The sequence below is a fragment of the Paramormyrops kingsleyae genome, chromosome 3 (assembly GCF_048594095.1).
Source record: "Paramormyrops kingsleyae isolate MSU_618 chromosome 3, PKINGS_0.4, whole genome shotgun sequence".
NCBI classification, from domain to species: Eukaryota; Metazoa; Chordata; class Actinopteri; order Osteoglossiformes; family Mormyridae; genus Paramormyrops; species Paramormyrops kingsleyae.
In genome coordinates, this window is record NC_132799.1 from 25,063,702 (window position 1) to 25,199,868 (window position 136,167).

At 44.7% G+C, this 136,167-nt stretch overlaps 1 protein-coding gene and 2 long non-coding RNA genes across 4 annotated transcripts; 2 read left to right on the forward strand and 1 right to left on the reverse strand.

The window, feature by feature from the left end:
• Positions 1–688: 688 nt before the first annotated feature.
• Positions 689–1,516, forward strand: LOC140588371 (uncharacterized). Its single transcript, XR_011989721.1, has 3 exons — positions 689–755; positions 909–1,058; positions 1,250–1,516. It is a non-coding gene; the product is annotated as an uncharacterized lncRNA (long non-coding RNA).
• A 7,904-nt stretch (positions 1,517–9,420) lies between these two features.
• On the forward strand, positions 9,421–74,718 carry LOC111858635 (thyrotropin-releasing hormone-degrading ectoenzyme-like). 2 transcript variants are annotated; one of them, XM_023840563.2, is made up of 19 exons: positions 9,421–10,859; positions 12,700–12,973; positions 15,963–16,089; positions 33,508–33,662; positions 42,953–43,066; positions 46,916–47,053; positions 48,057–48,122; positions 53,622–53,687; positions 56,204–56,391; positions 61,595–61,683; positions 63,543–63,676; positions 63,764–63,819; positions 65,638–65,785; positions 66,639–66,736; positions 66,826–66,933; positions 69,207–69,374; positions 71,393–71,533; positions 72,977–73,058; positions 73,230–74,718. In XM_023840563.2, exons 1-19 carry the CDS (start codon positions 10,018–10,020, stop codon positions 73,371–73,373), a joined length of 3,138 nt encoding a protein of 1,045 aa, XP_023696331.1. In that variant the 5' UTR covers positions 9,421–10,017; the 3' UTR covers positions 73,374–74,718. The 2 variants fall into 2 exon arrangements, with proteins under 2 accessions (XP_023696331.1, XP_023696332.1); XM_023840564.2 differs by lacking the exon at positions 42,953–43,066.
• Positions 74,719–122,599: 47,881 nt separating this feature from the next.
• LOC140588372 (uncharacterized) lies at positions 122,600–127,378 on the reverse strand. The gene is made up of 3 exons (XR_011989722.1): positions 127,176–127,378; positions 122,796–122,902; positions 122,600–122,626 (listed from the first exon to the last, which is right to left on the reverse strand). It is a non-coding gene; the product is annotated as an uncharacterized lncRNA (long non-coding RNA).
• Between the last annotated feature and the right edge of the window lie 8,789 nt (positions 127,379–136,167).

The window sequence follows — 136,167 nt, forward strand, 5'->3', positions numbered from 1 at the left end:
CTACCAAATGCTGCAATTATTTCACTATCAAAAAAAGGCAAAAGTGTAGGCCGTGTTAGAACTGCCGAGGGGGGATATGAAAATTCAAATTACTGCCCGCGCTGGGTCATGGGTGCTGTGCTTGGTGCCGGGATAATTGCTCTCTGCAGAGTTGAAGTGGTTGCTGACCGTGGTCCTGAGACACTGTATGTCTGTTTGCGTAAATTTGCAACATACCTTTAGGGACGGATAACAAATTACTGAACAAACAGTCCGATCGAGCGCTCAGCATCAAAACTCTGTGCAGTTTTGTGTGGCGTCTGTGATATAACTATGACAAACAGAATATAGGAAGACTTAAAAATATACTCCTGACTGTTCCTCCTCACCAGGAGAAGCAGAATGAAGATCAGTGGATGGATGGATGATGCTGTGGTAGTCTAAATACAGAGTGTATCTCAAGGATGCAGATTGAACATCCGAAGCAAACATTCATTTAAACAGCGTCTCTCGATGACAGCTGTTACCAGCTGTGCTTCTTGTCGAAGCAACTGCACACCTGGCAGGGGTCCATCACTGGAACACGAACTGGGATTTGTGGGAAGGTTCAAAACGATCCCTGTGTGATTAACAAGTGATTAATGAGCATTTACATCCTGGTCCCTATTCATAAGACAGATTTACAGTAGCCTCTCACCTCTCTGTCTCAGTTTTTCCTCCCTGGGTGGTGATGTCAAGCGGATAGAGGTCAGCCATCGCTGCCAGATGGCCGTGTGGTAAGAGTTCAGGCCTAAAGTGATCTGCTCTGTAGTTTTTCTGCGCTTTTCTTTTCTAAAAATCCTTCCCAGTGAGTGTCCCTGTGCACTGCATACTCCATTACTGGTGACAAAATGTCTGTCACCTCGACACGGACTTTCATTTATTTTCAGCTTCATGAAATCCTGTTGCTGGCATGAAGCGGAGACGCCTGGGCGGACGGGGGAGATGTGTCAGAGCAACATGACGAGGATCATGCCGGAACTGCTGAGGCGCCCGGAACTGCCAGGCAAGCGGGAAATCGCCTGTAATGCCACTTCCAGGTGGGTGCATCTCACAGACGGCTAAATCATTCACGATTATATAAAATAACCCTTCACTCCTCCCCACCGGCTTTTTTTAAACAGAGTTATTTAACACGCCGTTACTCTGAATCCCTTTTTAAACGACCTTTTGTTGATTTCATTCCATCTCTCTCTCGGTGCTACATCCTCTTCCTTCTGACTCACTGCAGGAAACCCTGACAGCTGTTTAAGTTCGTCACTCTCACTGGCACCGTGTCCACCTGCTGACCCGTAGCGGCGAGTCTGCCGCGTGACACGCGAAGACGCTGTATAATGAGACCTGGCTCACGGTGGGCAGAGCCAGCCAGTGCTAATCAGCGAGCGCGGAGCCCAGCTTCTGTCCTCCTCCAGCTTGGGGCGGCTCTGACTCACCTTCCAGCTCCTGCTCCTGCAAGCAGCCCCTCTGGAGAGTGGCTCTCATGTCGGACCCGCGTGTTAGGCAGTCGGCTGTGTGTCAGGTGGGGTGGGGGGGAGGGTCATGGAGGTGGAGGTCTTCACCACTTCGTCTGGTCTTTTCTCCACTTTCCTTCAGAATGTTAAGAACATTGCTGACTGTTTACAGTGCTGACCGAGAGCCTGTGGAGAGCCACGCATCATCTGGGGCAAACTGAAATCCATTCGCTAAGTCAGTGCCCCTTCAGAAGATGGTGCCTAATAGGTTGATGGCTAATGCCTGTTCATCCTTCCTCTGCCTGGAAATGTCCCTCTGTCTGCCTGTTCATCCTTCCTCTGTCTGGAAGTGTCCCTCTGTCTGCCTGTTCATCCTTCCTCTGCCTGGAAGTGTCCCTCTATCTGCCTGCTCATCCTTCCTCTGTCTGGAAGTGTCCCTCTGTCTGCCTGTTCATTCTTCCTCTGCCTGGAAGTGTCCCTCTGTTTGCCTGTTCATCCTTCCTCTGCCTGGAAGTGTCCCTCTTTCTGCCTGTTCATCCTTCCTCTGCCTGGAAGTATCCCTCTGTCTGCCTGTTCATCCTTCCTCTGCCTGGAAGTGTCCTTCTGTCTGCCTGTTCATCCTTCCTCTGCCTGGAAATGTCCCTCTGTCTGCCTGTTCATCCTTCCTCTGCCTGGAAGTGTCCCTCTTTCTGCCTGTTCATCCTTCCTCTGCCTGGAAGTGTCCCTCTGTCTGCCTGTTCACCCTTCCTCTGCCTGGAAGTGTCCCTCTGTCTGCCTGTTCATCCTTCCTCTGCCTGGAAGTGTCCCTCTGTCTGCCTGTTCTCCTTCCTCTGCCTGGAAATGTCCCTCTGTCTGCCTGTTCACCTTCTTTGCAGGCCAGCTGTTCGGCTGCTGTACATTTCCGTGTTCCTCTTGCTTCCATGTGAGAAGCAGCGCACAGCCCACACCCCGGTGTCAGGGTTGCTGGCCATCCACCCCTGTCCTATGTGTTCAGTCCCCGTTTGGCCAGCAGGTGCTGCTGGCCATCCTGTTCCCTCTGTCTTTGCACTAGCCCCTAGTGTGTTTCCCCTATCCCCTGGCCCTCCGCATAGCTCCATGGGCTGCGTGTGCAGTCCCAAGGCTGTAGCCCTGCATTCATGGGTTTGAAACCTGCCTCACCTGTTTCCTCTTTTTCTAGTGTTTTATTTTTGTTTCCTTTTTTTAAATTTCATCCTATTTATGTCCATTTTAATTCCGTTCTGCTTCCTAGTGTTAGCCCTCGGTTGTGTGTAAACATTCATAGTTTTTATTTCCCAGCATGTAGTTATTGTTTCCTAGTTTTGGGATTTCTGAAAATTCCCTTATTTCTGTGCATGTTAATTGATAAAATTTCTCCACCTGTGGCCTGTTTCCCTGCACTGTGCTCATTGGTTAATTGTCCTGATGATTCACGCATGCCTTTGTCCTCAGTCTGCTGTTGTTCATGTTACTGTGTGTTGGAAGTTCTGCCCCCTTTGCCTATTCTTGGTCTTCATTAGTCTGTTCTGTTCTTCAATAAACCTGCTTGCTGTCCTGTGAGCCATAAGTGGATCACCTTCTTTTCCTGCTTGTGCCATGCTGTGCAGTAACACCCCAGCTTTTCCACATCCTGCTTTCACCTTTGATGAGCTGTATCTATAAGAGGCGGCAATGGTGGCCTAATGGTTAGGGATGCACACTTGTAATTGAAAGATTTGCTGGTTAAATTCCCCGCCCAGCAAAGTACCACTGTGGTACTCTGAGCAAGGTACTGCTCCCTGGGTGCTGAATTAGCTGCCCCCTGCTATGTCACTATGTGACATATGGGCGAAATGCATTTTGTTGTGCACTGTGTGCTATGGTGTGTCAACAAGGACAACTAATCCCTTTCACTCTCATTTAGTAGGAGCCTCACTGTCACGGTTTTCGATAGCGAGGTGTGATGTCAGCTGTCTGGAGAGTTGGTGCTGCATGAGTGTGATTGGTTGATTGCCCAGTGGGGCGGTGCAACAGCCTTCCCAGATCACTTGTAGGTGGCTGGTCGGCCAGATGCTGGGCTGGGGGCGTTGGCACACACCTCTTCAACTTTGTAAGAGCTTTAGGAAATAGGGGGTGGGGGGAGGGGGGGTTGAACTTCTACTGACATCAACTGGCAGGTTAAGAACAACTAGGTTAGGTCACTGAGAGACAGGTGCCAGCAGACTTAGGAATATAGTTTAATAAGTCAATTGTGCTGTATTGTTATACAAATTATATATGGCTAAGCACTCACTGGCCAAATTATTAGATACACCTTGCTAGTACTGGGTTTTACCCACTTTTGTCATCCGAGCTGCTTTAATTCTTCATGGCATAGATTCAGTAAATTGCCTGAAACATTCCTCAGAGCCTTCGGTCCATGTTACCATGACAGCATCATGCAGTTTCTGGATGCACATCCATCTCCCATTTCACCACATTCCACAGGTGCTCTATTTGGCTTGAGTTCTGGTGACTGTGGAGGCCTTTTGAGTACAGTGAACTCACTGTCATTCACTGGATGTTGGTTTTTTTCTCAGCCCTTTATCTGTAAATCCTAGAGATGGTTGTGTGCGAAACGCCCAGCAGATCAGCGACTTCTGCAATACTCCTACCAGCCCCTCTGCCACCATCAATCATGCCATATTCACTTTAATCACCTTTCTTCCCCATTCTGGTGCTTGATGTGAACATTAACGGAAGTTCCTGACCTGTATCTGCATAATTTTATACATTGTGCTGCTGACATATAACTGGCTGATTAGATATTTGCCTCAATGACCAGTTGAACAGGTGTACCTAATAAAGTGGCCACTGAGTGTACAGTGGATGCAGTGCAAAAAACAGTGCAGTATGAAACGAAGGGGCTGGACATAAGGTATCAAGATGTGAATATATGAAATCTCCTGGCTGCCACATGAGGGAGTTTGAAGGGATCCCACATCAACCACATGGCTGATTGCAAGAAATTTGCACTGTACAACTTGGAGACGCTGAGACTGTCAGTCTGCTGCTGCTGGACACGATAGACTAGGTGACGGTTTGTCACCATCGCAAAAGTGCAAGAAGTGGGATGTGTTTTCCAAACTGACTTGTCCTGTGCAGTATCACGGGGATCTTTTGTAACAGCTCCTCCCATTTGTAACAGCTCTCCCGTTTGTAACAGCTTTCCCGTTTGAGAAAGTGGCTAAGAGGTAATCAATCACTCCCAGCTGAATGCAGGGAACTGGGGACCCATATTCATCATTAATGTAAAATCTCACACTCTTATTCTCTTCAGACTAAGCTAAGCAGACAAAGTTGCTGCGGATTGTGTTAGAATAGCTACTGAAAAGCTTAATTCCATATTTATATCAGTCCAAAACCTTGCAGTTAATTTGAAAGTGACAGGCTTACTTTTCTGATATTTTGCAGGATTAAAAAAAGCCCATGCATGCACATTTCAATGTTTATCCTATTACATGTGGACAATAGATTTAGTAATGATTCATGGAAGGATTAAGGGCCTTTCCCATTTTCCAAGCAGTGGTGACCATCCTGTGCTGCATCGTACTTGCTGAATGAGACATCCATGCTTGTTTTATATTTTGAAAAAGTTCCAAGGCACTAAATTCCCTGCAGACGCAAGAGAGCTCATCAGCAGCTGTGGCCAGATATGTGTGGTGCTTCCAAATAATGGTTTGACCTTCAAAGCAGGTCCTTCCTGAGCCACCCTCCAAGCAGGATGAAGCAGAGGGCGGCCCGTAGACATTGTTCGATGTCCCACTCCAAAAATAAAGGGAAAAAGATGGATGTCCTGAGCAAGGCCACACTGAGGTCTTACTTGGTGTGGTCAATAAAACAGAATAACGTCATGCTGACGGTCAGACATCTCGGTCTGAATTTTAAAATTGAAGTAATGCTCCTTTAAAAATCGTGAGCGAGCGCAAATCGCAGAAAAAGTTTCATGTGATGAGAGCACGTTTACTGGCCAATCAGGTAGCGTTAATCTCATGAATATTAATGAGTTTTTCCCGAACCACCCTATAAAAACAAACCTCATGGGCGGGAAAATGATCTTCAGCTTCAGAGCAGCGAAGCCAGGTGCGGTTACAGGCATGTGTGAGGACATGTGTTCTCAATCCTTGCAGAAACCGCCTTTTGTTTGTGCTTGTGATCAGCAACAATGGTTAATAGTTAATGAGTGTTTTTGCAAATGTGTTAAATTATGTCCTACATATGATATTTAAACATAAATCCCCCCTACCCCAAAATGACCTGTGCTATGTGATGGACAGCTTGACTAGGAGTAATTCCGTTCTGGTATATGATGTCGTTTAAATAGGCCTATGTCATTAAGGTAGCCTACAGTATATCAATGGTTATCTGGGTACATTAATCAGAAGATAAAAAGGGGGTGCGTCCCGTTAAGGAGACGGTTCACCGACAGGCACTATTTGGATCACTACGATAATCGGTAAAATCTTTCGTTATGGTCAGTTAACCACGTGTTGGCAGACAGGAAGCAGCCTCGTCCCATGGTGCCCCCCTGCGCTTCCTGGAAGCTTATAGGTTTTCATTTTTAATATTTTCTGGAAAAAGCAGCCCGGTCAGCCTTCCTTATTGTCAGAAACAGGGACATTGGGGCACAGGGTGGCACTTGCCCCAGCTGAAATCGGATCGGCCCCCTGGGTGCCCCGTCTCCATTTTTATTGTCTTTGGATGTCTGGATGGTATCGATTAGACCCGTGGAGACATTTTCCCCAAACTCACTATGTGATATGTCTGTAGTTTTATTTGTTCCCAGAAGTACATGAATATACAGTACATGAGTACTAGCGGTTTCATGTGTGTAAGGATGGTGGTTCTGTGAATATGGGCAGGTCGGTTATAAGCTGACGTCGTTGTCCAAAGTACACATACATGAGATCAAGGCGGTAGCATTTTGTTTTAAGAAAATTTTTCTTTGTATACCTTTGGTTTGTAAAAATCAAGGCAAAGAAACCGAAGGATTACCGCAAAGGCAGTGGAAAGATGGTTAAAAGCAATCAATCGAAAGGACGGTACTGTCAGGAAGTGGCATGTTGTGTGTTCTGAGCGTTTCCTTACAGGCAGTGGTGGACAGTATTTCAATTAAAAATATTTTAAAATATATATTTATTTACTTTTGCTTAATTTGTATTTTGCTGGATGGAAAAAAAAATCAGATGTACTATGCAGCAAAGTAGGCTAACTTTGAAAAGTTGTATTTTATGCATTTAAAACATTTAAAATACTTCATAAAATATAATTTAAAGATCCTTCATCACCAGGCTTACAGACTTTTAAATATAGCTTATCACCATCTTTGGCAGTAATGAAAAGGAAGAAGCTGCCGTTGAGATTGGTGCAAACTGTCTTGATGTAAAGGATGTAGTAAAATTGGCTTATATTGTTGACTGAATGCCAGTATAGCACAGGAAAATAGAGCGATTAGGAAAGAGCAGTGCTGTGCTGTAGAACTTAAACTTGATAGTCTGCTAGTGGCATTAATTCTAGTTAATTTCAACAGACATGCTCAGACAGTGGCATCTTGTGCTTTGTCATGTATGGAAGCCTTCTTTAGCGATAAATCTGACTAGCTACTTTTGTTCCAAAGGACAAAAATAAATTTGTATCAGCTAAACGTAGGAGTTTTGCAGCCACTGTGCCGGTGTAACAGGGAGAACTGACTGGTGAACTTGACGTTGCATATTATATGCATCACAGCCGCTAGTCCTGTTTTTATTTTTTGAGTGTATATCTAAAAAATTGTTTTTCCATAGGTACCCTACTGTAAGACAAAGTGGGAAATTCACGCATTATGATAAATTAAGAAAGCCCTATTGTGCCTCATTGCACGTGTATTTAGACCTTATGGTCAACTGTGGTAGTAGATTATTTCCTTCACAAGTTATGAAGAAATGGATTGGCCCCCTTTTGCCTGAAGAAAATAACGCTTTTTATGGTCCTGAGCACTCGCTATAAATGTTGTTTATATGAAACTTTCTTTAACAAGAAACACCGAGCATTCTGCGCATCTGAGCAATGTAAGACACCTTCGACATTCCCTGGCAAAATGAACGCTACACACAAATTGTGACGTAATACGCATGGAGCTTAATACGAATGATTGATACTGACGTATTAGTGCAACAAGAGTGGTAAGTTTGGTAAGTTTCCCCAGGCAGACGCACCGGACAAGTACTTGTTGCGTTTTGCTCCATAGTTTGGTCTTTCCGATAGTGGCATTAAATCGCATCTATTAAATAAGCAGGAGTTAATTAGGCTGTTTGGTGGCCGACACAGAAACCGCAGAAATACATTTGAAAATCATCCTGAGCCGCCACTGTATTTCATCTTTACGTGGCTTCCCGACACGCCGGAGTAACTTTGCACGTTGAGGCGGTTTAATCTACGTAAAATCTCTATGTAGCATTAATTGCACATCTGTATTTTCATACAACGGTTCTTCTGTAAAGCTAATTATTACTAGTGGACGTTATCTAGCGGGGAATAGTTCCCGGGAAATGAAGCCAGGAGTGTCGGGTGTTTTCTCAGAGGCACCAAGACTTCGAGCACTCAGCGTGGACTCCTGTCCCCCAGAGAGCCATGATAGGAAGCACCTGAGACGCATGTCGATCGCAGGACGCTCCGGAGGAGCTGTCACCCTAAATCAGTACAGACCCCCAGCAATGACAAACGAGCAGAAAAGCGGTACATTTTCTGCTCGGGAACATATTAACACGTTTTCGCAGCGGGATCCGAGATGTGTCTCGGAGGCAGATCTGTTTCTTCCATGTCATATTACTTTGATTTCTGATTATCTAGTGGTTTGTCATGGCCCTGTGGAGCAAAGGGACTGCGATTTCACGCCTACGGAGCCGTCTAACGAGCCTACGGCGGGATAACCATCCGAAAACAATTACGGGGTGTAGAAATTCGGCTTTGTAGTGATGAACATTTAGGCAATGTAGCGTTGTGGATGAAGAGATTAAACGCCCGTACTCCCGTTAATACTCCATTCACAATATGGCATAGGCCTTTCAGCAGTCTATCCATCCATCTACCCATCCATCCTGGGATGTTACTAGTCACGTTTACCTGGGATTTTACTTTCTTTTTGTACTGGAAGATTGGCATCGGGGCTAAAATACTTGGGCTATAAGCTTAAAATACTCGGAAATAACGACGCCCATCCATCCATCCATCCATCCATTTATTTTCCATAACCTCTTGTCCTATTCAGGGTCCTGGGGTCCGCAGCCTATCCCAGAGGGAACGGGCGCAAACAGGACGGGGCCCCAACCCATGGCAAAGCACTGTCCTCTCATAAGTAAAAGCAAATGGCATTGGGTTTATAAAATACATTTTTAAAATAAATAAAGCTTGCAGCAACATACTATATGAAATTACTATTATCTGTAAATGCATACATTAGGTGCTTTACCCGAAGGACAGTGCCAAAGATTTATTAGGTGTCCAATTAGCGGAGATGTATGGCTTATTGAATGATAGCAGCTAATTCCCAGATTTTCTTTGCCAGTGGAGAAAACTTGTCAGCGCTGTAGATACATGCACATGGACCACATTGTTTAAAAATCTATTTAAATCTACGCGTTCAATCGTCTCAGAGCTTGGAAGAAAGTTGCACATGATATCTGTGCCTTAGGTCAACCCCCCCTTTAAAATCAACTTCGCCAAGAGAAACTATGCAAAACATTATTCTCTTTAGTTGGAACGATTTAAGAGCAATTAAAACTGTTATTACACTCCAAGATGCTGTACCAGATCAGTTTAAGATCTAAATGGTCAAGTATTTATGTATATTGATGGTTTTCCAGAAGGGGCCGGGCGCTGAACGTGTATGTCGTTATGGAAAAAATATCATTGGTTGTAAAGTTTAGAGAACTCAATACTGCAGCTAAGAGCACTGGCACTGGAAGACTCCATTATCTAGGGCTGTATCCTGCTCGCACTCTGCCAGCAACTTAGGACGTTATCTTAAAATTGTTTAGTTAATGAGAGATGTGATCAGCATTTGCTTGGAAATGATTTTATGCTATTCATTTTTTCTGGGTACAAGAGATTTCGCATATTCACCGGACACTGGCGCGTTATTTTTGTTTTGACATTTAGTGAATCACTGAAACTGTTATTAAACCACTGGGGAAAATTTGTGGAAAGTGCCTGTCGGCTTGTTCACGCATCGCTTTTATTTGCCACTGGATACGTCATGATCCCTTAAAGTAGGCTGGGGTTTGTGGACCGTGGGCTCGCCGCACGGAGCTTCAGTCAGTGCCGAGTTGCCACAATATGCGAGAGAGAGGCGCCTCTGCAGCGGCGGCACCGGGACTGGGCGGCTTTTCCTGCGCATCCCCGTCAGCTCCTAGACCGAGAGCGTAAGGTGGCAACTGGAAGGTAGCAGGACCCTGAATACAAGCAAAATTTGCACTTACTGTAAGTGACTTACGTTCGTTGCGTCAATGGAGTCCCTCAGATACTTTTCTCATTTTGTGCCATCCTGCATTGTTTTATGTATGCAATACACAACAGTGTGTTTAATGCCTGCTGTCAGAAATTGCTACCGGAGACATTACTCCTGCAATTAATAGTTCACCGCCGCTTTTGTCCTGAACGCCGTTTTCTGCTGAGTATGACTTTGGAGAACAAGCGTGGAAAGGGCTTATCTTTCACGGCGATGGGGACGGAGGACGACTCGCCAAGGAACGGGAGGAGACTCTCGGATCAATGGGCGGACAGTGTCGCGGTCCGACCTAGAACAACCGAGCGGCGCATCACCGTGCACAAGAGGATGGTGCTGGGCTTCGCCGTATCTGTGCTCACCCTCATCCTCCTTACTGTTATCGCCGTGCTGCTCAGCTTCAAGTTTGAGGACTGCTCGGGGGAGATCACCCCGCGGGCTCCAAATACATCTACCACCAAGTCCAACCAATCCCGGGACCCCCAGGTCAATCAGAGAGATGAGGAGGTCCAGCCGTGGCGACAGTCGAGGCTACCTGGCTCCTTGAGACCACGACACTACGACTTGAGGCTCTCTGTGTACATGGACAACTTCACCTTCTCTGGAGAAGTTCACATTGAGTTTGAGTGCGTAAACTCCAGCAAGTTCATCGTGCTGCACGTGGACGGGCTGCATGTGGAGAAGGTGGCCGTGTACTGGGACAGCAAGAAGCCGGGCGCCCTGCGCCTCCACCGCCAGTTTCACTATCCGTCCAACCAGCTGTATGTGATTGCTCTGTACAGGGAATTAAAACCGCTCAGAACCTACAAGATGAATATCACTTTCGAAGCTCAGATCGAAAATGAGCTGCTGGGGTTTTTCCGAAGCGCTTACGTTTTGCATGGAGAAAGAAGGTAAGGCAGAAATGTACACGTTTATTTATTCTGTAAATATTCTATTTATCCAAAATTGCAGGTTAAAACGTTGTCAATATAATAAAAAATAAACTATAGCCTAAAATAAGTAAAACAGGCTACTTTTATTAAAAGGACGTTCGTAATGAATACAGACATTGATTCTGGCAAAAATTATCAAAGATAGAAATGCATTGATTAACGCAACACGTGTACATACACATTGTAAGCCACTAAAGCAAAAATAATAAGGACGTGCGTGTTCAGCTGGTGACGATCTAGGCTGTAGCTCCCGTTGGCACTCGGACCCCGGCGATCGGGATCGCGGCCGCAGGTGGAGCCGCCGCGTCTGTAGCGCTCGTTATCCCCCTAATGGGACGGTATTGGAAATTGTTCCTAATTTTATTACGCATGTTTGAATACAATTAGTGTATTTGGGAGGTGAAAGACAGCTGTCACCACGCTGTCAAGAGAAATTCATTCAGGCAGAATGTGCTTGTCTGTCAGTCTTTAGGATGGGCAGCCTATTTAGTGAACCAGTCAGAGAGGCGTTACTTCACTGGACCGTATGGTGCACCACCTGTCTGCGATGCCTTTATATTTTACTGACCAGGGCCGTAAATTTCTACGCATTGAAAAGATCAGGGGCTAAGTGGAGTTTACATGGGACTTGACTTTTTTGTTTTTGAAGGAAGATTGGTATCGGGGCTAAAATACTCGGGCTTAAGGCTTAATAGGCTAAAGATACTAGGGGCCATAACCCCGTCCGATCGGACCTAACGACACCCATGATGCTGCCTAATATTCTGAAGCAATATCGGTCCTTGCCGATGTAGTGCTCTAGGCGAGCTTCACCGCCGGCGCCCCCCGTCCGAGGCGAAGTGAAATTCGCTGGCAAGTCGGCGCCCCCTAACAATTTGGCGCCCTAGGTAGCCGCCCATATAGGATTGACCGGCTCCGTTCGGAAAAATTAGCAGTAACCTGACGTGCGATTCTTATCCGTTTGTATGGTAAAATGTACGCCTGATATGTATTTTTCCTGCTTGGCATGGCGGAGTCTGTCCCGCAGCATTAATCCGGACCTCTCGGTGTTCCTGCTGGTGGATCCTCCTCGAGCCCCGGGCACTTTATTCCCTCCCTGCGCGCTCCCGGCTTCTACTCCAGTTTTCATATTTCACAATCACCTATCGATCCTGAAAAAAAAAACTTTAGAAGCAGAAACCCAAACGCCCCTGGCACGTACGCCTTCTTCAGAAAATAATGAATATGCAATTTCATGTAGGCTATAATTTATTTTTTATTACAAAAGAGCACTTTGACATTAAGACGATTAATCTATGTAGGCCTATATTAAGTAGTCATTGTGGGCTATTTGTATGATTTTTAAGAATTCTGTATACATCCAGATTGTCTAAGTTAATAAACCACGAATTATGCTTTGAATTTTATAGGAAAATGATACGTCCAGATTTTTGGCTAAAGCGTAGGAATTTCTTATTAGGTTTATAACACACAATGAACAGCTAAATCGATTATCTCTCTAGGTGAACTAAGTTAAACTTTCACAGTGCCTAAGTCACTGACGCAGGGAGACGACACTGGACTGTGTTGACCTGTTTCCAAGGCACTAGTGTAGTGAGAATTTTATTTACTTATTTATTGATTTTTACTCATGGCCAGCGAAGGCGTTATGACAACTTTACAGATCGCACTAGGATTAAATGTAGAAGTATGCATACATATTGTGTTGATTGTCTTTTGTCAGGTGGCCTTTAAATGAAATGTATTATTATTATTATTTATCATTATCATTATTAATGCTTCGCGTGGCTGTTCGCAGGTTTCTCGCAGTAACGCAGTTCTCGCCGACTCACGCCAGAAAAGCCTTCCCCTGTTTCGATGAGCCCATCTATAAAGCCACCTTCAAAGTGAGCCTGAAGCACGAAAGCGCCTACGTGTCCCTTTCCAACATGCCGGTGGAGATGTCCGTGCTGGACGAGGACGGCTGGGTGACCAACTATTTCTCCAGGACGCCCCGGATGTCCACCTATTACCTGGCATGGGCAGTGTGCAACTTCACCTACAAGGAGACCTTCACCAAAAGCGGAGTGCTGGTGAGCGTTCGCGGGCCCTCAAGTGGAATGAAACTATCAATTATGTAGGATGCTGGGCGTGTTTATCGTAATATCTGTTTGCTTATTGGCATGTATTTTACACCGACAAGGCATCTTCAAATCAGCCTTGCTCTAAACGAGTTAATGAATTTTAAGGTGACCATATTTTACTTTGCAAAAATGAGGGAACGGGCAGGCAGGCGTCAATGCAGCGCAGATGTGCACACAGCAAATGTCAACAAAAAGAGGACAAGTCTGGGAAGAAGAGGGCGTATGCTCAGCCCAGCTCATAGGGGGCGTTCCAAACTTTAGCTCTTGTTATTTAAAGGTCTACTCAAAGTTGGCAGAGAGCGTTCTTACTGTAACATTAACGGAACCTTATTTCCACATTGTACATGTTAACAAAGGGCATGTTCGTGTTAGCACATTATTATTAATGATTAATGTGGAAATATTATTTAATAATAAAACTATTATTTTATGTAAGTCCTATAGTGTGTACTGTAAAGGCACCTTATAGTGACATAACCTGACAGTGTTACACACTGCTGTACCATGCCCTTCCTTTGTGTTTATATTATTATCCTGAGCTGTAGTAGTAGCTGTAGTAGTGGTGTAACGTGACAGTATTACATGCTGCTGTACCATGCCCTTCCTTTGTGTTTATATTATTATCCTGAGCTGTAGTAGTAGCTGTAGTAGTGGTGTAACGTGACAGTATTACATGCTGCTGTACCATGCCCTTCGTTTGTGTTTATATTATTATCCTGAGCTGTAGTAGTAGCTGGAGTAGTGGCAGAACGTGACAGTGTTACACGCTGCTGTACCATGCCCTTCCTTTGTGTTTATATTATTATCCTGAGCTGTAGTAGTAGCTGTAGTAGTGGTGTAACGTGACAGTGTTACACGCTGCTGTACCATGCCCTTCCTTTGTGTTTATATTATTATCCTGAGCTGTAGTAGTAGCTGTAGTAGTGGTGTAACGTGACAGTGTTACACGGTGCTGTACCATGCCCTTCGTTTGTGTTTATATTATTATCCTGAGGTATGTGTTCTGGTAACATCAGGAAAACTCGACATTTTGAATTTTTTTATACTTTAATTGTATCATTCGGCAAATGTTCCTAGAGCGACAGATTGTTAGCTAGGCACTCTATACATTGGAGTACATTTCAGTATTTTACAGTTCTCAGTCCAGAAATGAAATGATTGCATTACTGCGTTACTTTTTATACTCAGTAACTTTAATAGCGGTTTTATTTTAATAGTGTTAAAATGTTTAAATTAGTGACACCATTTGTGTTATGAGTACATGACATGCCATGTTTCACGTTTGAAACCTTGACACCTTTTTTCCCCCGACAAATTTCACTTAGCGCATTAACACCTGTTTCCCCTGAACACAGTCTTGTCAGTGGCAGTGTCGATAGCGTCGATGGTGTTAGTGGTGTCGGTGGGCATGTCACTGGTGTACCAGTGGGTTAAACAGCCACATGGCCCTGGGCCAGACTCCTGCCACACATTGGGGCAGCAGTCTTTGAAGTCTTTCCTACAGTGATGCAGCAGCCTGTTCTGGTTCGGTACTCCGTGTTCTGGGCTCTGGGCCGAGTCCCCCTCATACACCTCATGTTCTCTGTACGCCTGACCCATGGACTCGGTCCGGCGTGTCGGAACAGCGCGTAGCTTCAGGCCTCGTCGGCAGTCAGCCGTGTCGCGGGCATCGCTGGAACACCCGCATCTCCTCGCTCGGACGCGCACCCCCGACATCCCCTCGGAGCTCATGACCACCCAGCCAGTCGGTGAGCAGATCGGCTAATTGACCTTGACAAAGCCGCGCTCTGACTGCCGGGTTACGCCCAGCTTCGTCAGTCAGGTGACTAGCGGGGCTCCCATATTGCCAGCCATCAGCCGTTAAATAATCCTACAGCTTCTATTGTCCCCCCCCCCCCCCCCCCCCCCACAGCAGGCATTTACCCACAAAATTACGGGTTAAAGTTTATTTCTGGCTATGGGCTAGCCCCCCCCTCGGACCTCCCACATCCCAGCCAGGCTCTCTGACCCCCTTTCCCTGTTCGATGGTCCATCGTTAACCTCCTGCTCTTAATATGCTCACAGCTTCCTTTCTTTGCAATCATCTGCCCTTGTCAGATTTTTACAGTAAGACACACTGGGCCCTTCAGATATCCAGAAATGATTAGGTGTGTCGTATTTTTCCTGTTGCTTTGCAGCTCTTTATTCCACAGCACGTTTACCAGCAGATGAATTAATCCTTTGGCCACTGTAGCTGTTATAAGACTGTGAGAGTCAGTCTGGAGGCTGTTCCTGGCTGGCTGGACATTAATCTGCTGGCATGTGATCGCTCAGGCCTATGTATGGCACAGTGAGAATTTGGATGGATGGATGTGCTGGTGCGTGATGGGGGGGTTTGTTGGGGTCTGCGAAGGTCTCTGCAGTGGTCTGTACCGCAGATGGGGCAGAGTGAGCCATTTCCATGACGATCTAAGTGATAGAGCACTGGGGAGAGTGCTGCTTAAAAAGCACAATCAAGCGAGACGTGGAGGGATGAATAAATAAGTGCAAAGAAACGGAAAGTAACGCTCCGCTCTCCCTGTTTCTGCTCCCTCATGCTCTCCCTGTTTCTGCTCCCTCATGCCCTCCCTGTTTCTGCTCTCTCATGCTCTCCCTGTTTCTGCTCCCTCATTCTCTCCCTGTTTCTGCTCCCTCATGCTCTCCCTGTTTCTGCTCTCTCATGCTCTCCCTGTTTCTGCTCCCTCATGCTCTCCCTGTTTCTGCTCTCTCATGCTCTCCCTGTTTCTGCTCCCTCATTCTCTCCCTGTTTCTGCTCCCTCATGCTCTCCCTGTTTCTGCTCCCTCATTCTCTCCCTGTTTCTGCTCCCTCATGCTCTCCCTGTTTCTGCTCCCTCATTCTCTCCCTGTTTCTGCTCCCTCATTCTCTCCCTGTTTCTGCTCCCTCATGCTCTCCCCGAAGATCCGCCTGTACGCCCGACCCAACGCCATCAGCAGGGGTTCCGGCGACTACGCCCTGAACATCACCAAGAAGCTTCTCCAGTTCTATGAAGACTACTTCAAAGTGAAGTACTCGCTGCCAAAGTTAGGTAAGAGCCCCGCCTTTGTGCCGCATCCCCGGATTCTTCCAGACAAAGCGGACGTCGATCTGGAGGAGGGATAGGGCTGGATCTGAGCAGCTCCGCCTAAGCTCCCTGAATGATGTCTTCCGCTGTAGCGATCGTTAGCGGTGCACTGTCTGCCCTCTCAGTCGCCGGCGACGCCAAGGGACACCTGATGTGTGAAATAAGGGCCGTAAGGTGCCGGAATGGGTGAAACTGCTCTGCTTTGTAAACTGCTTGTGCTTTGTTGGCTCGTTGGAGCCGCTCTCCCTCTGGCTTCCTGTGAGCCCGACATCGCGGGAGATCGCTGCTGCATGTGGCCTCTTTTCTTTCCAAACTGATTTTACTTAAACCTGATGGTTTTGATGTTTCTGACTCTGTAATATTAGGCTATGAAATTTTTCCGCTTTTGGGGATTGTCATTGCACTTTAGGGTTAATGCCTTATCCTAGGAATAAAGCAGCAAGGATGTCGTGGGATACGAACCAGCAACCTTCAACTTTACAAGCCAAAATACACTACTGTAAGTGACATTGAGTTCAGTTCAAATGTAGTGCGGTCCATGGTTCCTGTACAAGCAAAGTCAAAGGGCTTGTAAAGGTGAGATCTTTTCTGAGTGATGGAACATCATAAGGTGTTCATTGGAACCAGACCTAAAATACTGTCAGTATGTTGTTTGCTCATCACCAGATTCCAGTCGGGCAGCTGTCTGCTTGCACTATGTCTCACGGGCAGCAGCTGTATCACTCTTAGTGCTTCAGATGTGCCCAGTGAGGATGCCAGTTTGCTCATTTTTCTTATCTACACTCTTCTACAGTCCGAGTCCATATCGTGGAATTAAATCAACAGCTTCAATTACGTGGCGCTGGATTTTATCAAGCGACTGCCGAGTGTGGAGACTCACGCCCCACCCATAAGCTCCCGCTGCTCCCACATCGCATGCAGCTATAGAGCAAGAAAATAAATGAAGAAATACGTAAGTGAGAGAAGATTACGTGCGTCGTAAGTTGATATAAGCAGCAACAGCGCTGATCACCTTTCGAACCGCGCATTTGGGTGGGGCTGCATGGTTTGGGTGCCCCCTGCTCTCCTCTGAACTCGTCCCTGGGTATAGATGATGAAAACATCTTTCTTTCTTAATGTGCGGGCTTCTTAATGGACTGAATAGGTTTCGTTGTTCCAATGGTGATAAACTCTTGGAGCCTTAAATGAGTCAGTGCATGTGACCCACTAAGGCGAGAGGATTGAACGAATCCTGTTGAGTCTCGGGCATCCGGGCATAAAGCGATTGCTCTGCACGTCCTTGCTAGAGAAGTGGTCTGGACATAATTTTTTACTCTGATTATATAACGGCGCCATCTGGGTCCAAGGTAGAGGCAGTTACAAGCCCCAAGGACCACAAGTGAAATGCAGGGCGGTGGAGATGAGTTGAGCGAATGCCGTGACGGCTGGGTCCTGAAGAAGACCAAGGGTAATTCCTCCATTATGCTCTTTCACCCTTAAAAACGGGTCGACACGCATCCAATTGGTACATTTTTAAAGCCCAGGATTGAGGATTCAGCTGAGGCCATAAAAAAGTGAAATTGGCTTATAGAAAAGGAGAGATGCATCTTAAACCGTCACTGCACACAGGCAAATGTCCTCTTTTCTTCTCATGACTTTCTTTCTGCTGATAAGTCTACATTTTAACACTTATAAAAACCAGCTTATAGATAACTTTCTCTGTTTATTGTAATGTGAATTATAGTTTATAGTCTTTATAAGAAACCATATGATTTGGGGGCATTTCTGCCATTTCTTTCTGGTGTGAGACAAATAAACAGGCTTGGCGAGCAGGTGGGGGCGATGAGAATCGGGTCATTGTGGTGTATTTGGGAATGACGGTCAGATCGCCGTCTGTCAGCCGAGATGCGGCGCTTGTCACCTCCCTCTGTTTCGCCTGAGCTGCTTGCTGGCGTTTGTGCTTTGGAGTTATTTTGGATGTGATTGTTTTATTGTGAGAACGTTAAGTTAGGAGGGTGAGAAAAACAACAACAATGAATGAAGTTAACAACTTTAAACGAACAGAAAATACAGCTTAATTTCACAGCAGATTAGGGTTCTGCCTGTGAAGGGAAGGTCGCCGGTTCGAATCCTCTGCTCCCTTGGACCCTTGAACAAGGTCCTGTGCTCTGTGGGGCCCTTGAGCAAAGTCCAGGGCTCTATGGGGCCCTTGAGCAAAATCATGTGCTCTGTGGGGCCCTTGAACAAGGTCCTGTGCTCTGTTGGGCCCTTGAGCAAAGTCCTGTGCTCTGTGGGGCCCTTGGACAAGGTCCTGTGCTCTGTGGGGCCCTTGGACAAGGTCCTGTGCTCTGTGGGGCCCTTGAACATGGTCCTGTGCTCTGTGGGGCCCTTGAACAAGGTCCTGTGCTCTGTTGGACCCTTGAACAAGGTCCTGTGCTCTGTTGGACCCTTGAACATAGTCCTGTGCACTGTGGGGCCCCAAACTTGTCTTTCACCTCTATATCTGTGTCTGTCTTAAAGACGAGGAGAACAGGAAGGTTTTTGTGAAAGCGTATTCCAATGCACCTGTTCTCATACATGTACAAACTGCAAAAAAGCTTCCTTTCATTTCCAGTGCATCATTGGATCAGGCTGTAAGGGACCCTTTGGTGGCCCTCGAGCTCCAGGATGATGTTCTTAGGTGTGCTGTCTCTCATCCCCCCACCAAGTCCAGTGTGCCCCCCCCCCTTTCTCTGGAGTGGGGGTATCATCAGCTTATCCATGGTCCAGCAGCCCAAAAGACCTTGTGTGATCCTTCCATCACCTTTGTGTTCCTACACTGCTGGACTTACCGGCTTAGTGTTTCGTGTGGAGCATTACCTGCCAAGCCTTTCATGGTTTAATGTCGAGCAGGATCGGCTTCAGAAAAGTTATGTTGTTGGAGGATGAAGCTGATTTTTATCTTGCTCTTTTGTCCCTAGCTGGGATGCAGAGGAGTTGCCACAGGTGATTGTGCAGGTTCTTGTTTGTACTCTCATTTATAACAATTTGTAAGGCTAATTTACTGCCAACCATTAAGAACATAACTGATGCGGAAGAGCATCTACAGATAAATAAATTATTCATCACCTGAAATCTGCACGGCCTTAATGTGTCAGAGACTGTTATATTCACTCTTGGATATTCCTGAGTAGAGATAAATATAGATGGATTGTCTCACTGCTTTGGATTACAACAAAGAGTCGTGTTCTGTTACAATTTCAGCATCGCGGATCAAGGCGTGCAATCAGTGTGAAGGGATGGATGTAGGTAGGAGGAAATCACGGAGATGTGGTGGTGAAGTTGCTAAGGGAGAGGAAGGAGGGAAGCCACAAGCAGACAGATGTACAGCCTGTGGGTTATATTAAGGGGCCAGAGGACCTAAAGGAAAGCAAGGATGGCCAGTCCTGATGTGCTGGGAGTGGTTTCGAACCTGGCATATGAACAATAACTAGAAAGGAAATGAGATGGTTCAAAAAATACTGCACGTTTAGTAAGTGTTAGTTGGTCCAGTGATGCTCAGATATTGTGTAAATGCTGGAGAGCATCTGGATGGATGATGGGGATGTTTAGTTCAGGTCCAGGAGGAGGTGGCACTGGAACAGGAGCCACCCTGAGTGCCTCTAAGGGCTGCCTAAGGACTTCAGTCAGGTTGATGGGCGTTGAAAGGTTCTGAACACACAATTGGCCTAATAGTGCTGTTTCTTTATACTGGCGCTGAGGAATGTGTGCCAGATTCTTTTTATTTTATTTATCCTTTATTTTACCAGGAAGGTTCCATTGAGATACAATATCTCTTCTTCCAGGAAGTCCTGGTCAAGATGCAGATTAGAAAATAAGACAAAAGTTTCATATACATGCACACACAGATGATTAATATGAACACAAACTAAAACACATACAAATACTCTCCAAAAATACATGGAATGAAATTAATTTATATGCCCTCAAAGTTGTGAAAAGTACAATAATTATAGTATGATGCTATAGCTGGATTTGAAAGCCGGAACTGCAGCGCATGGCGACTTTCGGACGAGGGATCGGAGACGGCGATAATAGATGGACTTCTCCAGTTTTGCAGTTGCCAAGCTGAGATGGTGCTCAGCCAAAATGGTGCAAGTTTCTCCAGCGCCGTGAGACTGTAACAGCCCAAGGTCTTCACCGGCCCGCTCTCATTTCCTGGTGTCACCTGAAGGTCAGCTTGGTAATGAATCATCACGGTATCAGCATGCGGATCGCTGGGTTCCTCTCATTACCAACGCAGCAGCGCTGCTTGTCTGACCCTTAACGCAGCGATGGCCGCTCTCCCTGAAAATCATGGCCCCCCTTAATATTCCATTTCCCGTCACAATCTTGTGCCGTCGGGCTGAAAAGCATGACCAAGCAAAATGCAGCGATCGGTATCTGACCTCCAATTTTAACGGGTTCCTCAGAGAACCTTCGCGTAATCCCACTATGGGGGCGCTTTCAAGGACCGACGGCAGCACACAGCCCGAGATCTGGCTCCAGTAACACATCACCGTCCAATAAAGGAACTTAAAGCATGAATGTTTTAAGCTTAAACTAGTCCTATGTGGGCTTTGTTTAAAAATTAAATAGATGTAGAATTTCAGTCTGGCTTGTGGTTTTCTAATACTCTTCTATAGCATTTTTGTTGTTTGTTTGGTCCACGTAAAGTAATAGCGAATACATTCATTAATCACTGCAGATGTCCTGAGTATGGAATTGTACTAGATGATATATTGGATTAGTGTGCTATTTAATAGCTATAAAACCACTTACTTAGCACAGATGATGATACAGGAAATATTAGACTGATTGAAATACAAGAGAAGATGGTGTGACCTCAATTTTCATTAGTGTCACTTTTAACTTTTACTGCGTCTTAATTAGTAGCTAAGTGTTCCTTACAGCAAGCTAACACTTGGGGTGATATCACCAGATGGCTGAATGACATGAATTTTTGTCTCTGATAATTAACCTTCATTTTAACGGGGCCACATTAGACAGTCCGGCCGTAGGAGATAAAGACGTTCACTGCAGAATGAGCCTGTTTTAGGCGAATTTCCCGAACGGCGCGTCGCAGATGCTCAAGCAGCATTAAGTTCAGTGACGGCTTCCAGCGAGGTTTTCTGGAAAGCGAGTTTTACCTTTATTAACTCAGGAAATGAAAGGACGAAAGTGACAAAAGTATGTGTCCCAGTGCAGAGCGTCTGGCTTGAGATTGTCACTGAATACATAACGACTGTCTGTGCAGTGCCTATAAAACAAAGAGGAAGTAGGGGGTTACTATTGGCCGCTGATAAAACAATTTCGTAACACTTACTGGATGGGGCACGAATAATGTAGCATTATACTGTTACTTATGTATTAATTAACCAAAAACTTACACAGTCTTACATACTGATCAAGTGAAAGAACCAGTCAGCTGGAGGGGATTTTCCGACTGTCTGTACTGTTTGTCTGTACTGTTACGTTCTACTGGGCTGGTCCCACTTGCAGTGATGTGTCACGAGAACGTCAGTGAAATTTCAGTGCATAGAGGTCAACATTCCTCCATGCATCTCCACAGATGTGGTTAGGTTCGGTTCCCCGCAATGCTCACCAAAAACTCCAATAAAACCCTCTGTGCCTCTTGGAGAAATTCCTCCACATGCATTGAAGAGCTCTGTGAGAGCGAGCAGTCTACAGTGATCGGGTCCCTCTCCTGATCGCCACGCAGCTCATCCTGCGTCTTCTGTGAGAGTATGAGAGCTGTGAGAGAACCAAGGACTCTTGGCAGAGGGCTGATGTTCACCAGCCCAGTGATTAGCCGGGAGATTAAAAAAATGGAAATTCCAGGTGGATCGGTGACACCGGCTTTGGATCGAATCAGCCGTACTATAATGCCCCCCCCCCCCCCCCCCAGTGGCTAATTCTCTGAATTACCTCCAGTGAGCTTAGCTCGAGATAAACAAATGAGCCCTTGTTGGGCATCACGTCTCGATTAATAAATAAAAGTGTAAACGGTACCCAGTAGGATGTCGTGCTGCATCCGGTGAATGCAGGCGCTGGTACAGCGCTGTTGTTCTGGTGTGTTCAGCCCATTTGGGATGGCACCAACTTCTGGAACGTGCGTGGCCCGCCCTCCAGTGCAAACTCACCAGTAATATGCCATTGATGTGACATTTCATGATATTTCTGTGAAGGACATTTCATTTACTTAATCCTGCACTCTGGAGTCTTTTAAGGCTTAGTAATTCTGGCCCAGCTCGCGCTTTAAATCAGCCCCATTTTTCTAACCGTAATGCCATCCAGTCCAGTGGGCTTGTCAGATCACTGCCGGAGCACCATAAATCTTGCCGAATACCTCAGCTATAGCTGCTTGTTCGGGGGGCTTTCGAGTGTAAAAAAAGAGGAGCCAGTCCCATTTATAAACATTACTGGTCTCCTCCATGGTTGGTGTCCAACTCAGATCAAACCCAGGGTTTATCTGCTTTTTTTTTGGCTGTTGGATTGGCAGAGGGGAAAGGGGGCATGGTAGGGGTTAGCGCCCCCTGTCTGAGCTATGAGTGATCTGCACCCCAGGAAGTTTGGCCCATCTCTCACTTATAGGCAGGGCAGCAGCATTAGAGAGAGGAAAGGAGCACACGCTGCCACGCCCACGCTGCCGCGCCCACGCTGCCGCGCCCACGCTGCCACGCCCACGCTGCCACGTCCACGCTGCCGCGCCCACACTGCCACGCCCACGCTGCCACGCCCACACTACCGTGCCCACGCTGCCACGTCCACGCTGCCGTGCCCACGCTGCCGTGCCCACGGGATTCAAACCGGCAATGTTCTGATTGCCAGCACATATCTGTGGCCTCAGAGCCGCCACTCTGCCCCAGCGGCACCATTAATAAAAGGAAATTAGCTTAGCAAAGACTGTCAGTGAAACGTGTGTCGTTTATACCGATTTAATCTGGCTTTAAGCAGCTTCCTGAGCAGCGGCCTTTTATCCCAGCTGCACTGGCCTCAGTGATCATGCTCCTGCAGCCAGGGACGCCTGGGAGACGTGTTCCCACGCGGCTGGTGAGGTCGGGCTGGCCAGTACCTCTCTGGGTCGCTGTACCGTGGGAGCGGAGCATCGCAGGCCATGGTGCTGCACGGACAAGCAGTGTGGCCGTCTGCAGCAGGATTATGGGCCGTCCCTGCTCGGAAAAATCCATCGTGGAGGCGCCCCTTCCTCAAATTCAGCAAAATTTACTGGGGGGGGGCAATGCTCAGGGGTGATTTTTATCTGCGTATGGCTTTGTGCTGTGAACTCCCCTGGACCTGCTCTCACTCTCTGCCATGCTCTGAATCTTAAAACAGGCTTCTTCAAAGCTTCTGCGTGGTAAATAGGGTTCGCAGGGATTTTTAATTGCTCACGGTGAGGAAAACACTGGATTCACCTTGTTAGTCACCTTTCAGCCACAGGGTCTCTGTTTATCTGCAGACAGCAGTGTGGCATTAGTGCATCTGTCCTCATTCTGACAGGTGAACTGAACGTGGAACAGTGTAGGAGGAGGCATCCAGCTAAACCCGCAGACAGGACAGACGCACAGATCTGCGGGACGGAGGTTTGAATGACAAGCCCAAAAAATATATATGGTTCATCGGTAGTTGCGGCAGCGAATCCACAGGGTTTTAAACCCGGAATGTTCTAAGGTTGCCGTGGGACGCTCCTGGACAAGTTCCTGGGCTGGCTGAGCGCTGACCCATGCAAGCATGCATCCCTGTCCCGGTCCAAACCCCTTTAAGGGCACGGGTGACATCTGCAGAGACGACGTCCATTATGCTGAAGCCTCGAATCGCGTGGAAGGTCGCAGCCTGGGGTTGTGATTAACGCCTCATAGAGACCTGAGTGTGAGATGAGCTGCAGGCCGCTCCACGCCGTGCGGGGGTCTGCCTCGGGGGTCTGCCTCAGGATTCTGCCTCGGGAGTCTGCCTTGGCGGCTGCTCAGCTTCCGCTTCTCTGACTGATGAAAGGAGCCACAAGCCCCAAACAACAAATATTTACAGACAAGAAGGAGACCTTTTTCTGTCCCGGAATGGAGCTGAAAATAAGCCCATCAGTGTTTTTTTTTCCAGCTCTGCCCCTTTTGGTCTTCAGGAGTGAACAGTAACCATGATTTTTAGCCCGTTCTGCCACAGAGCTGCTACTGATTAGCTTGATGTGCCGTTACTGGCCCGTCGTGCCACACGGCCCGCTCATCACTCAACACATCTAATCTGACGGCTGACAATAACTTCTGCGCTCCGCGGCTCGAGTCGCTTACAAGGTGATTTTTTATGAAACCTAAGCAGTCGATAACTTTGGGATGAACGCGTTATAACACTGGAATCTTGGACTCGTCATTCCGTGAATGATGACGCATGATTAATGATACTCTGCCTGCCAGAGAAATGATTGTTTACCTGAGCGCTGGGGCCGGGGGTGGGACGCTGCCTGTCTGGGGGCGGGGGCTCGTGTACTTTCACTCTTTTCTCTCTTCCTCACCTTATTCTTGTTCTCCCTCAGTATACAAGCCGACATGCCCCAGCATGTACTTAAAGGCCTGTCATGATTGATTTCTCCTTTTTCAGTTTCTTTGTATCTTCCCCCCCCACTGGCTGTCTTTTGTTCCTTTCCCCCCCAGGTCCCACATGCCAATGTTTCATCCCCTCTAGCACCTGTGTCACTCGGCCATTGCATGACAGCCAGTATGCCCTGCGTCGGGGGGGCGGGTCACAGGAGGTACTGCTCACCATACGCTGCCGGAAGGCTGATCATGTGACCTCTGACAGACGGGTCACAGGAGGTACTGCTCACCATACGCTGCCGGAAGGCTGATCATGTGACCTCATATGGTCTCATACTGAGCTTTTCTTAAACCCTTCCTTAATCCACAAACCCTCAAATATTCTTTACATGAACTGGATGATGACGCCGATATATATACATTATAGTTTTTAGTTTTAGTTATCAGTGTGGTTTAATTATTTTTTCTAAAAGACATATTTCTATTTAGTTTTTATCTTTTACTTTCAGTTTAAGTTTTAGAAGACAAAGTTGTAAAGTCATTTTATGAGTCTGATCTTTAGAGAATCTTACATGAATACACAGTGCACATTAATGTCCTCAGAACTGACATGCTCCAGGTATTATTTAATTAAAGATAAACAAATCATTACTTTAGTTAAACAGTAATGGAAAGGATTTGACGCATGTTTTTATTCCATTTCGTTTAGTGTCGGAAACCATATTTACAGTTTTAATTTAGTTCTAGTTTTCTATTTTTTGTATCTTAGTTGGTTTCAGTTTGTGAAATTTCTTCTTATAGTTAAAGATATTAGTCGTGCACGCCCCCCCCAACTGCTTTATCGACCCCCACAGGGCTCATAGACCCCCGGGTTGAAAACTGGTCTAGTCCAGGCCTCATCCAGTATAAGTGCATAGAAGTCACAGTCGTCTCATCAGCTGTGTTGCCCAGTTTCACTGGAGCTAAGCAGATTAATTTGTGATTTGCATTTAGTTTATTTAGTACATGCTGTCCTCCAGAGAGATGTACATTTTTGAAAAACCAGGATCAGACAGTCTCTTGTGCAAATGGAGATTGAGGACCTTGCAGTGACATCACTGTACTGACCTTAGGATTTGAACCAGTAACCTCCTGGCCATCCTCAGCTGCTGAGCCACAACTGCCCCTCCAAAATCAAAGCCTGTTCGGTTTTCATTGGATGTGTCACAGTAGAATGGAAAAAGCCAGTGAAGAATTAGTACTGTCCAATAAATGTCAGATATTTCTGTCCAGAAGCATTTTGCTGTCTGCTTGCTCGCAGTCAGTGCTCCCCGCCTCGTCATCGTCGTGATAAGTCATATTTTTCCTGTGACTAAGTGTCTTCTGGGATCGATTCCAAGGTTTGTAGTCTGTCTCTTCTTTTTTTCAATTTTTTTTTCTCTGGATTTCATGAAATTCCCAAAAGCAAGAGTATCAGATAACAAGGAATCAACATGCCTTTCTGTGTGTTTCCTGAATGTTCCCGGCGGTGCCCTGATTATGCTTCATGTTTTGGGCTCTGGGGGAAGATGGGCTTAGTTATCATGCTGCTGTGAATATCAGAGCAGGCTGTGGGGGTGGGGTAGGTGCAGGTGGTGGGGGGGGGGGGCTCCCATGGGTATCCGTTCCCCCTCTTTCTAATTGGTGCAGATGATGCTTTGTGTTGCAAAGCTTCTGGAAGTTACTCTCTATCTGCCTGGTGCTCTGAAACACCCAAAGCCTGCTGGATGGACAGCTGTCCCTGCACTCTGCCCCCAGGCTTTGCTCTCACCTCGATCTCTGCATGCATGCCTGTGCGCATGGGGGGCGACCCAGCTCTGCATTTCAGGCTCCGGGTGATGTCTGCAGCCAATGTAGCTGTCCAATCCTGCGCCCGTGTGACCCCCCATCATCTAAAATCACATGATGTCATATCCTGCCTGACAGAGACGGGCATTTTCAGCGTGACCCCGGTTAGACTGACTCGGGGCTCCTGCGGTGACTGAATGAGGTGCTGTCGTCCTGATTCTCTCGCTTATCATATCCCTGTAGCTTGGCAACTTTTTTACCTTCCTCCCCGTTTCATGCACCATACTATATAAATATAAATGAATATTATAATTATATTATTAGGGGGAAGGGAGTCAGCGGTGTAACATCACGTTGCCTTATAAGGCGATTCTGTAATCATGCTGTATACAGTTCGTTTGATCTGTAAACTATTGTATTAAATGAATCTTTATTTGTGGGAATTGTTAAAATTATTCACAATTTGCGAGATTCTGCCATGAATGTCAGGCCATTTATTGTGGAAAAATTACCTTACCTTAGGGTCCACTGTGATGCCCCGTCTCTCTCCCGCACTCTGTCTCTCTCCCACATCCTGTCTCTCTCCCGCACTCTGTCTCTCTCCCACATCCTGTCTCTCTCCCGCACTCTGTCTCTCTCCCACACTCTGTCTCTCTCCCACATCCTGTCTCTCTCCTGCACTCTGTCTCTCTCCCACATCCTGTCTCTCTCCCGCACTCTGTCTCTCTCCCACATCCTGTCTCTCTCCCACATCCTGTCTCTCTCCCGCACTCTGTCTCTCTCCCGCACTCTGTCTCTCTCCCGCATCCTGTCTCTCTCCTGCACTCTGTCTCTCTCCCGCACTCTGTCTCTCTCCCACATCCTGTCTCTCTCCTGCACTCTGTCTCTCTCCCGCACTCTGTCTCTCTCCTGCACTCTGTCTCTCTCCCGCACTCTGTCTCTCTCCCACATCCTGTCTCTCTCCCGCACTCTGTCTCTCTCCCACATCCTGTCTCTCTCTCGCACTCTGTCTCTCTCCCGCACTCTGTCTCTCTCCCACATCCTGTCTCTCTCCTGCACTCTGTCTCTCTCCCACATCCTGCCTCTCTCCCACATCCTGTCTCTCTCCTGCACTCTGTCTCTCTCCCGCACTCTGTCTCTCTCCCACATCCTGTCTCTCTCCTGCACTCTGTCTCTCTCCCACATCCTGTCTCTCTCCTGCACTCTGTCTCTCTCCCACATCCTGTCTCTCTCCCACATCCTGTCTCTCTCCCGCACTCTGTCTCTCTCCCGCACTCTGTCTCTCTCCTGCACTCTGTCTCTCTCCCGCAGTCTGTCTCTCTCCTGCACCCTGTCTCTCTCACAAAGACATCCGGAAAGAAACACAAGCCACATAAAACAGTGACTAGATGATCTTCTCCCAGAGACCCATAGAAGTAAATCCTGGAGATTTACCGAGTCTCTTCTTAGTAATAAATGGACTTTCTGGCAGCACTATTTATGAACCAAATGATTCTGAGTTTCAGGCCATTGAGTAACTTTATGCCGTTTTCCAAATAACTGCTAGATCTGGCCCTATTTTGTTTACCGGCTTCTTTTGCCCTAACAGCAAACACAGTGGAATGAGACTTGTGACTGACACAAACACTCTGCATTTACTGCTGCATTATCAGTGTGCTATTTGTGCTATGCTGTTAACTATCCAAGCTAGTCACAGTCTGCACAATCAAATAAGATAATATTTGTGAAACTTAATCGACATGAGATGATTACATTCCGGCATTTCACATAGCCTTTTATTGATTAACTGTTCATTATTATACAAGGTTTTCAATGAGTTAAGCTGACATACAAATCCGTGCCGTGCCAGTCAATGTTTCACCCCGCAGTGGAGTGAGGGTCTCAGAGCAGTTACACTGTGTGTGTGCTTCCTGCCCCTAACCAGACATGGGCTCTTTCCGTAGCAGCCAAGGCGTCAGTGTTTCCAGCCCGTCGGCCGGTCTGGGTAGAAGGGGAACTGCCTCATTTTGCATGGAATGTAAAATTCTCCCTCCTGTGATTCTCAGCACTTTTTGAACATTAGCCGAATGTTAATTACACTGCCTGAAGAACAGAACAAAATTAATTAGCTTTGGTTTGCATGTTCAATTTCTCAATCTTGGTTTTGCTCAAACCAGCTTTACACTTTGATGTCAACTCTTCACCAGTTTTAGTCAACAATAACTGCAAATAACTGTAGAAAGAAGCCAACACATGCTTCCAGTTTGACGTTTATAGTTTTTTAGAGTCCTTAGACATGAAGTATGAGACTGAGAAGCATGGCTTTTCCCTAACGCATGATTAAGAATATGCTTCACAGTTACAATTTGTAAAAAAAAAAAAAAAAAAACAGCCTATATAAAAATTCGGAATTAGGTGAAAATTGCGGCTTTCTTTTTTTACAGCAGAACACTTTTTTGCACTGACAATAAGATGTGTCGCCTTAACACATTTGCAGATCTATAGCTCCACTATAGAGGTGCAAAAAAAATTCTGTCTGCTCAGTTTTTGCTTCGCTACTTTGATCTGTTTTCCTGCACTTCCAAGTTAACACTGGTGCTTGCCGTCAATCAGTCAGCAAGTTTATTCTTCTGCCTCCTCAGTAGCTCAGTACTTACAAAGAATTGGTACTTAAAAGAGGTCCAGAACTGCCTCCAAAGGAACTACAATCCAGTCGAGTTCCTGCAGTGTGAAGAAGTCCCTGGTTCCAGAAAAAGATTAGGGTTCCAGGAGAAGTTTCTGCTTTGTGAAAGTGCCTTTAGTGAAACGTGCCCAAGTTTCAACATATCGAGAGTTGGAATGAATAAAACGTGACCACGATTTAACTAAAACATGTACTGTAACCTGTCACATACAAGGGTAACACCTTTTGTGTCAGATGAAAGAAACAAAATAGAATATGAGCGCTTGATAAAATTATATGTAATCAGGTAAAATTAAAAGCAGTTAAGAAAAACATTAATTTTCTTTTGCTTTTGTTTTCTTTTCCTTATTATTTTATTTGTTTTTATTCCACTTTCTTATTCAACATTTATGTTCTTATTCTTTTACAGATTTATTCTTGGTTATGGTACCTGTGAGCATGGGGCACTAACTGGGCCTACATGCAGTCAGACGGCCTATCCGGCATTCCCATAATCCGGCATTCCCATAATCCGGCATTCCCAAAACGCTGGAGATCCGCGCATCTGAAGGGACACTGTGCTCCGGTGACACACTGACTAACCGGGCTGCTGGCTTCCCTTCGGGTCCGCCGTGGCCAGGTGACGCCGGGGAGGGTAACCCTGAGGCGTCCTCCTTTATCGCCCGTTTAATTGTGGATAATTTGTGCTCGATGGGGCCGAAAATTAGCCCATCGTTGAGATGATGATTCATCGTGTATTTGCATCTGGCCAGTTGCACTGAGTGCCAGAACAGGTCGGAGAGAAGGGGTACTGGGCCTCAGCGGGGACGGGGGATGGGGGGGGGGCATATGCTGAAGAGCCACAGGGGTTGTGGGGGGAGTGTGGAAAAATAGGCAGAGCAAATAAGGCTAACAGAGATACTGCTAATGAAGAAACGGGGCTAGATACTGCTAACGGAGATACAGCGCTAACGAGGATACCGCTAACAGATAGGGAGTTCTACTGTGATCTGAATCAGGGAAGAGGACATCTGGGGAAAGGCAAGGAGTACTGGGGCGCAGGGTTACAGTGGGATTTCTGACTCACTGAGGGGCTTTAATGGATGCAGACCGGGGCGATTCCCTTGGGGGGAGGGGCCTGCAGCCGGCCAGCCAGCCCAAGAGCTATTAGTGACTCCATCCTGGGGATCTGCCTCCGCGTGGCTCACCGCTGCAGACTTGGCACTGTGCGGCGCGGCGCGGCGCAGCTCGCTGGAGGGGGGGCCGCGTGCCCTGCCACCCACAGAGCTACTCCTGCGCTGAGAGCCGGGAGGTAGAAATGGGTAATTGGGTCAGGATTTTATGAGGGACACGGGAGGCTCTCGCTGGAGGCCAGTGCGTTTCGGCAGAAGGTCCCGCTCCCTCACGCAGGCGTGTAAATTGTGGAATGAGCACAGTGGGTATTTCCTCCCTAGTAAGAGAGGAGATGATGGAGGTGTTACTGTGTCCAGGTCAGAGGTTGGAGGCGATAGTACCTCCTCTGCTTCTCGGCCTGACGCTAATCGACAGCTGTCCTGGAGGGCTGAGAGCCATGATGGGCTGGACTCACATATACTGCTCAGCATTCAAATATGAAGAATTGTCACTATTTAGACAGACATTGCTGTGATGGTTCTGCTTCTCCTCCCTTTGTCTCCCACACAACTGGAATCTTCTTTGTCCAGGGCCATAAACTATTCATGATTCACCATCTGCTTGCATTGATTTCACTTGACAGGGTGTATACAGGGGCGAGCCACAAGGGCGCTGGCCCCAGCTGAAAGTTGATTGGCCCTCACAGAGCTCCCTCCCCTGTCACTCACCAATGCAAAGGGTTCCATTGGCTAACGATAAGGTTGGCCCCTCCGTATAGATTAAGGTCCCTGTTATGCCCCCCAATTTAAACAATCCTAGAATTACCCCTGATTTTGTGTTCGTTTTGTTTGATTTGAGACTGAAATTTAGCTCTGTTTTGGCCTTAAAAAGTATAACACTGATTATATTTGTTGGACTGATTGTGGGTTCATTGGAGGCTAAAATCCAATATAAAATAAGGCTGGATAAGCTGGGAGTTAGGAAAGCGGGCTCCTCTCACTGATCGCAGGTCTCATCTTGATGCCGTCTGTTGCCATGTTCTCAGTGAGCTACTCTGAACGGCTGGTCTGACACCTTGACGTGTGTGGGCTACCCCAGGTTATAGCCTGGGACGATAACCCAGTCCTCGGGACCCCAGACGGTCCACGATTTTGTCCCTCCCTCCTCCCAAAACACCTAAACCAAGCAAGTGCACTGAATACCTGATACCGCAGGAGTGACGCTTGATGGAAACTACGAAGGAGGTGTATTTTAAGAGTAGGTGTTTAATGAGGCCTGTAAAGCCTTTACTGTATGACGGAGTAGAGAGTTTGTTTACAAAAATAAATCCTGCTCCTATCAGAACAGCAAATCAGAAGTGTAATGAGCTGAGAGGACACCACTGTTCATTATTGATTTCTGCAGTGAAGGTAATTTAATAAAAAGCTCCGTATAATTTGTCATTTTTGTGATTTTGTGAGTTTGTCTTTTGTCTCTACAAAAGCTGTCGTCTTCGCAGTGAAAAATAACAACCGTTCCCATCTGCTGGCTTTCGGCGTCGATGAGTTCTGCCGAGTCTGTCGAGGCTCTCGGTTTAGCGTGTGGGGGGGTTATGAATCTACACCCCCCTCCCATAGCCATGCTCTTAGTCTGGCATGTGGATTGAGAGTCCATTTTATCGCTTTAGTGACCATTGACCTCGGATGGGTATTCAAATGACCTGCAAAAACATTATCTGGGGACAATATTACATTGCGGTAGAAGCAGCTTGTCGGGTTACAGAAGCTGTAATCATCCATCCATCCATCCATCCATACATCCTTCCATCCATCCATCCATCCATTCATCCATGTTCTCACATACTCTCTGTCCAAGATCGAGATTTATTGCTGTCTTTCCACTCTGTATATCCATTAACCAATGTCAGAAGCTTAGAGTCCAGAGCTTTTATTGACATATTTGAGAAATGTCCAGTAAACAAACAAACAAACAAACAAACATGTCAGTCTACAGAAAACACCCTTCAATTGCTAGATGTTCCGTTTTGGAGTCGCTCTACCTGGTTCAATAAGTCATGGTGTACAACAGCTTCTCAACTATGGAACACCCAATCAACAAGGCCTTCTGTAATAATTTTAGTGTGGAAAAAACTGCAGATTGATGACTTCTGGCAGGCCAATATTAGCTTCGTGGGATATTAACTTGTCAGGGTGTCGTGATATTGGTTCTCATTCTGCATTCTCACATCACCACCCTTTCACTTCCCTCTGTCTGTTGTGTTGTGTCTGATATGGGCTTGACTTTATGAGAAATGAGATACTGTCTGATGTCATTAGTGTCTCCGTCAGGCTCCCAACCTCTCGCCAAATCCCCATATTGCTTGGAAAATAGCTGTGAATTCTCACCTCGCACATGGTTTCGTTGCCCTGCTGTCACACCCCTTGTGGGAGTTTCTTTTATTAAACACGTTTTTTTTTTTTTTGCACATCACGTGGAAAACGCAGGAATTTCTGTTGGAAGCAAGATGAGCCAAATAGGGAATCCCACCGGGGGGTTGTTGTGTCGCTCAGTGGGTTAGGCTATTGTGTTTGTGATCAGAAGGTTGCTGGTTTGATTCCCAGTGGTGTCACCATTGGGCCCTTAAGCATAGCCCTTAATCCCCTATCGCTCCAGAGACTGTCTGACTCTGCTCTCTCAAAATTATCTACACCATTCTGGATAAAAGCATCTGCTAAAAAACTAGAATTGCAGTAATGATGTAGTTTCTCACAGTCCTTAATGTAATCATTATTGTAAATTGTATTAATAACAATTACTAAGTTCTTTAAATATCAGTGAAAAGGCTAAATACAGTAACTGTTGAACTATTCTCTCTACATCACCTATCAACAAGCTGCATGCTGACGAGACCATAGCAGGTGGTTGCTGTGTCTCAGCAGGTTAGGCCTCTGTGCCTGTGAAGGTTGTTGATTCGAATCCCTTGCTCAGTTGAGTAGCCACATCCCACTGAGTCCCTGAATAACATCCTTAACCCCCTCCACCCCACCTCCCCCAAAAAAACATGCCCTGGGGTGCCAGATGATTGGCTGACTGTGCTCAGACCCCAAGCTTTACTCCCACCTATGTGTTTGTCATAAAAAAGGAGAGCATGATGGGATATGAGACAAACAGGAGAGCATGATGGGATATGTGACAGCTAGCGCATTCCAGTGTACCTGTTCTCATACGTGTATAAATGGCAAATAAAGGTTCAATTAATCTGTTCGTTTAATGAGAGAGTTGCTGCGTTTCTACTTCTGAACGTGCCGTGAATCTCCGCAGATCTGCTGGCCGTGCCAAAGCACCCCTATGCCGCCATGGAGAACTGGGGCCTCAGCGTGTTTGTGGAGCAGAAGGTACTGCTGGATCCCAAGGTGTCCTCCTTCTCCTACCTGATGGAGCTCACCATGGTCGTGGTCCACGAGATCTGTCACCAGGTGAGGTGTCCTCAGCGTCAGGGCTTCCACGTGGCTCCTTTGGAAGATCTATGATGTTTCACAGTAATTGTGTTTGGGGAATCGATGGAAGACAATCACATGCCATTAACTGCAAAAATGACTGCCAGTCGGGAATCTGATCCTGGTTCGGACGCTCCCATCTACGGCGTCTGGAATGCCGTAATACAGGTTAGCGCTAGTGCCTTTCAGCACCTCTCAGCCGCAGTTTTGTAACTGCGGATGCTCATTGATGATTAATCTAGGCCAGGAAGGCGCCCTCTTGAGGTTAATGAGGGGATAAGAAAGTGAAGATCAGATTTAGCTTTCATCCTGAGGAGCCCTTCCAGTGATTAGATCCACTGGAACAGCATCACACTCAAAAAGGCAGCTTCTCAACTAACTGCCTATTATCACTTTGAAATGTTTGACTACGTGCTTTGGAATTTTTAGTTAGAATAATGTAATCGTAGAAAGCTTTTTAATTTTATCTTTAATCTGGTAGGGGCAGCGGTAGTGTTTGCCACCACTTAAACCACACATTTGCGTGAGGGCCCCAAGGTTCGTTCCCCTTGTTGGTTGAAAATGTAACTACAGTAGGGGGACGGAGGGGGGCCTATAGTGTCTTTATCAATGAGGCCTCAGAAACGACAAACTGATCCCTAAAATTTCTTGTGAAATTGTATTTTAGAGAACCATGCATGTATTTTCCATAGAGAGCACATGAAAGACATTTAATCTGGTTCTGTGACACATACTTGTTGACAAGTAGATACCCACCCCCCTCCCCCATCAGATATAAAACTATGGAAGATTTGTGACTCAGAAATGTACTTAAACTGATGACTCAGTGGAAAACATCAGAGAGATCACTTTAAGAAGCTCTGTGGTTTGTTTATATTGCATGGTTAATGTTTGCATTTCATTTTTCTGATGTTTCCTGGTAGGAAACAGAACACTCGTTTGCTCACTTAAACCTACGTCAGAAAGCAGATTGGTACCGATTGCATTCAGTCTCCTGCTCTGGGATAATGAAATGATAACTGAAAGTCGTCATGGAGACGGAAGATCCCAGCAGCGGAGGCTGATTGATTACATGTGGCAGGGAAATGCAACTGGCAATTTCTCCAGCTCAAGATAACCAAATTTCTCTTCAGTTTGCATGCATTTATTACGAGTTTATCTCACGGGTAAAGTTACTCAATTTATTTATTGAATACCGCTACCCCATAAAAGCAGCTTCAAAGCAACTGTAAAGTCTGTTGATGGTTATTAGATTTATTGCTGAATGTTTGCAAATTTGTGTGAATTTAATATTTGTGCGTGGCGGGAAATTTTGTACCATTTGTGAGGATGTGAACCATGTTTGTTGCAGTGGCTGCACATCCCTTGGTAGAGATGTGCGTCTTGAACACCTGTCCATCACAGGACAGTGGAAAGCGGGAGCAGACCGGCTCTAACTCAGGAAGCACGTGCCATTGTGCTGCCCATCTGGAACGAGATGCCATTTTTAATTAGATGTGGGAGGATATTCGTTTGCTCTCTGATGTCTTGGGAACCTACCGAGATCCGACATTAATAGCTTTGTTCTGCCTCCAGTTTTTTCTCTTCCATTCTACATGTTTGGCGGAGAGGAGCGATATAGTCCCAGATTCCATGCCTGTTTGTTTCTCTAAAAGATTAAGCATCGCTACTGGAGTGTACGTGACATCTGAACGTTAATTGATGCGCTTTGTAGTAAACAAGATGTGGCTCCCTGGGCAAGTGGTAGCTAAAGGCACGTTCTTATCCTTAACTAACAGACTTGCCTATCAATGTATGGATATATATATATATGTGTGTGTGTATTGATATATATATGGATATTTGTATTTGTGATGCATGTAAACTCTACCGAACATGCTTCAAACTTATAATCAGAGAACCTTCCAGCCTGGGGAGTGTACATTCTGTGGTACTGGGCTTTCTGAGCCGGAGTCGAAAGGATGAGAAGAGGTCAGGAGAGTCATATAATGAGCTTAGTTAACGAGGTTCTAAGGAGGGTACCCTGGATATGCAGGTCCCCCTTCTTTTAATGATTATACAAAAAAATCAACACATTATACAAGCTTAAATAGTCCAAGATCATTAAAATAATGATTAGACTCCTCTGCAAAACTGACTCGATTTTAGTGCAGCAGCATGGCTGATTATAGCTAGTCATTGAACCTGGTAGCAGGTAGGTGACCACACAGGCCTGTCTGTCCTGACAGGGGAATAAAGCATGTTTCCACCATCAATCTGCTGTAGGCCTCGAAACCGGCAGCTGGCTAAGCTGAGAGGCAGAGCATCCTGGCCCAAATTCTCTTGATTGATAAGGTGATTTGTAAGGACCCATCTCTCCAGCATTTTGCAGTCCTGGCATTAACATAGTAATTCATTTGTATATATATTTAAAGGTGATGTGATTCAGAACAGTTGAGGGTTCAGTTTGATTACCATTTATCTGGTGTAGGGTCATGGTGGGGTTGCATGGGAACGGGATATCCGCCGTAATCTGCGGGAATGGGGATAGTGGGAATACAGAGGATATCCACCCTAATCTCCAGGAATGGGGATAGCTGGAATACCAAGGATATCCGCCATAATCTGCGGGAATGGGGATAGCGGGAATACTGAGGATATCCACCATAATCTCCGGTAATGGGGATAGCTGGAATACCAAGGATATCCGCCGTAATCTGCAGGAATGGGGATAGCGGGAATACTGAGGATATCCACCATAATCTCCGGTAATGGGGATAGCTGGAATACCAAGGATATCCGCCGTAATCTGCAGGAATGGGGATAGCGGTAATACAGAGGATATCTGCCGTAATCTGTGGGAATGGAGATAGCTGGAATACCAAGGATATCCGCCGTAATCTGCAGGAATGGGGATAGCGGTAATACAGAGGATATCTGCCGTAATCTGTGGGAATGGAGATAGCTGGAATACCGAGGATATCCGCTGTAATCTGCAGGAATGGGGATAGCGGGAATACTGAGGATATCCACCATAATCTCCGGTAATGGGGATAGCTGGAATACCAAGGATATCCGCCGTAATCTGCAGGAATGGGGATAGCGGTAATACAGAGGATATCTGCCGTAATCTGTGGGAATGGAGATAGCTGGAATACCAAGGATATCCGCCGTAATCTGCAGGAATGGGGATAGCGGTAATACAGAGGATATCTGCCGTAATCTGTGGGAATGGAGATAGCTGGAATACCAAGGATATCCGCCGTAATCTGCAGGAATGGGGATAGCGGGAATACTGAGGATATCCACCATAATCTCCGGTAATGGGGATAGCTGGAATACCAAGGATATCCGCCGTAATCTGCAGGAATGGGGATAGCGGTAATACAGAGGATATCTGCCGTAATCTGTGGGAATGGAGATAGCTGGAATACCGAGGATATCCGCTGTAATCTGCAGGAATGGGGATAGCGGGAATACTGAGGATATCCACCATAATCTCCGGTAATGGGGATAGCTGGAATACCAAGGATATCCGCCGTAATCTGCAGGAATGGGGATAGCGGTAATACAGAGGATATCTGCCGTAATCTGTGGGAATGGAGATAGCTGGAATACCAAGGATATCCGCCGTAATCTGCAGGAATGGGGATAGCGGGAATACTGAGGATATCCACCATAATCTCCGGTAATGGGGATAGCTGGAATACCAAGGATATCCGCCGTAATCTGCAGGAATGGGGATAGCGGTAATACAGAGGATATCTGCCGTAATCTGTGGGAATGGAGATAGCTGGAATACCGAGGACATCCGTGGTAATCTGCAAGAATGGGGATAGTGGGAATACCAAGAATATCTGCCACAATCTGCCGCAAAAAACTTTATTAGGTACACCTAGCTCGTACTGAATAGGACTGATTTTTTATTGTACACCTAGCTAGTACCAGGGAGAACCCACTTTATTAGGTATACCTAGCTAGTACCAGGTAGGACCCACTATTGCCTCCAGAACTGCTTCAAGCTTAGAGGAGTTGTAAATTCTGACTGGATGTGGAGCACCATTGCCTTACATATCCAGGGTTGAGGGTTTGAATGTGTAAGCGTGGAATCCGCACGTTCTCACCATGTCCCGCAGGTTTCCTACAAGTACTTTGGTTTCTCCTGCAGTTGGACTAACTGGTGCCTTTACTCCTTCCTAGGTCTAGGCTCCTGTAACCCTGACCGAGCTGTAAATTCTGCACATGAGGCCTTCCTGGTAGCTTTAACAGGTCTGCCTATTTTCCGCTGACCTCTATCATTAAACAGATATTTTTGGCCACAGAAATGCCACTGATTGGATGTTTTTGCTCATCACACCATTCTCTGTAAAACTGCAGTCATTGACATGAAAATCCCGGGAGGGCAGCTGGAACTACCCTGGGTGGCACCAACAGTCACGGCATCTTCAGAATCCAAAACTCAGTCAAAACGTACCTTATCTTCTTCACCTTGTCTGCATGATGCATGTATTGAGTTGCTGCCACATGATTCACTGTTTGGCGGAGCAGGTGGCTTGTGCCAACAAGCCGGTGTACCTAGTAACCTGCCCATTAAGTGTAGCATGGACCTGATTGGATACAGATATGCTTCATGGACCTGATTGGATACAGATATGCTTCCCCATCGGAGGGTCTGCGGCTGGTCTGCATGTTCACAGTCATGGAGTGTTGACTTAGGGAGAGGCTGTCCCTCTGCCCTCACAGAAGCTACGGTGATGCACCTTGTAATCCTGCGATGCCACAAAACCCAGCAAAAAAATATAATATTTGCATTTACATTTTTATTCATTTAGCAGATGCTTTTATCTAGAATCCAGCACATTTTGTTGAGAAAGCAGGGGCAGCTGGTCCCTGGATCAGGGGGAGATTAATGAAAGATCCATCTTTTGGACACCAATAAACGGGCCATTTTGTCAAATTGGTTGACCATTTTTTGTTTTTTTTTGTCAGTGCAGTTCCCAGAGATTAAACCCCATTACGCTCCAAAGGGGTCCTACTGGGTCTTCAGCCATTCAGTCAGAGTGTACCACCCCCCTCCCCCGATATCTCAGCAGCATGGGACTCTCTGACCCGCAGTCTTCTGCCTCTCTTTTCCCATCACTGCGGAGAACCGAACCTCTTACATTATTCATGTTCTTTCCATCTTGCTCAAGGGTACGACCATGCGATCACCTTAGTGGTCTGTGTCCATAGCTGCCCAGTCAGCTCACTTTACATGCTTGTCTTATTTATGGCTGTAAATGCAGATAAAGTGCAGTGTAATTACAACCACGCCTTGCAGTTTATGAAACACAGGAGTGCTGGTTCCTTTGTTAAGGAAACCTATTACAAACATTTATCAAGAACAGGGGTTACAATGGGGTGTTGATTTGACTAATAGTTGCTTTTATCCAGATGGAAAGGTTTCCTTACTCAACATTATGTCATAAAGGTGCTGTGGAGAGTTCATTAGAGGTGCACAGCTAATGCGGCAAAGTCAGACTCTGACACAAAGTCAGCCGTCAAAAGAGGAATCAGGCATGTGTGTGTGCATGTGCGTGTGTGTCTGGACGTGTCTCTCTCTCTGTGTGGGTGGGTTATGTATATATTACATTATCAGGACCGAAGGTCCCCAAAATGTGATAAAAACCTGTTATTTTGATGTTGTGGGGACCATTTTTCAGTCCCCACAAGAGGAAACTCAATTTTATAAAAATCAGTGACTGTAATAATAAAGCTAAAAATGCTGAAAGTCTTATATTTTCTTTGGTTAGGGTTGGGTAGGGATTAAGGTCGTCATTGTTGGGATTAGCATGCATACATGTACTTTACAGGTTTAGGGATCTCTCTCTATGTCTGGAAGGTTGTGGGCTTGAATCCCAAAGCTGGCTGGGTAACCTGAGGCCTGTGGCTGCATTTGCTCCAGGACTGCTGTACTGTATGTTGCTTTCGATAAAAATGTCTGCTGAATTACTGTAAACGTGTACATTCCTTCCCTACACGCTTGGTAATTTTTTTTATTAATATGGTTGTTTTTAAGCAGAAATCCGAGGTTGTTCATGGGTACAAAGGCTTAAAGTGAACACACAAAATGGCGTGCGATGTGGATGTGATGGGACCTGCTCTTGTTCCTTTGAGGAAGCACAGCGTGCTCAGTCCGCTCTGACCCACATAGCACTTGACAGCCATATCTGTATTTAGGGGACAACTGGGAACAGACTTGGGGCGTAAATGGGATAGGGTCGCTTCTTCAGATAGGATCGGAGTCGCTAAATCTCTTGCTTGCCTGTGAAGAAAATTAAGTGAGAAGCATTAAAGTTTCAAAGCTACTTCTAGCTGAAATGGGCTCAAGAACCAATTTTGGTCAATGACAGGTTGGTGCATTGGCTCACCGCTTGAATATTAGCCATATAAATCTCAGATAGCAAACACAACTAGATATATAGAGAATATTTGCTAGAAGGAGTCGATGTCCTAAATCATGTTGACTGGATGTGGAGCACCATTGCCTCACATATCCAGGGTTGAGGGTTTGAATGTGTAAGCGTGGAATCCGCACGTTCTCACCATGTCCCGCAGGTTTCCTACAAGTACTTTGGTTTCTCCTGCAGTTGGACTAACTGGTGCCTTTACTCCTTCCTAGGTCTAGGCTCCTGTAACCCTGACTGAGCTGTTAAAGGATGGATAGATGTAACATAGCATGTAGTCATTTTGAGTAGATTACTGTAGATGGTTCCTTTCAATGTGACCTTCTGAGAATCAGCTCTTCTATGTACACGCCCACACAGGCCTTTGATGTCTACAGAATGTAACCTCCACTCTACGCCTTGGTCTCTCATGCTTACGTTCTGCTTTGATGCATTTTGGGTTCTGCCGGGTGTGATAATCTCTCAGTGTTTATTTAATCATAATCTCTCCACAGTTAAAATAAAAATGATCGGAATATTACATTCAGTGGATCAGGATGATAATGCATGCACATCATCTGCTTTGTTAGACGGTGTCGATCAACACTACGTATGTCTGGAGCAACGCTAAGAAGAGCCACGAAAATGACACTTAATCATGTAGATTTGACTGCATATACAAAACAGGGGTTTAATAGGATTGCAACAGCAGCCCCTGTCAGAGAGGCACGCAAATTAAAATTCAATTAAAGATGAATAATGGCCCCTGTTTTAGCAGGTTCTGTCTCAGTGACTCATGGTTTTGGGGTTGGGAAGCCCACCTGCTTTCGGTAATACTGACAATAATAAAAACTCCAACCTGATATAGTCAACATTCATTAGTATTTATGTGTTAATTTCCCAGTTTAGGGAAAAAAATTAATGAGTTCAGTCTTTAACATAAGATGCTGATCATTGCAACCGAGCTCACACACTCAAAATAATCTGTGTCTGTAGACTTGAACGTCATCTTTGGGGAGAATTGCACATCCAGAAAGTGAGCTGTGAATGTTGGAAGTCTGATCAGTGTCGATGCTCTTGGTCACTGCTAAGTTTGTTCAAGCGGTTGATGCTTTTGCTTCTTGTCACCTGTTCGTTTGGTTAGGGGTGTGTTTTTCTCCTCTTGTGTATGTTTTCATCTTTCACCTCCTGTTTACCTGTGGGGTTCGAGAGCCAGTCTACACATCCTCGGCCGGCGATCATGTTGAATTCTTATTTTCCAGCTGACTGCAGCACTAACTACAGTATTTGTGCTGACATTAGTCTGGAGAGGATGTTGCCTTATACCTTCAGAAGATGTTTAAATGATGCACCAGACAGTCGTTTGTAACATTTTTGAGAATGGACGTAAACAGGAGCATTAATATTGCAAACTGAATTTCAATTTTCTCCTCCAAAATATCTGACAAATAAAGAAAATGAATGTGTTCATCTTTCACCATTTTATATCCAGTCCGTTGACGGGTTACAGCTGTATGGCGTTTAGTTACAGTGGGGAAAGATACTTGCTATTTGTGGTATTAGCAGAAATGTTGGTTCTCCTGGTTGACATTCTGTGTTAGCCTGCACTGCGTTAGTGTTCACTGGAGTCCAGCATGTCTTCACAGATGAATAATTAAAACATGTCGACAGAACAAGTTTTGCTGCTTACCTGATTATCGTGCCGTCGTAATGATTGAGATGTACCAAATAATGGCCACTTTTTAAGTACATTGTGATGGAGGCCGGAAGCTTTGCAGGGTCTGATATCAAGCATATTGCAAAGCAAACTGCAGTGTGTTTTGCTTAAGAGTGTCTCAGCGGAAGAGATGGTGTTGGACTTACAGAGCTCCGTGTAACAATCTATACGAATCTATATTTAACAGGTTCAGGGCAGCAGCCAGAATGGATGCCTGGTTTTTATTTGTGCCTGTGAAGTTTGTTTGCCAGCCGACGTTTATTATTGGAATTCGGACGTCTCTGGTCGGCAGTTGTACTCAAATAAGACTAAACAAGAAACTCGCCTCCCAACATGTTAAATGTCAAATGTTAGTACTGGGGAATCAGGATGTCTACATTCAAAGATATATAACTGAATGGAACTAAAACAATGTAAGGCACCCTATACAGAAATCCGAATGCAGGCTGAAGCCGACATCCAAAAGCCATTTTATCTTTCTGTGACAGGACACAGAGATGCCTGAAATGACCGTTAATTTTATTTTTTAAATAAATAGTAAATGAGGCTTTTGGAAGTGATTCCTCTTGGAATACCTGTGACATGTTGTCATGCTAGGAAATAAAACCTATTTTGGTGGGAAAAAACCCAACCATCAAATGGACTTCTTGCAGAATTTGTGGGAACTTATTCTCATTTGGTCATATTAAATTAATTTAAGAATTTCTGCTTGCAGTATCACATACATAAAAATTCTAAGTAACATATACAAGCAGTCGGTCCTGCCTCCATACTTTTTGCTTTTCAGGATATTATTTTTTGTTTTTTTTTTGTCAGTGCAGTTCCCAGAGATTAAACCCCATTACGCTCCATTGGCAAAATAGGCTTTGATGGTTTGAAGAGCAGATGGAAAATGACCCACTCAATACTTTTTCCCAAAGATTTTTCCCCAAAGGATTTTCTACTATCTTTCTAGTGAGTCAGACAGCGAACATGGAACAAAAAGGTTTTTTTGTTTTTTGTTTCAGTCCTGAGTTACAGCCTCATTAGGTTATCAGTCCTATCTGACAGGAGTCATTTCAGCAAGGCGATTTTAAGCAGGAGTTTGTGGTAAAATGAGCCATGCTGCTTTCTTCTTGTGTTTAATTCCGCGTGACTTTCTCCTCCAGTGGTTCGGGGACCTCGTGACCCCGGCCTGGTGGGAGGACGTGTGGCTGAAGGAGGGCTTCGCACACTTCTTTGAGTACATGGGAACCGACTTCCTCTTCCCGAAGTGGAACATGGTAGGTGGACGGGCTGCAGAGATAAAACACACAATGTCCAACACCTTCCATGAAGGAGGACCTCTGTTCACCTGTGAGAGGGTGGGGAGGTTCTCTGTTCTATTTTAGAAAGAAAACATGTGTTTTCAATGTTTTAACCATTGTTTTTCAATAAAAAGAGGTTTAAAAGAAATCCATAAATTGTCCACTGTACTTGAAAGCATGTGTCCTGTGATGGACTGGCATCCCGTCCTGGGTGTCCCCTGCTCTGTGCCCTGTGATGGACTGGCATCCCGTCCTGGGTGTCCCCTGCCCTGTGCCACCTGGAGCAGACCACAGAATCCTAACCAGGATAGGCAGTTGGAAGATGGATGAATGTGTGAGCCTGATATGTCAAACTATGTTTATAGTCAGGCGTAAATGAAGTTTTTGACGATTGAAATTTGGTCACCCATAACCACATGACAGAGACATTATCGATGACATGGAGATGGGACTTAGGGCCTGTGTCTGCACAATGCAGGGTTTAATAATGCAGTGTTGACAGACTGTATAAATCATGATGTTTTTGTTGATTACATTTGCATAGAAATAGCTTTGAAGATAACGAAGCTTTTTGCCCTGAGATAGAATGGATACGGTTGCCTTGGGGACTCTGGTCACACTTGGCTGCAGAGAATAACGTAGAAATTGATTGTACCCCTGCCCTTTTGACCACGTCTGATGGTGGAAAACTCTGGGACACTTCTGAAATTTGATGCCATTTGAATTATTCTGCATGTATGTTTTGCTGGACACAAGCAACATTTCTTGTCTCCTTGATCCTTAAGGTCCAGAATAACCAGGCTGAGGTCTTTTCAAACTGCTGTGACCTACTTTCTCTTATTAAATGTAAAGGAAATATGCGTATACTGCCAGGAACTAAACCAGGGGGCCCATCCTAATCAGTACAACAGCTGTGTTTAAATCAATCACTTTTATTTTGTTGTAAAGAATTCAGTCACCAGCCACTGAATATAATTCTTAAATGAATCAGCAGTTGAATCAAGTCGAAGTAGTTTTATTGTAATTTTTGATGTGTTCAACAATCAGTGATATGAAAATGTATTTCTCTTGCTCATAGTGCAGAACATAATAAATAAAGGTTTGGACAGTGTGGTAGCTGTGAGGCTGGGGATCTGTAGGTTGCTGGTTCAAATCCCGTGAATGCCTGGAATGTTTTCTACTCCACTGGGCCCTTGAGCAAGGCCCTTAACCTGCAATAGCTTTGTCCTGGGTATGATGTTAATCCACATCCAGCCCTATAAGGACGTCCTTCTACTTACAGGGAAATTTTTGGGGGTTGGTGGGGATTGACACTCTAGCCGCTGGAAAAAAACTTACACTGGTCCATTTGGAGTAGTGTGGTGCTGAGGTATCACCTGCCGCATGGCTGCACTCAGGCTCTCATCCCTGAGGTGGTTTGTCATGTGGTGTGTGCGGCAACGCACTGTATCAGTGCATGCTCCTTACACACTGTATCAGTGCATGCTCCTTACACACTGTATCAGTGCATGCTCCTTACACACTGTATCAGTGCATGCTCCTTACACACTGTATCAGTGCATGCTCCTTACACACTGTATCAGTGCATGCTCCTTACACACTGTATCAGTGCATGCTCCTTACACACTGTATCATGCACTGCTCCTTACACACTGTATCAGTGCACTGCTCCTTACACACTGTATCAGTGCACTGCTCCTTACCCACTGTATCAGTGCATGCTCCTTACTCACTGTATCAGTGCACTGCTCCTTACACACTGTATCAGTGCATGCTCCTTACACACTGTATCAGTGCATGCTCCTTACTCACTGTATCAGTGCACTGCTCCTTACACACTGTATCAGTGCATGCTCCTTACACACTGTATCAGTGCATGCTCCTTACACACTGTATCAGTGCATGCTCCTTACCTCTCTCTCTCTTCAGCACTGGAAGTCGGGGTTCAGCTGTGACCAACACTGACCCCCCGGAGCCGCTGCAGTGCTTCAAAATTTCATACAAGTCTTTGTAGGTCAGGTATCTTAACAATGTTGCTGTTTAGACTGGCAAATTCCCATGCACACACATGGTCGCGGCAGCTGAACAATGAAAGTGCTCTCCCTCTGAGACTGGCTGTGTGGAATCACGCTGGGGGGCTTCCTGCCAGGAAGGGGAACGCCAAGCCAGGCTCAGAGACCCCGGGAACAGTGAAGTTTTCATATGCAGGAGTCTCCAAAGGCCCCTTTACTGAAACAACACAGTGCATTCTGGGTAGAAAAGGGTGGCATTAATCACGTAAACAGATTAATGCGCCTTGCCTGTCCCTCCGCTCTGGGGCTGCGGGAACGCTGGCATCTCGCCTCTGCTGTTCCTACTACATGTAATCTGGGTGATGTATGTAGTTCTGAGGACCGGGTCCTTAGGAAAGATGCCAGTGGCTGGTCCCACAAAAGCAGTGTCTGTCAGAAGGCACTGGCATTGTGTGAGGGTTCAGCCTGAACAAAGAGGGGAAGAGATCTCACGGTCAAGAGAACAAACACCAGCAACACCCCGCTGGGTAATAACAGCATAATAAATTACTCATCATGTCAATGAATGAAGTTAAGCTTTGATTAGAAAACAGCACCATGTCCGATATTGTGAGTTGATGGAGGCAATTTATTAGGCAAGCAGCTGAGTCAGTAGAAGCAGCACCTTTGGTAGGGTGGTACCCAGGCTGCCCGCGGTCCAGTGCATCCATTCTTCATTCTGTTCATCCAGGTCAGAGCAGACCGTGAACATTACAGACCATGAACATTAGACCATGAACTTCTACTGAAGTTCTGCCGGTACTTTCTGTCTCCCATCAGGGCTAAATGTGTGAGTTTGTTTCTGCGACAGATTTTGTGCCTGAGAATCTGGGCTCTTTTTGTGTAGCTAAACGTCTTTGCGGAGCAGCTCGGTAAGCTGGGAAGAAGGAAGACAGATTTGCATCAAGATGTGGTGGATTTTTAATATTTTTTTTGGATGAGGTCCATGACTGGTGGAATTTTCTCACTGTTTTTAATAAATTCGGGGAGAACGAGAACAACAAACAGCTCGTCCGCTCGTCCTGGTTCCCCGTGGGAGGTGTTTCCTGTTCTCGCCCCCTGTTGACAGAACAGGGAAGCGCAGGCATCCTGGCCATACAGACGAACAGCAAACTGGCCGCTTTTTTTCTGGTGTACTTCATTGGCTGAGCACGTCGTTTGTCACTGATGGGTGCATTTATGGCTGAGTAATGTCCCCGATGAGACGCTACGAAATGACAAGCAGGTGTTACTGGGCATTAGTGCGCCCTGTGTTCTACATAAGTAGCCATCTTTAGTGGTACTGCTGCAAAGGCAATTTAGAGACGGGTCAACGGTGGGTTTGAGCGTGAGGCTCATGGTGGGTATACCGCTCGCAGAGCCCCAACAAGGAGTCGGGTTTGCATGGATCTTTTTTCATGGTGATTGATCACCAGCCTGAAATCTGCAGGCAACTCGGGTAGAGAAACTCGGCTCATCCTGACTGGACTCATTACCTTATTATGGTTAAATATGGGCAGCTGCGTGGAAATGGGAGGACAGGGCAGTTTGATATATTCTCTAATTCCAGAGAGTCATGGTCCTTTGGCTCTGTGCTATTTGAGCACGTCGTCCTTCACCATCAGGCCACCTGTGTATGTATCTGATACCGTTCAAGCAGAAGATCACACTGTATCTGCTCACAGAAATGGTCTTTTGCCTTTGTTTACAGTGCGAAAGCTATGGGACACTCTGCCTGGCTTTTGTGGTGATTTAACGCCGGATTCCCGTGCCTTTGCACCTTCTCCGTTTTCAGGAGAAGCAGCGCTTCCTGACGGACGTCCTGCATGAAGTGATGCTGCTGGACGGCCTGGCCAGCTCTCACCCCATCTCGCAGGAGGTCTACCAGGCTGCAGACATCGACAGGGTCTTCGACTGGATCGCGTACAAGAAGGCCAGTGATGACCCCCCATCCTTTCTGCTGGCCTCTGCATGTCCTGGGTTCTGGTGTGAATGGGGGGGTGGCGAGGTCTGTTAATCCAAAAGCTGTCAGTGTGGTTGGGACAGAGGGATTCTCGATAAATCGGAATGAGAAGTGAATTTAACAGATATTAATAATCGCCTTGGAGGAGTGATTACACAGCCAAAAACGTATCTCAGCAAATGCAGAATTGCTGTAATTGCCGTTGTCACAAGATTAATGCTTTTTTATTAACTTCTGCAAGGTGGTCACTGCACAGCCAAAAATGTCCCAGAAGTTTCGGAATTATACCGAATTGGCCCGACCGGCAGTATCCTTGACAGAGAACAGAATTGCTGTGCACATTGGCAGTACCGTTTCAGAGGTGGGCCAATAATGCTGGTTACTCTTAGCAGGGCCTGAAGCTCATGTCTGGCCGGCCATTATTTATGTTACACCCTGCGATCTCCATGACGATCTCCATGACGATCTCCATGACCAGGGATAGTTAGAGCTTCTGAAGCTCCCTCCCCATGGCGACTCATCCACATGCCCGTCTTATTCTAGCAAAAGCCTTGCTGCTTCCCATTGGTCGTCTAACCTGTCAATCTGTGGTGGGCGTTGCCCACGTCAATGGTACGTCACCATAGATTGGCTTGTCAGGATCCACCCAGGTTGGGGATCAGTGCGGGCAGAGACAACAGGCAAGGTGAGGTGAGATATTAGGGAAACATGTCACTGGTCCGTGGTTTTGTTCAGTTTTGTATTGTTATTGAGTCTGGAAAGTTCTCTCCAGGTTTCAGCCTGCTGGTTTGTTTGTCTTCTATGGGGGGGTGGGTGTGTTAACAAATTGTATGATTCAGAACTGTTCCGCTGGTGCTGCACATTGTATCGGTGGATGTCTGGCCCAAACGGCACAGATTGGCGGACATCCTTCTGAGCAAAGCTGCAGCGGGGCGCAGCCCCCTCCTAACGGGTCTCCCTCTCTGTCTCCCAGGGGGCTGCCCTGATCCGCATGCTGGCCAATGTGCTGGGCCAGCCCGTCTTCCAGAGGGCACTGAATGTAGGTAAAAAGCGCGCACTGCTGCCATGGCAGTGATGTCCCAGTGCTTACAGTGTGCGGGTGGCTGAGCGCGCACTGCTGCCATGGCAGTGATGTCCCAGTGCTTACAGTGTGCGGGTGGCTGAGCGCGCGCTGCTGCCATGGCAGTGATGTCCCAGTGCTTACAGTGTGCGGGTGGCTGAGCTCGCGCTGCTGCTGCCATGGCAGTGATGTCCCAGTGCTTACAGTGTGCGGGTGGCTGAGCGCGCGCTGCTGCCATGGCAGTGATGTCCCAGTGCTTACAGTGTGCGGGTGGCTGAGCGCGCGCTGCTGCCATGGCAGTGATGTCCCAGTGCTTACAGTGTGCGGGTGGCTGAGCGCGCGCTGCTGCCATGGCAGTGATGTCCCAGTGCTTACAGTGTGCGGGTGGCTGAGCTCGCGCTGCTGCTGCCATGGCAGTGATGTCCCAGTGCTTACAGTGTGCGGGTGGCTGAGCGCGCGCTGCTGCCATGGCAGTGATGTCCCAGTGCTTACAGTGTGCGGGTGGCTGAGCTCGCGCTGCTGCTGCCATGGCAGTGATATTCCAGTGCTTACAGTGTGCGGGTGGCTGAGCATGAGCATCCGGCTTCACCGATGAGTGAGACTGTGGCTGTTCCCTCCGCCAGGTTTATCCTCACACAGGGTAACCATGGAATGTCTCGTTAAGGGTCAAATCAAGCACAAGTGTTCAGACGGCGAGTGGCTCCGTCCGACTGGTCACACATTCAAAGAAGAAATGCAACAGAAAAAACATCCAATAGAAGCCTGAATGATTCTGACCTAAATTATCTTTCTGGGACACTGTTTGGAAATTTAAGAGCACGTTTTACATTCTACAGCAAGCCGCGTTTATACATAGAAATAAATGGCGCAGGACTGAAACGTATCATAATTTTTCAGCTAATGCATTACCACTGGATTTTAATACCCCGGTAAACCCAATATTCAGTGGTCTTCTCAATTACAAAGATGTGTATTTAACCCTGAAAAAACATGCTAGGTTTGGATTTTTTCTCCCTGTTGAATGAACACGGATACAAGGCCAGTCTATTCATTTATGCAAATTTACATTTTATCTGTCAGCCTGACCTGCTGGTTCTAGTGCTTCATGCTCTGACACTGTTGCACAGGATGGGTACAGACCCCCCAGCCCCCCACCCCCGAGGAGGTATGGGCATTTTGTATACTCGTGCATCCATGTCGACGGCCGGAGTGGTGCACTTAGCACATTTAACAAAGACCTGACATTTTCAGCAGAAGCTCTAGGGGACCAGGATGCCTCCTCAGATCACAGCTGAGATACCCACCCCTTTGTCTTTGCCTATTCAGGCAGAAGTAGGCTCACTGTCACATCAATAAATATTCCACTCTTTTACATTTCATGCCTATAAATAAGGTACTTGGTCACACAGGTACATTTAACAAGCCTCTACAAACACTTGTTAGAAGCACAACATTCAAGTCTAATCCTGAGGTTGTACGGTCAGTTTGACCCTCTCACTATACAAGAATGACGTCCTGCTCCAAATCTGTGCTCTTACGGTTTTAGATACCTCCTTAACAGTGAGTCTGAAAGTTTTTAGCTCAGCTGAAGAATAATTTATTGGCCAAATGATGGGTTATGTTGTTGCACTCTTCATAGCTTGTCTTTGAACAAGTGTGGTAGCTTTTGCTTGTTTTTTGCAGGGACAGAAGACTCATACTGAGAGGTCAACACTGTATTTGTAATATTCATGCGTCGCGCTTGTACTATATTTCTAAAAATGCACCTGCACTTAGGAATGTACATCGAGGTTCGGGATGATTCATATGGGCTGCAGTGAATGATTAATCCAGCCAGGTGCCAGCAGGGGGCAGTGTGACCACAGGGGGCCGTGTGACCGTAGGGGGCCGTGTGACCGTAGGGGGCAGTGTGACCACCTCCAGTGCACAGATCCCCCCTGGTGCAAAAACAAATGCTTATATGCATGCCGGGCTCTCCACAGGGCTGCGTCCTGGCTGTGCCCCCTGGGTCAGCGCCCCCGTCAGTGTTTATGGCTTCCTCGCACATAGACGTGCCCCCCCACCCAGAGGCAGGCGTGCTCCTCACACGACGCCTCCAGATTTTAAGGAGGATCACATTGTCGCTAAGCACCACGCGGCCCTCCCCTGCCTGGATGCCCCACAACAACCACAAATGAACGGTCACATCTCAGCGCCCTCGGTTCGGGGTGGGGGGGGGAGAACAATCAGAGCTTGTCTAAGTCCATGTGGAGCTTTAGGCGCAGCCTGCAATTCCCACCCTCAGGTCATAATAGCCAGGTGTTGTTCTTGCCCCACCCGATATATCAAGAATACATCGGGTGCATCCTTGCAAAAGGAGACCAATCAAGTTCGTTCTTGGAAGGCAAAATAGCCAGACCATTCTTGCCAAGACCACAAGTACGATCTTTGCATTTTTGGTATTGAGAGACGCCCCGTGTGGCCACTCTGAAGATGGCGCCCTAGACATTTACACCTCTTTGGCTCACATTCCAACCTTCGCCGCTGATTGATTTATGTGTAACACCTCCCTGTTTGTAGCTCTTGTGAATAAATACCCTGCTGCTGTGGGTAAACAGCCCCCATCTGGGCGAGAGAGGACAGTGAGCCCGTTTGAAGCAGGTCTGGATTAACGAATTAAAGAAATAATCAGAATTAAGCGTCGCATCTGAACGAGGTTTTATGCAGCGTCGCTATAGACAGGAGAGAGATTTCTATAGAAATATGAGAGATATATGCACTGTACAGCCTTTGCCCAAAGAGTGAATGAGCTTTAGAGTTTAAAATAATACATTCAAAGAGAGATTGCCCTGCTTTAGAGTTATTTTAATTATATTTTCCCATTTAACTCCATAGACAGCTGTGAAGTCTATTGACCTTGCAGTTATTTCCCCATTAAGCTGGGTTTCTATGCGTTATCAGTCAGGGTGATATGAGTAGCGCAGCCCATGCTGCTAATTGCCGAGGCTAAAATAGCAGAAGGCTAAGATAGCTCATGTTTATGAATATGCGTGTGATAAATGCAGTGGCCTCCTCCCACCTGCCTGCACTGCACGGACCGGCACTCCTTCTTCAGTGCGGACTGTGAACCTGGCACCCCTGCACTGTGATCTGACCGAACAGCATCCCCAGAGCCCGAGCCTGAGCCTTAAACTCCTCAGAATTAATAACACGGTGCTTTCTCTGACTTTCCAGCCTGCTGTCTTAGGCAGAATAGCTAAACACTGTCAGGTCTCATTACGTGGAGTCAGTGGACAGAGACGGAAAAACAGATTAGCTGTAATCTGTCTGTAAATATGGAGATGGTGTGGATGTTCTCCTTCGAGCAAAATGTCTAAATAGCCCCCGCGTTTCTTTGGTAAGTCATTTAGAACTGCAGATTGCTTACAGCTCCTTGTAAATCAGTTTGGAAACAACCTTGGTAATACACAGACAAAAAATATGAATTATTTATATGGAAGCAGACTGTAGTATATTGCAGAAGTATTATATTAATGTGTAAATTATGAAGTCACTCTGCCTGGATTCATGTTCATCTGAAGAAAATCACAGAGAGACAGAGGAGAAATATGTATTTTTATTCTTCCACTGCATTTTGAATGAATTTGCTCTGTGACTTGATCCCTGGGTTTATTGGGAAGACGATGAGCTGACTGTAACGTGGAATGGAACAAGACAATAAGCACAAGGGGTGGGGCCATGCATGCATGGATGGATGATTCTTATTTTTAAAATCAGAATAAGTCTATGATGTTCCACAGGTCTGTAAGGAAATTAACCTGCCTGAATGGTATTGCAAGAAAGCTTCTATTCTGATCTTAAGCATTGTAGTGTGTTACTTTGATCTGTAAATTCATACTACTTTGCACCGAGGGTGTCATTAGTTGTAATGTGAACACAGTTTAAAAGGAGTGGAATTGGAGCGACACTCACACTCCCAGAATCCTTGGGCTCTAAGTGTCACCGGAACATTACAGGGCACATTTCTGATCCCATCTGCTTAAAACTGATCTTATGTGGACCTGATAATTCATAAATGATATCACAAGTTAAAATATTTATTTTCCTAATTTAATTTCAGGATTGCATTTGGAAGATGTCCTCACAGTGATTCCTTACATAGGGAGACACTGACACCATACAACACGGTCATTAATTACGCATTAAAACATACAAGCTGTGAGTCGCTGAATATCTATATTATTTCAATATGTGTAGCCTGTTTAGATGCACAAAGCGGAATATTGGGCCCATTCCATGCAGCAGCGTTCAGGCTAGAAAAGGGCGTCAGAGCTCCAGTCATGGAAATATGGAGGGCAGCAGGTTCTCCCGGGATCTGAGCAAGAACAAGCCAGGCTGCTGGCATCTTCTGCTGCCCGTCTGGTCCTCATCTAGGTCCCGCCTCCTCTGCCCGCGTCTTGCCGTTCCAGTGCTCTCAGGCTGTAGGCTGATCGTCTTGGAGTCAGACACCACATGTGCAGGCATCGGACTCGGCAGCGGAAACCGAGACCAAAAGGCAAACTTCCCAATCCAAACAATCCGTGCAAATGATCTTAACTTCAGTGTCAGTTTCACAGTGGCACGGCTAACATATCTATTGCCAGAATTTGCGTTGTTTTTCCGTGGTTAAATACAGTTGACCAATTGGTAGCACAGCCAATGAAACAACCATGTTTCGATGGGGGGGGCTTGTTTCGACGGGGGGCTTGTCGATGCTGTTAGTAGTTGCTTATTAATATGAACCAACTGTTTCCAATAGCATCGCTTCTTGCATACAGTTTAAATCATGCTGCCTCAGGTATAATGTAGGTCACTTAAAAAAATAACATCATACCAGTAAGTGAGGTGAGGTGATCTGCTCTTAGAGGGATTTCTTCCATAATCAGTGAACATAATTGCAGGGGGACGTGAGAAGATGATATGCCTACATTTCAGAAGTTATCAGCGTGTTTGGAGGGATGCGTTCTGAGTTTTGGATTAAGGGAGTAGAAGTGGCATGTAGGAACTCATTAATACCAATGAGGATGGTGCCTGCCGACCCTGACAGCGATCCTATACCGGGAATATCTGCGCTGCTGACAGTGTTCCAGCTAATCGTTTACTGGAAACTACTGGTTTCTCAGTTGGTTTTCACGGTTCGAGTTTCTCATACACTTTTTGGAGGGAAGTATGTACTGACAAGAATTTTCACGCTCGTATTCAAAGTGGCTCAGCACAGTAGAACTCGGAACACTTTATCGCCAGTATGTGCAAACATACCAGAATTGGCTGAGGTTTGCTGCCAAACGCCACTGACTTGGACGTGTAATTCAAGGAGTATTTTTTTGTAACACTGTGTTAACCCTTCACTTGCATCTTATGTATAATTTATCATTCGTTTGTGTGTATTTGCACAGACGAGTATTTAAGAGTATTATTAAATATGAAGTGCGTGTTTTAATTAGTCTCCCTTGGTTTCAGGACTATTTGAGGACCCACATGTATGGGAACGCTGGGCGAGATGACCTGTGGAACAAGTTCTCTGAGGTAAGTCTGCATCTCTGTGATGAGCCAAGACGCAGACTGTCACTGCTGGTGTCTGTGAGGATACTGATGTGGTTTTAATGTGGGTGTTTAAGGAGATGGGCGGCATCGAGGACCTGCCGGCTGCAGCACCCTCTTCCGAAACAAATGTCTGTTTTATAGAACTTATTTTTCTTGCATGGTTGATCCCAATGGAAGGAGGAGTGAATAGATGGGATAGAGATGGGCTGCATCTGGGAAATTAATTAATTAATGACAAATGGGAAATGGCTGGCAGTGTCGTGGCAGCTCACGATCATCCCACTGACGTTGCAATTCGCAGCTGCATTCTTCTTATCAGCAGCTGATCGAACTGTGAAGTATTTGTTAATTTCTGAGTGATTGGTGTAGCCTAAGTGTCAGGAACTAACTGTGCTGTCCGGACAAACAACACGCAAATAGGCTCGGACCGTGTGCCCTTCTTCTGAGCCGCTTCCACAGCCCTGTCTTCACTGCGTACTCGTAGCCGGAATGGTCTCTGCAGGCTATTGCCTGCATAATGAAAAATGAAAGGGAAAAAAATGAAACGAAGCCACATTTGGCATTTGTACAAGAACAGGTACCTTGAAATGTGTTTTTTCACATATCATGCCCTCCTGCTCACCCATCATGCTCTCCTTATGGAGGTGAAAGAGGAGCTTGGGGTCTGAGCACAGGGTCAGGCTTTTATCCAGCACCCCTAGGCCATTTTTAAGGGCGTAAAGGCCTTGCTCAAGGTCCCGTCGGAGATGTGGCTCCTCTCCTGATCACAGGCCTAACGTGCAGAGCCACACACCGCCCCCCCCACATGAAGGGTAGACTGTGCTCCTCCGCTCCTCCTCTGCTGATGTGAGTCCTGTGCTCCTGGCCAGACGCTGCTGCAGGATTCTAGAATGTGCCGACGTGTAGAGGAGGTGTTACCGCTCCGAGGGTGGAAGCATGTAAGCATAAAGAATCACGTCTTGTACCGGAGAGCCATCCCAGTCCTGCCATCCCAGTCCTGCCTGGGAGTAACCAGTAAAGACAAGGAATGCCCAGTAAAACCACATGACGCACAGAGTGGAAATGGATTTGCAAAACCAGTAGGGGGAATTGAAACTGGAATTTCGACATGGTGAAAACACACGTATGAAAAACAAGTCGCTATAAGGTTGAGGATGGGAATAACACCCCCACACCTCCCAGCCTATGGGAAAAATGTGTATAATTATAGAAGCCAACACTTTGAGTTCATGCCTACCTGTGTGAAGGGGTTCAAATCACATGTGCAGCCCCAGAATGAGTGTGAGCATGAATAAAATGTAAATTGTATCCAGCAGCAATAACACTCTCAGACAGATGAAGCAGCCAGCACTCGACATCATTAGCTCTGCTTAACTGCCATGGCAGTTGTTTCTCTCTGCTCAGATTAACACGACCAGCCTGGGTTATAATTGATTGTGTCCCCCCGTTAGAAGAGTCATGAGAAAGAAAACACTCTGGCTTTCTCATATCGTTAGGAGACTGTGAGTGAGTCAGACTCTACCAGGCTGCTTGCTGGAGATGCCTTTCCAAGCATACAGATCACATGAGTCATGGTCGATGTTGCATTTACGTTGATTCATCTGGGTTGTCATCCCATTACATGCCCCACGTGATTCTTCACCGTTCATTTTTTTAGGGGTCTTCAGCGGCACTCTGTGTCTCAGAGGGTTCGGACGCTGTGCCTGTGATCAGAAGGTTGCTGGTTTAAACCCCAGGGTTGGCAGAGTGACGTCACTGTTGGCCCCCTGATCGAGGCCATTAACCCAATTGCTGACTGGTCCTGCTTTCTCAAAAAGATTCTCTGTCATTTTGGATTAAAGCCTTTGCTAAATAAATAAAATGTAAATGTGTTTTTTTGAGAATTAAGGTAGAAATATACTCCTTTTATCAATGCATGACTTCTGGCTCTCATGCTCTTGGATGAAAGTTCCTTTAACAGTTTTATAACAACCTGAAAAACCTGCTCAGTAGGAAATGACTTTTTACAGGCAGTAAACTCAGGCAGTGGCTCTGGTCGTGTTCCCCGGGAGTCAGCCTCATCTCCTGTGACTAAACACTGGTCCTGCTTACAGGAGCTCTTCGGTAATAGGCGTTAAATTCCAGCCCACTCTCCTTATTTACTCAGAAATAGTAATGATTCACCTATTTACTCAGAAATAATAATGATTCACCTATTCACTCAGTAATAGTAATGATTCACCTATTGACTCAGAAATAGTAATGATTCATCTATTCACTCAGTAATAGTAATGATTCATCTATTAACCATCATAAGCACCTGTGACCCATTAAAGGCAGGAAATCACATCCATCTTGATACAACGTTGCTCATTAGATTGTACCAACAGAGAACTTGGGAAGCTACGTGGGAAGGAACTTTTTGGGTCTGAAAAAGTTGCAGTTTGGTTGAGCCGTGCCACATAACTGTATCACTAGAAGTGGCTTACTGGCCTGTGTTCTGCTCCCTGTCCCGTAAGGCGATGCAGAAGGAAGGGAAGCACATCAACATCAAGGAGGTGATGGACGGCTGGACGCTGCAGATGGGCTATCCTGTGGTAACCATCAGCAGAAACGAGAGTCTGGACCACAGCGTGACCATCAGTCAGGAGCACTTCCTCTACCATGCTGATGCCAAGAGAGCGGACATGAAGCTCTTCAACACCAGGTATCTCCATTCCCAGTTGTTGCCTTGATCATATGAGGCTGGATATCTGTGACCTAGTACCCAGTACTTAGCTAATGCAGGAACACGAGGAAATGAAGTAGTAAAGGCACATTGTTTAGTATCTGTTTAATTTTGGCCAAAGTTTGGCCATTTTTGGTCAGTCGCCCTACCTTCCAACCTGTTGTCATGTATGTTTTTAAACTTCCTACCACATAAGTTTATTTTTAGAGTTGCTGTGCTTTTATATATGTTCAGCTCTCCTGCGTTGGTCTCTGTTATTTGAATGTGTTTGAAAGATACAAAATCTTTATTGACCATGTGCAACAGGTGCACTGGAGTGCTTAGTCAGCCTCACACGGGCAGCTTCACTCGGGCAGCCTCACACGGGCAGCTTCACTCGGGCAGCCTCACTCGGGCAGCTTCACTCGGGCAGCCTCACACGGGCAGCTTCACTCGGGCAGCCTCACACGGGCAGCTTCACTCGGGCAGCCTCACTCGGGCAGCTTCACTCGGGCAGCCTCACAAGGGCAGCTTCACTCGGGCAGCCTCACTCGGGCAGCCTCACTCGGGCAGCCTCACACGGGCAGCTTCACTCGGGCAGCCTCACACGGGCAGCTTCACTCGGGCAGCCTCACACGGGCAGCTTCACTTGGGCAGCCTCACTCGGGCAGCTTCACTCGGGCAGCCTCACTCGGGCAGCCTCACTCGGGCAGCCTCACAAGGGCAGCTTCACTCGGGCAGCCTCACTCGGGCAGCTTCACACAGGCAGCCTCACTCGGGCAGCTTTACTTCGGCAGCCTCACACGGGCAGCCTCACTTGGGCAGCTTCACTCGGGCAGCCTCACTCGGGTTGCTTCACACGGGCAGCCTCACTCGGGTTGCTTCACTCGGGCAGCTTCACACGGGCAGCTTCACACGGGCAGCTTCACTCGGGCAGCCTCACACGGGCAGCCTCACTCGGGCAGCCTCACACGGGCAGCTTCACTCGGGCAGCCTCACTCGGGCAGCTTCACTCGGGCAGCCTCACACGGGCAGCTTCACACGGGCAGCTTCACTTGGTCAGCCTCATGGTGCAACATGGTGCATAACAAGATAAGATAATAAGTGCACCACAATACATACATTGCAAAACAATACAAGACAGTGCAAAATACAGACGTTGCAGAAAAGCTCAGTTAGTGCAAAACAATATAGATTATGGATATGACTGTTACAGGAAATATGGGTTTTGGACATTCAACTGGCTGGGGGATGGAAGCTTGAAGCTTTGAATCTGGCAGTCAAAGGGTAGCGGATGACTCAGGCACTTCATACCTGTCACCCTGTGTCTCATCATGGACAGCTTTGCTGACCTGCGGTTTCTGCCACTAAATATCAACATAAAAGCAGTGCATAGGGACCTTGTTGAAGGCCGGCTCTCATTAGCAGCCCTGCTGAGGCATTTTAGTGCGATCCCAGACCGCCCGATGGGGATTTGCCTGAGCCGAAGGCAACGGAAACATTTTGTGCCGAGCGCGGAAAAAGGGGGGCCGTGTCATTGTTAGATCTGAGACCGGAGGGTCATTGGAGTCCATTAGACGTCAGGTTACCATTCTTTGAGTGTTCAGCTGGTGCCTTTCGTAGCTTCCACATCCTGATATAAGACTATTTTAGTACATATTGTTCGATTTATCATACTTATCTGTTTATGTAAATATTGCTGTTGCTCAGAATCTGATGTTTGAGGTTTATGTATATGCTCACATGTTTGCTTTTGGGCCAGTTTGATTAGATAAAAGGGGCCAAGCAGGAGGTAGAGTGTTTTATTTAGTTTGTGGGGTGCTGAAGGATGAATCTGCCTCCATCCACCGCTAATTATTTGGAAGATGCTCCATCCGCCTTCAGGTGAACCTATACCTTACAAAGGAAATTATTCCCCTTACTGGGGCAAATTTTTTTAACCTGCTAATGTTTAATGAAGGGTCCCTTCAGCGCATCTCTGAAGGGTGGTGACAGTGGGTCCGCCTGTCCGTTCTTTATTGATGCATTTACCGCGATGCACATGCAGTGAATACATGCTGTACCTTAAACAGCCTGCTATCGTCAGCGTGGTTCTGTAAGAGCTCAGACCAGGGCAGCTGTGTGAGCCTGCTATCGTCAGCGTGGTTCTGTAAGAGCTCAGACCAGGGCAGCTGTGTGAGCCTGCTATCGTCAGTGTGGTTCTGTAAGAGCTCAGACCAGGGCAGCTGTGTGAGCCTGCTATCGTCAGTGTGGTTCTGTAAGAGCTCAGACCAGGGCAGCTGTGTGAGCCTGCTATCGTCAGCGTGGTTCTGTAAGAGCTCAGACTAGGGCAGCTGTGTGAGCCTGCTATCGTCAGCGTGGTTCTGTAAGAGCGCAGACCAGGGCAGCTGTGTAAGTCTGCTATCGTCAGCGTGGTTCTGTAAGAGCTCAGACTAGGGCAGCTGTGTGAGCCTGCTATCGTCAGCGTGGTTCTGTAAGAGCGCAGACCAGGGCAGCTGTGTAAGTCTGCTATCGTCAGCGTGGTTCTGTAAGAGCTCAGACCAGGGCAGCTGTGTGAGCCTGCTATCGTCAGCGTGGTTCTGTAAGAGCTCAGACCAGGGCAGCTGTGTGAGCCTGCTATCGTCAGCGTGGTTCTGTAAGAGCTCAGACTAGGGCAGCTGTGTGAGCCTGCTATCGTCAGTGTGGTTCTGTAAGAGCTCAGACCAGGGCAGCTGTGTTAGCCTGCTATCGTCAGCGTGGTTCTGTAAGAGCTCAGACTAGGGCAGCTGTGTGAGCCTGCTATCGTCAGCGTGGTTCTGTAAGAGCTCAGACCAGGGCAGCTACACAGCGCTCTGCTAGGAATGGTGTGGATGCTAGCAGATTGGGTTCAGTCACTCCGCAAAACCAGGACGTCTGCACCATTGCTGGTGTCCTCAGTATATCTACGACACTTTTTCAGCATTATGAAATCACTTTAATGGTTTTAAACAAGTTAGAAGGCTGCTTCACTAATGGTGAAATGGTGGGGAAATGTCTCGAGAGTCAAAAGCCACAAATCGAGCACTAAATATGCTAGAACATTTATTATATATTAGCATTGACTTCAGGGAAGGAGATGTGAGTAAGACAGAGATTAACATTAAAAGTGCCTTTCTTACTTAATTGGATCCAATTAAACTGATTTATGCAGACATTTACTCCGTCGAACTAGAGGAAAATTGTATTAGACCGTATTGTGATTAATGTAGTTAATTTACTGCAGAAATACAAATCTAGGAGAATAAAAAACTAGATAGTAGAGTGCTGTTTAAAGCAGACACTCTCTGTTTAAAGCAGATAGTGATCTATCATAGAAAAGCACCACAGCAACTGGGAAATTTGCCATTCACTTAATCACCGTAACCTCTAACCCTACACATCCCTCCATCGACACATCCGACACATCCCTCCATCGACACATCCAACACATCCCTCCATCTTCTGATGACCCGAGTCCATGTTCACGTGACGATAACCGGCAGGTAGATCCCAACATCCCCCCAGCTTCCGGGGGTCTCCTCAAAGATTGTAGATCGATGGCGTTATTTAGAGGCCGACAAAGGGCAGAGCATTTTCACACGCGCAAACAACTGGTGTGGAAGTCACATGTCTCCCCATCTGCAGAGACCTGAACCCAAAGGAGATGATCAATTTTCCATTACAGGAGAAGCTGAAGGGGGAAAGGAGGAGGAATTCAGGGCTGACTAAAGCGTCTTCTTGTCACACGCTTGTATTTCTGCATACCGAACTTCGATTTGCAGAGAATGCTAAAGAGTTTCTGGAAAAAAGTGGTAATACTTTACTTAAAGCTGTCATCTATAATGCTGTATAGATACCTTCAAAATGTATTATAATTGTCATAAGCATTAAGGTTGCTGTGTACTGCACTATGAAGGCATCTATTGCACAGCATAGATGAGAGCTTCATAAAGCATTTATAATGCATAATAAACATGGTTATCATGTGGTATGCCTTTTTATAAATATGTTTAGCCATATTTATAGTGCATTATGAATGCATTATAATGTGTTTTCAATGTGTTCATAGATTATTAACCTACAGACAAGGCATTCGTAAAAAGTATTACCGAAAGACTTCAAACACCTTCTCAGATGGTTAATAGCCATGGTTCGTGTGTGTGCCCTGTGATGGGTTGGCGCCCCATACTGGCACATTCCCTGCTTCAGATCCCAGTAACCCTGCATGAGGCAAGCGGGTAAAATAATGGTTGGATGGATGATTTGCTGACAGTGCAACACAATCTAATTAATAAAGATTTGGTAAGAACTCAGATGGTTGAGGTCCCTTTTACTGTAGGCCGACCATGGGTGTAACGAATGTTTTGGCACCAGGCCTTCGTCAGTTTCTGAAATGAAGCATATGAAGCAGGTATACATTATGGATGAGAATGACGCTGTTTCACACTAACTGGCTTGTGTACGTGCACGTGGTGAAATGACAGAGCAAAGCTACGGCATTCCTCTCTGAATGAACATTAGCGATGGACAATTGAAGGTCAGTGTCCTTACCCTGTCTGTCTGGCATTTCTTGTACACCATGGTCCTTATTTATGCACATACATTAATTATCTGCAGAAACAGGTGCTGTAATACATGGCGTATACAGGTAAGCACCCAAAACTGCCAGAGGTGATTGACTGTTACTTACAAACTTGTCATTAACTGATAGTCTACTCCCTGCTTGTTTCGGTGGAATTTGATTACTATTATGAATTGCTTATGATTTTTCGTAAGCAAGGCTCCACATTCATGCAGTTTGAGCTGACAAAGACATGGTTAGCCTGGGCTTGCCAACCTGTGTGCCAAGGAGAGCCGCCCATTGGATCTGGCAGGGGGACCATGATCACTGTCAGCGCCAGCCAAGCATTAGAGCTATCGGGTCCTCCTTGCTGCCAGCCTCTTCCTTGGATGTGCGTCTGGGAGGGAGGCGCAGTCGGCTAAAGGGAGGAATCCCATTAACGTTTTTTCAGCTAACAAAGGCTAAGGAATCGATAGCTGTGAATGTGTACGGAAGCCTCCGGATCGTAAGCGGATGCTCTCCTGGCGTTCTTTGATTCTAGGTGTTCCGTCGCGCATCGTCTCTTTGATTATCCCAACTGCTGATATGAACTGACTTCTATTTTTTAATTCTTCTCTCTCCCACCCCTTTCCCCCTACATCACAGCTTCCAGTGGCAGATCCCATTAACCCTTTCTGTGGGCAACTCCACTCATGTATCCTCAGAGTCAGTCATTTGGGTGTCTGACAGGTCAGGTGAGTAGGAGAAGATACTCATCACACGCATGATTACCTCTTTTTGTTATCTTAAAAAAAAATGCCAAGGCTATAAGTAAATGGCCTTCACAGTAGACATATGTGTTCTTGACTGGAATAAAAGGCTTATGTTGATGCCACTCTTGAAAACTGGCTAACTAGTGATCTTTGACAACTTAAATCAACTTTCAGCTTTCACAAGTGAAATCTACTTTTTCAGTGGCCCTTGAAATATATAGTCTGATTCCTTTTCTTGCTCCTGACCATAAGTCTATGAATCAAACTGTAGCATTTTATGTCTAGGTGCACGTGATTCAATTAAGACCAATTCCTGGTAGAGCGTCACCCTTGACCACAGGTGCCCACCTCCCTTAATTGTTTTTTTTGTGTTCCTGGAGAATAGGATCCGAATCTATCATGGAAAATGTAGTTTTATTCAATCTCATAAAAAAAAACCATGTGTGATTTTAAAAAATTGTGCTATCAGAAACCTGATTGTCGTTATATCTGTTACATGTGTTTATTTACCAAATGACAGTGTCAAAACCAAAACTAGAAAAATGTGCAAGGAAGGACAGAAAATTGCTGCACAAAATCATTGTGAGGCTTTAAGCAGTGATTTACTGCTTAGCTAGGTGTGTTTCTTCTGAATAGATGAGTGCTTTCAGCTCCAATCAGCCCAGCCTCCTGCTGACTTAAGTATACCTGAGTATATGTATTAGAATGATCTGAGCCGGTGACATTTCATGGTTCCATTTACAGCATTTTGAAATGGGACATGCTCTCTAAGGGATTATTATATTTTTTTCCAGCCTTACACCTTTAATTTAAATGTGCTGCTGGGGTATATTTGTAACTGTGGACTTCCTAGTGGCAACTTTAATAGTCATTGACGCATTTTTCCAAATTACGGGTAAAGAGCGTATCCAAGAACGTATCCATGAGCGTATCGAAGAGCGTATCCATGAGCGTATCCAAGAACGTATCCATGAGCGTATCCAAGAGCGTATCCATGAGCGTATCCAAGAACGTATCCATGAGCGTATCCAAGAGCGTATCCATGAGCGTATCCAAGAACGTATCCATGAGCGTATCCAGGAGCGTATCCATGAGCGTATCCAAGAACGTATCCATGAGCGTATCCAAGAACGTATCCATGAGCGTATCCAAGAACGTATCCATGAGCGTATCCATGAGCGTATCCAAGAGCGTATCCAAGCGCGTATCCATGAGCGTATCCAAGAGCGTATCCAAGATTGTATCCAAGAGCATATCCATGAGCATATCCATGAGTGTATCCAAGAGTGTATCCATGAGTGTATCTATTAGCGTATCCATGAGCGTATCCAAGAGTGTATCCATGAGTGTATCTAAGAGCATATCCATGAGCGTATCCAAGAGTGTATCCATGAGTGTATCTAAGAGCGTATCCATGAGCGTATCCAAGAGCGTATCCATGAGCGTATCCAAGAGTGTATCCATGAGTGTATCTAAGAGCGTATCCATGAGCGTATCCAAGAGCGTATCCATGAGCGTATCCAAGAGTGTATCCATGAGTGTATCTAAGAGCGTATCCAAGAGCGTACAGTATGCATACATTGGATAGAAAATGATACAATGTGCATCCATGACTGACACACGTGAGTGAAACTCTTTCCCAAAGCAAAGAAATACGAGGAATTGCGGTTATATGGCAGCGATGGGTACTTGTGAACAACCACAACCCTTGGCGGCCCTGAGCAATCGCACTTATTGTGAATTACTAAAGGCGACAGGGTTCTACCTGTTATTGGCGGTGAGGGAACATCTGATGTGGTGCCAGGTGGCGTCGTTCATCTGAACAGGTCTCTCCCTTCCAGAGCTGCACAGAATCAGCCTGCTGGGAGAGGGCACCTGGCTACTGGGAAACATCAACCAGACCGGCTACTTCAGGGTCAACTACGACCTTCAGAACTGGAAGCTGCTGCTGGAGCAGCTGATGAGGAACCCTGAGGTAGGGTTAGCCTCAGACCCCCTGCCCTCGCCTGGCCCACTTCCATGTGGGACTTTGTTTTACGCCATTTCTTTCCTCTGCCACCAGATAATCTCTGTGGGGAACAGAGCCGGCCTCATCGATGACGTCTTTAATCTTGCCAGGTAGGTGGATGTTCTCTGAATGTTCTCAAAGCCTGTCTGGTGTCTTCCATGACCATTCACTGATTAAAAGCTGGACTGGGTTCTTCTCATCATCGCTTTTCCTGTGCAGGTCCTGTTGTACGTGTTTTTTCATGGGAAGCTTGTGAGAAACGACGAGGATCGGTTCCTCTTTAGTTAATACCTATTTTGTAAAGTTTGAAATATTAGTTTCTTGTCTCTTATGCTAAAGGTTACGGAAATCCTTAGCTGCCAAGTCTGATGGATTTCCTGTCAGGCGGATGTTTTCTGGAAGATTCAGGGAGTCTTGCTGCTGTGAAATGGCTTTTTCATGGATTTTGTCATAACATAACATAGATTTCTCATTTGTGATTTGGTTGGCTGGTGTGCGTATAAATGTTGCTGCTCTCATTTTGTAGCTCGGCTGTTTCTGTTTTGAACAGTCGTGAACACAAACTCGGCCATTACGTTTGACACCGAGTCCTCTTGAAACACTTAAACTCGCTTCTTCTCAGGCTGTAGCATCTATACACATGACGGGGTCATGTGACACCATATCTGTACACCGTAATGTGGAGCTAATGAGTCAAAGTGGCACGCTCTCGTCCCGTTGCATGGGAGCAACTGTAATTGCGAGATGTGTCGTTCGGCTGCCAGCATTTGCTAGCTAATGTGTGGTTAAAGAGGACAGCCGTTCATTACAGCGGCCGGTGGCAGATTTAACTATAATTGTACAGGAAAGGTCAGACCTGGAGCTGGTGGCAGTCTGGAAGAAACACCCTGTACTAGCCGAGCTGCAAAATTAAATGTTAGATTGTGTGGCACCTTCAAATGCCCCCCCCCCCCTCCCGGAAGCTGAGGCCTTTGACACCACTTTAAGAAAGTGAGTGTAGCCAGATTGAGCTGATGGGCCCCTTCGAGGGGGAGGGCCGTGTTTTATTTATGCTAATATGATGCGGGTTTGTGGATGTTAAGTGACGTCACACTCTGCCCTGACAGACGGGGTGCGCCGGTGAGCACCGGGGAACAGAAAAACACTCTTTATCCATTAATAAATAAAAAGATCAAAGCAGCGTCATTTAGTAAACGCTGAAGATGGAGAAAGACAGGCCTGTATGTGTACCTCTGAGCACAGCATGAAAGTCCCGGAACAAAAATCAGCATCTGACCCTCCTGTGGAATCAAAACAGTGTTCAGTCCAGATTTTGAATGAAGATATGGAATAAAAACAAATTATTTTTCAGCAGCAGGCATGGTTTTTAGAGAAAGTTTGGAAACAGGAGCCAGACTGGGAACACCGTATTCAGAGGAACGGTCTGCCCTTCCAGATGTTTCCGTTTACTAGGATACCGTTAGGGGGCGTTAAGATGTAAATCGCTGCCCCCGAGACCACCAAAGGGTCAAGGCCATTGCAGGCTAATTTGGGTCAGTTGTTGGAATACCATATATAAAACATAATAAAGCGGTTTTCTCTCTGGTTTAATACACCTTTAAAAGAAAAACAAACATATGCACATTAATAGTATGTAGGGTATTAACATCCTGTGAGATCCTTACAGTCTGACAGCTTGGAGCGGTTATGCAGCAGCTGTTTAGCGGTGCACCCGCTTCCTTTTAGGGGTGACTTTGGCCACTACTTAGCTGCTAATTAAAGGCGCTTTGATATCTCTGCCTGTGCGATATGTGTCTAAGCAGTTCATGGATGCTTTAGTAGCAGCTGCAGCAAACCTCAGCGTCTGCTCAGGTCCCTTATCGTATCCGGGGACCCGTGAAAAAAGCCACTTTGATGCCTGTCAACCCCCCGTCTCCTCCCCCACTCAGGGCTGGGTATCTCCCCCAGAACATCCCCATGGAGATCATCTGCTACCTGCCCCAGGAGAGGGAGTTCCTGCCCTGGCACGCGGCCAGCCGCTGCCTCTACCAGCTGGACAAGCTGCTGGACCGCACCGACGAGTACAGCGTCTTTAGCGTAGGTTGAGCCCTGGGAATGGGGACCGACCTGATAGCTTTCTCCATGTTTACTAGGGCAGGTTCTGTTGGCCTGCTGTTCTATAAGCTACCAACGTCGGATTTCACATAATTCCCTATTACGCCACATCATGGATATGAGTACAAGACAGTATTTAGAGAGCATCAAAATTTGGAGAGAGATTTCTGCTAATTTAAGTGATTCCAAACTTTTCCTACATTCCCTTGATGTCATTTACTTGACCAGCCTTCCTGATATTGCTGGTTTCCGTTCCCTTAACTGTCTTGCACCTGTTCCTGGTCACTCTTTGAAAGCTCAGCCTAGCTAAACACTCCTTGACAGCAGTTTGCTCGTGATATATTTGCCTCACTTGTACATCGCTTTGAACAAAACCGTCTGCTAAATTAATTTAAGTTAATATATGTATGCAGATTTACTGTCCCCTGGAATAAAAAAGCGCTGGATTGGACTGCATGTTGCAGATTAAACAGACACCCAGAGGCCTTTTTCCACTTTTGCTTTTGCATCTTGGAAATTCTCGTAACTGAACCACCCCCAGTTTGATGACCAGGCTGGCTTGTAATTCCACTTACTGCTGTAGCGGAGTGATACTTGATGATTCATTATGAACTACGGCACCCAGCAGGAATAAATACATTTTAGTACTTCATTTATACACTTATTATGCTTAATTACATTTTTAAAAGAGTTTGTGCAGGATACTTTGATTTCCATTTGCGAATTTAACCTTAACACCCGAGCGTCAGTGTTTAGGTGCATTAACACCTAAACACGCCTGTTTTGCGGATTTGCTTCATGGCCTTCAGTCAGTCTATGTTTTACTACCCAACAGGACTATGTGCTGAAGCAGGTGGCCTCTGTGTACCACCGGCTGGGATGGCCCACCAGCTTCTCCAACAGCTCCATCATGCACGGCGCTTACCAGACCCAGTAAGGCCTCTGACCTTTGACCCCTCGCCCCATCCGAGCATGGGGACAGAGCCGCCGGTCATCACCGCATCTCTCTCCTGTGTCCCCAGGGAGTTGCAGAGGGAGGTCATCATGCTGGCCTGCAGTTTTGGGAACAAGCATTGTCACCGGCAGGCTGTGTCGCTCATCTCCGACTGGATATCGAGCAACAAGAACAGGTACGGGAGGGCAGGGGGCCTGGCCGTCTGGGGCCGTGCTGGACCCCTCGACGGTAATTAGTCTCATCTAGCATCTTAGCGCTTATTTAGCTGCAAGATGGCGCCTTCTTTATTCTCTTCGTTTGCAAACCAGCTCAACGGAAGTCTTGGCTTTCAAAATGCATTTCTGTGAAGTCTTTAGCATTTGCATTCCTGCTTCACATTCATTTGTTTAGCAGATGCTGTTGTGTGGATCAGAGAGCAGGATCAGCCAGTCTCTGGAGTAACTAGGGTTAAGGGTCTTGCTCGGGAGCCCGACGGTGACATCACTCTGCCGGGATTGGAGCTGGCGACCGTCCTATCAGAGGCACCGTGTACTAACCTGCAGAGCCACACAGCGCCGCTTTTACCCTTATATGACTGATGCTTTTTTAAAAACCCATTTCAGCAGCTTGCTGTAATCTGCTACAGGCTAAGTACTCTTCCCAAGGGCTTGACATCTCTTCCCCCCTCTGGGCTTGATCCAGCACCCTCCTGTCATCATGCTAACAGCCACTTGGTCTGCTCCCACTCTTTCCCCCCAACGCAGGCCTCTAGCGAGTATCGTGAGAACAGGAAGAACACGTAACTGCGGTCCTCGGTGCAGCCGAGGCAGATATCGGGGCAAAACGGGGTCAGTTCTACCCCAATGTGATGTGTTACCTTCTTATTAATATTAGCGCCGCATGATATGGTAATACCAAGCGTGCCCTGCAGAGGGAGGAAGTACAAATCAGCCCGCAATCTGTAATGTAGAGGAAACGCATTCTTCACACTCAGAGAGTAAGTGTACCAAATGCAACACATTTGATCTCAGACACCCAGCAAATCAATTAGCGCAGCTCAGAGGGTTCTGTGATTGTCAGGCAGAGAAGCCGTTTGATGTTTCGTACATCAACGCCTAATGATCACTGGGGCTGCTCTCCATCTTTCTGCATCAGTCCAGCTCCGAGTTTGTGATGAGCTTCTCTGGTGGGGGGGGGGGGGGGGGGGGTTTGACGTAAACAGAACAAGGACGACGTCTTTATTTATTGGTCTGTGCAATCCTATCTTCACTGTTGGGCGTTTGTTTGATACGCTGATGTTCTTCAGCTTGGGAACATTTCTGAAATGAAATTGGTATGGAGAATGAGAAAGAGCAGGTTTGCCATCTCTTGATTGGTTCTTAATCAGTTCGGAGTGATCATACATCATTTGCGTCAAGACCCACATTTTGGCAAACGCTTGTGTCACCTGGCACTGCTGTGCCTAAACGGATGCCACTCCCTACATCGGCCTGTGATGCTCTGTGCGGGTGGATTCTGTCCCATGGCGCCTATTGGTTTTTGTAGGACAACTGGAATTTCATGCCTCGTCCTGTAGATTAGGAATGTCCAGAAATGTAGCAATACTGCATCTGACAAATTCACTAAATGCCAAAGCCATGTTCCTGCATCCTAATTAGAGACAATGTGATGTCAGTTGTATCACAACACTGTGAATGCTGATTGCTTTTTTATGATTAAATGTCTTGGTGACGTCACCAAGATGGGAGAATGAGAAGACAAGTTGAGGAGTTCTGCCCAAAAAATGTATTTTAAGGTTTATATAGTCCCTGGAGTAATCGGGAGGTTTGGGTCCCGCTTAGGGGTGCAGTGGTGGAATCAGCCTGTTGACTCTGGGATTTGAGCTGGCAACCTTCTGATTACTGTCTGGAGTCCACTGTGTGAACCCACTGAGCCACAGGCCTACTGGTCCTCTGTGAAACTTTTCCCCGGAAAGTTATCCATGATTTCTTCCCCTGATCTCAGTGTCAGGCCATATCATCCATTTGTAAGTGTTGTAAATTGTCACTTCAAGGAGCAGGCAGTATTGATGTACCGCCCGAGACATGGCCGTACCTGCGATACTCGCATTACAGAAATCGACGATGCCCTTGACGGAACATTCCAATGATTAAAAGGGAGAACGGGGGAGGGGGGGCTGAGAATGTCCTGTGACTGCAGGAAAAGCAGCCTGGACAATCAATGGCTTAAAAGCATTTTAATTATTTCATTAGAGGTCCCTGTTGTTTGCTAAGTGGGAAGAAACCAATCTCCGGGAGGTCTGGCCTGTAATGGCCTCTTCTGTCAGTTTTTCTCTGCTCAGGTCAAACTTGGGAAAGTAACAGCTGAATGTAAATGCTTTATTTCCTATTTAGAACATGCTCTGATTCTTTGAACATTGTTTGCACTGAATTTTTTGTAAAATACAGCATACAATGTTTGTTCCTATAGAATCCCACCCAACGTGAGGGACATTGTCTACTGCACCGGAGTGTCACTGATGGACGAGGACGTCTGGGAGTTCATCTGGATGAAATTCCACTCCACCACTGCCATCTCGGAGAAGAAGGTGCTTCTGGAGGCTCTCACCTGCAGTGACAACACCTTCCTGCTGAACCGGTGAGTCCGGCAGCAGGTCGCAAAGCTGGGCTTTAACTGAATGCCGGCCCATTGAGTCCGGGCTAAGGAATCCTGTGGCGTTTGCAGTAGATATTTCTGAACATTGACTTACAAAGCAATCAATGAGGCAGTGATGTAGATGCCACAATATATGAATTTGGAATACATTTTGTTTTCTGTGCTGGATTTCATTCTGTTCTAGAATTTTAAGTTTTTTTTTTTTTTTTTTTTTTTTTTTAGTTTACCAATTTGTTTTACTACTGAGGCTGCTAATCTATGAGCAATTAAAGAAATATACTTTGAAACAGAAACAGGAACATCCGGTTTTTATTTAGGGTCAGTTAGTCAAATTATATTAGTCTTATTATATAGTATGTATTTACTGTACTGTGCTGTACTGTACCTCGAGCGTCACAAAGTAGTATGTGTTTGTTATTACGAACTACGGTATTTAACTCAAATTTTTAACATATTACGCTTCATGGGAATCCTTTCATAAGTATGAGTTGTCAGTAAATTCTTACAGATGTTCTTAACACAGGGTTGTATGTACACTCTTTGAGGCATTTTGTACGCATTTTATTCATTGGAATAACTTGCTTTAAAATCATTGATTGGATTAGAATGAAAAATAATTCTGTTTTCACAGTAATTCTTACATTTAAATTGTTCATTTAATTATGGAAAAAAAGTTGAACCACTTACAAAGGTCAGTCATCTGAATACTATCTGTCCCTCCTTTTTAAGATGAAAATGCATTGAACTGATTTTACATCATTCATTAATTCAGCTCTCGGAAAAAGACTCAGTTGATTGACACAGGAAAGAAGCACTTATTTAATTTCTTATATAATTTTAAGTAGAAAATTTACAGTCTTAGGTAGATGTGGCATATTTCAAGAATTAAAAGTATGCGCTGTTTCTATTCTCAGCTCAACAGGATGATGAGTGAGCATACAGATGTCCTACATTAATTAATTTTAATAATTACGAGTGGGGGAAAAAGAAACATTGAACTTTGGGTTAAGCTTTAGTGCAGAATCCCTTAGGAGCAGTTTGAGATTCTTACAGGTCACCTGATCTCAGGTCAGCGGGATACAGATGAAGGTCAGTTGAAGGTCTCAGTTGAAGGCTTTGGAAGAACACTTCAGTAGATACAGTAGCAAAGTAACAGCCATTATCTCATCCTGGGGCTCTTCCAGCCAGAAGGTCCCTGTTACGCTGTCTGGGAGGTCCCAGGATGCTCCTCTTCTCGGTCACTCAGGAGACCAGGAGTTGCAGGTTCCTCAGCCAAAGGTTCTCAGCACCACTGACTTGTACCATTGCCATTTGATCACCTTTGTGGTGGCGGGGGGGAATGTTCAGGTGTGACACGCTAAGACAGTTTATGGCTTTGACCCCAACCTTAGCGATCTGCACCTACTCCAAGGCCCCTGAAACAAACTATCTGTAGTGCGTGTGTGTGTGTGTGTGTGTGCGCGCGCATGCGTGGGTCCATGCATGTGTGTGAGTGCATGCATGCGTGTGTGTGTGTTTATGCATGCGTGGGTGCGTGCATGTGTGTGTGTGTGTGTGTGTTACATTGTCTCCTATGCCTTCTGCGATGAACTCCAAGATCACAATGATCCTGCAACTATTTAAGCAGTTAAGAAATTTAAGTTATTCATTCTTTTATATTATTCCACACCTAAGCCTTTCTCAAATAAAGTCTATAAAATCATGAATATTGCAATTGTTTCTTGAGTAAAAATCACCACAGGAGGAATTTTCAACTTCAACTTGTAATAAGGTCGTACATCGCATTCTGCAACAGTAATTAAATAATGTCGGTGCAAATATACATGATAAATATGGGCATCTTAAAAACTATAATTCAGTAACGTGTTTCCTCTTGAAACTGCATCAGAATTAATTTCCTTCTGAATATGAAATCAACAGCCATAATCTGTAAGTAATGAGCAATATCTCTATAATTTGACAAATTAGCTTTAATAAGGCTTTTCCCCCACTGCTCTCAGGCTCCTGAATCTCTCGCTGGGCACGGATCTTGTTCCTGATCAAGACGTGATAGATATCATCATACACGTGGGCCGGAATCCCCACGGAAGGCCTTTAGCCTGGAGGTACTTCAGGGAGAAGTGGGAGATTTTGAACGCCAGGTACGACTTTTCTCCGTTATACACATGAGTCATTAATCTTCCCACCGTTTCCCACCGCTGGCAGCAAACTTCCATGAATACTGAAAGGCAGATGTTCAAACAAATTAATCAGACGAATTTACCGCCTGGTTGACTTTCATGCAATCTATCGGCATCGCTTCGATGAGTCTGGAATTGACTGAAATGATACCAAAATGTTTTGCAATTAATGTAAAAAGAAATATCTATAAAGCAACGGGAAAGTTAATGATCAACACTCTTAATCTTGACTGTTGTAATTCACACAATAGACTAACCCCGATTTTAAGAGCAATGATATAAAGGCCGAAATCATCTTATAATCAGCTTTCAGTTAGAATAATAATAATATTTATTTATATAGCACTTTTCATACATGGAATGCGGTTCGCAGTGATTCACATATGAGATTAAAATAAACCCAAAGACAGCTCACTACAGTACAAGTCAATGAAACTACAGTAGGATGAAATAAATGTAAGTAAAATAAATAATCAAAATAAAGCTAAATATACGAACAAATAAAATACAATAAAATATAAATAAGAATAAGAGATTAAAGTTATAAAAATATAAGCAAGTAAAAAATGGAAATAATGAATACTGTACTTTATGGATATAGCTGTCACGCCCAGCCCCGCCCTGCTTGTCTGCTCCCTGCGTTTCCCTCAGCTGTGGCTGATAATCAGCCGCGCCTGAAGCTCCTTAGTCTTACCTCTTGTTCCTGCCCTCTTGTTAACCAGCCACAGCTGCCTTGTGTTAGTCATGTATAAAACTGACTGCTAGTCCTGTGCTCCCTGTCTGGTCATTGCTCCCTGTCCATGTGTGCTGCCTAGCCTGTTCACCCCAGTAAACTCCCCAGTGAGGGGTTGTACTTGCTCCCAGTCTGCGTTTGGGTCGTCCTTCCTCCGCTGCATCGTGACAATAGCAGCAACTTCTCTAAGGGCTTCTGCCAGTGTCTTCCACAGTTTTGGAGCATAAAAGCTGCAAGCTATCTCACCACCATATTTGTGTTTCACCTTCAAAATAGGACTGGTAGATCGCAGAGTTCTAGTGGGAGTATAAAAGGTCAGAAGGTCGGTAGCGTACAAAGGTGGTGCCCACAGCACATCTGCAGGTCCTTGAGCAAGACCCTTAACCCCCAGCTCCCTGGGCGCCCCAATAGGTGGCTGCCCTTCATGGACAACTTACTCTACCAATAGCAAGTTGAGGGAGGCATAAAAACAATTTCCCCACGGGGATCAGTAAAGTATCTAAAAAAATAAATAAGTAAAAGAATCCTGAAATCTGTTCTAAAACTCACAGGTAGGCAGCGGAGGTCATACGGATTGGTGTGATATCATCTGTTTTCTTGGTTCTTGTTAATATTCTGGCAGCAGTATTCTGAATTACTTGTCATGTATAAGTATGTTTTTCTTTACACAGATATGGTGAAGCGCTCTTTATGAACTCGAAATTAATCAGCGGCGTTACAGAGTTTCTAAACACAGAGTCGGAACTTTCTGAGGTGAGTGTATTTCAGCAAGATGAACTTCACCGGCCTTAGAAGTCACCATGAGTGTCGGTCGCGGACAAATGAGTGGACTAATACCTAGATCTACGTGGTGGATATGCTCCACGATATGAGTGCACACTCTCATGTGTTCCCTCCCGCCCCCCACCCAACCCCCATGTATAGCTGAAGGAATTCATCCAGGACAACGAGGGAGAGGCCAGCTCAGCCTTAGCCCGTGCCGTGGAGATCGTGGAGGCCAACGTGAGGTGGCACTGCCACTACCGGCAGCAGTTCTTCCAATGGCTGAGGAAACGGCCCAGCAGTTAATGCGCGGAAATGAGCTGTCCATGCAGGAAATGCGCGGAAATTACCTGTCCATGCAGGTATTGCGCGGAATGACCTGCCCATGCCACCATATCACTAAAACAAAGAGTAACCTCCTCGGGAATTGGACCTGGATTCATGTCATTTGCAAGTGATTAATTGGTCATTTTGATTTAAAAAATTAATTTTTTAAATTTTACACATTGTGAACAGAACCCTGTGTATTGGAAGAAGGCATTTTTATTCATCCAAAACAGACCTCCCTGGCCCAATGAGGACTACGGTTGTGAATTTCTGCATGGTGAACATTTTTCTGACGACTTACCCCTCCTACCTTTTGCATGGCCGTTCATTCTTTTGCCTGGTCCAGCATCCTGTCTTCTGACCTCAACCCAGTTTTGTAAACTTGGAATCGTTCCCGTGTACCACACAAACAAACAAAACAAAGAATAAAAGTTGAAGAACTATTGGCAAAAGGATTAAAACGGACACTTGTGCAGCTGCTACAGGCAAAGACGTCAGTGACAATCAGTGTTTCAGGACAGAGGGGGGAAAAATCACAACCGCTGAGGGAAAATGTGCTTAAATGAGCGTGACTTCCACCATACGACAAGTCAGACAGCTGCCGAGTGAGAGGATGGACGCAGTGACGGCGACGGGGTCCAACATGTGACACATTCCTTCTGGGGCAAAAAGAGGAGAAATGTTGGAAGAAGAGGTCCCTCCTTTCCATGTGAAGCAAGGAGGTGCTCAAGGTTCAAGCTGCTCTGGTCTCTGGGGCGCGCTGTGTGGCTCAGCATGTTAGAACACTGTGTTCGCAACTGGAAGGCCAGCAGAGTGATGTCATCGTTGGGGCCCTAAGCAAAGCCCTCATGGGCCCCCAACTGCTCCTGGGACTGACTGACCCTAAACCCCCCCTTCAAAAAAAATGTTTGTTTACTAAATAAATAAAATATAAATATCTATGATTGTGGGGATGTCGATGTGTGTGTGTGTGGAACGCGTGAGGGATTGTTTGATTGGGTCAACCAAGTGTTACCGTGATGACAGGGTGTGGGGTCAAAGGTCAGCGAGTGACCTTGTCAATCCCACACTCACTTTGACGGGTGATGAGCCAAACAGCCCCTTCTCGTCAATGTTTCACTTGTATCCATGATGTCCAAGCTACATTTTTTTTATACCTTGAAACTCAACCCCATTGCCAAACTGTATGTTAAAATGTGCAACTACTAATTATTTATGTATTTATTTTTAAATGCGACTGTGTTTTCTGCATATAATGCAGACTACCTGTGAGGTTTTAATTCTGAAGTGTACAGAGCCACTGTCTGGTTCCTGGACATGTGTGACTACTCTGGATTTCTGTCATTGTTTTACCTTTTTGTTACAATGGCAATTAAATTTCTCCATCAAAGGAGAGCAAACAGAAACATCTGTATCGTAAGTAATTTGTCATTCATTGACTAATTCCCCATTTAAAGGGCACAGGAGAAAACTGAAGGCGAAACCTGCTATTCATTATCCACAAAGCATGATAATGGTGTTTTTATGACAGAGTAATCAACAGAGTGGACAGAAACAGAGAATAAATGGTCCTGTGTTGAACATAGATCAGGTGTTGAATTTGTGTGGTTATGTGGAGCATAGATCTGATGATGAATTTGTGAGGTTAGGTGGAACATAGATCAGGTGTTTAATTTGTATTTCTAAGTGGAACATAGATCTGATGATGAATTTGTGAGGTCAGGTGGAACATAGATCAGGTGTTTAATTTGTGTTTCTAAGTGGAACATAGATCTGATGATGAATTTGTGTTTCTAAGTGGATCATAGATCTGATGATAAATTTGTGAGGTCAGGTGGAACATAGATCAGGTGTTTAATTTGTGTTTCTAAGTGGATCATAGATCTGATGATGAATTTGTATGGTTAGGTGGAACATAGATCAGGTGTTGAATTTGTGTTTCTAAGTGGAACATAGATCAGGTGTTGAATTTGTGTTTCTAAGTGGAACATAGATCTGATGATGAATTTGTGTGGTTAGGTGGAACAGTTACTTGGATTAGTTCCTTAGGAATGCATTTCTTCACAAAAATTTACAGGGACACACAAAACACACAAAACACAGCTTTCAAAGAGAAGTCAAACAATAGATGGTGACTAGATGAGATTTCTTAGATGGTTAGTGCTCTGTAAGAGAGGAAGGATGTCTTCGTTTCAAGGCATCCAAAGACATTTGTGTCCCCTGTTATGGATACTTGAAAAGTCGTCCTGATGTCACAAGTTTCCTTTCTCATCTGACGCTATGTCATGCAACCTATTAACGATCCTCTTTGCTGCTTTTTACACTTTAAATCTGTTTTAAAAGCCTTTTTTTTGGGGGGTTGACTGTCCTCATCATCGAAGTGAAGTAGTATTTCTGAAAGGCTTCTGATAAATAGCTCTACATAAGAGCATCTTCGCCATTTCGCTTTCTGCCCAGTGATAATATGGAGGCGTAAATGCAGACGGAAAGAGGGAGTTGTCAGAATTTATTTCTGTGATGTTTAATAATTAATAGGTATTATAATTAAAATGTATGCACGCACAGTACATAGTAAGACTGAAGAGCTGAGGCATCACTTGGTGTATTGGGCCTGTATGCAGGATTTCCCGTACAGAAATATGGAGTCACTGCCTCTGCTTTTATCCAGGGGCTAAGTACTGTTTGTACTTTAACTAAAGAAGTTTTTGTTGCCTTCTGGAGACCGATTGCCTGATTTTTTATATTCAACAGAAGCAAAATTGGATATGTGTCATTACGGAGAGTAAATGGATCTTGCTTGAAGGATCTACTGTGCGTGCTGAGTTCTCTTAAGATCTCACAGAACATAGTTCATGGAGACAAATACGTGTAGCTCATATGCACCTGTCTTTGAATCATAAAGTTCAATGCTGGGTGGTTGATGGGACGCGAGTGGAAATGAAATGATGAATTATTCGTTACAGCCTCCAGACCCTTGAAAGCGTAACTGCAGGATTGACTTTCCATGTTATTTCTATCGTGATGTTTAAAACCCAGCTACTTTAAAGGCCATAAATATTAAGAACATGCTAAATTAGTAGCATTTCTTGTTATTGTCAGTGACTAATCAAATTAGTACTAGTAACTGAATATTTTTACTGTACTTATTTAAAACATCCTCCTTTAGTCTCTTGACACCACATATCCCTGTGAAGTTTGTTTCACAAATAAAGTGGGCGAGCAGATTTGGAGGCTCTTATTAATGATTTATTGTAGAGACATTTAACTGTGATGGTCACAGATTGCGAGTCAGAACGAGTAGATTTCCAGGACTGAGAGGCTGGAAGCCAATGATTTTCTGAGATAAGTGGAAAAGATGGCAGGCAGACGAGACTGCGGCAGACATATCAGTCCTTGGTGATTCACGTGTCGGGCTGCAGTCAGGCTGGTTAATGTCCTCCTGCGATTCGCACAGATAGTTACATCACACTGGAATGAAATCTATTTAATGGAATTAAAAGTACCTACTATGAATACAGGGCGAAAAAAATGATAAATCCATTGTGCGAAACATTAATAAACTCAGCGGGTATGGGGCAGAGTTTGTCTAAAAATCATTTCATTTCATTTGAAGCAAAATGAAACAGTGTTACTCCTGAGATGGCAATTCCCAGGGGAGCTGAAACGCTGTTCGATTAGTGTTCGCTTAAATAGACTCTCAGCACAGCGTCTCCCTAGATGCCTTTTGGATTGACCAGCTTCAAATAATGAGCTTGACCAGAGGAAATTTCTTTGTGTTGAATCAACATCAAAAGAGGTTACGATGCATAACCGGTAACAGCCGGTTTAGCAGGTTCCAATCAAGATTAAAGAAGAATAAAAAGGTGCATCTGATCATGAGAGATGTCATTAGAAACTGGCACGGAAAACACAGCCACCTGTAGCAATGTAATCCTGTTTAAGGCCACTATGTAAATCACCACTGTCAGGATAGTACCTGTAGTCCAGGTTTAGCGCCTGCAAATCATTTGGGGGGTTTGAAATGATCCCCTTATCTGGCTTTTCTCTTATTGTGCAACCGGCTGAGGAATTTGGATGGAAAATAACTTATCTAAACCCCAAGGTCTTCATAAATCCTTTAAACCAGGAAACACTAGCACTTCTGAGGTGGCATGGACACTTAGAGACTCGGCAAACAAAGAGGCATGTAAATCAGAGAGAGGTTGCTGTAGGTTTATCCCAGGGGATTAGCTGGAGAGCTCGCTAGGCATGTGCTTCCTGGGAAAGGCTCTTGACTGACTGTGACCCTTATGGATGGATGGATGGATGGATGGGTGATCTGTTGATGGATAGATCAATGGACAGATAGCTATAGAACAAAAAAGCATCAATTCGGCTGAAGTGGACCTAGTGAAATAAACCCAGAGAGACCATGGAAATATGGCAGAGTCCAGCCCGGCTTCACCTCACTGGATTGTGACACCTTATTAAATTGAACAGCCAGTTGACTAAAATAGTTTATCTATAATTTACATTTGTGCTGTAAGAAACCTTTCTCTTCCTGGCCGAGAACATATTCCCTGCACACAGTGAGCAAATTGTACTAAGAAAAAGAATCTGGCCGTTGTTGCTGGTCTCTCTTTACACACACTTTCCTGGTCTCCCCAAAAGCCTGAGTACTGTGAGAACATGTTGGACATTGGTGGTCTTGTGGGGGGGCAGTATTCCAGGATTTTGCTCCAGTAAACAGCAATAACTCAGTGACTGAAAAGGACATTTTTAACCTGGAAGATTTCGACTGCATCGTCCAGCTCAAAATGCATGACAAGAAACTCATAATGGCCAGAGGCCAAGGACTTGCTTGATAAGGGCCAGAATCATATGGAGGGGATGCTGGTTCTTTGCTGTAGGGGCACTTAAGCCCTGATAATCGCTGCATAGTCCAAGACCAGTACATATACCCCTTGGTGTTATGCTGTGCAGAAGACCCGAAGGTTATTCATGATAAACAGCTTGACAAAGATCTCCTTCAGGTTATCAGTGGTTAATCCTCCCTACTGGATGGGACTTCTGTGTTAGTGGCTCCCAGCGTAAATCTTATAGCCATGCAGTACAAACCAAATGTCAGAAAATGGACGCATCGCAATATAACCCAAGGTCCCTCTCATGTCGGCAAACGTGAATTTGCCTGGGCAGCTGGATCTGCCTTGTTGGAGCTCAGGAGTCACACTGTGGGCTGGTGCTGCATAAAACAGGCCAGAGTTCAAAGGGAAGCTCAACCTCAAACTCCCTCAGAGACCAAAAGTCAGGCTGCTGAGTCAAGATGAAGGGTGATCAGGGCCTCCAGATCCCTCCCTGCGTCTCAGCAAGCGCCCTCCTTTTTAGGATTCTCCACAGGTGGCTGGTGGAGAATGGAAATCCTGTGACTGAAGCAATAAGTGCAGAACTTACGGGGCATCCAGCTTGAGAATAGGCAAAGACCAGGAGGAGCTGACATGGGGGAAAAACAAAGCTTTCAGACCCCACTGTGAGGGAGGGGAATACTAAGGAGAATCACCATACGGGACTGGGAACCGAAGCTGGGGAGCAGAGAAGGATCATGTGAGGGTCTGACATGCTGCTGTGGGGTAGTTCTCTCAGCTTCCAGATGCTCTGCATATGCTTTATGACAGCTGGAGGGTGACGGCAGCTCTATCTGCTGATCACTGAGGTCCTCTGTTTAGCACCGGCGGCCTTGAGCTGCTCAGTCAGAAGGTTCTCTGACTGGCAGTGATGTGACACCATGCCTGCTTAAAGGGAACAGTAGCACATTTTCATGTATTTCTTCTAATTTATCCTGCTGTGATGTTTTCAAGCTTCCACACAGTCGTGAGGAAACAGCGAACGCTTCACTGGGTCGGCCGTGAAGGAGTGTGACAACACCATGTGATCTCTACCTCAAAGTACGGCAGCAACAGCCAGATCCGTGAAGTGCGAAGCCCTCGGGTTTGTAGAAGGCTCCTTCATGTGATCAATATTTAATTATTAAAAGTCCATTGTGTGTACACAGGTCTGAAAGAATCATTTCAAAAGCCTGCCATTATCAGTTCATCTTTCACATGTTGCAATTTAGAATAGGGAATAGCATAGCATAGTGATACTTTATTGATTTCCCGTGGGGAAAATTCTCTTTTTATCTATTTCATCTTGCTCTCCATGACACACACAGACTAATGCAGTTGAGATCTAGCTTGGGATCACAGCTCAGGGTCAGCCGGCATGCAGTGGCCCTGGAGCTGGGGGTTAAGGGATTTTCCCAGCTAGCCTGTTCAGCGAAGGATGTACTGTATGTTCTCAGTCACACTGGAAAGGTGATCAGTACCGCTGAGCGGATGGTAATCAGTCTGCAGGTCAGTGAGCTGAAGACAGTGTGAAAGTGCTGCACAGCAAAGGCCGGCTACACTGCCCATGTCACTCTGCCAGAGGCCTGAAGCTGGACGGCCTGGAAGGTCAATGGAACCCTGAAGGATGAAGAGAGACGTCAAGCAGGGGCGGTTCTCAGGGGGGGCAGTGCCACCATGACAACAGGCATGGCCCCTTCAGTGCCCCCCACGTGAAATGATCTAGAACCGCTGCTGGTGTAAAATGCTCTTCGGTGTTCAAAACATTAGTCCTTCCGATAATGGTTCTGATAGATGCAAAACTTCTTTTAAACAAAACATTAAGTTAAATTTTAAATTATAATAATAATTAAAAAGGCATACTTGTGTTGTGCAGAAAGACTGTATTGCTCTCCGAGTAAAGCTTCTTTCCCAAAAAACAACAGAAGAATCAAAAACAAATCACAATATAGCAAAATTATCATGTCACTACAATATACAGAAATTCTAATATTAACATTAAATAAATTCCCAACATAATCACTCGGAAATATTCCTAATTATGGCTGTTACAATATGTATGTGCCTGTTGCATGAAAGGGCTTCCAAGCTAATCATGCATTTTAAGTCAGTCATATCAGGTACATAAGAACCCAGAAAAAATCTATGTGATTATATAAATGTTCACAGATAGCAGGTGCTGCCTCCGTTCTAATATCACATTTCCTTCCTGCCTGAATAAGAAACAGTGCTGATACTTTGTTTAACATGCTGCAGCATGGTTTCACCAGTACCCATCTGGACAAAAGAAATCAATGCATTTAATTGAAGAAAAACAGTAGGCAGAAACACATGTATATTAGTCCTAAATATATAGTAAATCTGTTACTGATCTGCCCAGCCACCAGAGGGCAACCTGATACATTCTTGCTGCACAACATCACAGAATGAGACCACAAGGAAGACAAGGTGTTCCCGCCAAAACCAGGATATGGCCACTAATTACACTGAGATCCAATTTAAACAGCCTGCTGGACTGTGTTCAGGATTGACCGTTCTCTTAAATATTCTGGGAGAATAGTATTCGGTTCAGCTGAGCCTCCGCACATGCCATAAGCAGGCTAAAGGAGGGGCGGGGGCGAGTCAAGCCCCAATGGCCCCAAAGGTCACGAAGACACCTTACAGGGAGCCATCGGTTACCGAGGAAGACCCAAGATGGTGTGGATACATGGGATGGTAGCATCATCTTTTCATCTGCGTTCACACTCCGCTGCCTCAGTCTCCCAAACCTTTGTCAGGCTATTTTCAAAGGCAACAAAAAATACAAGTTCAGTCCATTGTTCTTTTATGAAGCTGTAAGCACAATTCTGGACATGCTTGGGTTCTGGCTATCTTGCTATGTAAGCCTTTCATTGGCTCATGCAGAATTTGTATTTTTGCAGAAGGTATGACTTCTTTCCCCATTATACAAGCGCTGTTCATTTGCGCTCTATATGCAGTTTTCAGCCCCCGAGCCTTGAAACTCTGCTCATTCGCAGCCGCATGCATCTGAAATGTACGTTTTTTTTCCGACTGACACAGGAAAAATGGCCTGACACTCGACATGTTTTGCATGATGGGCTGCCCCGCATCCCACAGCTCTCTGCATCTGCAGTTTTGCATTTTGTGGTTTTTAATGTTTGAATGTGTATTTTCTTGTCGGTTTACTTAACCATCCATCCTCACTCGCTCACGGGTGATTATCTGCTTGAGGCTCATGCTGAATATGTCATCTAATCACATAATGTGTGTTTATCCCAGTGACCCTGTACTGCATTGCAGGTTCGAAGATGGATGGATGCTGGCTGGTTTCCGAGGGTGACGTTCATTGAAAGAAAACAAGGTAGAATTAAGTGATGTTTTTCAGATTTCTGATACTATTATCTGCATTTACATTAGACTGAATGCTCTACGGTTTATATGCTGCACAAAAAAAATCTGTATATGTATCCTGCAATTGAAATGTTTTTGAAACCATTAAAGTTGTAACATGAAGTTTAAAAAAAGCAATTTTTCAGTGCAACTGAATCTATGCAGTTCTCATGTAAGTATCAGGATTCCCCGAATGCTCTGTGCTGAAAATCAGGAACTCAGAATGAAAATGAGTTTTTAGAGTAATGTGACTGATCACACGCTTGTTAGAAAGGACAGCATCTCTGCATTCGCTGCTGGATCTGATTGCCTAGATTAGGGTGACCATATTTAGCTTTGCGGTAAAGTAGACAACAGGGGGTAGGACGTCAAAGCAACACAGATATGGCCACAGAAAGCTTTCTGACTGTGGAAAGCAACTGTCAGCGTGGAACAAAGCGAGACTCCGGACATTTCAGACATTTTTAGGTCCCACAAAGAGGACAGGTCTGGGATAAAGAGGCCTTATGATCACCCTACTAGAAGTGTTGGCACCCTAGTCCTGATACACTTGAACTCCTGGTGTATCAGACATGTAGTGAGTCCAGATCGGGTTTGTTACCAATGGAAGTACAACTCCTCCACCAAATAATTTACAAATAGTTTTGTGAGGCGTCCCTTCTGCCTCTTAGAGAATTGCCAATGTCACCATGCCAACAAGGAAGCCTTAACAGGCCATAATATCACTTAAGAAATGTGTCCATCCACTTATGTTTGTCTTACAAATTCCTGACCGTAAAACACTGGTATATATATTTCATCAATAAAGCATTTTCCGCAAAGCACACTGAAATCAAAAACCACTTTTCCTCACTCCTACAAATGTAAGTTCATTAGGTATAAAAGCACATTTTTTTGCATTAATCCTAGACGTGGCAAAAAGACAGACGACACACATGCTTGAAAGTCTCATTCTGGTCTTTCCATTTGTTCAAGGTGAACCTGACTGTGATGCACTTTTGAGTGTAATATCCCAATAAGCTAAACTGCGATTCCATTCATTGCAGAAAAAAATCTGTCTGTTTTATGTATTCCCAGGTAATAGCTTTATGCATATAATTTATTTCATAAGTTTTTAGTGCATTTCAAAAAAGTCAGATGTAAGTACAGGGTCCATTTATGAGGAGGTATTTTGAGGAAAGGCATATCTAAGCTTTTAGGTAAAAAGCACTGCATGCAGTGTATATATGGGGCGGGGGGGGGGGGGGTTGTTTCAGGAGGGGGGTTCAGACGACTGGGCTCAGTTGCTTTGTTGCCTTTTCTTCTTACAAAATGTACAAATTGGTGTGTATCTTTTTTTGGCCATTGGAAATCTGAGCCGTGCTTTGATGTAAATCCCAGGTTCCACCTCCTCTGCTTTCCAGCTGTTTTGTCTCTGACTCATTCTTTTCATTCTCCAAAATAGCATTTTTGTTTACTTTAGATTTTAACGTTCCCTCACCCTGCGATTCTTGAAAAGTCCCATCCCAGTCACATGATTCTGCTCAGGCTGTAGGCATCCACCTTGTCAGATATTTAACAAAGTAGATAAACAAATTAAATAAATTAAGCAATAAGCAAAGAATATATAGAAAATTAAATAAGCTGTATATAAAAATATAATTCATAAGGCAGTGTGCGAATGACAGTATATACAGTGTGCATGGTAGACAGTGTGTAAATGGCAGTATACAGTATACAGTGTGCATGGTAGGCAGTGTGCGAATGGCAGTATATACAGTGTGCTTGGTAGGCAGTGTGTGAATGGCTGGATATACAGTGTGCATGGTAGGCAGTGTTTGAATGCCAGTGTATACAGTGTGCATGGCAGGCAGTGTGTAAATGGTAGTATATACAGTGTGCATGGTTGGCAGTGTGCGAACAGCAGTATATACAGTGTGCATGGCAGGCAGTGTGTAAATGGTAGTATATACAGTGTGCATGGTAGGCAGTGTGCGAACAGCAGTATATACAGTGTGCATGGCATGCAGTGTGTAAATGGTAGTATATACAGTGTGCATGGTAGGCAGTGTGCGAATGGCAGTATATACAGTGTGCTTGGTACTGTAGGTAGTGTGAGAATGGCAGTATATACAGTGTGCATGGCATGTAGTGTGAAAATAGCTGGAAATACAGTGTGCATGGCAGGTAGTGTGAGAATGGCAGTATATACAGTGTCCAAATGGCAGTTGTTGCTATAAATATACCAAATGCAATATATTTCTCCATGATGCAAGTTGACTTTAATGTTGACATGATGGAGTGACACCAGTTGACAGCCAGCCGTAAAAGCATCACTGGGCTTGTCCAGGTGGGGAAGCCTGGTGGCCAGAGGAAAGACACTCCTCTCTGTTTTGGCCATCAGACTGAGAGAAACATTTCCCTGATCTCAGCAGGGCAAACAGGCAGTTACCGGGATGGGTAGAGTCCTTGTCACTTCTGATGGCTCTAGTCCTGCAATAACTGGTGCAGATGTACTGCGGGGGGTGCAGAGTTGATCTGGAGGAGAGCTCAGCTAAGCTGGACCACTGTGCAGAGCTCAGTGTTCCTGTACGCTGCAGTTGCCATACAAGGATTTGATGTTCAGTGACAGGATGTCCAGGTAGTATCCAAGCAACGGGCATCACCACAAAGCTGTTCATATTCCGTCTGAATGGTGTTAGAAATCTAAGGCCAGTCGACTTTAATACGGACAGGTAACACTGGAAGTGAGAGCTTCTCTAATCAGAAAACAGAAAAATTGACACCCCGGCCAAAGTGTTTAGAAGTTCAGGGAGACTAAGACTCCTGGGATGATGATCAGAATCAGCTTTATGAACACATGCAGTCCGATTTTCTGAAACATGAACATTTTCACATTTGGTTTTGTCTGTTAGCAGGTAGTACAAGCAGCTTTAGTTTTTATGGTTATGTGAATCTAATAATTTAATTACCCAGCTTTACTGGGAGGGGACTATCCAAGCAAACCTGAATAAGTCTCCTGTCATGCTGTTTCTCCTTTACGTTCTGGGCCTATAACCTACAGTATAACACAAAGTTACCCTGAGCTGGACTGGGCTCCATATTTGGATGGATCACCCTCAATGGGAAAATAATGTGTAATTGGTTCCTAACAGATGGGACAGAATTAAATTAGGAATTTAAATGACGTGAGTATTAACAATCTCCTATGAATATAGAACTATTACACATGTCAATATTAACCGCAAAATTTAAGTTGAAAGAATTAATAACTTAATATGCAAAGTTATTGAAGGCGTCAAACTACCATTTTAATTATTCTTTAATTAAGAGAGAAATTCAAAGCAATCAGACTGCACACAGACTCCTCGAGCATGTCTGATTTGTGTGCGATGTGATCAGTGCCACACTGCTCCTTGCTGGGTGCAGATAGCCTTTCTGTGCCCCATAATGCACTTTGATAGAATGAGCTTTTTGATTGGCCCCCACCAGAGGGCGGGAAGAGCAGCTAACTGACTCCCAGGCTGCAGGGACCAAGCTGACAAACATTCAGCACATCATAGTTTGCTTGACTTCGATATTCCAGAGATTTCCTTCTGTCATAAATGTCTCCTTTGCTTCTTTGATCCTCAAAGAAGCTGACGCAAGTCTTATCATGTCGGCCCTTCCCCGGCAGACAGCTTTGTTTAATATAGAATGAGTAGGGTTGTACACAAGGGCACAAACATCGCTTTGACTCATAATAGCATCTTCAAGAGACCCTAAGGAGCACTTAGGTCTGTAGTGTTGTGATTATCAGGACATTACCGGCAAGTTCTCATCTGCACTTCCAAGAGGCCGAATCACATAACAGTAAACTGGTATTCAGCAGAACGGCTATATTTAATGGCAATGTGCTTGAATTAATTTTATGCTCTGTTATTATGAAATTAATAAAAAGCTTATGACATTTTAAATTAATCAGAACCTAACTATCCCTGAAATTATACAGATTTTTTACCTTTTCCACTCAGAAAGAAGCAGAATGAACATAAGGCAATGTTACATTTTTGTGACTTTGGCTTGTTTTTGTAGAATTACAATCACTAGGCCACCATCCATCCAACCTGGTAGCGCAAGTCACATAGATGTTCAGTGCCCCCTCCAGGCAGAACATGTGTTACAGGTTTATATTTTCCACTTTTCCTCCATAATCACTTTATGTGGCAAACAGACTGATACTCAGTAAAACGATTTAAATCTGTGTTTATCACCGGAGTCCGGAGGGACCCCCCTGGCACTGCGTGATTTTGCCCCCCCCCCAGGTTCTCAGTGTTTTTGATTCACTGGTGCTGGGAGTTGGGAAGGAGCAAGAATGTGGACCATCTGCGGTCCCCAAGGACTGGGTTAAGAGACACTGATTTAAATGAAATAGTGAACTAATTGTCAGCTAAAGCCTCATCTATATTACAGTGAAAGCAGCCAGCTCTCTGTCCCCCAAGGGAAGTTATACAGCGCCACCCCCCCCCCCACCCCCACTCCTGCCCACCACTCCAGGGAAAAACACATACATATGCAAAATGAGCTCCTTGTGTTTTTATAATCAACTGAGCGTCTAATTGTTATCATTCGTTCCCCTTCTCTGAAACGGAATCGTGCACGGGACTTAATTGAGCTCGAGCACGGGACTTAATTGAGCTCGAGCACTCAGGTGGAACAGTGACTGTCAATAACATTTGCTGAATAACTTATGCAATTCTGCTCCTGTGCCAGCTCCATATAAAGTAAATTATGGCTTAATTCCTCAACTGAGTGTAATGTATGCCGGCCGGAGACTTTGCTCAGATTGATATCAGGGGAATTACACTAAAGTAACACTGAGGTGTAAACAGAACGTGTATGAAGTAAACAAATGATACCTTTTTTTGTACTCTGAGTGCTAGGTGCCTGTGTATGTGAGCATGGTCTCTTTGGGGGGGGGGGGGGTGTTGCAATTAAGTGCCATTAAACCATGTCCTGCCATTATGACACCATTAGCAGCTCTGGTCGACAGACGGAATCGAAATCTGCGTTTGTGTGTGTGACCTTGGAAGGATCTCAATGTGAGCCACCAAGCAGACGTTCAGCAGTGACGTCCCGACCCAGCGGCACACAAGCCGCCCGTCAGCACATGGCGAGGTTAAAAATGACCGTGAAGACACACGTGCTCTTCAGCGCGCTTGCTGGTGATCATCAGGCATGTGGGGGGCCCTTTTGCCCAAATGATGTAAATCCAAGGGCCTAGGGTTGCTTTCAAAATTGGTGGGGGTCTAATCGACCCCAAACCTCCCCCCAAAGACACACAGTACTCCCCGTGACCTCAGCCACTGTATCACCTCATTCTCCAAGGAACCTCCACTGGTCCAGTGGCCGTGGTGAGAAAGCCTTTGATCTGCAGAGTCCATGGGACAGGCGTTTTATGAATTGTCACCTTGGCGTCTGTATTGTCGCTGCTCACTGAGGAATGTCACTGAATGAGGCTCCACCCATAGCTCCCTGCACCCCAGTTTCCACAGCAGCTGCGCTGGTTAATTCCCCATTACTGGAGAGAGACTCAGGATTCTGATAGAATTATTAACGGCTGATTAAATGTTCAGCAGCTAATTATGCGTATAGTTATTACATTCTGCTACAGGTGTTTATCACTGTTTGACATTAGACATATGACTAACAAAGTTATGCCTGTGATATGCTACGACGTTTATTTGCTTAGAAATTCCCAGATGCTCTTATTATGTATCAATGTCAGACCTCAGTCATACATACAACCTTGTCTTGCCTATTCTCCTCAGAATTGTTGGTTACTACCAAACATTTTCAACGTGAGCTTTTGCATTTATCAGTGATAATTAAATTAATTCAGGGGATGATGAGACTCTGTCCATTTTTCTGCTGCGTCTCGGAGAGTGAAAGCACACTCTAGCCTTCTTGTGCAAAAAGCCGTTTTTATGGAAGATGACAAAACGATCTTGTCCTTGCTTTCAATGAGAGGGGATCCTAAGATTTATAAAACCCTGCCACCTGCTTAATGGGTCAAGTCATGAGGTCCTTTTATCTTTCAAAAAGAAAAAAAAAACACGGGACAGTTTATCCATCTCCTCCGTTTAATATAAATATATTTTTTTATGACACAAAATGTAAGATTAATTCTTTTGTGGTTTCTAATGTTTGGGATGCTTATTCACAAAAAGAACAGATACCAAATATCGCCAGGAGAAGTGATTTGATATGAGAGCCCAGTTTACACAGAGAGAATGGATACGCAGACCTGTCCTGCTTCAAATCACCTGTAAGGCAGCAAAGAACACCGCTGGATCCACACTGTGCATTAGGGCATTGTGCTTGTGATCAGGAGGGTGTCGGTTTGAATCCTAGAGTGGCCAGATTAGTTTCACCATTAGGCCCCAATTCCCCCTTTTTCAAAAGCAAAACAAAAGCAGAATGCATAGTGCTTTGTATAAAAGCATCTGCTGCAAGAGACAAAATGCAAAAAAATATGTAACATGCCTGAAACATTTTGTTTTAAAGGGAAAATCACAAAAAAATGTTATAAAAAGAAAACTCACTGTGACCTTGTTATTTAATGTGGAAGCCAGGATAGATACCATGAGCCCGCTTTGCTTAGACACCCATCTAAAAGACAGCCAGGTGCCTCCATCTGAAGGCTGATCATGCAACACACACCCTGTTCCTTCTACATGCAACACACACCCTGTTCCTTCTACATGCAACACACACCCTGTTCCTTCTACACGGCTCCTTCCTAATACATTCAGGCAGCCTATCAGTAAATCCCCACCCGCGACCTGACCAGGGTAAACATTTGGAAGATTGATGGATGGATGGATAGATGGATGGATTGATAGATGGATGGATGGATGGATCGTCCTATTGATCGATCGATAGGAGATAAGGCTGAACCATCTGGAAATTTGGATAGTATTTTCATTTCAGGGTCATGGGTTTGGACGAGGCCCCAGAACCTATCCTGTGTGAGTGTTTGCCAATGGTTTGGTCCCTAACCTACCTATGGGGCACCCTGAGGTACCCCTCTGCTCCTACCTAGGTAAGCACAGCAGTTACTGGAAATAGATGGATCAGTGGAATGGCTGGGATGCTTCATCACAGGATAAGAAGTTAAATTCAATTTTATTTAGTGTGACAGTGCGGAGGGAGCCTGCAGAGGCTTTGCCACAGAAAAAAAACAGTCTTATCAAGATGGAGGCTTCCTGCTACACCTAGTGCACAGAAGTGATGGATTTCATTCCGTTTGTCTTGCAAAATACTGACTCAACCCAAACCTTAACTTGACTTACACCATACGCATTAATAGTGAAAAAGTAAAGTGTGTGCGCTGAGTATCATAGTACCTTAAGGTACTCAAATATAATATCTTGTAATGTTATGTAATGATTCTTCTTGTGGCGCTGGCTTTAGGTCCAGCAGCATCCTGCCACTTTTAGATCAGCATCGTCATTAAAGCCTGCGTTAAGCTTTTTGTGGGCTGATATTTACCACCTGGGAATTAAAGTAAAAGCATTAGTGATTACCGAACTTCTTAGTGAACAAAAGCTGATGTGAAATCTGTGCTTATTGGGGTAATTTTGTCCCAGCACCCTGCTGTCTTGTGATTGATCCGATGAAAGACTGAGTTCAATTGGTAGGACTGCGGCTGCTATGGACACAGAAGGCCTCTGGGTTTCGGCCTGGGGGGCCCGGCCTGGGGGGATGCCCAAAAGAGAAGCTACCTCAGTGCTGAAGAGTGCGAGCAGCTTTCAGTTTCATACACTTCAAAGTAATGGGGAAAAAAACCATTCACTCAATTAAGTTCATCCAATCGATAAGTCAATCCCCATGTCCAATACAGAATGGATGCTTTGGTTTGAAATAGAAAGTGTCTCCTTCAGAAATATGGCTTGTGAAGAAAATAGATGGGCTTGTTATTGTAACTGTTACCTTAGTTTAATTAGATGGCTCATTTATTCAATGTAAATTAGATTTTTTTAAACTGAAATAAGTCAGGTTAAGTAACCTTATCAATTGTACGACAGCAGTACCCTCTTGGGATTTAAATTGCTAGCCTTCAGTCCATGTCCTTAACTGCTGTGTAATTACATTTTCCAGAAACACAGGCAAGGCCTATGCCCTCACTGGATGCCAGGAAGTCATGTGACTAAGTCATGTGAGAAGTCATGTGAGATGTGGGAATTTAGTGTTACCCAGCATCAGCTTTTGGGCGTGTCTTGTAGACTCTTCACTGCAGAATAAAATTTCTCTTCGTTCTACCCTGTCTGCCACATTGTGGATAGACAGTAACTGTTACAGTCCACCGAAGTGTGGAAAGGTCACCTTGCAAACGAAGTGAAATGTTGATGTCCGTTGAGGTGGGGAATCTGAGCTGTCCCTGAAAGATTGTTCTCCCTTGCTTGTCAGTGGGCTCAGTGGCACAGTCCATTTGGACAATAAACATGCCATTAAAACAGCCCGGCCTGGAATATTCCAGAAATGACATAAAAATAATCATTTTCACTGTTTGTGCCAGCAGCTTCTGATTCAACAGAGCGCCAAGCTTTCGCTCTTGGATTGCATTCAACCAAAATGTCAAAAATATTATCTAGTCCTTGATGTGGGCTGCGCTATGCTGTTAGGGTGAGTGGATATGGATGCCAGCATTACTCCTGCTAGCTCTTCCCTGGGTAATAACCTAAATGGGTTTTCCCAAATATCCGTCCATGCTTCCACTCTGTGTTGCACTGCTTTTGAAGCTGAACATCACAGATAAACATTGAGATGGAAATTATCCTCTACACGCATCTGTAATAGACCTATTTTCTTCATCTGCCATTTGAAACATTACCTGAGGTTGCCAGAGGCTGCCTTTGTACTTTAAAAAAAGACTTTATCTTATAGGTTATTTTGCTTGTCACTCTGGAGATCCCGTCTGCATGGATAGCTGTCTGTGATAATCACTCACCTACACCCACCTGCATGCCTGTACCTACCACTGAGGACAATGAGGTCAAGCTCTCAGTATTTTTTCTGCAGCTCGCTTAGGGAGGGGTAACCCTTTTTACGTTGGTATTTTAAAAGTCCTGTGTGTGGCCCCGCCCACATGAAGGTCCCAGGCCAGCATGCGATCTTCACCGCTCTGCAGCATGGTGAGGGAGCAGCCAGAGGGCTTCTGCAGTAGCGTAGATACGAGCCTCCAGCTGTGGCGAGATTCGTGGATTCAGAGCAGAGGTTCGAGTTGTTCCCCAGCGCTGAGAATCGGCTTCTTAGCGAAGCCGGCTGCAACTGTTAAGCAAGAAGCTTTGCAGCTTGTGGTCACGCTGGTGTCATTCCTATGTGGTACCATTTCGGTCCAACATGTTGGCACACTTCAGATTCATGAGTTGGCCAAGGCGGCTGTGAGAGTTCTGAGGGGTCGGGCGAAGGGAAATCGTCCAAAATAGCAACGTCGTCATGTGGAGACACAGCGTAGATCCCACTGCCTTCCATTCAGCAGCCGATCCTCGTACCTGCAAAGTCGTCAGTGTCCAGTCATGCTTTGCCAGTGTCGATTGCCACCCTCACCCCATTTACTGAAGTTCTCATCTATGGATGTGTATATCCACACTTTGCAAACTTAAACATAACTGCAAACAGAGTTGTGGACAAAAAAAATCCCAGATGGGTATACATCTACTAAACTCTCCCAACAATATTTTGGCACACCATAAAATGTCAGTATGTGCGTGCGAAGATGTCTGTGACCTCTATAGAGTATCTCTGTATCTCTGTGTCTCGTTCTGTTACAGCGTAGTGACATTCCTCACTTTGATAGTAATTTATTTAATCATCAGCATACAACACTGAAACATGGCAGTGAAAATGACACAATTCTGGATGGGAATGAGGATGAGAAAAGTTGCAATATCCATATTTTTAGTTGCACCACAATCAAGAACCAAAAGACAATCCTGGTATTGAAAAAATAAATAAATAAAAGAAAAAAATGTTTATTTATACGATATATATGTAGAGAACCTTGTCAGAAATTGTAATATGTATGACAATTTGACTTGCATCCCACCCAGGGTGTATCTCTGCCTTACATACTGTGCTGTTGGGCAGTGGCTGGGCTTCGGCTGGGCAGCGGCTGGGCAGCGGCTAAGGACACCCATGACCCTGTCCAGGATAAGGGTGAAAGAGGGATGGATGGATGGATGGATGGATGGATAAATATGACATTGTAATTTTATCATTTTATTATCATTATTTTACCTTGGCAGTAAATAGTGTGATGGTTCGAGGTTAAATGAGGCTCCTTCTTATCCCAGGAGGAGCTCTGCTATAAAGGAAACTGAATTTCTTTTGAAAAATATCATCCCAAATTAATAGATTTCATCACTTTCCCTACTGACAATTTTCCCTTTTCCATATAATGGAATACCTTACTGGAATAATGGGATACCTTACTAGAATCCTGGGATACCTTACCGGAATACTGGGATTCCTTACCGGAATACTGGGATACCTTACCAGAATAATTGGGATACCTTACTGGGATACCTTACTGTGAGTGCCATATGCAGCATCGACATTACAGCTGCAGCATGGTGTCTCTAAGGTCTGGCTTTTTACTTGCAGGGTATGTTCATTGTCCTCCAAAGATCCCCTTCTGATTCACCGAAAATCAAAGTACTGACTCAAACATTTTCAGTAATAAGGCATGCCTCTCTGTGAGCACGGCGACAAGCTGTGCGACCTCACAGTAGCAGGAAGAGTCAGGGTCAGAGCCTTTGTCCCCGTCGGTTACTCGGTGCAGACACTGTCCAGGTAACCGCTCCTTTGGAATCTGGATTCTCACTGGTGGGAATCCCAAAGTAGGGAGCAGCTTTTAAATACAAGGACATATCTCTTCCCAAGTGTAAATTCTACAAATAGTCAAGGAGTAACTTCACCAGGTCTCAAGTATAGTTTGAAGTAGTAGCACCTGTGCAAATTAAAGCCATTTCCTAGATGGCACATCCTCATTGAATGAAAACTGTTTTTTTTTTACATTATCTTCACCATTGCTTAAAATTGCTCCTGGGCAGGACTGGAATTTTCCAGTGAAATTGCAATTTCTTGCAAATCAGTTGCAACAGAATGAACCATGGAAAAAAAACTGTGTCTGACCTGTTTTTTACTGCCTATATCTGGCCTTGTACAGCATTACATTACGGTGGCACTCCCACATGCAACTATGGAGTTATGAACTCAAATTTTCCGAAGTATTTAATACTTCCGAGTTGTGTTTAATAGTTCTAATAACTAATAACCTGCATGTATGTTTAGTACTTACTGATGTGTGTAAGTTTGCGTAAATCTCAGAGACAGTGATTAGTTTGTTTATTTATTCATTTTTGCCTAGCATATTCCATAAACATGTTTGCTTAAACTCAATCATCTCACTAGTAATTGCCTGGAAGAGCTAATATGTTTATGAAAAGGACTGCCATCCCAGGAAAGAAAATTAAATGTCAAATCATCGACTGCTGCACACAAGCAAATGGGAGGTTATGCTGAAATTATGAATTGTTTTGACAACGTGAGATACCCGCAGGCAGGTGGAAAGGAAAGGTTCTAGAACAATAAACCAAAGTTATAGAATAGATTAAAATTACACAGAAAGGGGACCACAGGCCAGTATATGACTGATTTTCTTTCCCACCGATTGCCCCCTAGATGCATTGTGAGATATGAGAGACGTGTTTTTTTCCTTGGAAGCCCAAAACATTTCTAAGGTCTAGTCAACCAGTGATGTTATTTGTTCATAATTGATACATGGTTCATGGACTGATTACTGAAACAGAAAGCAAGTCAATGTTTTTTGGGACTCACTGACATTTTTATCATATACATAATTTAATTAAATAAGGAACATTCAGATTATACATAAACATCTACCTCTTCCTTCCATCCTTGTGATCAAATCTTAAAATTGGGACAGTGTGAATTGGAACTTTGTCATCTTGTTCACTTGACCTCCTCTGCCGCCCCCTGGAGGATGGGCTCCTCCTTTGGGTCTGGTTAGTGTTAGGGCTTCCTCTGCCGCCCCCTGGAGGATGAGCTCCCCCTTCGGGTCTGGTTAGGGTTAGGGCTTCCTCTGCCGCCCCCTGGAGGACGGGCTCCCCCTTAAGGTCTGGTTAGGGTTAGAGCTTCCTCTGCCGCCCCCTGGAGGACAAGCTCCCCCTTCGGGTCTGCTTAGGGTTAGGGCTTCCTCTGCCGCCCCCTGGAGGATGGGCTCCCCCTTTGGGTCTGGTTAGGGTTAGGGCTTCCTCTGCTGCCCCCTGGAGGACGGGCTCCCCCTTTGGGTCTGGTTAGGGTTAGGGCTTCCTCTGCTGCCCCCTGAAGGATGGGCTCCCCCTCTGAGTCTGGTTTCTTCCTTCTAGGGATGCCCAACTCCAGTCCTGGGGGGCCGGAGCCCTTCACATTTTTGGGTTTTCCCTCATTTAACACACCTGATTCAATTCCTTGTGCTAATTATCACACAGCTCTTGAGCTGAATCATTTATGGTGGAACAGGGAAAGAACTAAGCTACACAGGGCTCCGGCCCCCCAGGACTTAGGCAGTCCTGTTCTAGGGGGTTTTTCCTTGCCACTATTGCCTGACATGTCCTCCCGGGAATGTTATAGTTTAGAAACTGGTGAACTATATTAACCCAGTACATATTTAGATTTAGAATACATAATTATTATACATAATTAAATTTATTTGATGAATTGTTTGTTTCTGAGAAGTTTTTTAGTTACCCTGAAATGTATCCTGTTTTTTAAATTATTTTCTTTAGCTAAAAAATAAGATTTAAAACTTAGAGATATAATTCCCCTGTGTCAGTTTCACATAACAAGGAGATGGTGAAAATTTCTGTCTCTATTCTCTGTCCTCTGGCCAATCAAAAGCATCAGGATTTATTCCCCCAGGAATGTCGTCTTCTTCACTGTGGCAAAGCAGATTATCTGTTCTGCTGCTGTTACGTGGGGCTAAGTGGTTGAAGGCACTACTTGCTGTTTATTATAGAATTACACCTAATTGTACATTATAAATAAGGCTTTCAATGAAGTCACCATTCACTAAGAAAGACCATAGAATGTTCTGAATGAAGGGGAAAAAATATTAAATAATTTATGTAATGTGTATGGTGGCATAGTGGCTACATTTACATTTTATTGATACAGTGAATGCTGTTATTCAAAATGACATCATTGAAAAAGCAGGGGATTGACACTTCCTGGAGTCAGTTGGGGGTTAAGGGCCTTGCTCAGGGACCCAATGGTGACATCACTCTGCTGACCCTGGGATCTGACCTTCCTATCATAGACCCAGTATCTGATCCCACTGAATCACAAACCACCCTGAAGTCAGTTAGTAGTTGTCTCACATGTCCATTTTTGTGTATTATGATATGGCCTAACCTCGATCTATGTACAGGAGGAGTGTTGCTAAAGTGTCTTGTGTGTCCTGTGTGTGTGTGTGTGTGTCCTGTGTGTGTGGTGTCCACAGACATCTCTTCAGGATCAGCTCTCTGGCATGGCTCTGCACAATTCGCATCACAATCATGGTCATTCTGATTCATAGGATCACCATTATTGTCCTTTTGGCAGGTCACCAGTGCGATGTCTGTGCATGGCACAGACTGGGCGGCACCATCAGGGCCATTGAATGACCTGTGACTTAATCCTGCTGGAGTCTGAGAGACCCACACATGCGTACGAGCAGCCTCACCCAGCACAGCGTCTGTCGCATTATCTGATGCAGTTTATTATTATCTCTATCCCAACTAGGGAGTCACTCTTGTTCCCCTATTGGCTGCAACAGGAAAAAAACTTCTACAGGAATAAAACAATTGGCCAATCATAGAGCCAGATTGTATTAGTGCAAGTGGGAGAGACCACACTCTCCCCTGTTAGGCTTTTACCCCACATTACAGCAGATCTGCAGGGGATCGTTCCCATAGTGGAAAGCACGTGGGTCGATGCAAAAATAAAAGACTGGAATACTTCAAGTTTGGCGTCACCCAGTCGGAGAATAAATAATGACTGGCATCTCCACCCAGGCGTAACATTTCACTCATTAATTTATGCAAACGTGTGCGGAGCAGCGTGAATGGCAGGTAGCGATAGGAGTCCGAGGGAAGGGGAGCTAATTAAGCATTAGTGATAGTGCCCCCCCGCTAATTAGCCTCTCCTGATTTCATTTTCTAAACCATCCTTTGTTTCCGGAGTTCAGAGGTTAATCAATTAATGGGAACAGTCTGAGGATCTTTCCTTTCCAGCACCACAGAAGCTAATTGTTGGAACATTTCGCACACAAATTCACAGAACCGCTTTACGGCGGATCAAAGGAAGAGGGTTCTGTTTTAATAATGCCTAACCTCATTAAACGGGACATAATATTTCACCTTAATTTATTTTATTGTGCATTTATGCCTCATTCAGTTTTATTAGCCACGATAATAATATACATCTTAGACTTTAGAGGAAAGGGGGCGTCGTTACCTCCGGTTCGCATCATCAGTCGCTGAATTCATGGCCAGCCAGACCACATAAAACCCCACAGTGACAGAAACCTCTCCAATCAGCCAAATCTCTACGTTTCACCTCAGTGCTGTACGTATTTTCATATTCCATCTACGTATGTTATACGTATTTATATAGAAATCGTTGTATGCGGTACTTTTTATTGTCGATTTTTGTCTTTTTGTATAGTTGTTTACTGTGTCATTATAAGCAATTTCTTCCGGGATAATGGAAGTATTATGATTAACCTTTGTAAGGTACTGAACTTGTTTCTTACTGAATTAGGTTGTTTCTTTATGCTTCCGGTTTCTGGAATATACCCTAAATATTCGCCCTGCCTGTGCATAGTCACATTTTGCTCTGGGCTGTTTCTGACCTCTGACCTACGATTCGTGCCTGTATCCTGAAGTACAGTTCATTAAACCTGCTATCCCTAAGTTTTATATCCAGACCTCTTCCATTACAGGAGACTTCTGTGCAGTAGCGCTCTGTACGTACTGTTAATTGTAAGATCTTCGCAATACGCAAGCCAACTTAGATCGACAAGGTACAATATTGATTATATGTAGATCAGGAAATTGGGTGTTACAAATATAAAATGCGGTCAAGAATGAGATTGGCTGCAGGTCAGTTGTTAGAAGCACAGTTATGTGCATGATTAGGGTTGAGACATAGTCAGATTTAGAACAGAAGGAGAAAAGGGAGAGGGAAATAAGATGCAAAGAACAATGGCAAGTGTCGTAGCTTTATGTTCAGATATATTGTTAGAATTCAGCGGAGACACAACAACACCAGTGTGAACTTCATGAGCGGTACTAACCAAAATAATAAGTAAATCTGGTGAGCTAACTGCGTGAAGCCCTACTAAGCCTGGCCCTAACCCTAACCCTAACCCTAACCTCACTCCCTAACTATCCACAAAACAGGGACAATACCATATACATGCAAAAGTAAATGGCAGCCACTCCTAACAGCACTTACATGGAATATTTGCACATTACTTACAACAAGCAATCAAGCCAAAATCGAAATCCAAAAGAAATAATCAGCAGCCAGAAGTGAGGTCAAAATACACAGGACATCAAATCACAATTAGTCACAGAGTCAAGCCAAGAGCAGTGAAAGCTCCATGGATCTTTTTTATTCCGCTGCAGGATGAAGAGCGGGGAACAGGAGCGAGTGATGAAACTGGTTTTTTAATTCCAGCACAGTGTGCAGATGGAAATGCGGAACACTGGGAATGGGAATTGCTGGAATCTGAAGTGACAGAGACACACAGACCATAATAGCATTGATATCTAGGCAAATATATTATTTATATTTGGGTATTTTGTGCAAACATCTAGCAGCTCCCTGTGAAAATGGAACATAGCGTTATCTCCTAGCATATACAATAACTCCTGTGGTTTAGCTGACCTGCTGTTTGGAGTCCAGAACAAGTTTCAATAAAACATGGAGTCACAAATAGCAGAAATCAAGTAAAATCTTCCTACATGCTGGCATCACGCCTGTTAGTGGTGATGAGTATTGATAAGGAGCCCTGCTGTGCATAGACGCTGTGCAGCCTTTCCGCATCCTTCACGTTCCGCTTTATTCCAGGAACCTCCGTTGTTTGATGGTGTGAAAAGCCTCGTTAGATTACAGTCAGGCCCACTAAGTGTAAACAAACCCGCCTCATGACCTGAGGCTGTTTCCCAGTAGGTACTGGGACAAGAATGAGTGATTAAAGTTGTACCAGGTCTGCCATCATGATTGGAGCACCAAACTAATGTCTGCAGATATGCCTCTTCTTCCTCGAGGCGTTTTTTCGTAATGATGTCCTGAAGGGCTTTGAAACAGAGATCCCTGACGTTTTCACTCTGCTTCTTCTGTTTGCAGATTTGGCTGAAGTATTTAAAAAGTAATAATAGAAAAACCAGGGGTTTGTACAAAGTTAAAAGAATCACTTGTCATGTAAGTACATTATTACTGTTAAAATGTACAACAAGCTAGAGCATCTGAGATTTTTGTTGTTGTACTGATGGACAGGTGAGGGGTTTGCAGTGGCTCCCAGCAGAGGACGTGCAGAGGAACTCAAACCAACGGACCCAATGAGTTTGAGCTTAAAGAGAAGTATTATCAGCAATCAGTGCAATCATGGATTGAGGAGCTTGTGACTTCTCTGTTACCAGTGATGTGCAGGGAGGTTTGACCTTTGACCTCAAGATTATCAGCGTTCCTCTGATTATTCAGTTCACATTTAATTCACTTCCTTGGAAGTTAACAGATTAACAGATGAAGGGACATTTTTTCTCTTTCCTTTGTTGATATTTGAATGTTTTTGATGACCCACATACAAGGGCGTAACTTTGGCTGGAACATTGGGGGGGATTGAGGTCTCCACCCATTACGGGGGAAACATGATTATTGGGGGGGTTGTATTAGTTGGTTTTGATTTATTAACGCCCCCATCCCCCCATAATTTACGCCCATGCCCACATAGCAAGATGAGTCTGAACCGTATCCGGGCCAAATGTTCAAAAATCCCCACAGATCCAAAAACCGGGTCTTTTTTTGTACAGCAGACCAATACTGGTCTTAATCCTCTTTCTGGATTAGGGTTAGGGTTAGGGTTAGAGCCATGTATGGGCCAGATTGAATTGAATGTTACTGAATCTGGCCCGTATTTGCACCAGAGTCAAAATTAAATTCAGAGGAGGGTACACTCTAAAAACTGCTGGGTTAAAAACAACCCAATTTGGGTTATTTTGGTAACCCAGCGCTGGGTAAAAAAGGGACTAACCCAATGCTGGGTTATTTTGACCCAACAAGTTGGGTTACACGTTTAACCCAGCATGCTGGGTTGTGATTTTTAACCCAACTATTAGTTAAAAATGACTACACTGCTGGGTTGAATGTAACCCAAAATGGGTCAGAAATTTAATCTAGAAACTTTGGTGATTAAAATTACTAAAATAAAAACAATTCTACAGCAATACATACTTCAGTAATGGAATTTTATTTATGACAAAACATGTAAAAAATGTGTCCATATGAATTTAAGACATTTTCCCATCTCCACCTCAGCATTAAGACAATTTCTATTAAAATGTATCAAACTATCACAGAAACACTGTGACTGAAGTCAGTAACAATGCATCAGACTGAAGTCAGACAAATTAACTTTAGAAAAACACAATTTGAAATATGAAAACTTTTCATAACATTTACATCATGCATAAACATTAATATATCCTGAGATATACAGGAATCATCAGTAAGAATCAATTGCAATGTAATTGCAGAGTAGAGGAAAAATAGAAGTATGTAGAAGTAATAATGAAAAAGCGATCTAACTGACTGAAGTCAGAAAGATTAACTTTAAAATACAAATTTGTGCATAAACATTAACATATCCTGATATATATAAATCATCAACTGAAAAAATATGTAGAAGTAATAATGAAACGGCATCAAACTGACTGAAAAAACAAACAAACAAAAAAACTTAAGAAAATACAAATTTAAGATTAGGAAAAAATAGGAAAACATTTGATAACTTTCCCATTAACAATTATGTGCAAACATCAATATATCCTGAGATATAAAGTGACTGAAGTCAAATTTACTTCCAAGAAAATATGTATTTAAAATATGAAAACATTTCAAACGTCCACTGCAGCAAGTAATGTACTTTGCTCAAATGCTGTGCCATTTATTATAGCAAAGGGTTGAAAGCAGTGGTTGTCTCCAAGCATGAGAACATAAGAAAATTCAATGGACTCTTCTGAACGAAGGTACTCAGCCATATTGGTCCCAATCTGAAAAAAGGAAAAATAAATAAAAAAGAAATGGTATAGATTCATTAAGAACTCAAAAATGTGTAAAAGTTAAATATCCTTAGAGCTACCTTCAGAACACCTAAAAAACCTTTAGGAGCATTAAAGACCATAACACACCAAGCTATCAGCATTAGTTAACCACTGACCATGGCCTTAGCACTATGCTTAGAAAATGTCCGTCGAACATGTTTAGTTTCAAGCCTCCTTTAGCCTGAGCTGAGCTCAGACATTCCCGCCTGCATCAAACCATTTACAGGATTAAAGAAATTACATGTTCGTAGTAAATTAACATCGTTTGCTGTCGAATGTACAACTAAGTCAAACGAATTGAACGAAATGTACCTTACAAGCAGAGCGGGAAATTTATGTGGATGTGCTGACAAAATCAAATTACTTAAGTAAACTCCGCTATATCAAAACCGTATCTAACATATACAAAAGTAATATTTAAAAATTTTACGTTATCCTTTCCAAGGCGGAGCACGGCCGTCGCTTAGTCGTTAGGTAATCTCAGTTCAACTGACCGAAAGCCTAAAATTTGCGTGTATATATATTATACAGTAAAGCAAATGTTTTATTTATTATGAACATTGTTAAATACACACTGAATAACTTAGGTTTCAGACAGAATTTCACTGGCTTCCCTCTAAAGACGGTGCAAAACTCCATCAACTCTCGCTGATGTCCCTGGATGTTGACGTGACGTGCGTGCTCTCTTTCACGTCCGCGTTCCCAACCCAGCACTGCTGGGTTATAGATCAAGACCGATTTTCAACCCAAATTGGGTTAAATCAACCCAACTTTGTTACCCAGCAGTCTCAACCCAGCATTTGGGTTGAAAAAACAACCCAGCGTTTTTTAGAGTGTATAAATGGGGATGGTGAGTGGCTCGGTGAGCTAAGTCTTTGTGACCCTGGTCACAGGGTTGCTGGTTTGAGCCCCAGCCTCAGTGGTCAGTCTATGGAACAATGGAGAGCGAGATGGGGTTGTTAAAGAGAAGCACTTCAATGTGCCTGTGCTGAATGAAGCATGTTTCTTTGTTAAATGCAGCTCAGACTCATTTTCCCAGCTGGACTCCTCACCATTTCTGCTCCAGGATCCTGCTGTAACATGTTCGGCTGGTGATTGGCTCAGTGGTATAAGTCTCTGTGCTTGTAAGCAGGAGGTTGCTGGTTTGAGCCCCAGCCCCAGGTGATGGTCACATGTCTGTGGGCCCTTGAGCAAGGCCTTTAACCCCCAGCTCTGGGGGTGTTGCTGGAGTAAATAAGATTGAGTTTGGTGAAGAGAAGGAGTATCAGTGCGATTAAAAGTGTTTATTAAGGTGAGCTCCAAGATCCCAGCTAGGATCCTGGAGCATAATTCAAACGTTTAGACACTAGAATACTGTTCATCACATACCCCACCTTGTTCTATACAACAGCACCCCTGCAGCTGGGGGCTAAAGGCCTTGATCAAGGGCCCACAGACATGTGACCATCACCTGGGGCTGGGGCTCGAACCAGCAACCTGAATGAATCTGTCCCAAGCTTTCTGATTCATGTAAGCGGTTGATCTCCATAACCCTGATCACATGATCATAGCATTGGTCCATTGTGCAAAAAGACACTGGGCCAGATCTGGTTTACAGATCGGCGGTGATTTCACCCGGATGCAGTTCAGACTCATCTTGCTTGGTGGGTAGAGCGATTTGTTGCAAGTCTCCTGCAAGAGTTCAACCTGAATGATCTAAATAAATATTAAATAAAATCTACTTACCAGGCATAAATGGTTTTGAACCACTAAATTACCATCTCCCTATTGTGGACTATTGTTTAATGATACAACTCTAATTAATACAAATGCTACTTCATTAGAATGACTATAGTAAAGCCATTTGTTTCTAAGGGACTGAATAATTGAGTCGAAATTATTGGAAATTATTTGCAATAAGCCCAGGTCTTGGTGCTGACAAATTTCCATGCAGATGTTGGAAATTAAATTAAGGTAATAAAACTACAGTCAAATGGTTGCATTTATTCATGCTAATCTATGTCAATTTGCATCAAGCATAAATCTAAATAGATATTTCCTGTAAAAAAGAAGGTTTAGTATACGTTCGAATATTCATCATTACCATATGTGTTAGTGTTAATAACATTCCAGTTTGGGTTTTTATCTAAATCCCCAGAACCATGAACATGCAGATAACAGCTGGCAGCTCAGCGTTAACTGCTAACTGAGAGGTACTGCTCCAGTCCTTCCTCAAATCCGAGCCGCCTTTCAGTATTGCGAGTCGCACGCTGCCCTAATCTGGACTGGACCACCTATTACAATGTGTCAAGACCAAAGATCCCAGAGAGATTAATGGAAACTCGTTTTGCAGGATTTTATGCGTTCCTTGCCCAGGAAAGGGGAGCCGACAGTTCAGTGTGAGCAGCATCACTGCAGCAGCTGCAGAGTGCTTAAGCGAGGTGTCTTCTGAGACTGCCCGAGTGGTCAGGGAAACGTCAGAGTGCTTAAGTGAGGTGTCCTCTCAGACTGCCCAAGTGGTCAGGGAAACATCAGAGTGCTTAAGTGAGGTGTCCTCTGAGATTGCCCGATTCGTCAGGGAAACGTCAGAGTGCTTAAGTGAGGTGTCCTCTCAGACTGCCCGAGTGGTCAGGGAAACGTCAGAGTGCTTAAGTGAGGTGTCCTCTCAGACTGCCCGAGTGGTCAGGGAAACGTCAGAGTGCTTAAGTGAGGTGTCCTCTGAGATTGCCCGATTCGTCAGGGAAACGTCAGAGTGCTTAAGTGAGGTGTCCTCTCAGACTGCCCGAGTGGTCAGGGAAACATCAGAGTGCTTAAGCGAGGTGTCCTCTGAGACTGCCCGATTCGTCAGGGAAACATCAGAGTGCTTAAGCGAGGTGTCCTCTCAGACTGCCCGATTCGTCAGGGAAACGTCAGAGTGCTTAAGCGAGGTCTCCTCTCAGACTGCCCGAGTGGTCAGGAAAACGTCAGAGTGCTTAAGTGAGGTGTCCTCTCAGACTGCCCGATTTGTCAGGGAATGTCAGAGTGCTTAAGCGAGGTGTCCTCTGAGACTGCCCGATTCGTCAGGAAAACGTCAGAGTGCTTAAGCGAGGTGTCCTCTGAGACTGCCCGATTCGTCAGGGAAACGTCAGAGTGCTTAAGCGAGGTGTCCTCTCAGACTGCCCGATTCGTCAGGGAAACGTCAGAGTGCTTAAGCGAGGTGTCCTCTCAGACTGCCTGATTCGTCAGAGTGCTTAAGCGAGGTGTCCTCTCAGACTGCCCGATTTGTCAGGAAAACATCAGAGTGCATAAGCGAGGTGTCCTCTGAGACTGCCCGATTTGTCAGGAAAACGTCAGAGTGCTTAAGCGAGGTGTCCTCTGAGACTGCCCGAGTCATCAGGGAATGTCAGAGTGCTTAAGTGAGGTGTCCTCTCAGACTGCCGGATTTGTCAGGAAAACGTCAGAGTCCTTAAGCGAGGTGTCCTCTCAGACTGCCGGATTTGTCAGGAAAACGTCAGAGTGCTTAAGCGAGGTGTCCTCTGAGACTGCCCGATTTGTCAGGAAAACGTCAGAGTGCTTAAGCGAGGTGTCCTCTCAGACTGCCCGATTCGTCAGGAAAACGTCAGAATGCTTAAGCGACGTGTCCTCTGAGACTGCCCGATTCGTCAGGAAAACGTCAGAGTGCTTAAGCGAGGTGTCCTCTGAGACTGCCCGAGTCATCAGGGAATGTCAGAGTGCTTAAGTGAGGTGTCCTCTGAGACTGCCCGATTCGTCAGGAAAACGTCAGAATTCTTAAGCGAGGTGTCCTCTGAGACTGCCCGATTCGTCAGAGTGCTTAAGTGAGGTGTCCTCTCAGACTGCCGGATTTGTCAGGAAAACGTCAGAGTCCTTAAGCGAGGTGTCCTCTCAGACTGCCGGATTTGTCAGGAAAACGTCAGAGTGCTTAAGCGAGGTGTCCTCTGAGACTGCCCGATTTGTCAGGAAATGTCAGAGTGCTTAAGCAAGGTGTCCTCTGAGACTGCCCGATTTGTCAGGAAAACGTCAGAGTGCTTAAGCGAGGTGTCCTCTGAGACTGCCCGAGTCATCAGGGAATGTCAGAGTGCTTAAGTGAGGTGTACTCTCAGACTGCCGGATTTGTCAGGAAAACGTCAGAGTCCTTAAGCGAGGTGTCCTCTCAGACTGCCGGATTTGTCAGGAAAACGTCAGAGTGCTTAAGCGAGGTGTCCTCTGAGACTGCCCGATTTGTCAGGAAATGTCAGAGTGCTTAAGCAAGGTGTCCTCTGAGACTGCCCGATTTGTCAGGAAAACGTCAGAGTGCTTAAGCGAGGTGTCCTCTGAGACTGCCCGAGTCATCAGGGAATGTCAGAGTGCTTAAGCGAGGTGTCCTCTGAGACTGCCCGATTTGTCAGGGAATGTCAGAGTGCTTAACCGAGGTGTCCTCTGAGACTACCCGATTTGTCAGGGAATGTCAGAGTGCTTAAGCGAGGTGTCCTCTGAGACTGCCCGATTCGTCAGGAAAATGTCAGAGTGCTTAAGCGAGGTGTCCTCTGAGACTGCCCGATTCGTCAGGGAAACGTCAGAGTGCTTAAGCGACGTGTCCTCTGAGACTGCCCGATTCGTCAGGAAAACGTCAGAGTGCTTAAGCGAGGTGTCCTCTCAGACTGCCTGATTCGTCAGGGAAATGTCAGAGTGCTTAAGCGAGGTGTCCTCTCAGACTGCCTGATTCGTCAGAGTGCTTAAGCGAGGTGTCCTCTCAGACTGCCCGATTTGTCAGGGAGACATCTGAACTGACACGGTATGAAAAATTATGCAATTCAACCACAAAAACAAACGCAGAAGTGAGATGGCAAGCATTGTGTCTCTCTGCAGCCTGTCGATACTTTACCACACCTCTCGGATCGACGTGTTGGTGGAGCGCAGACGTCTGGATAACATCAGGCTGCTCGGTTGTCCAGGTGAACCTGTGACTAGATCCTCACAAAAGAATTAACCACATTCAGAAAATGGAGGCCACTTGGGTGGCTTTGGGTGATAACACCGGTCTGGCGTGTAAAATTGATTAAGCACACAGCAGGGGAACAGCTGTCTGTAGCCAGCAATATTGATATTACATGACATAGACTATATACCGTGTATATTGGTGTGCTAGATATGCAGGAGATCATTCTAAAACGGACAACAATTTCCCTAGTGAGGAGTATTTTCCTAATGCCGAAACAAGTTACTAGTTTAGCTTTTTTTTCTTGAAATTGGCTAGAAAAAAATAAAATCATCCTTCGCTGTAAATTCGACATATGCTACAGGAGAAGATCCATTTTGGCCGTCAGTGGAAAAATGAGTCACCAGCTGTCAGGAATGAAAGTTGTGCTCCGTCACCCTCTTCTGAAGACGCTACTCCTTCCGTGCTCACAACACTCATGCACTGGAAAGCTCATAACCTTGAATTATGGGTATTTTTTGGCTTATCAGTCTAAAGTTAATTGCGACTTCAGTACAATGGTCCCTCATTTTTTCTTCAGGCGGGAAAGGAGACTGTTCTCATTCTTTGTGACCCTAAGATGGAGCTGTTAAACATATCTGAAGAGGCCTCAAGTTTTTGTCCGCTGTATGAGTTATTTTTTGGCTTTTTTGTAAGCTTTTTCATTTTTAAAATGATCCATCCATAAACAGTGGGTGATGTTTCTCAGATGCCACTGGGCTTGTATCCAAAGCGGTTCTGTAACTTTTATGCAGAATTCATACATAGTGGTTTGGCAGAAATTGTACTGCTGCCGGACATGATTAATAGACTGAACTTTTGTTTTGAAAGCTTGGTGCATTTTCACAAACAAATCCCTCAATTCACACCAGCTTTATGGAGATAGACGCCATTTCCCTACAGTCTCATAAACACTCGGCAGAATAGTGGTTATTTTACATTGTAATGTGCTCCTCTGACTGCTACATGATAACATTGTTTTCAAACAACTTGCTAAGCAGGAAGGAAGCAGTGCATCATGGGATGCAAAAGTACCTTTACCTTCAGATGAAGGGAATGGGCTCATCTTCCTCACAAAACTATGAAGACACCTGCAGCTTAGATCGTTAGGGTAGGTCTGTAGATGACTTCTTTATTCATATTTACATATAGTTCTCCATCCACACTGACTTTTTCTAGGTCTGTATTCAGAGAGGAGATCTCCATTCATATTTGCTTGTTCTAGGCTCATACAAGGGTTCTCCATTCGCTCATATGAAGTTGTGGTCAAGGATGACTCATCATCTCACCATGCGCTGGCTGAAGCATCATGGGAAAGCCTTTTCACTGTGACATCTCAGCCAGTGGCATCAGCCTGTTGCTATTTATAGTCAGAAAAAGACACGCCACTACATTATGGCTCCTTTGGCTTTCCTAGATATGTCGATGGTTCTCAGCAATGGCTTTGTTTCTGAGCTTGGCAAAGACACGGAAATCAGGGGCCTTGAGGAGGACCGTGGGCAGCCGGTGGTGACGACGTTTGTGTCTAACCTACAGCTAGATGGTCAGGCTTTAAACCGCTACGCCACCCACAATATACCTGAAATTGCAGGAAAGCCTTCGGAAAACTGCTGGAGATAAAAATATACATCAACATTTCAAATGTCCACTGGTAGCCATTTTATTTATTCAGTACAGAAGATAGAGACTTAACTAAACTGAGGTGGAATGTAGGTCATAGAAATCACCTCGGTGAAGATCCGAAGACCATCTTTAATAAAGAAAAAGCAGCCAGATGTAAATATCAGACATTTATTATTCAACAGCTCCTCGTGTTGATTGCCTTGTCCTTTCTGTCCAATTCCTGTCTACTGATTTCCTGATTTTTATATATATATATATATATATATATATATATATATATATAATGATATGCACCCATCAGGACTGAGAATGTAACATTTCTATGCACGGCTAATAAGCATGTATTTTTCACTGGAATCCGCTGCTTATCTTTTTGCTGGGACCTCAGAGGTTCAGCAAGGTGCATTGGCATGTCGGTGAGTGGAGAGCAGCAGGCGAGGCGCAGACACGCTTTGTGATGCCATCGCGGTCCTGGCTCTCTCTCATTACGGCTCAGTCCTTGACAGTTGCCAGGGGACCGTCGTCTCGTTAATGATGCATTGATCTTCTGCGCTGTCGTGGCTTGAATTACTGATAGGCCCGGACGCTGGGCAAGAAGTCTAAGTTTAGAAAAAGAGCCACCGTTCGCCCCGTCTCCTCAGTCCTGTAGTGTTTTATGTCCGCAATCCACAGCTTTCTGCAGCGCACTGTCCTGTTTACACGCTGTTCTCCAGGTCATTACAGCCAAAGCATTTTTACCGCATACAGCTGAATTCAATTATTGCTACATCACGCAGGTGCCGCTGAGAGATGCTCTTTAAGATGATGTGCCAGCCATCGACAGATAGACAGGCAGAGAGATGATATTAAACTTAGACTGAGTTAGTTTAATCCATGAGGGGAAATTAAGGTGCGAACAGCAGTTACATTAAGCATCCAATCCACCCAAAAGTCCTCTAGGTTATTATCAGAGGACGTTTTGGAGCCACCAGTAGAACTGCCCCCTCCTCCCCCTGTCTCGATTTGCCTTTCCACTCCTCTCCATCCGTTTAATTCTCCCGTTTTATCTAGAGGCAGGGGGTGGGGGGGCTTGCCCTGCTTATGCACCTCGGCGACTGCCGACAGCTGCCCCCGGCTGTTTACCCTTCACGGTCTTCTCTGTCCGCTCATTAAAAGGCAGTCACGACGTACTTAACACTTTACTCGGGAAGCCCTGTTTGCACGTTTAATTACAGAGTCTGTCGTCCACCTCCTCACTCGGGCTTGCCGGCTGCTCCGAGCGCCGTTTTTAATCGGCTGTGCGGCATCTCCGCGCATCTGCGCCGTAAAGTGCCCTGACCGCCGGCATTCTGCTGCCTCTGGCTGGGTCCAGCCGCGCTTCAGCGAGGAAGCCGGGGAAACTTTTTTATAGAAATATGAAATTAAAATTTCATATTTATAATTCTTTTTTACCGTCAGCAATAATAATGAACTTGGCCATTAATATATCCAGCAAAATGAATACAGCTTCTTAACAAGCTTTGAAAAATGATGCTCTTATAAGTGCAATTCATTCCGAGTACGGAGGCCTCTTAATAGGCCTATATGTCAATGTTAGGCGTCCTCTGGATTTATTTCCTTTTTATATTACCGTTAACTTAAGTTTTCTTTATTCGTGCTATAGGCCTATAGATATTTTATGACCAGCTATTAATTGTGTATTTAATAGTTGTTCAGGGTGGGAAAATATTTTTGAAATAGTTTTGTGCTCCTTTAATTGCAAGAAGGTTTGCGTTCCCTCTCATTACTTTACACTTGCCCACTTGCTATTTGCTGCAATCTGACGGCAAGGATAAACCTAAATACAGTAATACAGACAAGTCCGGTTAAGTGCTTTAATTAAGCATTAAACTGCATAGGACATTGCACACCATGTAAGCGAGAATACCATGGCGGAATACCCGCAAGTGGGTTCGGGTTTTAACCCTATGACACCGCGGAAAGTTATAGCTTTATATTCCGGCTGTAACATCTTTCAGCAAAAGCAAGCAACAGCCCTTGGTTTTCCAGAGTTCTTTTAAGATAATTAACATTTCAATGTTTGTGAATGTACTATAAGGATCAATAGCCCAGCTCTCTTGATTACAAATTTAAGTCACTAGCGGAGAATGGAGACGGTGCAATTATTAATAAATACGCATAAAAACATAATATGAAAGTTACATGGTGTGCACTGTTCCCCGTAGTTTAATGCTTAAAGCTCACTTCACTGAAAATGTCTGTATCGTTCAGGTTTATATTGATTAGTCCATTAATCATATATTTTGCACTTTAAATGGAAAAGTGGAAAAGTTTTGCCAGGGATCACAAAACTATTGCTAATTTTTTCCCAACCTGACCTGGTTGGGGCTCCGCACTTATCTTTCCCTCTTATTTCACCTAAATGGAGACGAGAGACTGAAATGTCCTAATGTGGGAACGTGAGAAGTGCCAACGTGAGAAGTGCCCTGACATCAAATGGCGCGAGTCTGAAATGTTCCCCAGGTTCACGTGCATGGCTAATCACTGAAGCTTCCTGAGCTCGACTGTCGAAAAAAAAAAACTACTTGAATTAACCTCAGAAATAACAAGGCAGTTCATCTGAAGAGATCTGAATTACAACAAGTATAATAAATTGAACCTTGACTGACTTCGTTAGTTTTGGGATTAGCCTGACATGTCTGTATATAGATCCCACAGCAAGTCCAGGCCTGAAAGGCCAACACTGTCCTGTCTGCTTTTACTCCTTTCCCGTGATCCTGATCTGCTCCCCAATTCCATAGTTACAATAGACGTTTATCAGCATTTGCCATCAAACCAAGCAGAGCAGCTCATTTTCATTTCCATCAGCTGACTATGTTTTCAGTACTCTGCTAATTTTGGTGCATCATTAGTCAAAGAGAATGTGAAGGGGGGTGCACTCATTGGAAGGGAAGTGTGGGAAGGGCTGGCCTCAGTTCTGGAGGATAGAATTCTGATGTGTGTGTGTGTGTGCGTGTGTGTGTGATGTATGCATTATATTGTGGGGTCCAAACTAGAGCCTTAATCCCATTACTTTCTTGGTCAAAGACATGTTCTCACTATAAACACAGTAATGCTGTTTCTGAAATACACAGTGAACATCTCGACTGCTCCAAGATAAAGGTTGTTTTTAATGTCTAGGGAAGACCCAGCACTGTTGTTCAATCTTGTGCTTTTAATGTGACTTTTACAGACATCAGAGTTGTGCCTTAGAGCTGTGAGCCACGGAAGTGGGGAGTTGAACAGCCGTGCTCCGTTGTTGAAGGTTGTATGTTAAAATTCTGTTCAACAACTGAACCTGTCTCACTTCATGTCGGGGAAGAAGGTAATTGTGTTTTGGGGCTTGAGGAAAGTGATCTAAAAAGGTTCTGGAAGATACCGTCAGCAAAATGGCAAAATCTTATTCGTCCGTCTGTGCTGTGATTCCAAAAGCCTGATTTTGTTTAATTTCAACTCGAGGTCAGTTACAGGTCCTTTCTACCCAGGAAGATCCATGATAATTGGTTGATTAAATGGATAATTGGAATCTGCTGAGATGACCATCTTTTCGTTTGAGCAAAGCATTATATTTGATTTGCCCTGGGCTGATCTTTCTTCTTATAATCAAAGTTAAATTTCCTTGAAAGGTTAATCTCATGCTGCCACTGCCGTCGTTCTGGCGGGAACGACAAAGATGTCGATGGGGGACAATTTGAGAGAAACGTTGCTTGTAAATGTTTATGATGCAAACAGTTTTAACGTGTTTTATTTACATTTGAAGGTCTATATGATTAATGGCTACTTTGTGACTGCGTGTACTCAGAACTCCAATATTTTCCCAGAAAATGAATTTTAAATGTTTTTTTTAGACTTAATTTTATATATATTTGAAAAACTGCTTATGACTAATGGGAAACTCAGTGGCTAACACCATGATGGGGGGGGGGGGGGTCAAATCGTGGCTTCATGTAGAGTTACAGGCTTCCTCAGGTGTGTGTGTGGTTTTTTTAATTAGGCTGGTATCACATGTCATTTATTTTTTTTACAATTATATTGTGATCGCAAGATGCAGGACAATCCACTTCCAGCTTACCAACACCGGGACCTTTATTAGACAGTGAACTCAAAGAAACAAGAAACAAAAGGGGAACAAGTGGGCAAAGTTCTAAGCAAAGCCAGGTTGGCACAAGCAGGGAACATCCAACAGAAGACACAGACAAGCACATTCAGGAAACAAGTGCATTATCAGGTAACACAAACAGCTAACGTGGTCAGTGACTGACCTAGGTACAAAAACAAGAACCAATACAGAAAAACATGAACACAAGAACAAAATTCACAAGGAGCAACAGATGTCCAACATAGCCAGCCTTGCACCTTCAGTGGTTAGGGATGCATTGTTGTCAGCCACACACACAGTGGTTAAGGTTGTAATAGGAACTGTGAGAGGAGCTAGACATAGGGAAACAGAGAGAACAGGATGGCCAGTGACACCTGCTGGCCAAACAGAGTAGTGACAGACACAATGGGATGAGGTAGTGACTGACCCTGACAGACATTCATCCATTTCTGAGACCTGACTCAGTTGCTGCGAAGAAGATTCTATCCTGAGTGCTCAATCTCAGCCAGTGAAATGAACCACTGATCCATTGCAGCGGTTGTGGTGCTAGGGGGGGGGTGTTCATGAAAGTGGAATGGTTTCTAACAGCCAAGTGGCTGAATGCCCAGAGAAAAGGAAAATATAATGAGACAGTTTGCACCATGTCAATAAAGAACTCAAAAAAGGTTCAATGCCAAACATAAAGCTTGATGTTACGGTCACAGAGCATCTCAGTGCTGAAACTGGCATTTATCGGTAAATCCATCTTATCCCCGGCACAGACATAACCAGACAGACCCAATGACCTACCCCCATCTTCCCTTCTTCGCCTCCCCCTCCTGCCCATCCGGCCCTGTTAGCATTCCCTGCACTCCCTCTAGGCTGTTAAAGTCCAATACTCGCTCCTCATTTGTTTCATTCTCTGCTCATTGTAAATCAGACGCCTTCGTGGATGGATCTAATGAGACGGGGAGGATGGTCCTAATAGATGAGCCCGGAAAGGTCCGTGGGTACAGCGCGGCATGCCCCCGAAATGCCCGCAGGCCAGATCGGCACCAAGCGTGAGCAGTGTTCAAAATAAGCTCACTTGAAAAACAAATAAATTAAACATTTATGCCATCCTTTACCAGAGACTTAATTCTCCATCCCTCCATCCATCCATCCATCTTGTCTGGAAGGAGCCTGGAGTCTATCCCAGGCAGCACACGACATCAGGCTGGGGCGTACGCTGGACCGGATACCAATATCCTACCTTTGTTCTTAATTTAATGATGGGTTTAAACAAACAGCTGGAATACAGATGTAACATGTTTGAATTTAAGGTCATTTACCAAGCAGCCATTGTCATTTGATTAATATGCGTTTTGCTACATGGTAAATGGTAAATGGACTGCATTTATATAGCGCTTTTCTACTCCTACAAGTACTCAAAGCGCTTTACAATTTATGCCTCACATTCACCCATCCACACCCACACACACACACACACACAGATGTTCTGGTAAATGACCCCCCAGGGTCTGTGCTGAATGTCAGTAGGGGGGGTGCAGGACCTGAAAGAGCAGCAGCCTTCTCAGGGCAGCTTAAGGAGAATCAGTCTATTCAGGGTTAACAGTTCAAGGTGATTTTTCATGTCACGTCACATTAGGCTGAACATATTTTCTTTCCACTGCTCAAATCCTTATATCACACCTCATTTCCACTTTGCAAACACTTCATTTTTGCTTTAGTGGAGTGTGTCAGAGAAGCTTGCACAGGGAGCACACAGCTCACCCAGAGGACTTCAGAATTCAGCTGATAGATAATTTGACTTTGATGTAGCATAAGATCCGTGGGCCAACATGCATATTTCCTAGTCCTTAGCTAGGCTAGATTTGACTGATAGCGGGTGAATTATCCAGCTAATGACTCATGTAGAGAGAGTGCTGTCATGTCATCTCCTATGCGGAGCATGTTTAATGACTCCAAACAAGAAACGGGAAGCTTGTGGTAATCTACAGTCATGATCTACATTATTAGGAGCCATGTGACTTTAATTCACATTGCCTCGAATATTCTGGAAGGTCCTTCAAAGGTCCTTGCAACACACTCCCACCTCTACAGGTCAAAGTTGATACTTGTTGAGTTTTCTTCATTAGATCAGAGGAATATTCTCATTTGAAGGGGCAAACCTTCTAATACCAGCTTCTCAACTGTCCAGTAGGGCACCTTTGAAAGAAAAAGTGAGCTTGAATCTGTTGTATCAGAAGTGGCATTGAAGAGGAGCCCAGCAACATGATGCAATTTGAAATGCATGGATTCTTGCAAAGTAAGCTCTCTCTATGCATTTTTTGTGGCTCTTGCTGTTTTGTTGTCAGCAGAATCTTGCCATCTTATGCCTGGTTCCTCCTCATTTGTTCTCAGCATCCTCTCACATCTTGAGGTTCTCTGTACTGTTCCATCCAAATGGTGGTTCTTCATTTTATAATAAACCAATCTTGAAAGTTAAGTTTCAGACTGAACTCCAAGTGCTTTTGAAACATTCCTTTCAATGTAATTGTCCCCCTGTTGATTCTAATACAGAATTTGTATTTCATGACTAATTGTAAAGTAATAAGACACCTAACAAAAACCACTAGCCATCTAAGGAGACCTCAGTCGCAATATGACTTCGCATGAGGCGCTGAGGTGTGGCAGCCTTTTCCCCTTACAGCTTCACCAATCGATTCTTATGTCTGCTTTGCGTTCAGGTCCTATGCAGATCTTTTGCATCCTGCCAGAACACCTGAAACCAGTATCTTTAATGTGGAAAAGTAATTTGTGAAAAGGATTTCCCATCGTGTGGTTCAATGTTTCATATCAATTTCACATGTCAAGATTAAACTTTATTCAATACTTTACAGAAAATGTTTCCAATTAGCCCCTTGAAGGAGTTGTGACCAGGAAAATCTCTTTGAGATCAGAAAATGAGGATTGCTCATCCACATCAGTTAATTTCTAACAAATTGCTCCTATTTGCGTAGGGCAACTCTTGATGTCACCCCACAAGGTGACAAAACTCTGCTAAGTGATACTGAAATGAAAACAATTATGCTTATAAAAGTTGTTATGCTTGTGAGAATTATGCCATATATTTCATTATTCTTACTTGTATACTATTTTTGGAAGATGCTGTTATCCAAAATGACTTTCAATGAACAAACTGCACCCTGGGTAATTAAGAAGTATGCGAATGAAGAACAGAGTAGGAATCTGTTGAAAAAGTCAATACCAGACTACACTTGGTACTTGGAGAGAGGCAATATGCGGAACACACAGAATTGAATAGTCTATAGTTACAGCTCTGGATGATTTGTTTGTCAATAGCTAATCAATCTGTAAATACCGAATTAATCTGAACAGGTAATCTTTATTTAGCAGTAGAAGATTCCTGGGTCCGTCGACTTTGAAAGCCTCATCTAGCACAGTGATGATGTGCGTCAAGACCAGGTCGGGGCGCCGTGGAGCAGAACAGGAGGAGCTGAGATGTGGACATGGAGGTGATGACGGAGGCCTTGGCTGCCAGTTGGGGTTGCCCCAAAGCCGTCTGCAGCCAGAATAAGCTGAGTAAGCAGTCTGCTGCCTTGATACCACAGACATGGACGCAAATAGGCAGATTGTTACAAGACAGAAAAGAACAATTGAGGCAATAATTAGGAAAATCTGACTTTGGGCAATCCTGTAGAGATACACAAAGGAATTTTCCATCAATCTTCTATACCACTACAGTGCAGAATCGAGATGATCCTGGTGTCTATCACAGGGCACACAGTAGGGGAAATATGGGGACCAAGCACAGTTACACACTAGGGGCATTTCAGAGACATCAACACACTCAACTATGTTTATGGACCCGAGTACCCAGAGGAAAGCTGAGTAACCATGGTAAGGGCAAAAAAGCACGAGGAAAGAGTGCTCCCCCCTGAGCCAGAGGAAAATGGGACCAGCTGTAGAAACTCAGAGTAGATTTCTATAGTGAGTGAACAATTTACAGGCCCCTGGGGGACTTTTCCGGGAAAGACAGGCACATTTCCTCCTTACCAAGGGAATGCAGATATTGGCCCATGAGAAAGAAAACTCAGAGCGAATACAGATGGTTTCCTCACTCGTATGAACAATTAAATTACTGGTAGAAAACAAATTGTTTTAATAGTCCAACTACACATTTATACGCAGAAGAACCATTCAGTACGGAAAGTCCCCGTACCGCTAATGCTGCCTGCATTACTTAGCAACCGGGACTTTCGCATCTTTCAGTATTTAGCATCTGCTGCGCTGATGCCCACCATTTCATATCATATGCTGTCATTTTCCAATATTAATACTACATCAGACAGAAAGGATTGTACCGTTGATTGAGTGGAGTGTGGAAATTTCTGGAATGTTTCAAGGTGTCAAGCACCTGGTAGAGCTTACCATTCCTAGCACATTCCAAGACTTCATCTCGGTGTAATTTAGACAGTAGTAAAACATAAATGTCAGGATCTGTCCCAGCCTTGTCTGTCATTTCCCTGTTTGGCCAGCAGGGGTCGCTGACCATCCTGTTCTGTGTTCCCCTACTGTCCCTTGGTTTTGCACCCTATTGTGTTTCCCTGATCTGCCATCAGGCTGAATGGGCTGAGAATGCAGCTAATAAATGAGCATTCCTGTGTCATTGGTTCGAGGCTGGCTTCTGCCTCAACGATGTTGGATTTTTGTGACTAGTTTTAATATTAAATGTTTTCTTGTGTTTTAGTCCCTGGTTTTCCCTGCCTGTGTTCAGCTTTGTTGTTGTCTTGTACTTCCTGAATCTCTGTGTTGCCCTAATCCCTAGTGGTTGGATTGCCCTCACCTGTTCTTCGTTGCCCATAGTCCCTTGATGTGTGATTGACTCGTTATAACCCTCACCTGTCCATTGTTATGTGTATTTAAGTGCTTGCCTTTATTCTGTTCCCCTGTCGGTCATTGTGCTTGTTCCTGTGTTGTCCTCTGCCTTAGATCTTGTTGTCTACCTGCTGACTCCAAATGGTCCTTCCTGGTTTCTTGGAGAGTTCCATTTCTTGTGTTTTGTTTTTTTTTTTTTGGTAAATAAAGTACCTTGTTTTGTTTGAGCCACAATGTAGATTGCCCCTCCGTCCTTCACCATGCTTGTCTGTAACAAGAAGTGCCTTTCCATCATCTGACAGAACCAGCACAGGCAACATGGAAATGGTCAGTTCAAAGTCTTGATTATGTAAGTGCTCATCCGCTCATGACTATAGTCTGGGCTCGGTGCCCAAGGAGGGAAATGATGAGTAAGACTTAGTCTGGTTCGGAAAGGGGAAATTAGCCACGTGTAACACACTGTGCTGCTCTGTCTACACACAAGCCTTGTTGCACAATGGTGTCTCTGTAATCATACAAGAACACCCAAGAGTCTCTGCAGCCACCCAGTCATGTAATTATCCTTCCCTGCTAATGTTCACTAAAATCCTACATAATAAACACAAACTGGGAGGAAGATCGTGGTTATTTATAGATCTGTGACACGAATGGGCAATAAGACGAAGAGTCTGGCATAATAATCGATTGGTAGTTAACATTATGTGAAAATGCCCACGTAAGATTTACTATTGCACTTGGAAAGAAGTTGCAAGTTTTATAGTTTTAGTTACTCAAGTCTGTATTGATTACATGGTAGGATTGAGCATGCATAGTAGGATGTAAAACATTGCTGACATTGCGGATTAGACCTTTGCTAATCTGGTTCACTTGCCCCTGGTTTCCTGTGTAGATGTTTCTTGATTTGCTCTGTTGTTAAGTCCCAGTAACTCAAATCTCGACACCGTCCTGAGACCCAAGCTTCTGTGTTCTGTCTTTTCCCAGACTCACCTGTCCTTGCCTATTTTATCCTCACCTGATGAAAGCGTATTTATTTTTCACTTTTACGTTGTGTCGTTTTGTCTCTGTCCCTGCTTGATCCCCATTTCTCCAAAAAAGAAAAATCCATTCTCCCAGTACACCTGTGACCAGCTGCCCGATTCCCACATTACTATATTTGCAGATATCCCGTCCACAACCAGCCTCTCCTCACAGGCTCACAGAGGACTTCGACTCCCCTTAACATCCATCCTGTACTGTGTTTCTTGTTCACGCTGCAGGTTAATTTGCTCTTGTCTATACATGTTAAGTGGACAGAGACGTCTTTTTAGAGCCCATGTAAAATGAGCAAAGAAATTGCAAAAAATACCACTGACCAGAAATGGCAAGGTGACAGCTATTTCCCCCCTCGGTGAATATCCAGCAAATTTAGTTGCTGTAATGAAAGAGCCAGTGACTCCGATTTGTTGAATTATATACGTTGAAATGTTACTTCAGTATGGTTTGAGAGGACAGCGCCTCAGGACCATGGACAGCAACTAAAGAAATTCAGGAACAAACACTAGGGGGTGCTAGATTGTCCATGTGAAAATTTGAGTAAAACAAATCTATAAACAAAAAATATATGACTTAGGAAATATAACCAAACACATCATCCATCCATCTTTGAACGACTTATCCTGGTTAGGGTTGCAAGGGGGAGGCTGAAGCCTATCGCAGGCAGTATATTCCAATATTATTAAAGCACTAATACACTTCAGTTGTTACTTATTTCCTTCAGCAAAGAAAGGTTTAGCATTCAAAGAGAAACATGCAAACATAATAAAAGCCCTGGCTACACAAAGAAATGCAAATTAGGAATAGGGACTTTTATTATATGGATAGAAGTATCCCTCAAAGTATCCTGCACACTTCAAAGCCACCTTTTGGGAATGTATCTAATGGCCGGGATTGATGTGCCCGTCGGCTTTCATTTCCATTATCGTCGCTTCACAGTTTTTATGCGACTGTAACCGTAAGAGGATCACATCCATACACCAGCTTGTATCAGGAGGAACAAGATTACGGCTTCATACAATTTGGAACACTGTTGTTTTGACAGGACTCTCCATAGTTTACATGGTAATGAGGTAAACAAATGTGCACATGCCAATTTTCACGCAATCTGCCTTGAACGACTGCGCCCTCTACAGGCCGCTCTCTCTGACTGTTGTGTCCTGATAGCTCAGTACTCGAGGCTCTGGGCCTACATTTGTGTTTGTAAGCTACAGTGCAGTTCCGAAATGATATTTTTTTCTCCCAGGTTTCAACAGTTAACACTATTGCAAGTATCTGCGTATTTGAGGCAGAGTTCCACATAGTAGCACCAAAAAGATTACAGCTGACTTTGAGTACCTGACAACAGTAACTGAGCAGAAAAATGGAATTTAAACATACTGTACCATTTGGATTGGATTTAGCAAAATAAAAAACAGGTGTTTCTCTAAAGAGAATATCTTCATTAGGAGGTGTTGTGTAGAGGTTATGTACTTGTCATTTAAGCGGGTGATTTAATAACGACTTTGAATTATGGGCTAAATTTGGATTTTAAATGCAGGCCTTTTAATTATGGTGATTATGTGTCGCTCACAAGTCTTATTACCCTGGCAGTGACCCGCCCATCGCAGAGGACAAGTGCTCCACGGCAGAGTAATTCCCATAGTGCACCACATCATAGTGGTGGGCTTGTTTGGCAGAGTAATCCCCACTGTGCACCACATCATAGTGATGGGCTTGTTTGGGGTTAGAATGGGAGACTCACAGTCAGCATCACTGGACAGATGAAAAGTCATTGTCCTTGTTGGGCCGTGACTGTTAGTATCTGTATCTTTCGCAGGAGAGGGAGGCGTTGGAAGGCTTGATGTGACCCAGGTGTTTCAGCTATAATTTCATTAGCGACACTCCAAAGCTTCCGGAGACTTCTACTGAGCATCTGTTGAGTCTCATTCAGCTGAAGTATCACCATTTTGTGTTGCAGCTATATATTGCTAAAATATTAGAGAAAAGAAAACTGTATTTTATTTTAAAGATTAATATCCATACGAAAGTTAAAGGAAAGTTAAATAAGGAACTGTCCTAACTAAATGCTCCAGCAGTGCTTGCATCGATGGGCTCAGTTTTGCACTAAAAGAAAACCTAAGTGTGAGAATAGCTCCTGAGAATCCCCAGGTATGTGGCTGGTGTTAGTGCCGACACACATTTATCTGCATTTGACTGTAATGGCATCTCATGCACACATGGGGGCAGCATTTGGCTGTGTATAATGTGGGCAGAAAGAATGTTGACTTACTTTGTCCAGTTTGTATGCCATGCTTGCTGTCATGGGGGGTCCCCCTGCCCCCGGGTGGATGTTTTTTTCAGAAGCAGTGGACCTTGGCTTTGTGTTGGCAATGGAATTTTTGCCACTGGGAAAAACTGCAGGGCATCCTTGCTGTATGCTGTCATTTAAGATTTAATGCGAGAAGCTGTACTTAAAGAAGAAGAGTGTGGACTCAGTATTGCAGCACAAAACATCAGCAACCCTCCGTAAGTTTCTGACACCGCACTTATAGAGGAAAATGAATAAGATAGAGAGAAGTCAAAGGATGGAGTGCAAAGGTGGAGCTGCAGCTAAATATGCTGATGCAGTTATAAAGCCTGTGAATTTATATAATATGTGACACATTAAATATCACAGCAACATCCACAAGCCTGAGAATTACGGACTATGGACATGCATATTTTTCAACAAAATCATTGTTGACGAGGTCCTGATGCAGTTTAACTTTGACGTGTAATATACTAAGCGCATTCTAAAGGAGGGGGTCCGTCTAGCCCCTCTCAAGTTTGCACGGTCTTACAGGAAATCTGCACGGCTGAAAAATCAGGGGTTTTCCGCAGCCCTGACCAGGATAAGCGGTTAAAAGATAGATGGGTGGAAAATCAGGAGAGAGTTTATCAGTGTTACGTGCCGTAGTTTCTAGGGGAAGCCTACAGGTTCTCCGGACCTCCCTCCCTCGTCGCCATTCGCCGGCTGCATCTATGCTCCGCCTCCCAGTCCAGACCCCGCCCACGTCTCCTCCGATGTGCCGCTCGTCATTTCCGGGTCCTGCGAAAAAAAGGCCACAGTTCGCACACCTAAGGAGCTCTGTTTATTGTTGGATTGTATTTGGTTTGCTTATTGGATTTTGCTAATTTGTGTATGAAGGTTTTGGTTTTCGGATTTTTATTTCTCGCCCTTCGGTACTTTCGCTTTGGTTTGATTTGTTTTCTGGTTTCTTTGATCTCTCGCTTGTTTTCTACTACTCTTTGCCTTAAGTTTTCCCTTCGGTACCGTTGCTCGTGTTTCGTATGTTTGATGTGTGTGTGTTCGTACCAGGTGTGTAAGGAGTGACTACCTTTTTGTTTTTGCGAGTCGTGGCGATTTATTGTTGGTTTGGTTAGGGAGCTAGGTGGTAGTATTGTCGTTTTGTTTATACCTTGTTTATCTCACGCAGGATTAGTTTAGATTTGGTTTCGTTCGGTAGCTGTGTTTTGTTTGTTGTGTTGGCCATTGTCACTTCCGAAGTCTGTTACACCAGTGGCCTGTACTACGAAGCGGGGTTACTGGCTTATCGGGGTAACTTATCGGATTTAAGGTAGTCTGGGCAAAATGTAAGCGAACGAATATGAAGTCCATTTAAACTGTGGTACCTTAAATCCGACAAGTTTACCCCGATAAGCCAGTAACCCCGCTTCGTAGTACAGGCCACTGGTGTTTGTGAAAGTGTGAAATCATGACAAAACAATAACAGACTGATACAACCAATATAATAGAACAGAGAGAAACTGATTATCAAACTGGAATCCAGTTACAGAGGGGAAAACCTGAACTGTGGTGGGAAGACTCTAAACAGGCTGAGACAACAGAGCAACAATGTAACACATCAGCGCATCTCACAGTTCAGAATAAAGAGCTTATAGGAGATTTTATTGGGGGAAAAAGACCCGTGAGAACGAAAGCTGAGTTTCCCAAGTAAAAAGACAGGGGCAGTAAATGACAGTGAAAGGGGGGAAAACGGCTCTAAATAATGTCCTCAAAAATAATGATAACAGCAGAATTCTTATGTGTAACATTGTGGAGTCGAAGAGATTCATTAAGATTTTTTGTTATATTCTGTTTTGCGGGTGTGGTGTCCAACTGTATCTGGGCTGGCTTTAACGCAGCAAACTGTGGACTTTCCCGTGTTGTGGATATAGTGTGTTTATTTATGGAAATGGGGCCATAATTTAAATGTTACTGTTTCAATCCCCAAGGGGTATTTCTGGAATTTCTGTTTTGTGGGTTTATAAGGGATTGAAATTGTACAGGGATGCTGTTCATGCTTTTCATTTCCATTTCATATTAAGCCCAATGTGACACTATGGTCAAACAGCTTGAGTGATTTTGTTTATCCTGATAAATATGAAAATGAAAAATCAATGTGATAACTAGCTGTTTACATTTTCCTGCACCCTGTCAACAAACTGTATTTTCTAATAGGCTTTATACATAGTGCTGTAAATGAACTGAGTATGGCTTCTTCCTTAAATTGTTGTTTAGGTTTTTTTCTATTTTCTGGTAGGCAGAAGGACCTTGTATTAGACAGCGTGACTGTGTCAGACAGCGTGACTGTGTCAGACAGCGTGACTGTGTCAGACAGCGTGACTGTGTCAGCCTGAATAAAACCCAGAAATTATAGGGCTTATTGGCAACACAGAATGGGATTTAACTTTTACTTCATCCCACAATACTATTATTGTGTAAAATGAAAGGCCGTCATTATAATATATACTAGGGGGGGACATGTACCCACAATATTGAGATGTGCTCACAATGTTCCCCCAATATATATTATAATCATGGCCTTGCCCCCCCCCCCCCCAGTGTTGACTCCATGGCTGCAGCCTTGGAAAAGTGTGTCAATTGCTATCTTAGTCTGAGGAATGATATCAGTTACACAGTCATTGTTTTGTGAATATCCATTGGGGTCATATGTTAAACAAATAGGAATAGCTAATTTTGATTCTTTTTTTAAAATAAACATTTCAACATTTCAGAGCCAAAGAACATCATGCTTCTGAAATATTTTTAAAGGTCAGGCCTCATGCTTAATTAGTCACGGCAATATCCCAACAAAGTGGAGAAAGGCCAGTGAACACGTGCAAGCCCCAAACCAATCTTGAATTTCATTTAATGTATGAACTCAAGAACATAAGATTGAAAATAGAAAATAGAAAGTACAGGTGGCAAAACAGTGCACAGATATAAACACTTCCTACATGGTACTAAAAATGGTATCCCTCCGCAATGTGCCGGGGCTAATTCTTTTCCGCTTCTTGCCCTAAATAACAGAGGTAAGTAGCCCCGCCCCCTTCTGGTCTATCCAGGCTATTATAATCAAATAATAATGAAAACATATTTGGAAAACTTTCCTAGAAAAAAATATGAATCAGTTTATAACATTTGTCAGTGTGACAAACCTACATTTACCTTGGTATAAGAAAAATGAACTTGAATAATCATACATAATTATAATTAAAAAATTGTTCCAAACGGCATGTTTCCGATTTTATTTGAATTGAATATAATTTTAGTTTAAATAATCATAGAGACATATCAGCTCTTAACACTCGCTTATGCTATCTAGGCAGACAGGTTATAAAAGGAAGTACTGGTTTTTTATTTTGTAGCAAAACAGAAATTACTGGTGTTGTGATGAATTTTCTGTTCAGAACAAAGCATATGCTTCACTGGGCCATGCTTCACTGGGCCATGCTTCATTGGGCATTTCATGATCTCCATTGCTTTAAATAAATGAGTCCAGCTAATGGCGACATGAAACATGGGCTTTAGTGTGAAATTCAGCTGCTGAATGTATTAGAAATCAAGATCCACGGAGCAGGAACTGGTTTGTCACTAAATGTCTGAGCTCTAGGTTCGTGTTTATAACAAAATGAGTGCCGTCTTTTTCTGGAATAGCCCTTATCCTGTTTGATGGTCAGAGCTTTTCTGTCCTAGTTTGTCTCTATTAGCAGTACAGCATCTGCAAAAATAAGATGACCTCACAGCACAATAAACAGGGTCAAATTTCATCGATCTCAAGCAGCTTCTGACCAGATCAGAGATTTTTCTTTTACTTGTGGTGCTTTTCTCTTCAGTGTGAACTCACGGCAAATAAACAACTGAATTCAATGGATAAGCAACAAACTCACCCTGCTGTCTCCTGCATCACATACAGGGCTTTCCGTCCTCTGTGTGGACATTGTCTCAAACAGGACTGAGATAGTGTGTAAGTGGAGACACCTAGATTGCTCCTGACCTGTTATGTTACAGAATAATTAGGAGATTTGGTGAATGTCCATTATTGCGTTTCATTTCTTTATCAGACACTTTTATCCAAAAAGTCATACATTTTGAGAGAGCTGGGCCAGAAAAACCTACGAACAATGTTATGAGTCTTGCTTGGGGGGCCAATGGGCGACTCCACCCTGCCAACCCTGGGATTTAAACCGGCAACCTTCTGATCGCAGGCAGTGGCGTAAACCACTGAGCCACATACCAACCCTTAGTTTGTATCGTCACTTAACAGCTTTATCACATAATCATTACAACACTGGGAATGTTTAGATGTTTGTCTGTCTTGTGCAGTAGGAAATACACACATAGGTGCAGTATCAGTACAACGCTAAGACTGCAATGACTTAATACGGAAAGTAGTTTTATATATATATAACAGCAGCGCAGACGTTCCAAGGTCACCTCAGACATGTTAGCGCTGAAGATGTTTCATCCCAGAGGGCCACAGCCCTGAGATCTCACCCGCAAGCCCATCTGCTCCTACAGCTGGGGGCCCAAATCCCAGTTTGGACGGGAAAAACTACGACATGCAGAAGCTATTGTCTCATATCTAATAAGTGGGTTTGTAGTTTTAAAGCCATTTATGAAAATGGGCTGCACAGAGCCAAAGTGAGACTGATACCTTCTACTGAGAGCGATAAGCTGCAGACCAAACGACTCCCTTTATGGTAACTGGACAAGACATGTCCTCTAAATTTCTGCAGGAAGAATGATGATACGCATCTAAACACGCCGCAGAAGGGCAGTGTCTAAACCCATTTAGCTCAATGGAGAACATCTGCTGCTCTTCCCCAGACAGTATTACACAGGAAATAAAGACGCATGGTGACTGACAGGGATCTGGAGCATGTTGCTCTGGCCAATCAGAAACGGCGACCTCCTGTGCACCAGGGGGCAGTGTCACGGGGAGCTTTCAGCACCAGGCTTGGAGATCAGCCATGAAAACACTCATTGCCGCTCGTCCCTTGCCATCTGCACCGGGAGGGAACCAGGGGACAAACAGCAGCTTTAGTGCCATAAACAGAGACAGCAGAAGTCGTGCAGCACATAGGCGGTTCTAGACCCTGTTTTGGGGCACATCACGCACCCTTTTTTATCTCAAGCCCCTGAAAATCCACCCATCCATCTGACTGCTCATCCTAGTCAGGGTTGAGCACAGGCAGCACTGGGCCCCAGGCTGGGGACACCCTGAACGGGATGCGGGTCCATGGCAGAGCACACATACGAACACGTACATGCATGCACACTAAGGGGAAGTAACAGGTGAAAATCTACTTAATCACTTGCAACTGCAAACACGCTCAGATCAAAGGCGGTAAATGGACCCCCCCCCCCCCACCCTGTCGCACACTAAGCCACCCTGCCCCCCCATTAAGTTTCAGATCAACGATAATATTCCATTCCCCCCTACGCCTGCCAAACACGATTCTGCTGATGACTGAGGATATCAGCATGAGGCATGAATGGAATGCAGGTGATGCTAAAGGCCGCAGACTGACCCCCCAACCCCCACATTCAGCATCTCACTGTCTGCATGTGTCCTGCTGGACTCTCACTGTCTGTGTCTCACTGTCTGCATGTGTCCCGCTGGACTCTCACTGTCCGTGTCTCACTGTCTGCATGTGTCCTGCTGGACTCTCACTGTCCGTGTCTCACTGTCTGCATGTGTCCTGCTGGACTCTCACTGTCCGTGTCTCACTGTCTGCATGTGTCCTGCTGGACTCTCACTGTCCGTGTCTCACTGTCTGCATGTGTCCTGCTGGACTCTCACTGTCCGTGTCTCACTGTCTGCATGTGTCCTGCTGGACTCTCACTGTCCGTGTCTCACTGTCTGCATGTGTCCTGCTGGACTCTCACTGTCCGTTTCTCACTGCCGAAAGCTAATGTCTGTTACTGTGTATCTGTCTCTCACTTTAGGAATGTCCTCAGATCCTTGGGAAGTTCTTACATTCTTGTGTCATGTGGCTCCGTTTGCCCTCCTGCCTGGAGCAAGTCCTACACAAATGTGAGAAGATTTCTCAAAATTCAAAGGGGAGATTTTTTCTGCACACTGATTTTAAACAAGAGCTGAGTGCAGAGGCAGGAATAAGCGACACAGGAATTTCCCTGGTCGGAAACAGGTTTCCCTTCCACATCCCTGGTCGGAAACAGGTCTCCCTGAAGCAGGATAAAGCAGAAACATATCCTGCTTATTTCTGAACAACAAAGCAGCTTCGGAGGGCTGCCCTACACTCCTCTTACAGTGTTTGGGCATAATTACACTCAATGTTCATGTAAATAAAATAAATACCTGTAAAGGCAGATTAATCTGAATTGGCTGAAGGCTAAATCTGCAGGTTACACTTTTAGTGCCCGGTGCAGGTGTTGTGAAAGAGGATGACATGACCTTTACTTTTATGATATTATGTTTCTGCAGGGAAGCTGAACGCAAAGGGCATCCTACTGAAGGTGCGCTTACAAACAAACAATCAGGTCATGACCGACAGCTATGTGATATCAGGGGAGGTTACATGTAGTAGACAGTGCAGAATGTAGCTCTGTGGATTAGGTGCAGGTTGTGGGTATGAATCCCATGGCCAGTAGAGTATTCGTATTTACTGTTAGATAAGTATACTACCTGAGTAAGGTCCTTAACCCCCACTGCCCCAGGGTCTCAGCTGACCCCCATATTTCCTCACTTCGCAATGGACAGAAGCATCCACCAAAATGGCACAAATGTAAATAACCCAAGAAACCTTTTTGTTTTTAACATGATTGTATAACATTATCAGAGATAAGTTACTCAAATTATCTTTTACGCTGATATACGCGAAAAAGGTCGCCGGCTTGATATACACTCACCTAAAGGATTATTAGGAACACCTGTTCAATTTCTCATTAATGCAATTATCTAATCAACCAATCACATGGCAGTTGCTTCAATGCATTTAGGGGTGTGGTCCTGGTCAAGACAATCTCCTGAACTCCAAACTGAATGTCAGAATGGGAAAGAAAGGTGATTTAAGCAATTTTGAGCATGGCATGGTTGTTGGTGCCAGACGGGCCGGTCTGAGTATTTCACAATCTGCTCAGTTACTGGGATTTTCACGCACAACCATTTCTATGGTTTACAAAGAATGGTGTGCAAAGAGAAAAACATCCAGTATGCGGCAGTCCTGTGGGCGAAAATGCCTTGTTGATGCTAGAGGTCAGAGGAGAATGGGCCGACTGATTCAAGCTGATAGAAGAGCAACTTTGACTGAAATAACCTCTCGTTACAACCGAGGTATGCAGCAAAGCATTTGTGAAGCCACAACACGCACAACCTTGAGGCGGATGGGCTACAACAGCAGAAGACCCCACCGGGTACCACTCATCTCCACTACAAATAGAAAAAAGAGGCTACAATTTGCATGAGCACACCAAAATTGGACAGTTGAAGACTGGAAAAATGTTGCCTGGTCTGACGAGTCTCGATTTCTGTTGAGACATTCAAATGGTAGAGTCAGAATTTGGCGTAAACAGAATGAGAACATGGATCCATCATGCCTTGTTACCACTGTGCAGGCTGGTGGTGGTGGTGTAATGGTGTGGGGGATGTTTTCTTGGCACACTTTAGGCCCCTTAGTGCCAATTGGGCATCGTTTAAATGCCACGAGCTACCTGAGCATTGTTTCTGACCATGTCCATCCCTTTATGACCACCATGTACCCATCCTCTGATGGCTACTTCCAGCAGGATAATGCATCATGTCACAAAGCTCGAATCATTTCAAATTGGTTTCATGAACATGACAATGAGTTCACTGTACTAAAATGGCCCCCACAGTCACCAGATCTCAACCCAATAGAGCATCTTTGGGATGTGGTGGAACGGGAGCTTCGTGCCCTGGATGTGCATCCCACAAATCTCCATAAACTGCAAGATGCTATCCTATCAATATGGGCCAACATTTCTAAAGAATGCTTTCAGCACCTTGTTGAATCAATGCCACGTAGAATTAAGGCAGTTCTGAAGGCCAAAGGGGGTCAAACACCGTATTAGTATGGTGTTCCTAATAATCCTTTAGGTGAGTGTATAAACCTTAGTCTAGTGAGCTAACGTTAGTTGGCAGGCCAGAGAAATACGCCGCTCTGCTGTTATTTGGAGCGAAACCTGTTTGTATCTCATGTAGCAGAACGACGTCAAGCACCTACAATAAATATCTGTCTAACTTTACCACAAATTTGACAAACATACGAGTGGTATATACATACCCTGGTTAATCCGGACGTATGCCCCCATCCCGTATGTGAACCGCGGATTAACTACAAAGTTTAACCAGGATAGTGTGAAAGTTTTATTGCCGCTGTCACTTTTTAAACTCAAAATCATTTCTCACAACGAGAGAATAGCCTGCTTACGTGTGAGACATGGGGAATTTTAGATTTTCAGTTGGCGTTTATAGTTAGACAGCGCCCTCTACAGGATTCTAACGAAACGGCGTCCCCTATTTAGGGCGCTACGGGTCCTGTAGCTAAGAAGCTGGCGAATCAGTAGCCAACTTCAGCCTCGTATGTCATCATTTTCGGTTCAGTTCGGGCAGTGAGAAAAATTAAATGCAAAAATACAATGTCCACTACAATGGGCATAAATGAATAGGTCGGGTCTCAGGAGGTTACAGTTTATTGGTGATCCTTCGGTGCCATCTTGTGGACATATTTGAAACTGCCATAATTCACTTACCTTTTCCAGAATGTTCAGTTGTTATTCCCTTTATTGGTTTACTTCAGAACCACGCCCACAGAGAAGTATACTGGACTGGATGGTGCTTACTGTTAGTTGTACTGTAACCAATAAATAACTTAAACCCACCTCGGCTGTGATCCCAGTGCTCTGACCGGCACTCTTCTGAGAACACTACCTCATCCGGAACCACGATTTCATTAGTCCACCTAATCCTCCCCCACAGGGATGTTTACTGAATAAGACAAGCGGTTACAGAAAATGAATGGATGGATGGATGGATGGATTGGGGTGTTTATCACTACAGCCAAAGATGCAGCCAAATCGGGTGGTCCCCTATAAAACAAGGGATTTAGACATGATTTAGTTCATTGAGATTTTTATGATGCGATATTTTTACATAAGATTTAAGATTTATTTTTACATTGTGCAAACCAGCTTTTCATAGGATTTGTCATTCAGAGACGTCGGCAGATGCACTGACAGCCACGGCTGGCCGATAAAGGGCGCGAGGGTGCAGTGGGATTCTGGATATTCTTTGTCAAATAAACGTTTTGCAAAGAAAAATAATGATGTGATATATAGCTTCATGTTCATCTCCTCACTCTAAGTATCACTTCTTGTGCGCTAAATAAATTCGCCCAGTCAGTGCAGCAGCGCAGCCATTTGCTGACGTGAGATATGCAGTAAATAAAAATCAATAATAAACTGTATGGAAATGGGGAAGTCATGCCGATCCAAGCCACTCCCACCCCACCTCGCAGTTGTAAACACTGAGATCACAAGAACAAATACAAGTGAAAGTGTTAGACAGAGCGGAAAAAATGTCTGGTCAGGAAGTCAGCCTTTACAACGAAGAGGAGCTGTTCGTTCTGGATATTATACCACTTCTCAATGAGGGCATCATTTGCTTTAACAATCTTTCGATCATTGTATTTACTAATGAAAGTAACATGAAGAACAAATATGATGAGCTTCGCTGTTTAATTATTAAAGGGAAGGATAATTTTGTGCAAGCAGAGCAAAGAGCTTCTGGTATTTTAGCAAGTATAGATAAAGAGTGTGAGGAATTAACTCAACAGAAAGGAAAACTGCACCGACAACAGGAAGACAAGAAAACTGAATACAAAAACCTGCAAGACCAGCTTAGAAGTCAGCAAAACATGCTGCGTGAGTATAAGAGATCATTAGAGAATGCAAATGAACACTTAGATGCGACAAAGGCAAAAGTTGATGAGACGCAAAGTAGAATGGAGCACGATGAAGCTGTGAGGAACGCTGGGATCGGTCTGATGTTCATTCCGCTTGTTGGAACCATAATTGGTGAGTAATACATTTTAAGTCCACGGCGGCTGCTTTCTCCTTATAAAACTACCTCCAGGCTGTCCTTTGATTCACTCTCATTTGTTTGTGTATAACACACAATAATAATACCTTATTTAAATTGGTTTTATTCATAGGAGCCACCTTGGTTGGGGTCTATCAGACAGATCTGAACAACGCAACAGAAGCTAAAACTCAAGCTGAAAGTGAAGTGCAAAGCTGGGAACGTGAAGTGGCAAGAACTTCTCAGAGTGTTTCTGACTGTGAGACAGAGATCAACCAGAAGAAACAGGAGATTTCTCAAGTTAATACCAGTTTGGAGGTGTTAGGAAGAACCATAGAAGACGTGACAAAGCAGCGCTTTGTTATAGCTGATATCCAAGAGAAGTTCAGGAACGCTGTCAGGGGTTTGACCGATTTAGCTGGAATAGCTACAGTAGGCGAGATACAGACCAGGAAGTTTATTTTGTTTGAGCCCCTCATGACAGTACTAGAGGAAATCTTTAAATGTATTCTGCAAATGTCAGAGAAGAAGGGTCAACTCCAGTCTGTCGAAACAACTTTAAAACCAATACAAAGTGCTTTTGAAGAGAATGTGAGGAAAATGAAAGCTTTGTGTGACAAAGAGAATGATTACTGGTAGGAAATAAGTAAAATACTCGTATGGTTTTATAAAAGTCTTTAAGTCAAAGTTATATTAAGCTAAATATGTATGTATGTATATGCATGGCGATTAATGTGTGCAAATAAATACATTTTCATTTAAATTGCATATGATTAAATTATTAACCATTGTATTAATTGTAATTAATGCTTTTACATATTTCACAAAATCACTGCAGGTATTGAACACAATTAGCTTATTGCTATTGATTTATAAGCAAACAGTAAATGAATTTTGTAATAGTTGTTCTCTCCAAATTGTGTGAGATTGTTGTGTAGTGACATGAGTGGCACGGTGTAGAAGAGACATTAAATGCAGTAGTGGGCCAGGGGAGTGAGGCATTGTGGGATTGCTGTCATGCGTTGGGATGGCATGAGGATGTTGTTATGGAATTGGTTCTGTGTGACCTTGCTTCACAGCAGCCTGCACACTGGCTTCTCAGGCCAGAGACCTTGGAGAGACGAGCAACAGGGCACATCTGCAGGGGGAGAGGAGGAGCACCTGCAAGGAGGGATTCGAGATCCTCCCGACTGCTTAGGCCGATATGCTATAGCATGCTGTAGATTTAGAATTTAGTTGCAATATGTGGTATATGTAGTATGTTATATAGTATATGGTAGAATTCATGTATCTATAGTAGAAGAGCTATCCTTGTGTTAGAGCCATAGCTGATAATTGCATTTCATTGCATGCAATGACTAAAAATTTGCTATTTATTTTATTTAGTATTCTTAGGGGTGAATATGTCATTCTTAGATTTCGTTATAGTAACTCAGTTAACATTTAAGTTTAAATTAAGACCACTATATTGATAATTTTGGTATGGCCCTTTTTTGTACGTAGTCACGTCCAGTATTGATTTTTTTTTTGAAGAGAAGTGGACGGAAGGAAAAGAATTAGCCATTGCGGAGCAAAACAGTTTCTTTTTCCCTTCCACATTTACTACTAGACACAGTAAACACAGTGTTTTATGTTTCAATATGATTAATGAGCACTCAGCTTCTAATCTGCTAAGTCTCCTCCCTCTTACATTTACTTTTATTTTCTCTTAAAGCGACACACAGGTCAGGCCTGTCATACATTGCAGGCATACAGCTGCCAAGCAGCCAATTAGGCATCAGTGTGGCTCGGCTGAACATCCAATGAATGACCAGAAACAAGTGCAACTTCACATCGCAATAAGAGCCACACAACACATTACAAACATTACAGGAATCTAGTAATACAGCCATTCAAATCAACTGGTAACCAGCAGCTATAGTGAGTGTTTTGGTATCCGAATGAGACGTAATGATTCGTGGATAGTACCTAGTGCGCTGGAAATATAACATTATATAATGTTTTAAAGAAGTACAAATTCAGAAGAAATGAAAAATATTAAGTTATAGCACTATTTATTAGAAAATGCATTACATCATTCTGAGAATTCTTAATTTGGATTTTGTTCCAACTGAAATCCATTACTAGTGATAAAAAAAACTCACCTGCTCTTTAAATACATTTTCCACCAAAGCTTCAATCGATTTCTAAAAGCAATGAATGGTGTCATGACCTGCTTGTCTGATCCTCCTGTGTGCCACGCCTCCCTCTTTACCTCCTGTTAATTCCTGATTCTGATCAGCTGTTTCCTGTTTACTCCTGTGTATTTTAGTGGGAGCTAGTTTCTCCTGTGTAGTTACACTGTCTGTCAGTCAATAAACGCTGTTTTTTGGACTCCCATCTCCTGGATTTGCCTCCCCGCTATCTGTTCATACACAAGACGTCCATCCATCCATTGTCCAACCCACTTATCCTACTGGGTCGCGGGGGGTCGAACCCAGGTCCCAGAGGTGCGAGGCAACAGTGCTAACCACTGCACCACCATGCCACCCCTACACAAGACATGACAGACTGTAAAGCAATCACCACTTTGTAATGTTGCCATTCCTTCTCTTTGGGTGTCTTGTCTGTCGTCTCAGTGTATGCTCCCAACATGGTAAGTGATGTGTTGATGAGTGAGACATTCTATACCAACTTCACTGGGTGGTTGATGGGTATCCACAAGGTGACACTCTTCTGGTCATGGGTGACATGATCACTTGCTTGTCTACCAGCACCTGGATCTGCTTCCCCGCTACCCGTTCATACACAAGACGTGACAGACGGTAAAAGATGTCCCCAAAAGTAGGGAAATTTCAGGTTTTACTACACTTTGGGGACAATTTGGTCCTCAAATGTGATCTATGCAAACCCACACACACGCACACACACACAGACCTCTTCTGTAAATATGCATCATAAAAGGGTCAAATGTAGATCTAATAATGAAGGAAAAAAGGCAGAATGTGATCTATAGACAGGAAGGCAGCTGTCACAGCAGCTTATGAGAGCCAGGCTGTTCACAGGTCAGTGTCTTTGTGATGTTACACATAAGAATTCTGCTGTTCTTATCATTTTTGAGGACATTATTTAGAGCCGTTTTCCTCCCTTTCACTGTCATTTAATGTCCTGTCTTTTTACTTAGGAAACTCAGCTTACGTTCTCACAGGTCATTCCCCCCTAATAAAATCTCCTATAAGCTCTTTATTCTGAACTGTGGGATGCGCTGATGTGTTTCATTGTTGCTCTGTTGTCTCAGCCAGTTTAGCGTCTTCCCACCACAGTTCAGGTTTTCCCCACTATAACTGGATCCCAGTTTGATCATCAGTTTCTCTCTGTTCTATCATTATATTGGTCGTATCAGTCTGTTATTGTTTTGTCATGATTTCTCATCGATCTCCTGTTATTACTGTCTTGCACTTTCACATTCTCGTTTTGTTTAATATGCCATATTTTTCTGGATCCATGGTAAACTCTCTCCTGATTATCCACCCATCCATCTTTCAGCTGCTTATGCTGGTCAGGGCTGTGAGAATCTCCTGCATGATTTCCTGTAAGACCGTGCAAACTTAAGAGGGGCTAGATGGACCCCCTCCTTTAGAATGCGCTTATGTATATTACACGTCAAAGTTAAACTGCATCAGGACCTCGTCAACAATGATTTTGGGGGAAAATATGCATGTATCCATAGTAGGTAATTCTCAGACTTGTGGATATTGCTGCAAGGATGTCAAAGAGTATGCATAGTTTCCTTGTAGCTGTAGCTCCATGCTTTTATGGACTAAGTGCGTTTTACGGACGTAGTTTACCTTTGGACACATTACAGTTGTAAAAGAAAAAAACGATTGTATTACGATGTTATTATTAAATATGATGCCTTGAGAAATACCGATTTTACAGAGCTTCATAAAAGCCACAAGTTCAAAAGAAATTATGTTGCATTTTAACAAAGCAAGTCCAGTTTTTTTTATAATTATGCTGTATCCCACTGTCACGATGAATGTATGTATGCTGCTGTGCTGAGAGATAGATTCTAAAATTAACATAATCGGCTTTGTGTGTTAAGGGGCAACGTGTGGCTTGCTCGGGTAACCTGTGTGCCTGTAGGTCGCCGGTTCAAACCCAGCCTCATCAAGTCTGCGGGTCCTTGAGCAAGGTCCTTATCTCCCACCTCCCTGGGCGCCCCAACAGGTGGCTGCCCTTCGCGGACAGCTTACTCTACAAAGAGCGAGTTGAGGGAGGCGTAAAAAAGACAATTTCCCCACGGGGATCAATAAAGTATCGATTATTATCTCTGTCTCCCTGTGCTGTATTTTCTGATTTACCTATTTAGATACATGATACTTAACAGAATTTCTTCATCATACAAGGAATGTATACAAGATATATACAAGGAATTACAAGAAATGTAAATCGATTTCGCTTCGGGACTCGATCACAATAATAACCTTGCGGTGAAACACGTGAGATGAGGCAAAGTCCGGCTAAAACTCGGGGGAATCCCGAAGCTGGATGGACTGCGCCGGGGTGACCTGCCGGGAAATCACCTTAAAGTCTGATATAAATAAATAACGATACCATATCGGATATGTAATTGAACTTCAGGAAGATGTACCGCAAAAACGGTCAGATACAAATTTACCAATAATAGTAATCTTCAACGAAATGACGTAAGGTTCTTTACTGATGGTGTTGTGCTGTAAGAGATGCATTCTAAGACGAAAACATAATCCGCTTTGTGTGTATCTCTGTCTCTTTGTGCTGCATTTTGTTTGTCATTCACCGGCTTAGATACGTACAGAAAGGCAGGACACGAAAATTAACAGAAGCTCTTCAATACACAAGAAATTCACGAGATATTCCAAGAAATGTTAATACCTAAATGCGAGGGGCTCACATACACTTTTTTCTTCATGAAACGTTATGTTATCATCTATAAGTAAATAAGTACAGAAAACAACCCACTGTTTCTGTCCTCGTAGTCTCCAACAGTGAGTTCGAAATCACGGGCTCTACCACCTATACGAGCTCCGGCTTCCGCCCACTTCACCACAGAGGCTGGTAACACAGCCTGCCCTGTATGTATAAATCGATATTTATTTCGTGGTTCGTTTTTCCTGAGATACGATCTTTTGACATATTTTTGACAGTTTACTGAAAAGCCTCGGTGCTTCAACAAGGTTTCATCTCCCCATCACTACTCTTTAGTTATATGTGCCTGTTATTATCTTTTACAACAATTGTGACAGACAGTTGCCAATGGATAATTTGGAGTATGTGAATGTGCGTAATTGTGAAGAGGGATGTGAAATTGGTCAGAGGTGTTAATAAAGCTGCTACTGCAAACTGAGTGCAGAATAGGGAACAATGCTTGTGCTTATGAGAGGGCAGTATGCGTGTCCAGAAGGCAGATTCAGGAACCTTATTTAGGTTATACCTATTTGATTGATACCTTTGGAATAGGAATAGGATGACATTGTGTGATTAGGATTCAAGAGTCCACAGAGATTTAAATGATCATTATGTATTCGCAATGCATGATTCGATCTCTAGCGTAAATCCACATAGTCGATTGGGTGGGACTTTACACATGACGCTTCAAAAGTCATGAATTATGTCATCATAGGATATACATAGGCCCTACCTGTCAAGTTTTGGATTTGAAGATAAGGGAAATTTTCCGGCACCCACCGCGAGCCATCCCACCACCCCAACCAAGCTCCAGTATCCCTTACATTTTAAGACAGGTGTACAAGAAATCTAAAATAACCACTTGTCATTTACATTTTATTACACATTTTCTTTTAATTTCTCATGTTCACTCGTGTGGCTCTCTGGCATTCACTAATGACTTATTATACACATTTGTTGCAGACTTTGTATCCTTGTTGAAGTCGTCACAGAAGGTGAAAGTAACGTTGTTTTTCGCACACATCATTGCCATTTTAAACTCCGCATTTATGACCTGGTTAATGTAAATGACCTGCAGACTACTGCAGGTGGCAATTCTCGCGAGGCTACTGGCAGTTCAGTATGGAGAGGCAGATGCTTTTTTTTAACTGATATTATAATACGTTAGATTTACGGGAAAATACAAATACGGAAGGACGGTGTCACGTTCGGCTTAAGGCGAGCAGGGAAGCAGGCGAATGGAGCCGGACTGACGGGCAAACGGGGTTTATTACAGGATGACAGACAAGGAAACAGGACCCACGCATGACACTACAATGACTAATCTGGGGAAGACTGACTCAGACAAGGACTAAATACACAAGACAAGCTAGACTTAACAGGACACAGGCAATCACAATTAGGGCTGAACACGAGGTAACGAGTTGGGCGTGGCACACATCGGGAGCGGACGGAGCGGGGCGTGACATAACCCCCCCCCAAAGGCGCGCACACCGGGCGCGCCCGAGAGGAGGCGACGGACGAGACGGAACCGGGGAACAGGACCTGGAAGACAAAGCACAACATCAACCAAAAACAGGGAACAAGACAGAGACACAGAACAGGAACAGGGACGAGACGAAGGACAGAACCCGACAAAGAACAGGGAAAGCGGACAGGCAGACAAGGAAGGGAGACACAGAAGGGGAGAAAGGCGGAACAAAAGGGCCAGGAGTGAACGAAGGAGCCAGAGAGGGACGAGGAGCAGAGACAGGCGGGACAAACGGAAAGGGAGGAGGAACAAGGGGAGCACGAGGGAGCCCAAGCGGGCGACGGGCAGCGGCCGGAGGGGCCGCAGGGGAGAGGGAGAAGGGAGCAGGAGGGGACCACCCACGGGCCAAGGGAACGGGACGAGGGAGTGACGGAGGGGACACGGAGGGAGCAGGAGGGAACACCAGTGAAGGCAGGCAGAAGGGGGAAGCCGCGGCAGGCGGAGGCGCAGCCGAAGCCGGGGAAGGCGCCGTCCGACGCCCAGCCGGAGCAGGGGGCCCCGGAGGCGACCGACATGGAGCCGGAGGCGCGACCGAGGACCGGCACCGCGGATCCAGGGGGGGACCCGAAGGCGACCGCCGACCCCGAGCCGGAGGAACCGCAGGCGGCCCCGGAGCCCCAGCCAAGGCGAGCGAGGGCGAGCCAGGGGGCAGGGAGGGCGGGAACCGGGCCCCACGCCTATGGCCCCGTCCCTTTCGGGACACTGACAGGCGGGGTCCTGGGGGGCGTCGGCCTTG

Excerpts from the sequence above, each read along its gene's own strand:
- LOC111858635 (XM_023840563.2), top strand. The coding sequence starts at position 10,018 with ATGTATGCAATACACAACAGTGTGTTTAATGCCTGCTGTCAGAAATTG. Across the intron at positions 33,663-42,952 it reads TCCACGAGATCTGTCACCAG|TGGTTCGGGGACCTCGTGAC; the intron begins GTGAGGTGTCCT and ends TTTCTCCTCCAG. Across the intron at positions 66,934-69,206 it reads ATATCGAGCAACAAGAACAG|AATCCCACCCAACGTGAGGG; the intron begins GTACGGGAGGGC and ends TTGTTCCTATAG.